This window comes from Nicotiana tabacum, chromosome 19 (genome assembly GCF_000715075.1).
Source record: "Nicotiana tabacum cultivar K326 chromosome 19, ASM71507v2, whole genome shotgun sequence".
Taxonomy (NCBI): Eukaryota; Viridiplantae; Streptophyta; class Magnoliopsida; order Solanales; family Solanaceae; genus Nicotiana; species Nicotiana tabacum.
Window position 1 is genome coordinate 70088509 of NC_134098.1, and position 144179 is coordinate 70232687.

At 38.3% G+C, this 144179-nt stretch overlaps 6 protein-coding genes across 14 annotated transcripts; 5 read left to right on the forward strand and 1 right to left on the reverse strand.

Annotated features, from left to right (window-relative positions):
• Window positions 1-17416: 17416 nt before the first annotated feature.
• Window positions 17417-31534, forward strand: LOC107778926 (protein LNK2). 6 transcript variants are annotated; one of them, XM_075237933.1, is made up of 7 exons: window positions 17417-17893; window positions 19643-19952; window positions 20136-20265; window positions 23415-23721; window positions 26727-27398; window positions 27488-27633; window positions 30771-31534. In XM_075237933.1, exons 1-7 carry the CDS (start codon window positions 17870-17872, stop codon window positions 31126-31128), a joined length of 1947 nt encoding a protein of 648 aa, XP_075094034.1. In that variant the 5' UTR covers window positions 17417-17869; the 3' UTR covers window positions 31129-31534. The 6 variants fall into 6 exon arrangements, with proteins under 6 accessions (XP_075094034.1, XP_075094033.1, XP_075094036.1 ...); XM_075237932.1 differs by having other exon boundaries at window positions 17418-17893; window positions 19643-20003; XM_075237935.1 differs by having other exon boundaries at window positions 17418-17893; window positions 19643-20003; window positions 26799-27398.
• Window positions 31535-52961: 21427 nt separating this feature from the next.
• On the forward strand, window positions 52962-58303 carry LOC107808925 (uncharacterized). The gene is made up of 2 exons (XM_016633484.2): window positions 52962-53758; window positions 57372-58303. Exons 1-2 carry the CDS (start codon window positions 53177-53179, stop codon window positions 58128-58130), a joined length of 1341 nt encoding a protein of 446 aa, XP_016488970.1. The 5' UTR covers window positions 52962-53176; the 3' UTR covers window positions 58131-58303.
• Window positions 58304-59307: 1004 nt separating this feature from the next.
• LOC107808924 (myricetin 7/4'-O-methyltransferase 2-like) lies at window positions 59308-61025 on the forward strand. The gene is made up of 2 exons (XM_016633483.2): window positions 59308-60099; window positions 60470-61025. The coding sequence occupies exons 1-2, from the start codon at window positions 59338-59340 to the stop codon at window positions 60779-60781; spliced, it is 1074 nt and encodes a 357-aa protein (XP_016488969.1). The 5' UTR covers window positions 59308-59337; the 3' UTR covers window positions 60782-61025.
• Window positions 61026-82228: 21203 nt separating this feature from the next.
• LOC142173542 (secreted RxLR effector protein 161-like) lies at window positions 82229-82897 on the forward strand. Its single transcript, XM_075239152.1, has one exon. It carries the CDS (start codon window positions 82229-82231, stop codon window positions 82895-82897), a length of 669 nt encoding a protein of 222 aa, XP_075095253.1.
• Window positions 82898-92280: 9383 nt separating this feature from the next.
• On the forward strand, window positions 92281-92940 carry LOC107819515 (small ribosomal subunit protein uS9). Its single transcript, XM_016645625.2, has one exon. The coding sequence runs from the start codon at window positions 92334-92336 to the stop codon at window positions 92775-92777; it is 444 nt and encodes a 147-aa protein (XP_016501111.1). The 5' UTR covers window positions 92281-92333; the 3' UTR covers window positions 92778-92940.
• A 2812-nt stretch (window positions 92941-95752) lies between these two features.
• On the reverse strand, window positions 95753-107102 carry LOC107819516 (hyperosmolality-gated Ca2+ permeable channel 2.5). Of its 4 annotated transcripts, none has more exons than XM_016645628.2 (10): window positions 106626-107102; window positions 105401-105541; window positions 104192-104255; window positions 103551-103763; window positions 102639-102830; window positions 100296-100594; window positions 99494-99656; window positions 98843-99121; window positions 97659-97892; window positions 95753-96431 (listed from the first exon to the last, which is right to left on the reverse strand). In XM_016645628.2, the coding sequence occupies exons 1-10, from the start codon at window positions 106904-106906 to the stop codon at window positions 96276-96278; spliced, it is 2022 nt and encodes a 673-aa protein (XP_016501114.2). In that variant the 5' UTR covers window positions 106907-107102; the 3' UTR covers window positions 95753-96275. The 4 variants fall into 4 exon arrangements, with proteins under 4 accessions (XP_016501114.2, XP_016501113.2, XP_075094039.1 ...); XM_016645627.2 differs by having other exon boundaries at window positions 99377-99656; XM_075237938.1 differs by lacking the exon at window positions 97659-97892.
• Between the last annotated feature and the right edge of the window lie 37077 nt (window positions 107103-144179).

The following is a 144179-nucleotide window of genomic DNA, read 5'->3' on the forward strand; positions in this document are numbered from 1 at the left end:
CACTTATCTCTTGTGATTCTATCCCCATACTTTCCTCTATAGACTCCTCATTATCACTAATCTCTTCACTCCATACAATCATTGCTCCAGCTTCTTCAGTCAAACCTGTAATGACCTGACCAGTCATTTTGAGCTCCAATGCATCGTTTGGTGGTTTGAGGTATTGAGTAGCTTCACTTCAGGTATTACGACTTGTACGTATGGTCGGAATTAAATTTTGGAATGTTCGAAGTTGATTTGGAAAGAGAATTCTAATTTCGGAAGCCTGAAGTTGGAGGAATTGACTAAAGTGTGATTTTTTAATAAACGGCCTCAGAACTGGGATTTAAAGGTTCCAACAGATTCGTATGATGATATTGGACTTGGGCGTATGTCCGGATCAGGTTTTTTGGATGACCTAGGAGCGTTTCGGCGCCTATTGTAGAAGTTGGCATTTTGGAAGAATTTCATAAATTTGGATTGAAGTATATTTCAATGTTATCAATGTCCGTTTGGGATTTTGAATCTGGGAATAGCTTCGTATGGTGGTTTTAGTATTCTGAGCATGCCCGAAAGTGGATTCGGAGGTCCATAGGTCATTTTGGGGTCATTTGGCAGAAGTTAGAAATCTGAAGGTTTATGAGAAGTTTGATCGGGAGTGGAATTTTTGATATCGGGGTCAGAATCCGATTTCGGGAGTTAGAGTAGGTCCATAATGTCGAATGTGACTTGTGTTCAAAATTTGAGGTCAATCAGACATAATTTGATGGGTTTCGGCATCGAATGTAGAAATTTGAAGTTCTAAAGTTCATTAAGTTTGAATTGGAATGCGATTTATGATTTTGATATTGTTTGATGTGATTTGAGGCCTCGAGCAGATCCGCGTTATATTATGGGACTGGTTTGTGTGACTTGGATGGGGTCCCGGGGGCCTCGGGTGTGTTTCGGGGTGGTTTTGGATCAATTCGGGTTGTTTTGGCTGTTGCTGTTGTTGGTTCTGATGTTGTCCTTCGCGAACGCGAAGGGATGATTTTTGGGATGCTGATGGTTGTTCATCGCGAATGCGGCACGGGGGTCGCGAACACAGACGAGGGTCTGGTACAGCCTACGCGAACGCGGGAGAGCTGCCGCGAACGTATAGAAGGAAGAGAGAGCGGGGCCTGCACCAGTTGGCCTTCGCGAACGCGACTGGTGGAACACGAACGAGAAGGGTGGTGGTCTCAAATGATCGCGAATGCGACCAGGATGACGTGAATGCGAAGAGGAAATTTGGAGGCACTGTTTCTTTGGCCTTCGCGATCGCGATGGTCTTTCCGTGATCGCGAAGAAGGGCAGACCTGGGCAGTGAAGTTTTAAAGACGGGATTTGGCCATTTTCCTCCATTTTTCATTTGGATGGGCGATTTTTGGAGCTCTTGGAAGGGAGATTTTTGTCATCTATGTCAAGGTAATTGATTCCCACCTATTGCAAGTTAAATACTTGGATTATATATAGATTTTAACATTGAAATTCATGAAAAAATAGTGGAGATTTGGGGTTTTGGTAGAAAACCTAGAAATTGGTATTTTTGGATTTTTGATCACGAATTTGGGCATGGAATTGAGAATAAATTATATATTTGGGTTCGTGATGCTATGGATAATTTTTATCTTCGAAAGATTTCGGAATCCGTGCACGTGGGCCCGAGGGTGATTTTATCGACTTTTCGAACGAAGTTGGAAATTGTTGTAAATTGAATTATAATGAGTATTAGAGTATATATTTATGGGTTTGCATATTATTGACTAGTTTTGGAGCGTTGGCATCGGTTTGAGTTGTTGGAAAGGTTTGGGAGCCGGTTGTGGAATTTTGGAGCGAGGTAAGTCTCCTTTCTAACATTGTAAGAGGGAATTAACCCCATAGGTGAATTAAATTATTATGTGCTTCTATTTTTGGGAGCTACGTACGCACGAGGTGACGAGAGTCCATGCATAGCTACTATTATGCTTATGTCCGGGTAGTCTAGGATCCATATCATGTTATACTTGCGATGTTTGCCCCCTACTTGTTAATTTAATTGTTTAAAATATTTAGAAACTCGATAAAGGAATTGTAAAAAGGTTAAACTTCATTTACTTGATCGTTAAATGGGAATTTGTAATTCTTGGAATATTTTCCCCTTAATAAATCTTGAATTGGTTGTTTAATGTATTTTTTCTCTTTTGTGGAGCGGGCCGAACGCCTCGGTAGCAGATAGATGCATCTATGGTTCTCGTCGTTCGATCCTCGGCAGTGCACAGTTTAAATATTTATGTTGGATCGGGCCTTACGGCCTCGACATGATTTGCGCATGATTGATTTGGTTGCTTTGAAATTTATGATAATTGATATTGCTTCATTGGCCTGAAATACAAAATGATAAACGATGAAAACTAAATTTGGAGATTTCTTATTAACAAAAGAATTGTTTACTTATTTCATGATATTAAGCTTATAGTCGTTCTACGTAATTTATGCTTAATTATATCATTGGTATTTTATTTATAGCCCATAGTAAGTGTCGGAGTCGACCCCTCGTCACTACTTCTTCGAGGTTAGGCGGGATACTTACTGGGTACGTGTTGATTTACGTACTCATACTACACTTGCTGTACATTTTTGTGCAGGTACATATATGTCTAGTGACCTTGTGAGCGCAGAGGCGCGATTATTGCGGGGAATTAGGTGAGATGCATTCTATACTACGTTCCGCAGCCAGCAGATTCTCCTTCAAAGTATTTATATTTCTTCTGTCCAAATTTATATTCCGGACAAATGTTGTATTTTATTTTATATCCCTAGCTGAGACTCATGCACTTGTGACACTGGATTTTGGGGTGATTATGGGTTGTCCTGTATTGAAATTGTTAAAAATATTATTATTTACTTTATAAATTCTATTTTTTACTATTTAATTGAAGGAAATATGATTTCAAAAATATTAAAATGAGAACCAAATTAAGTATTTATTTTTGGCTTGCCTGACATCGGTGTCTAACGCCATCACGACCTTTAATGGATTTTGGGTCGTGATAAAATCAACAAGAGTGGGTGAAGGAGCTCCAACCACTCTTTATTATCCCTTTCCCCTCACGTCTACTTCAACACCCTTGATCTCTTTTTATTTTTATTTTTCATTTTTACCACCAATGTATTCAATAACAACATTTCCCTTTTCAATATCAGCCTTAGACCCACCCAAAACAAACTGATTCTCAAGATTTTCTGCAATTCAGAACCAAACTCAATGATGGGAAACTTAGAGGGTTACCTGTTCAGTTTCAGAAGAAACTGGTTCTCCCCCCTCAGTCGCAGACCAGATCATCAAAATTTTGTGGTTCTTCTGCTTGACTGGCTTATAGTTTCTCATTCAACTTCTTGGCTTGTTCTTTGCTTGCTCTTATTTTTCGTATAATCATTTTGATATGCTTTTTTTCTTGGGGATTTGGGTAGTTAAAAGTGTGGATGAAGGTTCTTTGGATGGTGAGGAATTTTTTTTAGAGTTTTTGGGATTCTCATGGGTATTTGCCATTTGATCAGTTCAGAAACTTGAGAGAAATGGAAATAATTTTTGAGGTTTTGGATATTTTGATCTTTCAAAAAAATTTGAGATAAGAGGGTAAGGTCAGATCAATTTTAATAGGGAAAGGTTGAATGTATGACAACACCTTTTTGAAGTCTAGAAGTCTAATCACATTGGAAGTTTCAGTTTGAAAAGACGTTGGACTCTTCCCCAAATATTTCTGCAATTATGGCGAGTGAGACTCTTGGTGAAACTGGTTCGTTTGTAACTAATTGGTTCAAAAGTAGTTTGGGATAAAGTGAGTCTCTTTTCAGTTCATGATCCATATGCAGTTATTTCAAATTATGCAGAGTGTAGAATACATACCTTATAAGCTCGATGAACCAGGTTCTTCACTGAAAGTTCTCTTGCGTAAGACTGATTGTTTTCAAGAAAATAAGGATAATATCATTAGACATCAGTGAGACATTTTAGTACATGGCACAAGAGTATACTAATAAAAGCATGAGACTGAGCAATATCTAATCTAATTATTCGCAAAATTCACAAATTATCTAACCAATCATTGAGTTAGAACCGGTTTCTTTTAGGTGATCTTAATCATCCCTAATTCTAACATGTTCCTTTCAAAGTGATCCCTACTCAAAGCTTTTATAAAGATGCTAGCAATTTCCTTATTAGTAGCACAAAATTTCACAGTGATCAAATACTTCTCAAAATTATCCCTTTGAAAACGATGCCTAACATCTATATGCTTAGATGTTTTGTGATAGACCGAGTTCTGAGTCATACTGATTGCACTAGTATTTTCACAAAAATATGGATACAACCTACATCAATTTCAAAGTCCATTAATTATTGTTTAATCCGCAATAATTGAGTACAACATGAGGCAACAACCACATTCTCAGCTTCAACAGTAGATAAGGTCACAAAATTTGCTTTCCGGTGCCCCAAGATACAAGACATGTGCCAAGAAAATGTGACATACATGAAGTGATTTTTCTATCCACAAGAAAACTTGCATAATCAACATCAGCATATCCCACTAAGTTGATACTACTACTTTTTGGATACCATATGCAGAGATCAGTGGTGCCTTTTAGGTATCTCAAGATCTTCTTGACAGTAGTTAAGTGAGACTCATTTGGATTTTTTTGGAATATAGCACAAAGGTCTACACTGAAAACAGTGTCAGGTCTACTAGCAGTGAGATATAACAAAGATCCAATCATTCCCCTATACATTTTCTTATCAACAGATGAACCAGGTCCATCAAAATCTAATTTCGTGGCTATTACAATAGGAGTGTCAATTTACTTGAATGTTCCTTCCTGGTTTGAGGATCAGTTCCTCTCTGTTCAGTTCCCCCTGTCAGGTTGACCTGTTCAGTTACCCCTGTTAGGTTGCCCCTGGGTGGAAGGACCTGTTTCATCACATGTTCCTTCCTCTGGTACAACTTCAGGCTGGGATGTAGTTTCATTTGAGTTTCTTACCAGCCCAATTGCTTCATCATCTTGTTCCTGCCTCTCAGAAAGAATGTTAGTTTCATCAAAATAACATGTACACTTTTTTCTACACACATAGTTCTTTTGTTATAAATCTTATAAGCTTTACTATGTGAAGAATATCTCAAGAATACTCCCTCATCACTTCTAGGATCAAACTTACCTGTGGAGTCTTTTCTATTATTGTGCACAAAGCACTTGCATCCAAATGCCCTAAGGTGTGATATATTTGGCTTTATCCCTTTGAGTAACTCATAGGGAGTCTTCTAAACAAGAGGTCTAGTCATGCACATATTTATGATGTAGCATGCAGTGTTCACAGCTTCTGCCCAGAAACTATGGGGCAATTTACTAGCAAGTAGCATAGTCCTAGCCATTTCCTCAAATGTCCTATTCTTTCTTTAAACAACTCCATTTGGTTGTGGAGTCCTAGGAGCAAAAAAGTTATGATCTATGCCATGCTCATCACAAAATTCAACAAATTTAGCATTTTCAAATTCAGTGCCATGATAAGACCTAATTGATGCAAGTTGATTACCTAGTTGTTTCTGAGTTTTTCTAATAAATGAAGTGAACATGTCAAATGCTTCATCTTTAGATGTTAAGAACAGTATCCAAGTAAACCTAGAGTAATCATCAACAAGCACCATAACATATCTCTTACCACCTCTGCTCAATGTTCTCATTGGTCCACAAAGATCCATATAGATCAGTTTCATCGTCCTGGTAGTACTTACCATTTTCTTGCTTTTGAAAGAGGATCTTACCTGCTTCCCCCTTGCACACACTTCACAAACTTTATCTTCCTTGAACTTAATGTTAGAAAACCCTATCACCAAGTCCTTAGAGACTAGTTAGGAAACCATATCTGAAAGTGTGGACAGATCCACCACATATATGTTATTCAATCTTTTTCCCTGCAAAACTATCTTATCAGCAGTAAGATTAATCACAAAGCATTTTGTAGAGATGAAGGCTACCATGTTACCTCTATCACACCATTGTGATACACTTATTAGACTGTACTTCATTCCATCTATCAAGTAGACATTCTCAATAGAGTGATAATCAAACTTACCTACCTTTCAAACCCCCAATGATTTCACCTTTCTTTCCATGTTTAAAGGAGACATTACCTCTTTTAAGGTCCCCAAGTGAAAGAAACTGGTTCTTGCTTCCTATCATATGCTTTGAACAACCACTATCCATGTACTGTATTTGGCTGTTCCCCTTCACTTGGACCTGCAAAAAGAAATTAGGGGTTAGTCTTAGGAACCCAAACTAGTTTGGGTCCCTTTCTATAGGCAAAAGGATAAATCAAATTCTTTTTAGCCCAACTTGGCAGCCTATTTTTCTCTAGAACAAAATTTCTGTTCTTTTGACTTGCCTTCTCTTTTGCAGTGCATTCACTCTTATAGTGACCAGTATTACCACAATGTGTGTAAATCTTGTTCTTAGTGTGAGGTACTTGCTTTTGGGATCCCACTTAGGTGTAGAGTTCCCAAAGCCAATTCTATTTCTATTGCTACCATGGTGTTCTTGTAGCCATGAAAGTGCATTAAAAGACATGCTGCATTTACATGTTCTGTCTAGATCATGCTTAACCATAGTCAAGTCCTCTTTCAAAACTCTTACCAGTTCATCCCTTTTGTATAGCTCATCTTTTACCTTTCCTAAATCTTCTTCTAGGTTGAGTTGTATATCGCTAGCTATCTCTTTTCCTGTCCCTAACTTTAACATTATATTTTCAGATTTAAGTTCTAAGACAGTTGTATCAAGTGCATAAACCTGGTTCTTCAAAGAAGTATTTTCCCTTTCAGTTTTACAAGTTTTTATTTCCAGTTTTTACATTATGCTTTTAAAAACTTACACTCTTTTGACACCTATTCTTTTTCAGAACTTATATTCTTAGATTTATCAATTAAAGTTAGCAACAGTTCTGATAGTCCATCTTTAGAAAGGAATTTAATTTTATCCTTTAGGTCCAGAAAAATTATCTTAGATTCTTCATCAGGTTCATATTCAGATTCTCGAATTGCAATAAGAGCTCGTTCAGCGTCATCAGCGTCATCATCATCATCAATGTCCTCATCTGAACTGTCTTCCCAAGCAACAACCATTGCTTTCAATGGCCCTTTGTTATTTTTATACCCCATGTTTCCATACGAAAAAGTACGCTATAAATAAATTGATGAAAGCTCGAAAATGAGATATTACATCCCGCATTGTCGTACGTTAAAGTTTCGTCGCAAGTTAATTGACGCAAGCACGGGAATGAGATTATTTTGAGGTTATAAGAATTTATGCTATTTCAAAACAAGTGATAAGTAAATTCGTGAAGGTGAGAGAGTAAGCGAATCGAATAAATGAGTTTCGATAAAGTTTGACATTTTGGGATAAAACACGATCCGAGCTATTATAGCCGGTATTTATGGACTAGTACCATACAAGGTACCACATGACCATAATAGTAAGGTGTGCAAAGTGTGTTAAAAGTGAGTAGTATTTTAAGTAATTTGATATAATTCCTAATTATGTGGATAATTGATTAATTATTAGTTAATGAGAGATTAACAAATTAATTAAAAAATTAAGTGGATAATTGTTAGGTAAGGATTTAACCACCCACGTGGTAGCAAACCACCACCAAGATATATGACTCTTAAATCATTATGGGTTATGTGGCAAGATTAAGGATTAAAGGTATGTGGTTAAGCCACCACATAAAGTGGAGCCCACACCCATTCAATTATAAGGCTTCTCTAATTCATAGGGAGGTACATATCGTTCAACAATTCATAGAAAAGACTCTAAAGTACTGTGCAATTTTAAGCAATGTGATCTTCAATTAATGACTCTAAGAACGGACCTTCAACAAAATTTGCATCTTAGCATCTTAGTAACGTGATTCTCTTGAAACAGAAATCAAACGAGATTTCTTAGCATCTTATCAACGTAAGATTTTGCAATTTTAAGAAAGTACGGTGCAATCTTTCTGAAGAATATCATACGGATTTTTTCCTACTCCGATCTTGCCATCGCGTGTTTTGTCGCAGTTGACATGTGTTAGAGGGATTGTTAAGAGAATCAACTCAGGTATGTTAAGGCTATCCCTTCTTTTTTTGGCATGATTCATACGATATAAATGAAACGAGCAAAAGCACAACTTTCATAAATGAATCTATTTATAGAAGTACTAGGAGTGCCTATGTTCTTGATTTCCCATGTGAATTATTATTATATCTTCTGTTCATGGGTCTCAGAAAAATACGTAGTTGATAAAATTTATCCGAAAGCATATTGATATTATGACATACCGAGAAGTCTTATTAACGTATTTCTTATGCATTTCATTCATTTATACATGTACATTGACCCATGACCAGATGACGTTATATATGCGTATATTATATGTATATGAGATATGGGAAAAGGTTACGGCGTTATATATGCACCACCACCTGATCAACTGGTATATGCTGATGATATTACCCACAGTGGCCGAGATGATATGATGGGATGCCCTCAAAGGCTTGATGATGTTATGTACACCTATACCTATGCATGACATGATATTTATATGCACGTGCATGGCATTATAAATATTTCAGAATTTACAAAGTTATTTAGACTTACAGGCAAAATTCTTTATTCCATGTTTCCTCTATGTCTCTTATGTACTGATTTTCATGCCTTACATACTCGGTACATTATTCGTACTGATGCCCTATTTCCTGAGGCCTGCGTTTCATGCCCGCAAGTGCAGGTAGACAAGCTGACGGTCCCCCTTCTTAGGATCCTTGATCAGGTAGAGTTGGTGTGCTCCATTTGATCCGGAGCTGCTTTGAGTTTTGGTATGATTTGTTTGTATACATACATGGGTATGACGGGGCCCAATCCCGTCCTTGTATAATTATATATTCTATTAGAGGTCTGTAGGCAGTCATGTATAATTGGGTAGTATGCGGCCTTGTCGGCTTACAAGTTTTGGATATGTAGTTGTCTATAGCAGCCTTGTCGGCTAGCCATACGTATTTCGCACTCATATGTATATATGTCTTTTGGACAGGTTTTCCTCACGCATGTTATTCTCGTAATTCAGCAGATGTTATTCATGTTCATATATTAGTCGCATGCTTAAGGGTGTTCGACAGGTAGGACTCGAGCAACCGTCGCAGTCCATCGGGTTGGGTCGTGACAAAAGTGGTATCAGAGCTACTTAAAGACTATGACGTTGATATTTTGTACCATCCGGGGAAGACGAATGTAGTAGCCGACGCCCTCAGCCGTAGATCAATGGGTAGCCTGTCATATTTACAGCCAGAGAAGAGGGGAATAGCCCATGAGATTCATCAGCTAGCTAGTCTTGGAGTTCGATTATTGGATTCAGGTGATACCAGAATTACTATTCAGGACACAACAACATCCTCTTTAGTAACTGAATTGAAGGAATGCTAATACGAGGATCCTGTGTTAGCTCATTATAAGGATACAACCCCTCAGAAGGAGAAGACACCGTTTGAGATTACAGAAGATGGGGTCCTCAGATATTGAGGACGATTATGTGTCCCTAATGTTGTAGGGCTGCATCGGCAGGTCATGGGAGAAACTCATTATTCTTATTATTCTATTCATCCAGGAGCAACAAAGATGTATCATGATATCAGGAAAATATATTGGTGGGACGAAATGAAAAAGGGATATAGCAGAGTTTGTTTCTCAGTGCCTTAACTGTCAGTAGGTCTAGATTGAGCATCAAAAACCTTGGGAATATGGAGTGATGTGGCATTAAGTCAAAATTAAGCGGTTCTGGTAACTATGGAATGGTAAAGGAAGAATGCGATAAATATGAGAAAGGAATGAGATTATACTTATTCAAATCCTACAGATATGCAAAGATTCCAGAATATTATGCAAACACGACGTCAAGGAGAGGAAGTAAGGGTTCCTGCCCGAGATGTTATTATTAGATAAGGAGACAGTGCGAGATGTAAGTTAAGACAAAGGAAATCTATGATGCAAGCAAGTGGAAGGAAGGTTGCGAGTAGTATAAATGGATACGTGGATGCCGCAAGCTAAAGTATGGCAAAATGACAAGGTTTTAGGAAGGCAGGAGTAAGGATAAGAAAGGGCGAGTGAGAAGGTGACGGGAATGGATAAGTCCTCAGGATTAAGCCCATGAAAACAAGGGGAGCTAATGGTCTCTCTAAGTTATAGAAAGCTCAGTATAGCCTGAATGAACTCAAAGGAGTCTAAGACTAATAGCATTTGGTAGATATGGAATGCTGCCTTGGTAGTAGAATAAGAGTGTAGTTGTGATAGATAACGGATGACGTTTGGGCCTTCGATTGAGTAATGATTTCATGAATTGTACGGGATTAAAATACCTACGTGAGGAAAATCACATTGGGATGCTATGAAATATGGTTATGAAAGTATAGTATCTCCCTAGGTGGATCAATCTAATCACTTCAAATGTTCCTCGATGCGACATGAGCCCTAGCGGCAGTGCTACATAAAAGGTCAAGTTATTAGTGGTAAATTGTAGATCAACATTGAGGTGAATCAACAATGGATAGTTAAAAGTTACAAAGTATGAGGTGGGATTAGGCCATCAGTCTTAAGATGAATAATAATGAAGAAGCGTTAAAAGACTTAGCTTTATGCATATAGGATAAGCAATGAGAGTAACCTGGAGTTTGGTAGCAGACTTAGTAACGATAAATCGAAGTAAGAGTTATGGTATAGTATGTCCTACTTAGATGTAGTAAAGCTAATGATGCCCAGAGAGACAACTTGTCATAACTTTGTATATGTTCACAAAGTGAGGCCTAGAGATTGGATAAAAGCTGGAGGAAAGAGGAGAGAAGAGTCGCATAGGCGCACATACAAGGTCAGAGTCGTACAAGCTGCATGATAGGAGGTAGCAATAGTTACGAGATTGAAAGAATTCCGACCACAAGTCATGGTATGAGAAAGAGGCCTAAAGGGAGGAATTCCTTGGACTTTGGATTTATTCAAAGAACAATTGCCTAAATGGCAAGGAGAGTACTAAAGTATTCAGAAGACATAAGTTATGGAAATGATAAGTACATCAGTCAACATTCGAGGACGAATGTTCCAAAGGGGGGGAATGATGTAACACCCCATGTTTTAGGTACAAAAAAGTACGCCATAAGTAAATTGATGAAAGCTCGAAAATGAGATATTACATCCCGCATTGTCGTACGTTAAAGTTTCGTCGCAAGTTAATCGACGCAAGCACATGAATGGGATTATTTTGAGGTTATAAGCATTTATGCTATTTCAAAACAAGTGATAAGTAAATTCGTGAAGGCGAGAGGGTAAGCGAATCGAAGAAATGAGTTTCGTCGAAGTTTGACATTTTGGAATAAAATACAGTCCAAGATATAATACCCGATATTTATAGACTAGTATCATACAAGGTACCACATGACTATAATAGTAAGGTGTGCAAAGTGTGTTAAAAGTAAATAGTATTTTAAGTAATTTGAGATAATTCCTAATTATATGGATAATTAGATAATTATTGGTTAATGGGGGATTAATAAATTAATTAAGGAATTAAGTGGATAATTGTTGGGTAAGGATTTAACCCCCCACGTGGCAGCAAGCCACCACCAAGATATATGACTCTTAAGTCATTATGGGTTATGTGGCAAGATTAAGGATTAAGGGTATGTGGTTAAGCCACCACATAAAGTGGGGTCCGCACCCATTCAATTATGAGGCTTCTCTAATTCAAAGGGAGGTACATATCTTTCAACAATTCATAGCAAAGACTCTAAAGTACGGTGCAATTTTAAGCAATGTGATCTTCAACAATTAATGACTCTAAGAGCGGACCTTCAATAAACATTGCATCTTAGCATCTTAGTAACGTGATTCTCTTGAAACAGAATTCAAACGAGATTTCTTAGCATCTTAGCAACGTAAGATTTTGTAATTTTAAGGGAGTACGGTGCAATCTTTCTCAAGAATATCATACGAAATTTTTCCTACTCCGATTTTGCCATCACGTGTTTTGCCACAGTTGACGTGTGTTAGAGGGATTGTCAAGAGAATCGACTCAGGTATGTTAAGGCTATCCCTTCTTTCTTTTTGGCATGATTCATATGATACAAATGAAACGAGCAAAAATACAGCTTTCATAAATGACTCTATTCATAGAAGTATTAAGAGTGTCTATGTTCTTGATTCCCCATGTAATTATTATTATATCTTCTGTTCATGAGTCTTAAAAAAATACGTAGTTGATAAAATTTATCCGAAGGCATATTGATCTTATGACACACCGAGAAGTCTTACTAACGTATTTCTTATGCATTTCATTCATTTATACATGTACATTGACCCATGACCAGATGACGTTATATACGCGTATATTATATGTATATGGGATATGGAAAAAAGTTAAGGCGTTATATACACACCACCACCTGATCAGCTGGTATATGTTGATGATATTACCCATAGCGGCCGAGATGATATGATGGGATGCCTTCAGAGGCTTGATGATGTTATGTGCACCTATACCTATGCATGACACGACATTTATATGCACGTGCATGACATTATAAATGTTTCAGAAATTACAAAGTTATTTAGACTTACAGGCAGAATTCTTTATTCCATGTTTCATCTATGTCTCTCATGTACTTATTCGTACTGACGCCCTATTTCCTAGGGCCTGCGTTTCATGCCCACAGGTGCAGGTAGACAAGTGGACGGTCCCCCTTCTTAGGATCCTTGATCAGCGAGAGTTGGTGTACTCCATTTGATCCGGAGCTGCTTTGAGTTTTGGTATGATGTGTTTGTATACGTATATGGGTATGACGGGGCCCAGTCCCATCCTTGTATAGTTGTATATTCTATTAAAGGTCTGTAGACAGTCATGTATAATTGGGTAGTATGTGGCCTTATCGGCTTCCAAGTTTTGGATATGTAGTTGTCTATAGCAGCCTTGTCGGCTCGCCCTACGTATTTCGCACGCATATGTATATATGTCTTTTGGACAGGTTTTCCTCACGCATTTTATTCTCGTAATTCAGCAGATGTTATTCATGTTCATATATTAGTCGCATGCTTAAGGGTGTTCGACAGGTAGGACTCGAGTAACCGTCGCTGTCCATCGGGTTGGGTCGTGACAGTTGTATTTCTTCTTATCATGAACATGTTCTTTCTTTCCGTTTCTTCTTTTAGATCTCTCATTCTTCCACTCCGCTTTTCACATATGGCATTTCTTGATCATGCGGTTCTTTTTACCACATTTGAAGCATCCATAAGTCATCTGCAAATGATCTCTTCTCGTTTCCTTCCACAAAGAATAGTAGTGATCATTGGATAGTGGTGGCCCTGTGCTGGATTGCTCTTTATAGTTTTCAGTTAGTGCACTCATCTTGATATTTTCCTAAGGTGTTAGCCTCTTTAAGGATAACCGGCTCTAATACCAATTGATGTTTTATACTTCAATACCACACAGGGAGGGTGATTTGTGTAGTACCCAATTTTTGTGTGCACTGAATTATCGAAGGACCTGATTCTTCTATGGGTTTCTAACACTACACTTGCTGAATAAATAATACAGAAAGTAAAGAACACAAGAATTTTTACGTGGAAAAGACCCGGCTTAAAAGGTAAAAAAATCACGACCTACTACCCAGTAGGATTTTTTCCAAATAATTCACTACAACTCTGAGCAAACAACAAAGTTTACAAACTCTTACAAACCTAAGGATTAACTCTAACTCCTGTAGCAACTAGCCACATGCTATTGTGACTGCTTCAAGTTAACTCTAACTTGAACAATACAACTCGAGTTTACAACCTCTTGAAAACCTAAGGATTAACTCTAACCCTTATGGCAACACGCCACAGGCTGTCGCAACTACTTCAAGTTAACTCTAACTTGAATAATACAACTCAGGTACCTAGTACAATTTGCTTCTAAGAAAGTTGAAAGGTATAACTTAAAATGCCTGCTACAATTTGAACTAGAAATAAAGAAAGACACATAAAACTCTTTATGGAATTGGTTCTTCAATCTGGTTCGTGTAGCTTCAGGATCGCACTCTTAAAACTCACATGAATTGCTCACAAAATGCCTTGTTATTTTGCTCTCAATTCCCGATTAACTTCAGTATATGTGCATCACTTGTAAAAGAGAACAAACTAATATATATAGAGTTAGTAGAATAGGAAATAACTAGAGTTCTAATGCTATACTCTTCCTTGGTAGAAGAGTTCAAGTTATCTTCAACTTCTAACTCATTCCTTGTCTTGGATAGAGTTCTCTTTAAGTAAGGAATCCTGCTCCTTATCAATTATGCAACCTTTTCGTTCAGAGAATATCAGATATAACCACTTATACTTATCCCTATCACGTACATGCCTTTTGCTTGATTCTGTCTGTCACCTGTGTACACTGTCCATGGACTTGGTTCATGCATGTGTTCCTTTGTCAATCATCAAAACCAAAACTACTCAGGTCAACAACGTATCTTGTCAATAATTCCCGATCAGATATAGCTTTCTCAGTAAGCTTGTTGGCAAGATTTAGTTCTTCCCCAACACAAAGACACTAGAATGGTATTAAGCATATATTCAGATACCTCAGAGGGACCATTGATACGAGTTTATTTTATTCAAATGAATCCAAGTCATCATTGATTGGTTATGCAGATGTAGGATATTTGTCAAATCCACATAAAGGTCGATCTCAGACATGCTATTTACTTGAATGTGGAGGTACACCCATATCATGGCGTTCAACGAAACAAACTATGGTTGCTACTTCTTCAAATTATGTAGAGATAATAGTCATTCACGAAGCGAGCCGAGAATCCATTTGGTTGAGATAGATAACTCAACACATTCAGGAAACATGTGATCTTTCTTCGAAAGGGAATATTCCAACAATATTGTATGAAGATAATGTTGCATGCATAACTCAACTGAAAGGAGGATACATCAAAGGAGATAGAACAAAACACATTTCACCGAAATTCTTTTTCACTCATGATCTTTAATAGAATGGTGAACCGGATGTTCAACAAGTTCGTTCAAGTGATAATTTGGTGAATCTGTTCACTAAGGCATTACCAACCTCAACAGTTGAGAAGCTGATATACAAGATTGGAATGCATCATCTTCGAGACATTAAGTGATATTTTCATCAAGGGGAGTAAATACGCTCTGCACTTTTTTTTTTTCTAAACCAAGATTTTACCCCACTGGATTTTTCTGGTAAGATTTTTAATGAGGCAGTAAGAAATGCGTATAACAAATAACTACGTGCTCTTTTCCTTTCACTTGAAATTTTTATGGACATCAAAGGGGGAGTGTTGAAAAATGGTAGATATGGATGCCCATGCCCAGTCCCATTACATTTACTGTGTAGTAGCCATTCCTCTCACTGTTTTACAATAGTGATTTTTACTTTTCATGCCTATATAAAAGCTTTGTAACAGATGGGTAAGAGCGCACAATAATTATGCAAACCCATTAATATATACTCAAATACTCATTATAATCCTATTTACAACAATTCCCAACTCCGCTTGAAAAGTCGATAAAATCGCTCTCGGGCCTACATGCCCGGATTCCGAAAATTTTCGAAGATAAACTTTTCCCATGACATCACGGACTCAAATATATAATTTATTCTCAGTTCCATGTCCAAAATTCGTGGTCAAAATCCAAATATACAAGATTCTAGGTTTTTCCACCAAAACCCCAATTTCTATTAATTCCCATGTTCAAATCCATATAAACTCATGTATTTAACTCAAAATTGTGAAGAAAGCACTTATCCCATTATGATTGACGAAGATGGCACTCCAATGTGCTCCAAAATCGGCTCCCATGGGCGAAAATGAAATGAGATAGAGCCAAACCCTCGCTTTAAAGAAGACACTGCCCAGCCCCGACTTCCGCATATGCGGTCCCGCACCTACAGAAATCCCATCGCAGGTGCTGCTCCAGCTCGGCCCAATATTTTTGCACATGTATCTCTGCTTCTTATTTATGTTTTACTGAATTACTTTTATTTTATAAAACATATGTTATTTTCTATTTGTTGTTTGCTCCATTGTTGGGAAAAAATCAATTTCAAGAATGGATAGTGACAAAGAATGAGATTTTTCGACCGTCACGAAAAACTTACGAAGAATCAAATTCTTTGACTGCCTTTGTTCCATCACTATGGAGCTTCTCTTTCTCCTTCCATTTGTTTTTCTTCTTGGTTGATTTTTGTATATGATTTTAGATTCAATCATGGGCAAAGATCTGGTTTCTACTCCAATATCTGCAAGAAGGCCGAAGATCTTTTGTACAGGGACTACCAGCCTGACTACAAATTTATAATTTTTATCTGTGCTCCTACTGAAGTTGTTATTACTTTATCGGGATTGAAGAAAGGTAATCTATTTTCTGGATAATGTTAACACTCAATTGAAAAATAAGAACATCTCAACATATCGTAAAAATTAATACAAACTCAATTATTTGGGCAGGTATTGCATTTGATGAACCTGCTTCGCAATCAATTATTGAAGGTGATTGTTATTAGGGATAGAATAATGTATGAAGAGTATGTGAAAAATTCACAAATATTACGGTATAAATATGTTTAAATTTTGTTTCTATTATTAATTTTAATTAGTATGCCATATGCAACGAGATCGCATGTTGAACTAAGACATCACCTCATAGCGCAAATAAAAGAATCGGTGATTGTAAAGATCGTCTAATATAGATTGCTCACAAATAAGCGATTTAGATTAGTGAAAAGTCGATTTCAAATATGCTTTGGGGATTCACCCCTACTTAAGCAAGTCAAATCGTTTGAAAACTACGATATTTTTTGAACTACATGTATTTGTAAATGAATATTTTATACTAAAAAGTCAATGACATTTCATATGAACAGCCATATATCTTTTTTATTTCACAACCTTTGATTGATACAAAAATATTATTTAAGCATGTTGATATCACAATCTCTAAAATATTTTAAAAAATAAATTACAAGACAGTATAATATTAAGCGATTTAAGAAATAAAATAGGCGATAAACATTACAAACAACATGAACAACCTCATCATTTTTACTCCACAAATTTTAAATTATTTAACAAACTTAAGTTTTCTAAAGAATATTGTTTAAGCGTATAGATATCACAATCTCCGAAATATTTTTCAAGGAGGTCCCCTTTCATATTGAAAACATGATCGATCTTCGCCTAACATCATACGTGTGACCAACCATTCACACCCAATCAATAAAATTCCATCAAATAATCGATTCGGTTCTGTACTGTTCGGAGAGGCATCCTCAAAATATTGTAGTTAACTAATGCTAATTTGTATATTAATAAACTTATGCTGATATATTTTTTCTGGGTAGGAGCTCTTCTAAAACCCAAACCAAAAGACCCCTATAATTTAAGGAAGTTCAAGTGAACCAGTAGAAATTCAGCATTAGATCCGACACTCCTAAGCCACAACTTTATATACGCTCATTAACACGTGTAGAGGCTCGAACCATACAAATTAACCCACTCGCTCGAGCACACCTGGGTCCCACGCGCGCCATCACTCGAAACACAACCATAGACTTCCTCTGCACACACAACACCCAAATTCTCTATCTCCTCTCTATGTGAATCTCTGGCGTACGTCCTCTGCAAATTTTAATTTTCTTTTAGACTCGTTTTTTTGGGGTTGAGATGCATAACCTGATCCAGTGAAGAAAAATCGGCCATGTTTGGGCTAAATTTGAAGCGCTGCGGAGTAGATAACTATTGTCGGTTTTACAGCTATGTTTGATTGGAACGACGAAGAGGTGCGTTTAAGTTTCTTCAGCTTGAATGTAGTGAGTGTAGTACTACTATTATTTTAATATATTCAACTTATTTTATTTATTTGGTACGATGATGACATGAGTTCGAGGTTATATGGAGAAACATGTTGAGTGAGTATTCATGTAGCCGACGCCAATTTGTTTGGTACCGAGTCATAGTTGTTGTTTTCTTTAATGGCATGGGATAAAGGTAAAGCTAAGGAGAAGATGAATGAGAATTGAACCCTGCACCTCAAAACGGTGCAAGGTAAGATCTGCTACCACCAGGCTTGCGCTTGAAGCTATCACCAGTAGGCTCGCATTCGATCTTCATTCAGTTATTATTTTTAATTGAATTATCACAATCATTAATTAAAAAAAAATTTGAATAACAATTTCCTGGGTTTTCTTTCCTACTTTTGTAATTCTGTTAAATTGAGAATGCCGATAAGTAAGCTGTTTTTAGCTGTTCAACATCCATTTCCTTAGGTGAAATCATAGCTTCAAAAGAGCTTGTTTGATGTTGCAGGACTAACCAAGTCAGTGAGATAACTTGGAGGACTAAGTTGGCTTGAGTGGTAAATATAAGGATACATTAGAGCCAGTTTGGCTTGGTTTTTGGATGACGGGAATGTGCATTTTTCATCATTAAGGGATTAATACTAATTTGTCTGTTCAACATTACCCGTAGAATTCTCAATTCTCCCTTGTTCCTTCTACAATCAACCACCTCTTTTTCCATTGGAGCTGAATCTAAGATTGGTCTCCCCTCCATGAGTGCATTATGAGAGGTCGATATTGTCTCAATCAGCACCTTCTTTAGTTTATTCTTATAGATGCTTCCCACCAGACTAATAGGCTTGTAATCTATGATACTTGTCCCCACTCCCCTTTTGGGATAATAGTTATGAAGGATGTGTTGAAACTTCTTTCAAACTTGTCAGTATCTTGAAAACTCTGTTAAAAGAAACCAAAGGTGAATCTGTCGGTCCAGGAGCCTTGTCTCCCCCATAACGCTCCGCCTCCTCCCTCACCTCCTTTTCTCTATAAATCCTCTCCAACCACTCCCTCTTTTCTTCTCCTTTTTGATTGAAAACTGCCCAGCCCTAGCTTCGGTCTCCAAATCGCTTCCTCTCTATATAACCGTTCATAAAACCTCATGTCATCTCCTCCTCACATAGAATATGACTCTATCTAACTAATTTTGTTGTTTCACCAATAAAATTACAACTCATTGATGGTGTGCTTTCCTGTTTCACCATTAGTTGGGTTATAAAATATGACATCATTCTTTGGTAGAAACCCTTTCTTTTCAGTCCAATGTCAGAAAGCAAGCACTCACTTTGCTTAATGCATGCGGGGAATTATGCTAGTTCAGCTCCACTAATGCTGACTTGCTTTTCTGTTTTGCTAGTATGCCTTCTCCAGATTTGAAGATTTGATGGTATACTAAAGCTGGTCTATATGTGAATTATAATATAATTCTATTATCGTCACTTTTGCCTCGCCTTGATGATTAAGTTAGTATTTGCTTCACATCACTGATTGAGAAGACAAGTCGCAGACGAGATCACAAAATTTCCGTAGTGTTGACTACTGAAGTGTTTTTCCTCTCCTTTTATGCATCACTCGCCTACATATATAAACGCGTGCTTACTAATATGCATTTCTCTATGACTTTAAGCGCTGTACATTTTACTTTCAAGTTATTATACTTGCATTTACTTCTGACACATTTCTTACTTGAATCAGCTAACGGATATAATATGGAGTGATACTGGTCAGAGCGATGACCACACAGTGCCATATCCTGACGGAAGTGAAAAGGAAGCTCCAGCTTATAAAGATAACATTAAGAAGGAATGGGATGTGGAAGCTTCTAGTTTCAAGCCTACTGATCAGAAGAAACCTACAACTAAAACTGATCTGAGTAATATTAAACTAGACGGCAGTTCCAAACATGACACTGGCGGAGCTGCTATCACAGCTGGATACAGGGTGGAATCAAGCGCTGATTTTTCATTGACCAATGCTACAAAAAGTAATCAAGATTCCTTGGGTGGTAAAGCATCTAATTATCTGACAGAAGTTTCAAAACAAGAATGTTTTAGAGGTGCTAATGCTAATGTTTCTAGTCTTTTGCAGGAAATAAATAACCTTCAGTCATAGTTAAAAATTGGATTTCTTGCTAATAAAAAAAGAAACAAGTTAAATGTTGGATTTAACTGATCATCCTTCTGACCAGATGAGAGAAATCGGCTTGATGATGATTTTCGAGTTTTTCACCATCAGAGTGAGGGCCTGGAGCAAGATGATTTTATTGATTATGGCTGGGCTAACATTGGAAGTTTTGATGACCTTGATAAGATATTTAGGTAATGCTGACATTACCTTTCTTTCTCTGTTCTTTCTGACTCGTGTATTGCTGTGAAATATATAGGCTTGTATATGTCACTTTTTGTACTGCAGTTGTTTCGGCATCCCGTCATTTCCTTTGATCATTCACAATTTTAAAGCAGAGTCTGGGGACGGAACTTTGTGTTTTTGAGGCAACATGGAAAATTTTGCTTATGAACTGCAAAGTTATTTGATGAAAATAATATTTTATTGATATGATACGATTTTCAAGCTACATCTATACAAAAATAGAGAAACTTATACAATGTACAAGCTGTAGAAATTATAAGTTAATCCAAACTGTCTGTCCTTCTAAATTGGCATTTAATTACTCTTGGAAAATCACTAACATGCAATCGGGCTCTCCGTAGAAACAGCTAACCTGGGAAATCACTAACATACTACTGGCACTGTGAAAACAGCAGACCTGATGCTGATCCTATGGGGCATTGAGACTGAGAAATGTAATACTGTACTTGCGCTTGATGGGTTGTGGGTAACTAAAGGAGATAATGATGTGAAGCATATAGAAGCAAAAGTGGGAATGAACGATGGCTGTTCTCCAGCATGTTGGAAATTCACGTAAATGCACTTGGAAAGATGAGGGAAGGAAAGGGTCTTGTAGTTCTCCTAGAATCCCCTTGGAAACCCTCAAGGTTAGGTTGTAGAAAGCATCATAGGTAACAAATGCTTCAAGAAAATTCTATAGCAATCAAATCATGGTCATCAACAAGATGTTGAATTAGAACATTGGTATCTAGAAATGTGCATGCATTCCTAGAATTGTAATTCAATAATTAGAAAAAGTAACAAAAATCAGTCAAGTATGGTGGTAAGTATTTCTGCTGCTTCTAGGTTTATGATGACAATTACTTGTGCCGAAACCTGCCAAAGGTTTCTACAATTGGTTAGTGTTGTGCAAGAGCGGATAAATGCAAAAGAGGGATAACAGGGCCACACTTAAATTTATGTGACAATCAAAAGAAAGTAAAGATGGAGGGCTACATAGGCATTCTATTTGCAATGGGAAGTTAAAATTTGACACTGAAATTTCTGCAACTCAAGATGAACTGATGCATGGCAAAACAAATGAGTAGAATAAATTGGCTTCTGGTGAAGTTTAGTCGGTGTTTGGACAATATTTCGTTGAAGTTGAAAAAAAGATTATTTGAATTTGAAGTTGAAAAAGAGTATTATTTGTTCATTGTTTAAGATCATGAATCTTTTCATTTATCTGTATCCTTGTTTTCTTGATTGGTGTTCTTTTCTTGGTTTTCTCCTTTTAATTGGGTTTTAGTGGCTTTCTATTCTACAAGCGTTCGGTGCTGCTCATGCTACTAAGCACATGATCATAGGCCTTTTCGAGGTCTAATTTGCATAGAACGCCTGAATCTCCTTCCTTTCTTCTACAGATGCCTCATTTGCTACTAGAGTCATGCTTAGTTCTGTCTATTCTCAACAAATCATTCAAGGAATATGACACTATTTCATCTAATATTTTTTAGTCTATTTGAGAGTGCTTAAATTGTAAATGCACTCTACTAGGCTAATAGCTTCCTTAATATTTGATGCTCCCTCTCTCTTAGAAATGAGAGCAGTAAAGTTTGAGCTAATGCTTCTCTTAAACTACTGTGACTCCTAAATGATTCCACTGTCTCCATAATTTCTCCCTTCACCACATCCCATCGTTGTTGGGAAAAGCTAACGTGAAGCATCCGATCCCGATGCTTCTCCCCCCCCCCCCCAACAAACACACACCTTCATAGCTTCCTTCTCCGTGCTCTAATTTCTCCCTCTCCTACCTTATTTGACTAAGGCCTTATTTGTTTTTATTAAGATTAAGACGTCTGAATCTGAATACACATCTGAACATTAAGATGTGCAATATGATTTAGACGTCTGAATTTGAATACGCATCTCAATATTAAGATGTTATATTAAGAACTGAATATTTAATAATTAAGATTGTTTGTTTTCTCAGCATCGGAATATATAAAATTTATTTTTATTAAAAAATTAATAATATAAATTCAAAATAAAATACTAAGTAATCTAATATTATATGAATAAAAGATTTTTTTAAAAATATATAGTGATTGGTAGTGGTGAGGCCTAACAAAGATAGTTGTGGCCTTGTGGGTGAACTGGGGTAGTGAATGGTGGTAGTGTTGGCTGATGGTGGTGATTGTGGGCAGTAGTTAGTGGTGATGGTGGATGGTAGTAGTTGTTAACAATTGTTGTTGATGGAGGTGGTGACTAGTAACGGTGAATAATGATATATAATGGAGGCTGATAGTGATAATGGTTAGTAGTAATGGGTGGTTGTTATGGCAATGGTGGTTGGTGATGATGGTAGTAAATGGTGATTAGTGGTGGTGACACCTGAGTGTGGTGATTGACAGCGATGGTGGCTGTGACTGATGATGGTTGTTGTGAGTGGTGGTGGTGGGTGGTGTAGTTTATAATAGTGGGTGGTGCTGGCGGTAGGTGATAATAGTGGTAGCGGCAACAATGGTGGTTAGCTATGAAAGTGTATGGAGTAATGGTGAAATGTCATCTTTGCATAAATTTTTGAATATACAACATCTTAATGATATTAAGACTTTGTTATAAATCTTAATCATTATGATCTATTCAGACCCATAAGTGATTGTAAAATGAAAAAAATAACTTAATGGTTAAGATCTAAATAATTAAGATTCAAATCTAAAATACAAACATACTTAATGACTGAGATCTGAAAATTTAGACCTCTATTAAGTGCAAACAAATGAGGCCTAAACCTTGTCTCACCCAGGATAGGTCTCCATTCCTCCTTTTCTTTGTACAATTGGGAAAAAACCTATTATTGTCTCCTTTTCCCCTTCCGATCCCTCCTATACGAATTCACCCACTTCTATGGTCTCCACTAAATTATTGCATGAACTGTACTTTGTGTGTGCTAGATAGGAATATATCTTAAAGTATTGTGTGTTATGCAGTTTTCAGTAACAAAAGCATGCTAGATAGGAATTTATCTTAAAATTTTGTCTGTTATGCGACATAGTTATATATATCTTCGATGGAGTTTAGATCATCCGTGGTTATATTCGTCCGACTCAATATCCTCACAACTGATATTTTGCAGCAACAGCGACCCAATATTTGGAGATACAAGCCTTCCTAACACTCACGATCTATGGTCATCTAGTAAAGATGTGACAAGCAGTTCAGATAAGTCGGTTCCCCTATCTATTGACTCTCTGAGTTTGGCTCTAGGATCTCCGCGAAGCCCATCAGAAAGATTAGAAGTTAAAGCAGAATACAGGCTAGATCAGGAGAAGTCCTCCACTGGTGATGAAGAGAATGCTAGTGATATCACATCTAATGTGCATCTGTCTACTGATGCTAGGGACCATGGTGGAGGCAAAAGTGTGCTTTTACCGAATGAAAAGGTAATGGTACCGGATCTACAACTATCTCATACCAATTGTATTTTCTTCAGTATGTAAACGATTGTATCTCTTGTTCAATAATTTTTTAAAGCAAAAAGGATACATGTTGTAGCTTGAACAGACAACTTCGCAGATAGGAGGATAGGGTCTACCATTTAAATGCTGGAACTATCACAGTCCCCGCTAGATCTTAGAAGGATTAGTTTTTAATGTTCCCTAGTTCACCAGTGAGAACTAATCCACAATAACTCACTTATTACATAGGGATGATCTTTCATTTTCACCCCTTCCACTTCTTGTTGGGTAAGTAATATAAAGGTAGTATGAAAAGAAGTTTAGATAGAAAACTGGATTCAGGTCTTCAAAGAAGATTTAGGCAAGAGACATGCATGATAATTATTTGTCTCATGGTGCTAGTTATAATTGTGCACTGTGACTGTATTGATTGGTATTTGTTCATAGGAAGTATCAAGATTTCTACCTAAGCTGGACTGAAGCCTAACATCACATATACAATGACAACAACAACAACAACAACAACAACTAGGCCTCAGTCCCTAACCTCACATATAATCGATGATATATTGTTTCTTCAGATATTCTAGCAGAGAAGAGTCTGTAGGAGAGATGTCATAATCACTTGTAGTATTAAGTCATCCCCTCTTGCTGCCAATGTTTTTCCCTCATACCATTGGTATATATGTGCTTATCTGTATGCATTTCACAATTGCTAAGCAGGTTAAGGAAGATATGAGGTTAAATTAAGACAAACGTTCTTCTTTGAAATGTGTTATCTTTTCTTTCACAAATTTTTTTCTGCAGAGATTGGTAGAGCCAGAAATGGGTTTCAAAATTTACTGAGAAAAAAAGAGGGTCTATGACAAACTATCTTGCTTAACTGATTTCCACGTTATTCAATTTTCTTCAGACATCAAAATAGAAGTTTCTCATTCATCAAGTTCTTTCATATCCAGTTAAGAGAAAAAGAGAATCTCTAATTTTCGATCTAATTGGCAAAGCCTACTTCATATAGCTGGTGAAATAATCTTTATAGTTTCTTCAGATCATTAAATAACTTTTAGTAAGAGAAGTTGTGAAGCAAAGATTAAGAGTTTCGTGGATAAAATAGCTCCAAGATGCAAACCTTATATTTCTGCAAAAGAACAATAAGGCATCTTGCGGAGATGGTTGTTTCTGGGGTGCTCTATGTAACATTTTGTACCATCTTGGTACTTATTAATGAAGCTTTTACCTTATAAAAAAAATAAGACATCTTGCGGAAGAAAAGTTCGTTATTGACTTTGTGATGATTATGACCACATATATTTAAAGACAATGCTGCACATAGCCCTCTCTCTCCCCTGCCATTTTTCTTTTTTCTTCCTTTGTTTACGGTAAAATTTGTTGAACATTTGATTCCTCCAATCCACAATGTGGTGTATTATTTTCTGATCTTTTGTTAATTAACGCATAACTTGTGTCCAACTTTGTAAAATTATGATATAAATGGGAAAGAGAATACGTGTAGTGGACCCAGATTGTTACGGGGATGTGGTTGTACTTAAAATCATGGCTTTCAGGAATAATGAGAGCTTTCTATTCAGTTGTTCTGTACTTTCTCCTTTTTCCTGTTTCCTTTTTCCTTTTTTTTTAGTTTATGTAGGTAGCATTTTCAAATGGCTCTACAAGCTCTTCTTTTTATATGGTAAATAATTTTTTTTCTCATAATATATTTTTTGGACATAGTCAATGAGGATTTATATAGTTGACTCCAACATGTTTGGGACTGAGGCATAGTTGTTGTTATGGGAAAATCTCCCATATACAAGCAATATACCAAAAAGTAGAGAATCTACAACATAATATAATTCTCTATGAAGGACACCCAATATTCTATTCATACTGGAACCTCATTGGTGTAGCCAAAAAAAAAAAAAAAAGCGAGAAATGAGAGGCGATTCCAGTATTCCTAAGTGTACATGACTATTCTCTATCCCATCAAAAGCTCTCGTATTTCTTTCCTTCCACAGGACCCACATAAATACTAGCGGCGCAACATCCCAGGCTCTTCGACCTCTCTTCTTCTTAGTTTCTAGCTGGAAAGTGCTTTTGTCACTGTGCACATGGCTTTACAAGCTTTATCACAGTTTTTCTTCAACTCTCTTTCCTTAGGTGGTCGGCATTGTGAATTTGGGAAGTAAATCAAAATGCTATTATTGGTGCTTCATGTTGCAAATGTTCAAGTGGAAACTCACTTGTGGTGTGAGTTTTTGAGATGGTTCGGGATGCAATGGCGATGTGGAAATAGTGAAGGAAGCACTATCCAGCTTGGAATTTCAAAAGAAGGAAGAGACATCAAGGAGCTTGGAGGTTGCCCCACTAAGCACTCATGTGGTTCCAGCGGAAGGAAAACAAAAGGAGAGCTTTTGATGGCATAGAGTATGACTGTACATTTAAGGAATAGCCTCTCATTCCTAGTTTCTTTTTGGTGAACTCATGCGGTTTCAGTATATATAGAAGGCTGAGTGTCGTTCGTTGAGAATCATAGTATGCTGTAGATCCTTTACCTTTAGGTATACTGCTTGTGCACGGGAGATTTTCCCATTATTAATAACATTATTTACCTTATAAGAAAATCATATCTGCATACTTTTTCTACAAAGGAAAAGTTTGCTTCTAATAAATCTTGGACATAACGTAAATCTAGAGGACAATAACTGGAAACTTATTTTGCTTCGGTGAAATTGTGGAATTATTCTTGGATATCATAGTAATCACTCACTAAGGATCCACCTTGTAAAACTGTGAAGTAATTGGGCATAACTCTACTTACGTCAACATGGATTGTCATCCCTCAAGGAAAGGTGGACAAAGAAAAATATCCCCCCCCCCCCACCCCCCACTTGCATGCGAAACTAAATTTGAGTATGCTGATTTGAGTAAGTGTCATATATTTATTGCGTTTTTTGTTTTTGAACGTCAAAGTGTTGTTTTCGTGTGTAAAGGGAAATAAGCAGGAAAGAATATTGAAGGGTCGATTTAAATTAGAACAAGAAGGTGAACTTGCTCAGTTGCAGGAATTATGCAGATCTTTGTCTCCTCAAGTGAACAAGTTTGGCATGCCATATGTAACGAATCAACCTTATCTCGCTTCAGAGCTCAGTCAACAGAGCCAGCTTCAAGGACCAGAATGTTTGCAGCACAAACATTTCCCAGGTCCACTTTTTGCTTCTTCTACCTATGGGGATATGGGGAATCACTATTCTCCCATGCCTGTCTTGTCACAGGTCCATTCTGGACAAGCAAGCCATCAGCGCGTCCTTTCAAGTTATAAAGCTTCTCCAGGCAATTCAAATCATTTCAGCAAGTCTCTAGATGCTTCGTCAAAACCTTTGATGATGACACCTCAGGAAAAAATTGAAAAACTGAGAAGGCGACAGCAATTGAGAGCAATGCTTGCCATTCAGAAACAGCAGCAGCAGTTTAGCTATCAAATGGTATCCCCTGAACAATCTGCAAAGCAAGGAGGATCTGTTGAAGAGAATTTGAGTTGCATCCCTTCTCTTGACCCGACCTCACCTTTGGAACAGGGCGACTCCAACACCGTTTGTTTGGCAGTTGAAGAATCCTCAGTGGAAGACACGGCACTATATCTTCTTCGGGATGTTATCTCAAAGGTTCGTGCTCGCACTGCCACCAAATAAAGTTTCATGGTATTATTTCTTCTCCACAGAATCTTAATGGTCAAATGGATGGTTCCTTTCAGTTGGACCTCCAAATAAGACTTTGTATCAGAGATAGCTTGTTCCGACTGGCTCAAAGTGCTACACAGAGGCAATGTGGCAATGATAGTTGCAGCTCCAAGAAGGGTGGAATAGAAGTCAGCATCGAAGAAATAAACACCAATAACAGGTTTGTACCTAAGTATAATTAACACTCTCTCACAATTGAATTATGGTTCTTGTTCGCCAGAAGCAATCTAGCAACCTCATTCCAGTGACTCTCTGTTCTAGGGAATACAAGAGCCTGCATGTAAAAAGCTTTCCTAATATGACCTGCATCACAAAAATCTCCATTGAATATATTCATAGATGTTCCTAGCCACGAGATTTGAGGGGTTTGCTCTTAATGTCAAGCCTTCATGCTTCTTGCTTTGCCAAAGGAATGCATAAATATGTCTGTTTTTAAAGAAGTGTATGTAATAATGGTTTGTTAAAGGCCAATCATTTTTAGATTATAGCATTTTTAGATTTTTTTTGGGGGGGGGGGGGGGGAGTAACTGTTGTCAAAGACTCGCTTTAGGCACGCTTAAGCCCGGAATCTAGGTGCAAAACCAATTGAGCACTTTGCCTTGCTTATCCAGCGCATCAGTGCAAGTACTAAGGCACTTATGTGTGCATCTGATCACCCATGGGCTGTGTCTTGTAGAGGGAGGCACTAAACAATAATTATAATTTTTTCAATTCTTTTGTCCATATAATTGTTTCTAGTGTTTATAGTTAATTTTCTTGACTTATATACTCATATAAAGTTTTTATTTTCTTCTACATTTGCGCTTTTCTTAATTAAAGTACGTGCTTCATTTTATGCTCTAGGTTTAAAACCCCAACAGATCTGAGATCCTTTTTTTTTTTTAAACTTTAGCCTTTCATAATACTAAGAGAGATGGATAATTGCAATGTATTGATCTAACTTACTTGTGGGCACTCAACTTGTATCTATCGCAACTACTCCTTCCGTCCCAACTTATTTTGGTACTCTTTCAAGATCGAGGTGGTGACACATACGTATTTGCAAATCAAAAAAGTTTGAGTCGGTGAAACAGCTTGTATTTGCTAATCAATAAGTTGACTTGATGTGCCAGAAAACTAAAGGAAATGAATAGTCAGGATAGTCTTGCCAGAGCAGTAGCTAAAATCTTTAAACTGTATTTCATCTCCAGTAAACTGCTAGCTTACTTAAAGCCATTGAACTCTAACTCATTTCCAGTAAAAATCTATTGTGCTCTGCTCTACATAGTGTGCTGAAATACTTGATATTCTTCGGTGTTCAAGGTCATAGTAAATTTTTACAGATTTCTTAACTTTGATCTTTAGGTCCTTTCATACTCTTTCAAGCCTTGTTCATTCACAATTGCCTTGTACCGTGATTCTGAATTCAGTTTCTGCTGTACTTCTTGATAGACCTGTTGTTTCTTACTTGTTCAAGTAACCAAATTTCCTCAGATGTGGATACAGTAATATGAAGCTGATCTTTAGTCCTTTTTTGAAGCAGTTCGATCAGCATTGGTGAATTTTTTAGTGTCCCTTCTTGTATTCTCCTCGAAGTACAGACCTTTGACAAATGTCCTCTTTAAAAACCTCAAGATTCTATAAAATTCCTCTGCAAGTTGTTTATGTGGATCATCATAGATTAACTTACCATACTGATGGAAAAACTAAAACCGGATCTAGTAGGGGAAGGATAAATTAGTTTCTCAACCAGCGTTTTGATTTCTCCCCTTTTCTACCAGTGTGCTATTCTCTTTAGACCCCAAATTGGTGGTTGAATACATTATGGTAGTAGCATGCTTGCAACCAAGAATTCCTATTTCTTTTAACAGGTTTTGAACAATACTTTCTAACAGAAAGAAATTCGATCTCTTGATCGAACCACTCCATTCCTAGAAGATACAACAACAACAAGTGTAATCCCATATAGTGGGGTCTGAGGAGGGTAGTGTATATGTAGACCTTGCCCTTTCCCTTGTGGAGGTAGAGAAGTTGTTTTCAATAGACCCGCATAAGCAAAACAATAATGAAAAAGAAATACGGTGGTGTAGAAGTCATGAAAAGAAGCAGTAACAACAACAAAATAATAAGATGACTGAAGAGAAAGAAACAACACGTAGTAGTAGAAATCTAAGAATAAGAAAATACGAGAATACATATTAATACTACTGGCATGGAAAAGAAGAACTAACAGAAACAGAATTAGATGTGGTTAGAGCTTCGTGTTGGCCTGGATCAACCATCTATTTGTGCGCATATATATGATGTAATTCAATTTCAAAATTAAAGTTAATTAGAAATATTATACTTCTTTGTTAAGGTGTAAAAAAAATGACAAGTTTAGTAGTTATTTTATTGATGTTCAGAAAGTATTCTCTCGATCTAAGAAGTATTAAGTAGCTAATTCTATATTCAAATTAAAGCTGAAATTAAATTTGTATACTGCAGAATTGAACAAGAAATTGAAAAATATAACATCTACTTGATTTAGTACCACCAAATTGAAGTAGCAAAGGTGAAGGAACAACTGATACGACTTCCTCTGATCATTGAATTGTATGCAATAAAAATGTTTCTTTCATCAAATAGCTTCATAATTTGGCAGTTGTTGCAAAGATGCATTATCTGCTTCATCTCTGCTTTTGTAGTTCTACCGTTTGATGCATGATGAGTGGAAGACTGCATTCTTTTCCTTTAAACAAAGTTCTCTCTCCAGAATGCCGTTTTGCACTAGCAGCCTGTCTAGATCAGGTTGATTATTCAGCATCTACCCAGAATTGTACTTAAACTTGTTAAAAATTTAAGCTCAAATCCCTAGTTATCCAAAGGCACGTGCATACACCACTTATAGGAACAAAGACCCTGCCATTTTCCATTTCCTGATCTCTTGTTTGCCAATGCAGTCTTGTTTAATAGAGCTTATTGAAGTCAGTAGAATTATTCATTAACTTCAGTACTTATCAGTTTCCAAGAGAGCCCATGCAACGAGAATTTAATATTCGTGGGAATGGTTTCTTCATGATTGTGAATTGAGCTAAATCCTAGCAACAACTTACTGCTTCATGCATTTTAGAACTGACCTCAGCTTTGTAGTGTGTCCCATACTCTCGAGTACTCATCCTTATGTAAGTTTTGGATTTACATTAAATTATGATCTTGGATAGCTGTGAGATTGCAGCTCTAGTATCCTTGTTCATTCATATTCATCTAGGGGAACATAGGTCGTTTCCAGGGCTTTGTGATCATATTCATCATTTTTCTGTTTCCATTTTGTTACAGAATTGCGAGACCGCCCAATGTAGAGACTGAGACAAATCCAGTAGACCGCATTGTGGCTCATCTGCTCTTCCATAATCCCTCGGAGTTGACATCAAAACTTGCTGAAATTCCGAAATCATCAATGTCTGCCATACTCAAATGTGAAAGAAAAGCAATTGGTTCACAGAGCTTTTCGAGCAGCTTTTTACACCAGAATTCTGAAACTGATCCAATCACAGCTCACCAGGGACTAAAAACTTCTACCTCTCATAATGAAGTGGATAAACTGAACAGTAGCCCCTGCCTTGAGACTTCTGAGAATGCATCAAACAATGAAGGAGCAGATGGCAGAGTTATTGGGTTTGAAGCCGCCTCATGAAACCATCCTATTGTCAAATATATACAAGGGTAATCGCTTCTCCATTTATCCTATGATTGTAACACTTGATCCATGGCTGAACAAATCCACTAGTAATGAGGATCTCCTCTTTCATTGTCAGCCAACTGGATACTGAGCAACCATGAGTAACCAAGATTTGACATTTTAGGAGTCTATGTTGTGCCCTGGAAGAAACCTCTTTTACACTAGTGTAATGCTTCTTCTTTTTTTCTCTTACCTTCTGTAAGAAATCTAACTGCACAGATACTTCCTGTGGGTAAATTATGTTCACACGTGCATGCTAGGCTATTACTTTTTGTTGTAATGAAGGTTCCCAAGTAATGAGCCTACCTACGTCAATGAAATTAAGTCCTAAATCCTAATATTACAATTTGACCGCGCTCAACGTGTGCCATGTGTCTGTTATTTGAGTTTTCTACTTGGAACTCCAGCCGCTGTTGTTCTAAGATGATACATACGCATTTGTAAGGTTGTTAGACAACATGGATGCGGTAGATGAATTTATGTTATTTGAAGTGTAAGCATTATCACTCTTCAAGTTCTTTAGCTTTGCAGAAATGCAGACGCAAGTTCATTTCTAAGATGCAACAGAACAATGTAAATTCTGCTACTTAACTCTAACAAGTCATAGAGATATTTCAATTTTCATCACAGAAACAATTTTTTTCTAAGAATTGTTTATGTTGAAATTGCACCGATATTTATAAAACTAGAGAGTAGTTAAGACTTAAAAGTGAGTGTTTGGATTGGATACAGATACGTATCCAAACGTTACCTTTTGTTCTTGCTCCCATGGATTTTTGTGTTTCTTTCATTTTCTTTTCCCTGTTTTGGTTTCATATCAACGATCTTCTTTGATACAGGTTTGTAGACGTTGACCTCAAGTTACAAAAGAGTCCTAAAACATCAAGTAAGAAGAAAAATATATGAAAACAAAGTCCGCTTGTGAATTTCAAGAAACCACTCTCCCTATATGTTGTGCCAGATTCATTCACCTTTCTCTAGGGAATCACAATTTAAGTTTGGACTGACAATTGGAGTTTAACATTTGAACTTTGTTCATTATTCCTTCCATAGACTCATAGCTACAGTCCAAAATTCGAAGGCCGTGACTGACACTCGACGTTATAAGTCCCGATGAGTGAACCCATTAACCCGACTATTAGTATCCCTATAGTTTAACCGGTGAGTAGATAGATTATCAATTAAATAATGATTATTATGAAAATTTGAGTTTGAGTTCTAACAACAACAATCCAGTATAATTCCACTAGTGGGATCTCGGGAGGGTAGTGTGTACGCAAACCTTACCACTACCCTGGGGTAGAGAGGCTGTTTCCGATAGACCCTCGGCTCCTTCCCTCCAAAAACTCCTCACCTTGCTCTTGGGGTGACTCGAACTCACAACCTCTTGGTTGGAAGTGGAGGGTGCTTACCATAGAGCAACCCACTCTTGTCTACTGCATTAACGTAATAGAAAATAATTACATAATCAAGTCACTTACTAGGTAATTACAAGTAAGATCTCTTGATAAACATTAATTATTAATCAAGTGAAAATAGAAACTACTTTGCTATCATAAGTAAAATCACATGATAGTGTAAAAAAATCTTTTCACGTCAGTATTATAACTTAAGTTTAGAAATTTACTCGTATTTTACCTTATAAGTGATCTAATTATGTAGTTATTTTCTACAATGTGTATAATTTAAACTTGTAGATTTAGTTGGAAAAAAAAAAGAGAAAGGGAAAAAGAAAAATACCCAAGAGTGATAACCCATTCAAAATTGAGAACCACAAGGTGCACCACTAGCCACGTTTAAGGCCGTTTTAAGTAAAATATCTCCACAATCTATAATATATTTAAAGATTAGCCAATTAGCCCAAGACTAAGTATCCTGAGTTTTTGAGTTGTTAATTTGAAACTTAGGACTTAGTGTCTTTTGAGCTGCTAATTTGAAATTCAGGACTAAGTGCCTGAATTTCTAAACTACTAATTTGAAATGTAGGACTAAGTGCCCTGAATTTTTAAAATGTTAATTAAAATTCAGGACATAAGATTCGGATTTTTGGACACCATTTTCGAACTTTACGACACGATATCCTAAAGTTTGAGCGAATTGGCTAATCTTTAGATACATTGTAAACTATGGATATATTTTAAACAACATACTTAAAAGTGGCTACCTGGTGTAATTTCCACACCAATCTTAAGGCCGTTACAGTTGGGCCCTCACTACGGGTCTAGTATCCCTATTTTTTTTTTACGAAGTCCGGAATCTAGTTTGTCGGACCTTGATTTTCCCCGTGCTCACAATTTCGAAATATCATATCATGAAGTTTTCCCTCCCAAGTAGGTGTGTGCCCCGACTTCATTTCTGTCACCTATCTGTTTGCGAAAATGCCCCATAGAAACTCGAGAGACCAAGAAAAACCAACACTCGCTGTGAGAAGATCTCCCCAAGTTTACTGCCGCTGCTACTGCGATTTCTGCTAACGAAGCCCACAAAAATCAGATTGAAGCTCTCAAAAATCCAGTACTAGACTGGGAAGGTCGTCAAGATTGAGCATTGTAAAGCTGCAGAATAATGGCGCGGTTAATAGTATAGTGAGAAGGGTTACACGTAGTTCTACTCGAAACCCACCTGTCAGTAAAGTACTGGGTTGTGCTTCCACTGACAATTCAGTTGAGAAAAGAAAGGGTGATTTAAAGAATGAGCCAAAGATCCCTACACATGCTCAAGAGACTAGTAAAGAAAGTTTAGCTGGCCCATCATCTGAAGTTGCGGGCCATGGAAAGGATGATAATGGCACGGGAAAGAAAGGCACATGATTGAAGAGAAAGAGAACTAACCAAGGAACGGAGGAGAGCAGTAGTGCTAACGGGTGGACTAACAAACAGGAGATGGCATTGCAGAATGCTTATTTCGCGGCAAAGGCAACGCCTAACTTCTGGAAGAAAGTTGCTAAGATGGTAATTTTGATGTGATCTTTAAATTAACTTATGTTTCATTTTGTGTTTTCCATAATTCTATCTTCATGACAAACTAATTTAGCTGAGCATTGAGCATTTATATACTACTTGATGATATATAAGGAAAGTTGTCTTTAGGATTTATGGTTTTAAGTATCAAAGGCCAGGTATAATCAAAGGTAGGATTTCATGTATGATACAAATTGCCTGCCTGGACGATTTCTGGGTCTTATATTCAGACCTACCAAGTGATCTCGGTCTATTGGATATGTTTGCATATCAACAATATCAATGTAATAAGAAAAAGACTTTTGCGAGTATGGGAGCTGATAGGTTGGGGATGGTTTAGTCAATTTTAGTCTCAAATTGGGCCTCTCGGAATTAAGTTAATTTTTTTCCAGGAGAAACTAAGAATGTCAAAAAAAGTCTTTGGATGGTCTTAAGATGCCCGACCGCCCGACCTGTAACCAATGTCAAGGGGTTAATTTTACTTTTTCCTTCTTTTCTTTCAAGGGTTCACCTCACCCTCCCTCCCCTCATATTGGAAGCTAAATGTGCCTGATCGCTTGTTTGCTGCAAAAATGTAGTTGTATAACTTTGGACCTAGACAAGTGGATTGGCTCTTCAAGGAGCAGATGGTAGTTTATTAGGTTTGAAGCCGCCTCATGAAACCATCAACAGCAACAACAACAATGACCCAGTAAAATCTCACTAGTGGGGTCCGGGGAGGGTAGTATGTACGCAGACCTTACCCCTACCCGGGGAGTATAGAGGTTATTTCCGAAAGACCCTCGGCTCAAGAAGAAGAAAAGAAAAGAAAAGAAGAGAAAAGAGATAATATCAACTCCACCAACAGATACCATAAGAAAAAATTAAGAACATCATGAAAGCGAGAAAATAGGTGCAGAGCAAAAGCGGTAACCATTAAATAGAGGCGGCTCTATGAAAAAATGAAAGAGTAGTAAGACACAACATTGCCACGAGCTGTCTCAGACAAAAACCCTACCAAGCTAGCCTCACAAATGTACGAACAAAGGAAAGACTCAACTACCTCCTAACCTATAACCCTAATACTCGACCTCCATAGCTCCCTATCAAGGGTTATGTCCTCGGAAATCTGAAGCCTCGCCATGTCCTGCCTGATTACCTCTCCCCAATGCTTCTTAGGCCGCCCTCTACCTCTTCTCGAGCCTTCTAAAGCCATCCGCTCACACCTCCTTACCGGAGCATCTGGGCTTCTCCTCTGAACGTGCCCGAACTATCTAAGCCTTGCTTCCCGCATCTTGTTATCAATGGGAGCCACGCCCACCTTCTCCCGAATATCATCATTCCTAATCTTATCCATCCTAGTATGCCCGCACATCCACCTCAACATCCTCATTTTTGCTACTTTCATCTTCTGGATATGTGAGTTCTTAACAGGACAATACTCAGCCCCATACATCATGGTTGGTCTAACCACCACTCTATAAAATTTACCTTTGAGTATCGGTGGCACTCTCTTATCACACAAGACTCCAGATTCTAACCTCCACTTCATCCACCTCACTCTAATACAGTGTGTGACATTCTCGTTGATCTCTCCTCCCCCTTGGATAACTGACCCAAGGTACTTGAAACTGCCTCTACTCGGGATGACCTGCGATACAAGCCCCACATTCACGTCCACTTCGCTCGACTCAGCGTTGAACTTGCACTCCAGGTATTCCGTCTTTGTCCTGCTCAACTTGAAACCCTTAGACTCAAGAACTTATCTCCAGGCCTCCAGCCTCTCGTTAACACTGGCTCGCGACTCATCAATCAGAACTATGTCATCAGCGGATAACATACACCATGGCACCTCCCCTTGAATATGATGTGTTAACGCGTCCATCACCAGGGCAAACAAGAACGGGCTGAGCGCAGAACCTTGGTGAAATCCCATAACAACCGGGAAATGCGCAGAGTCGCCTCCTACTGTCCTAACCCGAGTCTTAGCCCCATCATACATGTCCTTAATCGCCCTAATGTAGGCAACCGACACACCTTTAGCCTCCAAGCATCTCCAGAGAACTTCTCTAGGAACCTTATCATACGCTTTCTCCAGATCAATAAACACCATGTGCAGATCCTTCTTCCTCTCCCTATATTGTTCCACCAGTATCCTAATAAGGTGTATAGCTTCTGTAGTAGAACGACCCGACATAAACCCAAACTGGTTGTTGGATATAGACACCGACCTCCTCACCCTTGCTTCAACCACCTTCTCCCAAACTTTCATGGTATGACTCACTAATTTGATACCCCTATAATTGTTACAACTCTAGATATCAATTTGTTCTTATACAACGGAACTACTGTACTCCACCTCCACTCATCTGGCATCCTCTTCGTCCTAAAAATAATATTAAACAGCCTCGTCAGCCACTCCAAGCCTACTCTACCCATACACTTCCAAATATATACAAGGGTAATCGCTTCTCCATTTATCTTATGATTGTAGCACTTGATCCATGGCTGAAGAAATCCACTAGTAATGAGGATTTCCTCTTTCATTGTCAGCCAACTGGATACTGAGCAACCATGAGTAACCAAGATTTGATATTTTAGGAGTCTATGTTGTGCCCTGGAAGAAACAACTTTTACACTAGTGAAATGCTTCTTCTTTTTTTCTCTTACCTTCTGTAAGAAATCTAACTGCACAGATACTTCATGTGGGTAAATTATGTTCACACGTGCATGCTAGGCTATTGCTTTTTGTTGTAATGAAGGTTCCCAAGTAATGAACCTACCTACGTCAACGAAATTAAGTCCTAAATCATAATATTGCAATTTGACCGCGCTCAACATGTGCCATGTGTTTGTTATTTGAGATTTCTACGACCTCTGCGGTTCTATAAGATGATAAATATGCATTTGTAAGGTTGTTAGACAACATGGATGCGGTAGATGAATTTATGTTATTTGAAGTGTGTGCATTATCACTCTTCAAGTTCTTTAGCCTTGCAGAAATGCAGACGCAAGTTCATTTCTAAGATGCAGCGGAACAATGTAAATTATGCTACTTAACTCTAACAAGTCATAGACATATTTTAATTTTTATCACATAAACAAATTTTTTTAAAGAATTGTTTATGTTGAAATTGCACCGATATTTATAAAACTAGAGAGTAGTTAAGACTTAAAAGTGAGTATTTGGATTGGATACAGATACGTATCCAAATATTACCTTTTGTTCTTGCTCCCATGGATTTTTGTGTTTCTTTCATTTTCTTTTCCCTGTTTTGATTTCATATCAACGATCTTCTTTGATAAAGGTTTGTAGACATTGAACTCAAGTTACAAAAGAGTCCTAAAACATCAAGTAAGAAGACACATATATAAAAACAAAGACCGTTTGTGAATTTTAAGACACCACTCTCCCTATATGTTGTGCCAGATTCATTCACCTTACTCTAGGGAATCACAATTTAAGTTTCGACTGACAATTGGAGTTTAACATTTGAAATTTGTTCATTATTCCTTCCATAGACTCATAGCTACAGTCAAAAATTCGAAGGCCGTGACTAACACTCGAAGTTATAAGTCCCGATGAGTGAACCCATTTACCCGACTATTAGTATCCATATAGTTTAACTGGTGAGTAGATAGATTACCAATTAAGTAATGATTATTATGGAAATTTGAGTTTGAGTTCTACTACATTAACGTAATAGAAAATAATTACATAATCAAGTCACTTACTAGATAATTACAAGTAAGATCTCTTGATAAACATTAATTATTAATCAAGTAAAAATAAAAACTAATTTTCTATCATAAATAAAATCACATGATATTGTCAAAAAATCTTTTCACGTCATTATTATAACTTAAGTTTAGAAATTTACTCGTATTTTACCTTATAAGTGATCTAATTATATAGTTATTTTCTACAATGTGTATAATTTAAACTTGTAGATTTAGTTGGAAAAAAAAAGAGAAAGGGAAAAAGAAAAATACCCAAGAGTGATAACCCATTCAAAATTGAGAACCACAAGGTGCACCAATAGCCACATTTAAGGCCGTTTTAAGTAAAATATCTCCACAATCTATAATATATTTAAAGATTAGCCAATTCTCCCAAACTTCAAGACTAAGTATCCTGAATCTTTGAGCTGTTAATTTGAAATTTAGGACTTAGTGTGTTTTGAGCTGCTAATTTGAAATTCAAGACTAAGTGCCTGAATTTCTAAACAACTAATTTGAAATTCAGGACTAAGTGCCCTGAATTTTTGAAATGCTAATTAAAATTCAGGACATAAGATTCTAATTTCTGGACATTATTTTCGAACTTTAGGACACGATGTCCTGAAGTTTGAACGAATTGGCTAATCTTTAGATACATTGTAAACTAAGGATATATTTTAAACAACATACTTAAAAGTGGCTACTTGGTGTCATTTCCACACCAATCTTAAGGCCGTTACAGTTGGGCCTTCACTACGGGTCCAGTATCCTTTTTTTTTTTTTGAAGAAGTCCGGTATCCAGTTTGTCGGCCCTTGATTTTCCCCGTGCTCACAATTTCGAAACATCATATCCTGAAGTTTTTCCTCCCAAGTAGCTGTGTGCCCTGACTTCATTTATGTCACCTATCCGTTTGCGAAAATGCCCCAAAGAAACTCGAGAGACCATGAAAAACCAACACCCGATGTGAGAAGATCTCCATGGTTTACTGTCGCTGCTGTAGACAATTAAAATTTTGTTAAGTTTAAATCCATAAAAAATTTGGATTTAACCTCAAATTAATTGTATTTTGGCCTAAATAAATATTATAGGCTAATATATGTTGACTTAATTATTTAAATCTAATAAAATTAATTTAAATAAAGGTCCAATATTATCGGGCTAGCCCATTTAATTGGGCCACGAATAATGAGCCCGCTTTTTAAGGCCAAGATGCCATCTTCCTAGTGGCCCAGATTGGTGCCACGTGTCAAATAATATGGCGCGCCAAGTCAAACAGAAAAGCCAATAGGATCATGCCACATGTCAAAATGACAAGGCATGTCAAGTCACCGCGCCACATGTGCAAGTGACATGTTTTGGCCAATCAAATGCGGCCATGTCACACTTCAATTTGATTGATCGGAAAAAGTTTGTTCTTATCACAACTCCTCCATTCCACAACTATAAATAGGGGTCTTCATAACTCAGAAAAAGGGACCAGAAGTTATAACAAGAAGCAAGAAAGAGCTCGTGGATCAAACACTGCAAATTCCTCCACAAGTTTCAAGTTTAAGCAATCAAGTTCAAGTTCAAGCTCAAGAACGAAGAACAAATCAAGTTCAAGCTCAAGAACGAAGAACAAATCAAGTTCAAGTTCAAGCAATCAAGTTCAAGAACAAGATCATCGTTCGTGGTAACAACTACATATTCAAGATCAAGCTCGAAGGCCCTTGAATTTATTTACTATTGGAAAAAAAGAATTAGAGGATTCATAGAGATTGTACACTCATATTATTTGAAATCAAATACTATGATTGTTGTGATATTTTTCTGTCTTGATTTTATTTTCTTGACGCAATTTATTGTCTACAAATTCTGACACATCCAGTGTGACAATCTCTATCTCTCATCTCATCTTTTCAATCACCAAAGTTCAAGAATATTGAAATGGCTTCAAAGAAAATCAACTCCAGCTCAACTTCTACCAAGACTGCTAATTCCAGGTTATATGCTGATGTGGAAAGCATCCTCGATGTTACCTTTGGAAGTTTCGGACCAGTTACGAGGAGCAAGGCAATCTCTTTAGGACAACAAGCACCCCAAGTGTCGTCTGCATCAACCCCTATTTTCAAATCTTCATCCTCAAAAGGAGCAAGATCTTCCACAAACGTACCCGAAGGAGGAAGCGATGTTGCTGAAAAGATCAAGAAAACTCTTGCTCTGCTTGACCTCTCCGGATCCAAGAACTCGGCTGTGAAGGAAGATGATGATGCTTCAAGTGATGGATCCTCCCCACTTACACCGCGTAGCGTGAGCCATTCGAGAATTAATCTGTGTGACAATCTATGCAACTCCCCATCATCTACAACAATCATGCAAGCCATGGTGATAAACATTTCATCTGTGGAAGAGTAGTTGGCAAACGTGACAGAAGCAATCGCTGGCTTGACCAAGTGCATGCAAAATCAAGATGCTAGAATCGACAAGCTAACAGATAGGGTGGGAATCTTGATGGAAGAAGAATCCACCCACGCACCTGGTAAGCTACCAGAAGCTCTAGAGAGTGATTCTCACCCAAGACAAGTAGCATCCACTAAGTCTATTCTTGTCTTATCTGAAGGGATGATTCCAATCGATCAACTGAAGGAGTTCATTGAAGGAACCATTAATAACAAGTATGAAGTTGCTGCCAAATCCTCCCTTACATACGCAAATTCGTACACTGCAAGGATCGATATGTTGAAGATGCTTACTGGCTATCAACCTTCAAAGTTTCAACAGTTTGATGGTAAAGGTAATCCAAAGCAATATGTGGCGCACTTCGTTGAGACGTGCAACAATGCTGGGACTTATGGAGATTACCTCGTCAAGCAGTTTGTCTGCTCGATAAAAGGAAATGTTTTTGACTGGTACACAGACCTCGTGACTGGATCTATTGATAGCTGGGATCAACTAGAGCAAGAGTTCCTCAATCGCTTTTATAGCACGAGACGTACTGTGAGTATGATAGAAATTACAAATACTCGTCAACAAAAGAATGAACCAGTTATCGACTTTATAAATCGTTGGAAGAATGCAAGCCCCAACTGTAAAGAGAGGCTTAGTCAAGCTTCTGGCATAGAGATGTGCATCCAAGGCATGCATTGGGGACTCTGCTACATCTTGCAAGGTATCAAGCCTAGCACATTTGAAAAACTCGCGACTCGTGCCCACAATATGGAGTTAAGCATGGCCTCCGCTGGAAATGAAAGGCTGCCCATCTATGAACCTCGCAAGGGGAACGACAAGCAAGAAGTCAGGAAATGGGGCAAGTTCGTACCCAAGCCTGAAAGCAAAGAAGCTATGAATGTCAACACATCACCTGTAAAGTTCACGACGAAGGTGAGCAAGAAGCAGAGTATGAAATCCACTTCTTTTCAAGATAAGCCAAGTGGAAAGTTGACTCTAAAAGAAATGCAAGAGAAAGAGTACTCATTTCTGGATTCTGATGTGCCAGCTATTTTTGAAGAACTCCTTGAGTTAAATCTCATTGAGCTTCCACAGATGAAGCGACCAAATGAAGCTAGGAAAACAAATGACCCAAATTACTGCAAATACCATCGACTTGTAAGCCACCCTCTGGAGAAGTGCTTTGTCTTGCCACCCTCTGGAGAAGTGCTTTGTCTTCAAGGACAGAGTTATGGACTTGGCTCACGAAAAGAAGATCATGCTTGAAGATGAGAAAGCAAGCACAAACTAAGTATCTATCACCTTTGGCTCATTCAGTCCGGATGAATTATGCAGTTTTAAAGAAAGTAAAGATGAAGAATTACTGGAGAATGACAAAGCTGAAGTCAATCAACCTGATGATGATGAAGGTTGGAAGTTGGTGACTCGTCATATTCACCACAGAAGGAGCCCACGAAAAGAATCAGTAGAACAACCAACAAGGAAAATGATGATAAAAAGACCAAGGAGATGGAATCCAGTTAAGCACTTAAAGAAAGCAAAAGTGGAGGTGCACCACTCTCAAAAGCCACGAAATCCAGTGAGCTTGGAGGAGTTTTTACCAAGTTGGTTCCGTATGAAGATTTCCCATGGAGGTATCGATGCCTCTTGTTGCCATGCTGACGAAGGGAAAGAAAAGAGTGATGACCTAACGTTGGAAACATCTCCAAAAAAGCTCATCGAGTCCTCTCCTCAAGAAGTTAATGCTTGTGAGGAAAAAGTCACGTTCACAAATGACGATATTCTGTTAGGTGACACTCTTCATAACCGCCCATTGTACCTGGTTGGCTATATGCATGATAAAAGGGTAAATTGAATTTTGGTTGATGGAGGATCCTCAGTGAACATTTTGCCAATTCGCACCGTGAAAGAACTTGGTATTCCTATAAACGAACTTTAAAAAAGTCGTGTGATGATCCAAGGATTCAACCAAGGGGTGCAAAGAGCCATAGGATCGATCAGGCTGGAAATCATCATTGAAGATATGCAATCAAGTGCATGGCTGCATGTGATCGATGCAAAGACTTCATACAATGTCTTGCTTGGAAGGCCTTGGATACATGAGAATAAAGTGGTTCCATCTACCTACCATCAATGTTTGAAATACTACGAAGGTGAAGTCGAGAAGAAGATAATTGCTGATGATGAGCCATTCACCGAGGCTGAGTCACACTTCGCCGATGCAAAAGTTCTACTTAAAGAACCGCATTGTGAAGGAGCTAAAAGTTGATGATGTCATGAATGATGAGTCCACGGCTAAGAGAGCTGAGGTGGTTGCTGAAAAAAACAAAGTTGTTGTTGAGAAGGTACACCCCAACCCAAATAAGTCTCATAAAGGGAACATTGTGTCTCACGACAAGAAAGTAACTCCTCCGCTCCAATACGTCCCTAAAAAGAAGAAAGATGAAAGTGAATCAACTAATCTCCAAACTAACATGCTAAAGGGGTTAACTCTTCCGGTCAAACGAATTGAGGTAGTAAAGTCGTCCTCAATACCGCTTGCAAGGTTTGTGGCCCAAATCATTTGCAGAATGTGTCACTTCCTACAATGCAAACAGATGAAGATTTTGATCCTAACGCTTACAAGCTATTTGCAAAAGCTGGATACAATCCTAATGAGTCGTCAAAGTTAGGGTAGCTACCATCTGAAGCTGCGACGAGACAACCACGTGAAGGTTTGGGATACAAGCAACTGTCACTGGTGCGCATCTCCATAAGAAGGGCGAGCATTAATTTTATCACTGTAGAATATGAATCTGCTGCTTATAACAAGCCTTCTGTCTTTGATCGACTTGGAAAATCAACTATGAGGACTTTCGTGTTTGAGAGATTGGGTCCGTTAAAGAAGGAGAACAAGTTCCATAGAAATTTTCAAAGCATAAGAACACCCGCTTCGCCCAAAATCCAGAAGATCTCTAAGGATTTCCAAAGTTTGGTTCCTTCTAGAATAAGGCGACAAACAAAACTTGTGGTTTCATGTAAAAAAAAAGTACTGAAAGTAAAGCCATATACTGTCATCTACACTAAGGAACATGATGAAGATGAAGAAAGTGTGGGCTCTTCGTATCATGTTACTGTACAAGGCGAGAATGGTGTTCCATCTTCAATGGAGGATAATGCAGAATTGGAGGATGTTTCACCATGTTATCACATATCTTTCAACGATGGGGACCCTAAAGAAGATGAAGATGCAAAAGATGCTCCGCCAGAACTTGAAGCAGGGGTGAAGGCAACGATGGATGCATTAAAAAAAATTAACCTTGGCACTGATGAAGAACCAAGACCCACTTACCTAAGTACTTTACTAGAAGTTGATGAATAAAACATGAACAAAACACTTATATTGAGTTACTCAAGGAGTTTAGGGATGTCTTTGCTTGGAGTTACAAAGAAATGCCTGGCTTGGACCCTAAAGTAGCAGTCATCACCTTGCAGTCAAGAATGACGCTCGTCCTGTTAAGCAAGCTCAAAGGCGCTTTAGGTCGGACTTGGTTCCCCTAATTGAAACCGAAGTTAACAAACTCATTGAAGCTGGATTTATTCGGGAAGTTAAATACCCAACATGGGTTTCAAGTATTGTCCCTATAAGGAAGAAGAATGGCCAGATTGGAGTATGCGTTGACTTCAGGAATCTCAACAATGCGTGTCCCAAAGATGAATTCCCGCTCCCTATTCCAGAGTTGATGATCGATGCTACTACTGGTTACGAGGCAATGTATTTCATGGACGGTTCGTTGGGCTATAACCAAATTCGCATGGCACCAAAAGATGAAGAGCTTACTGCATTCCACACCCCCAAGGGTATTTATTGCTACAAGGTAATGCCTTTTGGCTTGAAGAACGTTGGTGCTACTTATCAAAGGGCTATGCAAAATATTTTTGATGACCTTCTCCACAAAAATGTCGAATGCTATATGGACGACTTGGTGGTAAAGTCAAGAAAGAGAGGCGACCACTTGAAAGACTTGAGAATGGTGTTTGAGTTGCTTCGGAGGTACCAACTTAGGATGAATACATTGAAATATGCCTTTGGAGTTACTTCTGGAAAGTTCCTTGGTTTCATTGTCCGGCATCGAGGGATCGAAATTGATCAAGACAAAGTGGATGCCATTTTGAAAATGCATGAGCCTCGGGATATTCATGAATTAAAAAGTCTGCAAGGAAAGCTAGCATACCTTAGAAGATTCATCTCGAACCTGGCTGGGAGGTGCCAACCATTTAGTCGCCTCATGAAGAAAGGTGTTCCTTTCAAGTGGGACCAAGCTTGTAGCAATGCCTTTGAAAGTATCAAAACCTACTTGATGAAGCCTCCAGTTTTAGCAGCTCCTATACCTGGAAAGCCATTGATACTATACATTGCGGCGTAAGAAAGATCTATTGGAGCACTGTTGGCCCAAGAAAATAGTGAGGGGAAAGAAAACTCTCTTTACTACTTGAGCAGGATGATGACACCAAATGAGTTGAATTATTCGCCAATTGAAAAGTTGTGTTTGGCGTTAGTCTTCTCAATTCAAAAGTTGAAGCACTACTTTTAAGCTCATGTTGTCCGTCTTATTTTTAAAGAAAATTCCATCAAGTTCGTGATGTCAAAACCTGTTCTTAGTGATCGACTAGCGAGATGGTACCTCCAATTTCAACAATTCGAGATTTTGTACATCCCTCAAAAGGCTGTAAAAGGACAAGCATTGGCAGATTTCTTGGAAGATCATCTGATACTTGATGACTAGGAGCTAATTGATGAACTACCTGATGAGGACGCAATGGTCGTTGAAGTTCAACCTCCATGGAAGATGTACTTTGATGGTGCTGCGCATCGTGGAGGAGCTGGTGCTGGCATAGTATTTGTCACTTCCCAAGGTGAAGTCTTGCCCTATTCCTTCACCTTGACACAACTCTGTTCCAACAATGTTGCCGAGTATCAAGCATTAATACTTGGGCTTAAAATGGTCGTTGATATGAAGCAATTGCAATTGCAAGTCTTTGGTGACTCCCAGTTAGTGGTCAATCAATTTTTAGGTAGTTACGAGGTCAAGAAGCCTGAACTACGCCCATATCATGATTACGCTAAAAATATAATAGGGTGGCTCGGTGATGTGACTATTCAGCATGTGACAAGGAAAGAAAATAAGAAGGTTGATGCTTTAGCTGCCCTAGCTTCATCGTTAACCATGTCTGATCAAGCGCAAGTTATTGTCTGCCAAAAATGGGTAGTACCGCCGCCAAATGAAGCTGAAGGTGAAGAAAATAAACTCAATCATCTTGTCGCTATTTCTGAAGTTGAGAAAGAAGAATGGCGACAACCCATTATCGACTACTTATGCTATGGGATACTTCCAGAAAATTCAAGAAGAAGGACTGAAATCCGTCGTCGTGCACCTCGCTTTCTTTACTACAAAGATACTCTATGTAGAAGGTCATTCGAGGGAGTACTCTTACGATGCTTAGGGGAAGAAGAATCACTCCAAGCTTTGCAGAGGCACATTCTGGGTATGTGGGTCACACCAGTCTGGACCAAAGCTTCACTTCCATATAAAAAGGATGGGATATTATTGGCCACGATGGTAAAAGATTGCTTGGACTACTCTCAAAGATGCAAGGCTTGTCAATTCCATGCGAATTTTATTCATCAACCTCCTGAAGTGTTACACCCGACTGTTACATCCTGGCCATTTGACGCTTGGGGATTAGATATTGTTGGACCACTGCCAAAGTCCTCTAGTGGGCACCTATACATCTTGGCTGCAGCTGACTACTTCTCAAAATGGGCTGAAGTTGTTGCTCTTAAGGAAGTAAAGAAGGAAAATGTTGCAAGTTTCATTCGAGTAAACATTATCTATCGCTTTGGCATTCCTCATTACATAATAACGGATAATGGCAAGCCATTCGACAATAGGATGAACAAGATTTGTTAACTCTTTGGCTTCAAGCAACGTAACTCTTCTATGTACAATGCTGCCGCCAATGGTCTAGCCGAGCAACTTGTTAAAGAAAGTCGTCTCCAAATCCAAACGGGATTGGCATGGAGAAAGCTCTGTGGGCATATAGGATAACTCACTGCACGCCAACACAAGCGACCCCTTATGCACTCATTTATGGAGTTGAAGCTGTCTTGCCACTCGAGCGTCAAATACCTTCATTACGATTAGCTATTCAAGAAGGCATCACTAATGAAGAAAATGCTCGACTTCGATTACAGAGTTGGAGGCTCTTGATGAGAAAAGGTTGGAAGCTCAACAGAGTCTTGAATGTTATCAAGCTCGATTGTCTCGCGCCTTTAATAAAAGAGTTCACCCAAGATCCTTACACGTAGGATATCAAGTCCTTGCCATAAGAAGACCCATCATTACTTCCCATAAACTTGTAGGGAAGTTCACTTCAAAATGGGATGGGCCATATGTCGTACAAGAAGCTTATTCAAGTGGGGCTTACAAGCTGGTTGATGCAGATGGCATGAGAATTAGCCCTATCAATGGCAAGTTTTTGAAGAAGTATTATCCTTGAAGTTGCAACGCTCCTTAACGCATGAGCCTAAACCGCATGTTCCTACACTCATGGCCCGCATGAGTCTAAATTGTGCACGGCCCACCACAAAAAAAAAAAACAAAAAAAAACTACCCATTCTGAACTACGGTATGACTTGATCCTCTTCACTGAGGTACGTAGGCAGCTTAGAGTTTCATTCTGAGTTCAGTCGCGTAAGTTCAAAAGATACATAATCCCCAATCGTTGTCCAAATAAAGTACGATAGAATACAATCCATTCAATTAGCACTTGAAAAACGAGCCGAGATACCATTCTTTTGTTGAACTTTGGATCCCATTTAAAAGGGGCAAACATCTGTGATAAATTTGTATCTTCAATGGAATTATTTTAGTCTTTTAGGAGGCTACTAAGTATTTGCATTGAAGCCCGGAGATTCACTATGTCTTCATGTTTACCAAATCTTTAAGTCCTCCGGTCTTCAAGTTCACCGCTCTTCAAGTTAAAATATTTAAATCCTCCAAGTCTCCAAGTTGAAGTCTTCAAGTCCATCAGTCTTTAAGTTGAAGTCTTCAAGTTTGCCGCTCTTCAAGTTGAAATATTTAGGCCTGTTAAGTCTCCAAGTTGAAGTTTTCAAGTCCGTCGTTCTTCAAGTTGAAGTTTTCAAGTCCGTCGGTTTTCAAGTTGAATTATTTAAGTACTCCAAGTCTTCAAGTTGAAGTTTTCAAGCCTTCTAATTTTTTAAGTTGAAATTTAAAAGTCTATCACTCTTCAAGTTAAAGTCTGCGAAGTACGCCAAATTTTCAAAGTTCACCAAGTGTTCGAGTTGAAACTTTCTAATTTTTCAATCTTAAGTTGGACATTTAAGTCCCTTTGCACCTTAAGTTGGCCTCTTCATGGGTTTGTCCTTAAAAGGAAACTATAACTTTCCAATCTTAAGGTGGACATATAAGTCCCTTTGCACCTTAAGTTGGCCTCTTTGTGGGTTTGTCCTTAAAGGAAACTATAACTTTCCAATCTTAAGGTGGACATATGAGTCCCTTTGCACCTTAAGTTGGCCTCTTCGTGGATTTGTCCTTAAAAGGAAACTATATTTTCCAATCTTAAGGTGGACATGCAAGTCTCTTGAGAGTAATCTCTCCGATAGTCGGACCATATTGAGAGTAATTTTTTCGATAGTCGAGTCACATTGAGAGTAATCTCTCCGATAGTCGGGTCATTTTGAGAGTAATCTCTCTGGTAGTCGAGCCATATTGAGAGTAATCTCTCCGATAGTCGAGCCATATTGAGAGTAATCTCTCCGATAGTCGGGTCATATTGAGAATAATCTCTCCGGTAGTCGAGCCACATTGAGAGTAATCTCTCTGATAGTCGGATCATTTTGAGAGTAACCTCTCCGGTAGTCGAGCCACATTGAGAGTAATCTCTCCGATAGTCGGGTCATTTTGAGAGTAATCTCTCTAGTAGTCGAGCCACATTAAGAGTAATCTCTCCGATAGTTGGGTCATTTTGAGAGTAATCACTCCGGTAGTCGAGCCATATTGAGAGTAATCTCTCCGATAGTCGGGTCATTTTGAGAGTAATATCTCCGGTAGTCGAGCCACATTGAGAGTAATCTCTCCGATAGTCGGATCATTTTGAGAGTAATCTCTCTGGTAGTCGAACCACATGAGAGTAATCTCTCCGATAGTCGAAATCCTTTTGAGAGTAATCTCTTCAATATTCGGGCAAGGATGAGTACTCATCCCCTCACACCCTGAGATCATCATCTTCATGCAAGAACTTGTACTTGCCTTCTCGGCCTACAAAAAAAAATACAAAGAAAATGCAGAGGAATTAAAAAAAAATTACCTTTGTGCAGGCTCCCTAAACGTCAAAGGTCGAAGTAAAATTGACTTTGAGGATGACGCTGGTTGTAATCAATTACCATGAGAATGAGGGGTTTATATAGCTAATGAAACATGGAATTACAAGGTTGTTAGGCGATGTGGGATCAGGTGTGAGGCGGCATCAACAATTTGTTCCCAACATGGAAGGGAACATAAATGGATGTCTCGCTGACTGGTAACGAAGGCAGCGGAAAGTACTTGTTTGAGATTAACTGAAAGTTGGATACGTTCATTCACTTACGTGTCCTAGGCGGAATCTAATGGAGTTAAGCCAAACTCCACTGAACGCATGCAAATGATACAAATTTATCTCCAGCTAGGCAGATTAGAGTAGAAAATCTAATTCTTGAATTTAAATGAAATTATAATATCTTTTAATTGGAGGCTAATATAATGGTGCTGGATGTTGCTATCTTATTGTACAAAAAAGGGGTCAAACTTTGAAGGGCTGTAATACTTCGAGCCTCGTCTTCATGATACAAAAATATACATACCCGACAAGTTTTGAAGTACGGGCATTTGTAGACATAAAATTTTGTTAAGTTTAAATCCATAAGAAATTTGGATTTAATCTCAAATTAATTATATTTTGGCCTAAATAAATATTATGGGCTAATATATGTTGACTTAATTATTTAAATCTAATAAAATTGATTTAAATAAAGATCCAATATTATCGGGCTAGCCCATTTAATTAGGCCACGAATAATGAGCCCACTTTTTAAGCCCAAGATGCCATCTTCCTATCGGCCCAGATTGGTGCCACGTGTCAAATGACATAGCGCGCCAAGTCAAACGGAAGAGCCGATAGGATCATGCCAAGTGTCAAAATGACAAGGCATGTCAAGTCACATTAGAAGGCCAATGAAACCGCGCCACGTATGCAAGTGACATATTTTGGCCAATCAAATGCGGCCATGTCACACTTCAATTTGATTGGTCGGAAAAAGTTTATTCTTATCACAACTCCTCCCTTCCACAACTATAAATAGGGGTCTTCATAACTCAGAAAAGGGACCAGAAGTTATAACAAGAAGCAAGAAAGAGCTCGTGGATCAAACACTGCAAATTCCTCCACAAGTTTCAAGTTCAAGCAATCAAGTTCAAGTTTAAGCTCAAGAACGAAGAACAAATCAAGTTCAAGCTCAAGAACGAAGAACAAATCAAGTTCAAGTTCAAGCAATCAAGCTCAAGAACAAGATCATCGTTCGTGGCAACAACTACATATTCAAGATCAAGCTCGAAGGCCCTTGAATTTATTTACTATTGGAAAGAAAAATCAGAGGATTTATAGAGATTATACACACATATTATTTGAAATCAAATACTACGATTATTGCGATATTTTTCGGTTTTGATTTTATTTTCTTGATGCAATTTATTGTCTACAGCTGCTACTGAGATTTCTGCTAACGAAGCCCACAAAAATCAGATTGAAGTCTCAAAAGTCTCCTAAAAATCCAGTACTAGGCTGTGAAGGTCGTCAAGATTGAGCATTGTAAACCTGGATAATAATGGTGTGGTTAATAGTATAGAGAGAAGGGTTACACGTAGTTCTACTCGGGACCCACCTGTCAGTAAAGTACTAGGTTGTGCTTTCACTCACAATTCAGTTAAGAAAAAAAAGGGTGATTTAAAGAATGAGCCAAAGATCCCTACAAATGCTCAAGAGACTAGTAAAGAAAGTTTAGCTGGCCCATCATCTGAAGTTGCAGGTTGTCGAAATGATAATAATGGCACGAGAAAGAAAGAGAACTAACCAAGGAACAGAGGAGAGCAGTAGTGCTAACGGGTGAACCAACAAACAGGGGATGGCATTGCAGAATGCTTATTTTACGGCAAAGGCAATGCCTAACTTTTGGAAGAAAGTTGCTAAGATGGTAATTTGGCACTGATCTTTAAATTAGCTTATGTTTCATTTTGTGTTTTCCATAATTCTATCTTCATGACAAACTAATTTAGCTGAGCATTGAGCATTTATATACTACTTGATGATATATAAGGAAAGTTATCTTTAGGATTTATGGTTTTAAGTGTCATAAGCCAGGTAGGATTTCAGGTATGATGCAAATTGCCTGCCTGGACGATTTCTGGGTCTTATATTCAGACCTACCAAGTGATCTTAGTCTATTGGATATGTTTGCATATCAACAATATCAATGTAATAAAAAAATAACTTTTGCAAGTATGGGAGCTGATAGGTTGGGGATGGTTTAGTCAATTTTAGTCTGAAATTGGGCCTCTCGGAATTAAGTTGATCTTTGTCCAGGAGAAACTAAGAATTTCAAAAAAAGTCTTTTGATGGTCTTAAGATGCACGACCGCCCGACCTGTAACCAATGTAAAGGGTTTAATTTCACTTTTTCCTCTTTTTCTTTCAAGGGTTTACCTCACCCTCCCTCCCCTCCTATTGGAAGCTAAATGTGCATGATCACTTGTTTGCTGTAATGTAGTTGTATAACTTTGGACCTAGACAAGTGGATTGGCTCTTCTAGGAGCAGATGGTAGTGTTATTGGGTTTGTAGCCACCTCATAAAATCATCCTATTGTCAAATATATATAAGGGTAATCGCTTATCCTATGATTGTAACACTTGATCCATGGCTGAACAAATCCACTAGTAATGAGGATCTCCTCTTTCATTGTCAGCCAACTGGATACTGAGCAACCATGAGTAACCAAGATTTGACATTTTAGGAGTCTATGTTGTGCCCTGGAAGAAACCTCTTTTACACTAGTGTAATGCTTCTTCTTTTTTTCTCTTACCTTCTGTAAGAAATCTAACTGCACAGATACTTCATGTGGGTAAATTATTTTCACACGTGCATGCTAGGCTATTGCTTTTTGTTGTAATGAAGGTTCCCAAGTAATGAACCTACCTACGTCAACGAAATTAAGTCTTAAATCATAATATTACAATTTGACCATGCTCAACGTGTGCCCTGTGTCTGTTGTTTGAGATTTCTACTTGGAACTCCAACCTGTGCTGTGTTTATAAGATGATAAAAATGCATTTGTAAGGTTGTTAAACAACATGAATGCGGTAGACGAATTTATTTTATTTGAAGTGTGTGCATTATCACTCTTCAAGTTCTTTAGCCTTGCAGAAATGCAGACGCAAGTTCATTTCTAAGATGCAACGGAACAATATAAATTCTGCTACTTAACTCTAAGAAGTCATAAAGATATTTCTATTTTTATCACATAAACAAATTTTTTCTAAGAATTATTTTTGTTGAAATTGCACCGATATTTATAAAACTAGAGAGTAGTTAAGACTTAAAAGTGAGTGTTTGGATTGGATACAGATACGTATCCAAACGTTACCTTTTGTTCTTGCTCCCATAGAATTTTGTGTTTCTTTCATTTTCTTTTCCCTGATTTGGTTTCATATCAACGATCTTCTTTGATATAGGTTTGTAGACGTTGACCTCAAGTTACAAAAGAGTCCTAAAACATCAAGTAAGAAGACAATTATATTAAAACAAAGACCGCTTGTGAATTTCAAGAAATCGCTCTCCCTATATGTTGTGCCAAATCTATTCTCCTTTCTATAGGGAGTCGCAATTTACGTTTGGGATTGACAATATGAGTTTAACATTTGAACTTTGTTCAATATTCCTTAGACTTATAGCTTTTGACAATCCAAAAATCTTCCTCACGACTCAAAATTCGAAGGCCATGACTGACACTCGACGTTATAAGTTCCACGGAGTGAACCCATTAAACCGACTATAAGTTTAGAAATTTACTTGTATTTACCGTATGAGTGATCTAATGTAATTATTTTCTACAATATGCGTAGAATTTAAACTTGTAGGCTTAGTAAAAAAAAAAAAGAAATACCCAAGACCGAAAAACCATTCAAAGTTGAGAACCAATCTTGGGCAAAGTACACCAATAACCACTTTTAAGCATGCTATTTAAAATATATCCACAATTACAATATATTTAAAGATTAGCCAATACACCCAAATTTCATAACTAACTATCCTGAATTTTTAATCTGTTAATTTGAAATTTAGAACTTAGTGTCCTAAATTTTGAGTTGTTAATTTGAAAGTCAGGATTAAGTGTCTTGAATTTCTAAATTACTAATTTGAAATTGAGGACTAAATATCCTGAATTTTTGAACTGTCAATTTAAAATTCAAGACATAAGATTCAAATTTCTGGACATAATTTTTGAACGTTATAATACGATGACCTAAAATTTAAGCAAATTGGATCATCTTTAAATACATCGTAATCTGTGTATATATTTTAAACACTATGTTTAGTGGCTACCCGGCGTCATTTCCGCACCAATCTTGAGGCCGTTACAGTTGGACCTTCACTACGGGTCCAGTATTCACCTTCTTCTTTTTTTTTTCCGAAGAAGTCCAGTATCCAGTTTGTCGGCCCTTGATTTTCCCCCTGCTCACAATTTCGAAGCAGCATATTCTGAAGTTTTCCATCCCTAGTCGGTGTGTGCCTCGGCTTCATTTCCGTCACTTATCTGTTTGCGAAAATGCCCCAAAGAAACTCGAGAGGCCAAGAAAAACCAACACCCACTCTGAGAAGATCACAACGGTTTACTGCCGCTGCTACTGAGATTTCTGATAACGAAGTCCACAAAAATCAGATTGAAGTTTCAAAAAGCTCCCAAAAATCCAGTACTAGGCTGCGAAGGTCGTCAAGATTGAGCATTGTAAACCTGGAGAATAATGGTGTGGTTAATAGTATAGAGAGAAGGGTTACACGCAGTTCTACTCGGGACCCACCTGTCAGTAAAGTACTACGCTGTGCTTCCGCTGACAATTTAGTTGAGAAAAGAAAGGGTGATTTGAAGAATGGGCCAAAGATCCCTAAACATGCTCAAGAGACTAGTAAAGAAAGTTTAGGCGGCCCATCATCTGAAGTTCCGGGTTCTGGAAAGGATGATAATGGCACGGGAAAGAAAGGCACGGGATTGAAGAGAAAGAGAACTAACCAAGGAATGGAGGAGAGGAGTAGTGCTAACGGGTGGACCGACAAACAAGAGCTGGCATTGCAGAATGCTTATTTCGCGGCAAAGGCAACGCCTAACTTCTGGAAGAAAGTTGCTAAGATGGTAATTTGGCTGTGATTTTAAAATTAGCTTATGTTTCATTTTGTGCTTTCTATAATTCTATCTTCATGAAAAACTAATTTAGCTGAGCATTGACCATTTATATACTACTTGATGATAGATAAGGAAAGTTGTCTTTAGGATTTATGGTTTTAAGTGTCAAAGGCCAGGTATAATCAAAGGTGGGATTTCACGTATGATACGAATTGCCTGCCGGGACGATTTCTGTGTCTTATATTCAGACCTACCAAGTGATCTCTATTGGATATGTTTGCACATCAACAGTTTCAATGTAATAAGAAAATGAATTTTGCCAGTATAGGAGCTGATAGGTTGGGGATGGTTTAGTCAATTTTAGTCTGAAATTGGGCCTCTCGTAATTAAGTTGATCTTTGTCCAGAAGAAACTAAGAATGTCAAAAAAAGAGTTTCAGATAGTCTTTGGATGGTCTTAAGATGCACGACTGCCCAACCTGTGACCAATGTCAAAGGGTTACTTTCACTTTTTCCTCCTTTTCTTTCAAGGGTTCCCTCCCCTCCCTCCCCTCCTATTGGAAGCTAATGTGCTTGATAGCCTGTTTGCTGCAAAAATGTTGTTGTATAACTTTGGGCCTAGACAAGTGGATTGGCTCTTGATTTTTACAATAGTTAATTGGGGGATTTTATTTGGTTACAGAAGAGAAATAGTTGATGGGTAGAGACAATTTCATTTCATCTTTCCCATCAGTAAAAGTACCCGTAAGGGATATTATTCTTATATATAAGACAAATAACAGCTGTATATTCTCGTATCTCACTCCTTTCTCTATTATCCTCTTTTTCAACTTTCTCTGACCAAATGTAGTTCGTTTATGTAATCCAAGGACCTCATTTCAGTTTTATGATTCGTCCTCTATAGATTCTTAGATAGTCACTCTTTCTATTTTTGTTTTCCAATTTGGTTCAACATACCGAGTGTTCTAATATGGTTGTCTCTGTGGATTTTAATCCGTTTCTACCACCTGATCCTCCAGCAGCGAGTATTTTTAGTATGATACGACCTAATTTTCCAGCACTCTTCATTGGCCTCCTCCCTCTACCAGCTCTACTATGGTACTATTTTACCCGCTTTCTTCCATGTATGCTTATTTTACTTGAACAATCAATGTCATCTTGACCAGTAAACTACTTTCACCTTCCAAATTGCTACCATATCTTCAACTCGCTGCTAAGTCGGCTGGTGGTTTTGAATGGAAATAATAAATAAAGCCATACCAGTGTATTCTCACAAGTGGGTCCGGGGAAGATAGTGTGTACACATACGTTATCTCTACCTTGTGCAGGTAGAGAGGCCGTTACGATAGGCCCTCAGCTCAAGGAAAACAAAAATCATAGCAGTTTAAAAAGAAATACGATAGCGAAGAAGACATGGAAGAAGAAGTGTTAACAATGCAAGATAATAAGAGAACCAAAGCATAAGAAACATCAGGTAGTAATAGAAATATGAGGTTAAGGGAATACGAGGCTGATACTAGTACTACTGATAAGGGAAGGAAATGCGCTCGACGGTTCTGAATGGAAATAATAAAGAGGAAATTGATGGATTTGCTTGCAGCTGGAAGAGGGGAGAGAAAATTAGATAAAGGTGGAGACTAGAAATTGGGAGAATTGTCTCTTTAGTATTGAGAGTTTTTAGTTGTTCAGATATTCTCTTGTCACATTTTTATAGACATCTAGGGCACAAAAGTAGAAGAAGCATAATTCTTTAAAATTTGAGCTGACGTGTCGAGTATTAATCTACGAAGTAATATGGTAGTCCATTAATACTGAAAGGAGAAATTTTTAATTAAAGTAGACGACATTCTGGAGTGGCTTGAAAGGAACTTAAGATAGTTTTTTGTTACATTATCAAAAAAGGAAAACAACTTAAGATAGTTTTATTTGGACAAAGGGGTCGGAGTAGGAAAAATCATTATTACGCGCATGATGATTTTATTTTCCCTGCTTATACCATGAAATATTGGAATAGCAAGATAAATTATTGCAGGAGGGAGAAAAGGAGAGAGACATAAAGGTTGATCTTTTACACTTTAGAAGATTGTCATGTTGCCAGAATAACTTCCTCCTGCAGTTAGATAGAACTTGTGGTTCATCAGCAGAGAGGGGGAGGGAGAGAGAGGGAGGGAGGGAGAGGGAGAGGGAGAGAGAGAGAGAGAGAGAGAATTGATCTCTTGGGGTACTGTAACATCAATGCGGTTGGAGCATCAACATTAATTCCAGCATTAAGTGAGAAATAGTACAAATTGCATGGGAAGAGTGGAAGACTGATTAGTGGACTCATTTCATCTGGGGAAAGTGACTTTTAACAAGAACATTTGAAATCTGTGAGCAGCATGACTGTAATGGTGCTGACGAGCAGTACTTGATACATCAGCCACCCAAGTATCTTACTGGTATATCAATCGCTTGATGGTTGTACGAGGGCGTGTCCAAAATAAAAGTTAGGTAGCAAGTTGATAATGCATAGAACCTTTACTGTAGAAAGAGGGTGAAAGGCTAGTTTATTGTGAGGCTTGGTGATACTCCCGGAGCCAGAGGATGAACTACAGTGAATGACATCAGGTGATGAAAAAATAAATAACAGCACTATCTCATTCTATAAAGTAGGACTTTAGTTTGTCCAGCGTAGTACTTATAGGTCCATCCCATCTTCTTTGACCTTTTTTGTCACTACTGATCATGTCTCTTTTGTAATGAAGTAAAGGACAAAGTAAAGGCCACAGATGATGCTGTCGGACTTGAAGAAAGTTTGGCTGGAGCATTTCATCATTTGACGTAATATTGGGTTTTGGGACTATATCAGCAGATAAGTCAACAATATTGGGTATTCAGGTGACAAGAGTGGGTTGCTCTAGTGGTGAGCACCCTCCACTTCCAACCAAGAGGTTGTGAGTTCGAGTCACCCCAAGAGCAAGGTGGGGAGTTCTTGGAGGGAGGGAGCTCTACCCCAGGGTAGGGGTAAGGTCTGACACACTACCCTTCCCAGACCCCACTAGTGGTATTATACTGGGTTGTTGTTGTTGTTGTATTGGGTATTCAGGTATTGTCTAGCTAGAGGGGTTGATCCTGGGGTTTACCAGCTGTGACTGGAGGATGTAAACAGGTGCCAAAAGCTAAGCTGTTGTTTCGTATTAATATTTTTCCCAAGATGAAACCTATATATGAATGACATGGTAGTGGATTAGCTAGAATTACTTATGGTGGTATATTTGTTCTTAGATCCAAATATTTTTGCATACCTACAGCTCATTTGGACACAAGCTGCTAGCCAACAAGCCTTGAGATCTGAGAAGTAACTTAGTATATACTTCTACTCCTCAGCTTCCGATTAGGAACTATTAGGATCACGCTCCACCTAGAAATCCATGAATGTGGATTCTAGGTCCTTTGTTGACATCAATATATTAGCAAATGGTGCTTGTAACCTGTGAATTTTCTGAACACTGCAATTCAAATATGAAAACCAAAGAAAGGTATGGTAGTTATCATTTCTGGTTCGTTTTAGTTTTCCTTGTAATTTTGAACGCCAGCTTGCGACATAAATGGTCATCTCAGTAAACTTTGGACTTGCTTTGCAGGTGCCTGAAAAATCAGCAAAGGAATGTTTTGACAAGATACATTCGGATTTCATGACCCCACCTCAGCCTCAACCACGTTCAAGGATTAAAAAGATGAACACGTCATCACTTTCTCCTTGTGCAACTAAACTGCTCCTGTCTACGGGGAAACCCATCAAAAAGCTCAGATATAGCAAGCCGAAGAGCCATCTCTCACGGAAGAAAGTGAGACAACTACTGCAAAAGCAAAACGACGTAGATCGAGATAAGGAGGCAGACTTCTTCAATGTTCTTGAATCAACAGATCCAACTGCTAGGGCATTTTGCCAGAATACAGAAATTTTCACCCCCGAGCGCAACAAAGAAGGTTTGCATTATCTTAGAAAGTGCCTGGAGAGATCCTCTTCAGCCCATAAAAAGCACCTTTCCCGATTAAGTGATTCATCAGTAGCAGCTCTTACCAGCCCACCAGTGCTAAAGCCAATTAAGAACAAGGTGCTACATGAGAGGTACATTGATCAGCTACATTGCAGGGAGGCAAAGAGAAAAGCAGCCACTTCAAGATCAGCAAAGGGCCGCCAAAATAAGAATGATCACAAGGATGAGAGTGTCAGAAAAATGGATGTGATTAAAGTTGCAAAAAATGCTCTCATATCCAAAGCAAGAGATGCAATCAACCAGTTTCAGAGTATACAGATACATGCTATGGACATCTTCAACGATGGCGATGATGATCATGATGAGATTCATAATTCTGATGATGACGCCGAGGATGTCTGATGAAAGGTGGACCTTGACATTTCCACCCCATGATGGTGATCACATTTGTATTGTTAACTCGATTTTCAGTTAGCTAACCCGAACTGTATCACTTTGAGTTAGGATTCTGTAATAAAGCGTATTGTGTATATGTGAATCTGAGTCTCTTCTTGAAATTCAGCAATTCTTTAGTATAGGCATGTGTAGTGTATAGTGTATTTCAAGTGATAAGCTACCCGATGAAGTTGAAAAATGACATAAAATAGTAAAATATCTGATAGGAGAATAGTTTGATACTTTCGTAATAAAAACTAAACATTCATATAGCTTATGCTTAGTAGATTTATAGGGTGTTAGGCCAAGCTATTATTTTGAGAAGCACTTTTGTCAGCTAAAATTGGAAAGGAAAATCTCGCACTTCATGTTAAAGATCCGATAATTCTAGCAAGACTGGAAAATCTTCTATCTTGTATTAATGCATACAGGCATATTTAAATTACTGCTCCAATTTACTAGCCGGCACCTATACAGTTAAACATATCTATAACAACATTCTCATTTAACAGTCATTCACTATAAAAACTATATTTTTCTTGGAACCAATTTTTATATTATGTTTTAATATATGTTTTCTATAACAAACTTCACTATAGCATCCAAAAAAATATCGAAACAAACGAGACTGTTATAGAGAAGTTTGATTGTACTCTCTCCAAAACACTAGTTGAATTAGGAAATATTGCACCAATGGAGCAGTCACCTGCAAAATACAGGAATCTCTACTGTTTTCTTTTTCTGCTACGTAATGGATATAAAGCTGAGTGAGAGCCCTATCGTTATTGCATAAATAATAAAATATACTCATTGTAATGGAAATACGAGAAAATTAATTACAACAACGGAAATGGAGATTCAAGAGAAATAATTGGAGGGGCTCAGATTGTGGAGGCCAAACTTAAAAAGATAAAAAAGAACATAGCAAATTGAAAAACAAATGCTTCTTTTATTCATCTTGGTTAATACTTTCGAGAATTTACCCACGCTCAATATTCTCATACAGAGTATCGATATAGTATTTGTGAGACAACATGACTAGTCCCCACCATGTAACAAGATTAAACAATCGTTATATTATCTTAATTTCAACTAGAGAAAAAAAACGTGGATTATGGATAGTTCTCATTAGTTCTATAAATATGCAAGTCTAAGCAAAAGAAGTCCCTTAGAAATGTCAGCGAGTGAGAGTAGCACTGAGCTTCTCCGCGCGCAAGCTCAAATCTGGAACCATATTTTCAACTTCATAAGTTCTTCAGCAGTAAGATGTGCACTTCAACTAGGCATTCTTGATGTTCTCTATAAATATGGTAAGCCCATGTCTCTTTCCGATCTCTCGGCTGAACTTTCCCTAGTAATCAACCCTTCAAAGGTTTCTTTCTTGCCAATTTTAATGCGATTTTTAGTGCATTCTGGTTTCCTAAATCAAGATGATCAAGATCACCACTATTCTCTTACCCCAGCTAGTTGCCTTCTTGTGAAAAATGAGCCCTTTAATGTTAGATCACTCTTGGTTATCAACCATGATCCAGTCTTTTCAAAAGCATGGTTTGTGTTAAGTACTTGGTTCCAAAATGATTCTCCCACTGCTTTTCATACTGCTAATGGCAAATCTTTATGGGACTATATTGTGGATCAAGAATCAAGGGTACTAGGTGATATTTTCAATGATGCATTGGCTAGTGACTCGAGGTTGAATACCAATGTGCTTATTACGGAGTGTAAACATGTGTTTGAGGGGTTGAATTCATTGGTGGACGTTGGTGGTGGCACTGGTACTGTTTCAATTGCTATAGCTAAAGCTTTTCCTAACATAAAATGCACTGTACTTGATCTCCCTCATGTTGTCGAAGACTGCAAAGGAAGTGGAAATTTGGAGTTTGTTGGAGGAGATATGTTCGATAACATTCCCCATGCTAATGCCATCTTACTCAAGGTACGAAAACATCTTTATTCATGTGAACCTATTCTTTTCCGTGCGTTCCAAAAATAAAGATCTATTTCTCAATTTGAAAACAATTTAACTTCAATTTCTCATTTTACTCTTAATGAAAAGCTTTATAGCCACACAAATATCATGACATGTAACCACAAGTTTCAAAAGTCTTACAGCCAAAAAAAATATTGTCGCATGTGTAATTAGACCACTAGATTTCAGAAGTCTTCCGTTCTTTCTTAAACTTTATGTCCAATAAAATAGGTCGTTAACATGAATTGAAACGGAAGGATCGGATCGGAGTAGTTGGTGTTCCTGTAATTTTATACTACCCCTCTCCCTTTCAACTTAATTCTTCATTGTTGAACAGTGCATTCTGCACGACTGGAGGGACGAAGATTGTGTGAAGATACTGAAGAAATGCAAAGAGTCAATTCCAAATAGGGAGAAAGGAGGGAAAGTGATAATCATAGATACAGTGATGGAGGATGATACAAAGAAGCAGAGTAATGATGAGTTTATTCGAGCACAACATAATATGGATATGTTGATGATGGTTCTTTGTGCGTCCAAAGAGAGAACTAAGAAAGAGTGGGAAAAGCTCTTCACTGATGCTGGTTTCACTGAATATAAAATAATTTCCGCACTTGGCTTAAGGTCTCTTATTGAAATCTATCATTAGCTCTATTTCAGCTAATTCAGATTCGTGCCGCCGATCCATTCAACGGGAACACCCGTACTAATATTTCTCAATTATCAAGACTTGAACCCGATATCTCTTGTTAAGGATGGAGGAATCACATCTATCCCGCCAAATTCCGCTATGCATTGTCTTTTATATATATATATATATATATGTGTGTGTGTGTAGTGATGAGATTGTTATATGTTATTTTTCTTTCTCATTATAATCTTATTTGTTACTATTTGATAACCTTATTTTTACCCTTTATCCTTTTGGATGTCTTCGCGATATATATTTTAACATGCTTCTTGTCACTCCGAGTATTAACTTTCCCTTCTCTCTCTTTTTTACATATTATTTGAAATATTGTTGTAATTAAATTTATGAGTTTGTATGAATTTAATACTTTAGTATACTGACAAGGCATAATTAGTGAAAAAATTAGGAGACAGAAAAAGTTGACTTAAATTATGTGGAGTAATTGTTGATAAATCCTGTATGCACACAATATGTAAGGACATATTAGCTGATATATTTATCAGTTGTTGTGCAATATAAAACAACGAAATAACTAACAAGAAAAATTCTTATTAAACTAGAGCCACGATTGTCTATACAATACAAAACAAAAATAATATGAAACAATGAAAAATCTCATACATATGATACGATATCTTAGAACTTGCTTTTCAAAAAAATTAATTCTGTCGTATGGTGACAGTGGCCCTTTGTAGATTGAAACCAAATTACAACAAAGGAGGATACTGGATAGTGCTCTAACGAATCCAACCCTATACCAACAATTCACATGAAAACTTCAAGCAATATTCTAGTAGCATACCACCTAATTACCAACCTCATTCAAAACCAAAATTCACTCAGATCCATATTTATATTGCAATAATAATGTCATACATTATCGATTTACGTCTTTCATTTTTCTGCAATTGATGTAGCAAATTAGACAAAAAATATATTCTTTCCATGATAACCTATTTTTTAGTCTGTTTCGGAAAACAAAGGCTTCTTTCTAAGAGCAAGCTTTTGGAAAATGCGGTCACCGCGTGGCACGGCTCCGTTTCGTTTTTCTCTTTCTTTTTGTTTGTTTCTTCCTTTTTCTTTTCTCGCCCATAAGGTGTCCCCCAACAAGCATGTGACAAACACGATACGGCAGCAAGCCCATGTATTGCTTGGATATAATCATATAATAATGATAATTGTAATATAGCGATTATTTTGTCAAATAGAGTCCATCTCACATAAGCATAAGCATCTTTGCAGAGTGTAGACTTTGTTGACAATATTCTTTGGGACCCAAAAATATTGCATTGTGTGTTGGACATCATTTGCATAAGTTGTATCTCTTCTTTTACACATAAGAGGTCAAGACTTTTTTGCATATAAAAGGGAAGACCATCAGTTCATTTTAAACACACCAACAAGACTAGAGTCTTCATTTCTTGTTTCTTCCTTTATTCATTTATTATGAGTTTTTTTGTATGAGAGTTAGTGTTGGGAAGCATTTATGTGAACCCTTTCTTTGGAGTGATCTTGTGAGGTTATTCCCTTAGGGTATTTGAGATTAATTAGAGTATTTACTCTAATTTTGTACTCTTATTGTTATAGTGAAATTACCCCTCTCCGCCTGTGGACATAGGTCACTTTGACTGAATCACGTTAAATTTGTGTCTTCTTTATCTATTTTAATTATCGTTGTTATCAACTTCCATTGTCTTTGTTATTGTCATTATACCGTTGTTTGGCTATATTCCGCAATACTCGGGTTCCCGATCCTAATAATAGTAAACCAATTTCACCAACACATTTATTTACTGATTAGTGAACTTAAATCTTACAAATAGCAATAATAACAGACTCAGTGTAGTCAGCAACTTACATCTCGCAAATCATGCAATACTAGAGCTCGCGATGCGAGAGCTATCGCATGCTCTCTCTTGCCTGACTGGCAACTAATTCTCTAGCTCACGGCCATCAAGAGTTCATTATCCCTCAATTTCTTGATGTCTTCTCTTGCGGTTATGCACACAATGCGTTAACCCACTTTTTCAATTTATACCCATTTTTTAAAAAACTTTTAACTTGTATCCAAGTTAGGAGAAACTTCAAATAGTTGTTGATGATGCTACTGCTTTTTCTTTTCCTTTTTTATTTCCTTATTCATCTGGTGGAGATCGACATGGAAGAAGAACCTCCTTAATCACAAATTCTAGTAGTATACCACCTAAGTCCTAACCAACCCCATTCATGTTATTCCCGCCAATATTGCTGTATTTGTAAATAATAATTCTGCAAAATATAATTTAGCGTAATAAAACAGTAATTAATTCGAGCCCACTGAATTCACAGTGTTTCCTTAAGGAATTTAATCCCCTCCTAGTACCCAAGGTAATGGATTATTTCCTCCCAGGATAGAACGAATCACACACTGGTGTAGCGGTACTTCAAACCCTAGTATTTCAGCGAACACAAAGTTCGGTAGCAAATCACACTTACAATTGCTTTGTTTGAAGTTAAAACAATGCAGAACGAAGGAGTAGAAACTTAGAAAATCGTATGAAAATGCTGAGAGGAAGGAGTGCAATGTATAGCCAAATCTGTTGAGCGATTTCAGGATTTCAGTTTGTGTGTTGAGTGTTGAGTGTCTTTCTTCAACATCTGCTGCACATATATATAGCAGCCAGTGTTGAAGAAGACCAAACGTCCACCCTCCATGGTGGAGCAAGCATTAGCTTGTTTGTGGAGCAAGCACATTCATGTTTGTGGAGCAAGCACATTCATGGTGGGAAGAGCATTAGGCGGCTGCCAAATGGTCAATACACGGATTGAAAAATATCCATTATAAATATGGATAATCTTACGTTAATATTTACTATTAACAAATAAATTTGGTCCAAAAAATTAATCAATCAATCGATCATTTGACCAAATCCGAATCCGAATGCCGAAGCCGAAGCCGAAGCCGAAGCCGTAGCCGAAGCCGAGCCGAGCGAGCGACGACGACGACGGCGCGAGGCTTGCTTTCTTCTTAACTCTTTAAGAGCTACAAGAAGAGCAATTATATATATATACCCACCAAAAATCTCTTCCTCTTCCAATATGGGACAATGTCTCATTGTCAAGAGGGAAAAACTTAAAATTTTACTCAAAAATTTTATTTTTCCTCCATTTCCCATTCACTCTCATTTTAAGACTATTTCATCTTAAAAAATAAAACCTCAACAATCCCCCACATGAATGAGGAATGGCTATATCACGGAAGTATGCATGAAAAAACTGTGTGATTTACAAGCAAGGATTAATCGCATCTGGATAAGTAGGTTTTCCTTTGAACTTTTCGTAGTAAACTTATGTCAGATATACTCGATCAATCGGTAGATTTGATATCTTTAAACCGTCGATCTTTGGTGTATACCTAGACAACCATAAGTCACACAATCAACCCTTAACCGTCTTTGGTTCTCATTGTTGTGTTCGTTTCAGCCATGAACACCGCCTGATTTCATAAGTGCGTAGAGAACTGGCCTTACAAAGTTCTACTTGAAGCGGCTAACACTTCACACTTACATAGGTGATTCCTAAACGTGTCATCCTGTAGATACACTATTTGATATACCCCGTATCAAATTTAGAAATTATTAAAAGCCTTAATGTTTTATCCTTGGTACTGAACATTGTCTCATCACGAGAACGGACTAAAATTTTATTTGACAATGTTGAACCGTCATTAATGACTTTGTTTGATCTCCTTGAACCTAGATCTTGGGATCTCCAGTCTTCTGGGTAGAGTTACCGCCACAATGACTTGTTCTCGGCCATAGCTCCATTCTCCTTGATGATTTCTCAACTACCTCTCTAGTTAGGCCCTTTGTAAGTGGATCCGACACATTATCACTTGACTTTACATAGTCAATTGTGATAATTTCTCTAGAGAGTAATTGCCTAACGGTTTTATGTCTTCGTCGTATATGACGAGATTTACCGTTATACATAACGCTCCCAGCCCTTCCAATTGCCGCTTGACTATCATAATGTATGCATATTGGTGCCAACGGTTTGGGCCAAAATGGAATGTCTTCCAAGAAATTCCGGAGCCATTCAGCTTCTTCACCGGCTTTATCTAAGGCTATGAATTCAGCCTCCATTGTAGAGCGGGCAATACATGTTTGTTTGGACGACTTCCAAGATACCGCTCCTCCACCAATAGTGAATACATATCCACTCGTGGACTTAGAATCAGTTGAACCGGTGATCCAATTTGCATCACAGTATCCCTCAATCACTGCAGGGAATTTACTGTAGTGCAATTCAAAGTTCTGGGTATGTTCTAAATATCCCAAAACTCGTTTCATTGCCATCCAATGCGATTGGCCTGGATTGCTCGTATATCGACTCAGTTTACTTATAGCACAAGATATATCTGGTCATGTACAATTCATGATATACATTAAGCATCCCAACACATGAGCATAATCCAATTGTGATATGCTTTGGCCTTTGTTCTTTGCTAATGCAAGATTCACGTCAATTGGAGTCTTTGCAACTTTAAAGCCCAAGTGCTTGAATTTTTCAAGTACTGTCTTAATATAATGAGATTGTGACAATGTCAGACCTTGAGGAGTCTTATGGATCTTAATTTCCAGAATTAAATCAGCAACTCCCAAGTCTTTCATATCAAACTTGCTATTGAGCATACGCTTAGTAGCATTTATGTTGGCAATGTCATTACTCATTATCAGCATATCATCCACATATAGGCAAATAATGACTATGTGATTTGGAACATTTTTAATGTACACACATTTATCACATTCATTTATCTTAAAACTATTTGACAATATTGTTTGGTCAAATTTCGCATGCCATTGTTTGGGTGCTTGTTTTAGTCCGTAAAGAGACTTAACAAGTCTACATACCTTCTTTTCTTTACCTGGAACCACAAACCCTTCAATTTGTTCCATGTAAATTTCTTCCTCCAACTCTCCATTTAAGAAGGCCGTCTTAACATCCATTTGATGAATTTCAAGACCATACACTGCAGCTAATGCTACTAACATCCGTATGGACGTAATTCTTATAACTGGAGAGTATGTATCAAAGTAGTCTAGACCTTCTCGTTGTCTATACCCTTTGACTACGAGCCTTGCCTTGAATTTATCAATAGTGCCATCATCTTTGATTTTTCTCTTAAAAATCCATTTAGAACCCAAAGGTTTATTTCCAGGAGGAAGATCAACCAATTCCCATGTATGGTTGTTCAATATGGATTCTATTTCACTATTGACTGCCTCTTTCCAAAATAATGATTCCGAAGAAGTCATAGCTTCTTTAAATATTTGAGGCTCGTTCTCCAATAAGAAAGTCACAAAATCTGGTCCAAATGAAGTAGACGTTATTTGACGTTTACTACGTCTTGGATCCTCCTGATTAGATGTACTTTCTTTTGTTTCTTCCCGAGGTCGTTTAGATCCTTCACCAAACAACTCACATTCCTTTTTATACGGATATATATTTTCAAAGAACTCAGCATTATCTGATTCTATAACCGTATTATTATGAATGTCGGGATTTTCTGATTTATGAACCAGAAATCGATATGCTTTACTATTTGTCGCATATCCTATGAAAACACAATCAACGGTTTTCGATCCTATCTTTACCCTTTTGGGTTTAGGAACTTGCACTTTTGCCAAACACACCCACACTTTAAAATAATTCAAGTTGGGCTTCCTTCCTTTCCATTTTTCATATGGAATGGATTGTGTTTTGCTATGGGGCACTCGATTTAATATTCGATTAGCCGTAAGAATGGCTTTCCCCCACAAGTTCTGTGGCAAACCAGAACTTATCAACAACGCATTCATCATCTCCTTTAATGTGCGATTCTTTCTTTCCGCAATCCCATTAGATTGGGGCATGTAAGGGGCTGTTGTTTGATGAATAATTCCATATTCTAAACATATTTCTTCAAAAGGAGATTCATATTCACCACCCCTATCACTTCTTATCATTTTTACTTTCTTGTTAAGTTGCGTTTCAACTTCATTTTTGTATTGCCTGAATGCGTCTATTGCTTCATCTTTACTATTCAGTAAGTAAACATAGCAATATCGAGTACCATCGTCGGTAAAAGTTATGAAATACTTCTTTCCACCGCGAGATGGTATTGACTTCATGTCACAAATATCTGTGTGAATTAAGTCTAAAGGATTTGAATTCCTTTCAACTGACTTATAAGGATGTTTAACATACTTAGATTCCACACATGTTTGACATTTTGATTTTTCGCATTCAAACTTGGGCAGTACTTCCAAGTTAATCATTTTTCGCAAGGTTTTATAATTGACATGACCCAAACGTACATGCCATAAATCATTTGAATCAAGTAAGTAAGAAGAAGCTGAAATATTATTATTGTTTTCCACAACCATTACATTCAGATTGAAAAGGCCCTCGGTGAGGTAACCTTTTCCTACAAATATTTCATTCTTACTAATGACAACCTTGTTGGACACAAAAATGCACTTAAAACCGTGCTTAACAAGAAGTCCAGTAGAGACTAAATTCTTTCTCATTTCGAAAAAATGAAGGACATTGTTCAAAGTCATGACCTTGCCAGAAGTCATTTTCAGAAATATCTTCCCATATCCTTCAACTTTTGCTGTTGAAGCATTTCCCATATAAACTGTCTCTCCGGGTCCAGTAGGAGCATAAGTAGCAAAAGCTTCTATAACTGCACAAACATGGCGAGTGGCTCCTGAATCAAACCACCACAGTTTAGGATTTCCCACCAAGTTACATTCAGAAAGCATGGCACACAAGTTATCAACATCATCATGGTTTACTACCATGTTTGCTTGACCCCTTTTCTTGTCTTTCTTCGGAGCACGACACTCCGTAGATTTATGTCCGGTTTTCCCACAGTTGTAATAGTTTCCACTGAACCGCTTCTTGCTTGGGTTGTATTTCGGACCAGAAGCCTTCTTCCTCTTTTTGTTATCTTCAACAATATTTTCTCCCATTATTGTTGAATTTCCACTGCCTCTCCTTTCAGCAGCTTTATTGTTCTCTTCGATTCTCAACCGAACAATGAGATCTTCAAGGGACATTTCCTTTCGTTTGTGTTTCAAATAATTTTTGAAGTCCTTCCACAACGGAGGCAACTTCTCAATCATTGCTGCTACTTGGAATACTTCGTTGATGACAAGACCTTCAGCAAGTAGATCATGAATAATCACTTGCAATTCCTGGACTTGGGTAATAACAGATTTGCTATCTACCATTTTGTAGTCCAAAAATTTTACGGTAACGAATTTCTTCATCCCGGCATCTTCAGTTTTATATTTCTTTTCAAGCGCATTCCATAATTCTTTTGACGTCTCCACGCTACTGTATACATTATACAGATTATCATCCAGTCCGCTAAGAATATAATTCTTGCATAAAAAATCAGAATGCTTCCACGCTTCAATCACGAGAAAGCGTTCATTCTCTGGAGTTTTATCTGGCAGATCAGGAACATCTTCCTTGATGAACTTCTGTAGACATAACGTAGTTAAGTAGAAGAACATCTTCTGCTGCCAGCGCTTGAAATCAATCCCGGAAAATTTTCCGGGTTTTTCTGCCGGTGCCAACGCCGGTGTTCGGCTTGTCGATGCGTTGGCAGTCACCATCGGAATAGCTTGGTTTTCACTTTCAGTCGTTATTTTCTTTCTGTAAAAGAATCGATTCTCAACCGAACACGTTTTCAAACTGGAGTAAAAATCACGTAGATTTTAATCTCCAACAAAATGCCACGAAGGCTTTACTCTCCAAAACAGGAGTACACAAAATCACAAAAGTTTTAGTTTGCAGAATAATAAGAATAACACAAATACAGAAATAAATATTAAATTCCTTAAGATTGTTAGTCCCGCCAATATTGCTGTATTTGTAAATAATAATTCTGCAAAATATAAGTTAGCGTAATGAAACAGTAATTAATTCGAGCCCACTGAATTCACAGTGTTTCCTTAAGGAATTTAATCCCCTCCTAGTACCCAAGGTAATGGATTATTTTCTCCCAGGATAGAACGAATCACACACTGGTGTAGCGGTACTTCAAACCCTAGTGTTTCAGCGAACACAAAGTTCGGTAGCAAATCACACTTACAATTGCTTTGTTTGAAGTTAAAACAATGCAGAACGAAGGAGTAGAAACTTAGAAAATCGTATGGAAATGCTGAGAGGAAGGAGTGCAATGTATAGCCAAATTTGTTGAGCGATTTCAGGATTTCAGTTTGTGTGTTGAGTGTTGAGTGTCTTTCTTCAACATCTGCTGCACATATATATAGCAGCCAGTGTTGAAGAAGACCAAACGTCCACCCTCCATGGTGGAGCAAGCATTAGCTTGTTTGTGGAGCAAGCACATTCATGTTTGTGGAGCAAGCACATTCATGGTGGGAAGAGCATTAGGCGGCTATCCGTTACAAATGCGGATAATCTTACGTTAATATTTACTATTAACAAATAAATTTGGTCCAAAAAATTAATTAATCAATCAAGCCCAAGCCGTAGCCGTAGCCCAAGCCGTAGCCGAGCCGAGCGACGACGGCGGCGCGAGGCTTGCTTTCTTCTTAACTCTTTAAGAGCTACAAGAAGAGCAATTATATATATACCCACCAAAAATCTCTTCCTCTTCCAATATGGGACAATGTCTCATTGTCAAGAGAGAAAATTTAAAATTTTACTCAAAAATTTCATTTTCCCTCTATTTCCCATTCACCCTCATTTTAAGACTATTTCATCTTAAAAAATAAAACCTCAACAATTCAAACCAAAATTCACTCAGATCCATATTTGTATTGCAAATTTGCAATAATAATGTCATACATTCTCGATTTACGTCTTTCATTTTTCTGCAATCGATGTAACAAATTAGATAAAAAATATATTCTTTCCATGATAACCTATTTTTTAGTCTGTTTCGGAAAACAAAGGCTTCTTTCTAAGAGCAAGCTTTTGGAAAATGCGGTCACCGCGTGGCACGGCTCCGTTTCGTTTTTCTCTTTCTTTTTGTTTGTTTCTTCCTTTTTCTTTTCTCGCCCATAAGGTGTCCCCCAACAAGCATGTGACAAACACGATACGGCAGCAAGCCCATGTATTGCTTGGATATAATCATATAATAATGATAGTAAACCAATTTCACCAACACATTTATTTACTTCTTCCGCGGTAATAAAAACATTAACTAATTAACTTTTTATAATAGCCAAATATTATACTATTCAAACTAAAATTTGAAATACTTTTTTATTCTTCAAGTCTAATAAATTTATAAAGGTGAAACATTTATTTCTTAGTTTTCTTATAAAAAAAATGTAAAGACAGAAAATGATCAAGAAAATTTGATCTCTTTACGTTCATATGTATATTAATTTGAAAATACGATTTTGTACTCTGTCATTTAATATGTGTATATAAATTAAGTTTTCTCTTCAATATTAATGCTTTCATAAAATAAGAAGAATGAAATAAAAAAGTGCAAAATCAAATTCATCTACCTTGCTCGTTCAGTTTTAAAAATAAAAAGAAATATCAACCAACCTTTACTATAAAATAATTTCTTTTCATCCTCAAAGTCATTATATTATACTAAAATTTCTCAAAATATTAAAAATATATTAAATCCCCTGACAGTTTTCCTATAAATTTAACATACACATAAAAGAAGTGCAGAGAGAATCCTAAAAGAGTTCAAATGGATAATATTCCAAGCTGCAATCTCTTTGAGAAAAATCTTTCTGTTCATTCATGTGAATAGCTTATCACATCAGAATTACTAAATGAGAAAAATAAAATAACCAAGAAAAGAATATAAAAAAATGAAACAAAAAGAAAAGAGAATAAATAGGAGATAAACTTTGTTATTTAGATCAACTCCGGACAAACTCTTCGTTAGCGATAAATTAATTCAAGAGGCAGACACCTTACCCGTTCGCTATAATCATTTTTCATTTAAAAGAATAAAATAGAATAAAAAGAAGTATGTCATACATGTTCCATGTTATAATATTTGCTAAAAGTAACCACTTCATGCAATATTTCAGACAATAAAAATAACACTGTTATGTGAGAGCTCAAATAGTATGATGTAAATATATAGAATAAAGTAATTACAAAATTTATATTGAGTCATTTACCGACCTAACTTCTTTTCTCCGCAATGCTTATTGTTACCGGGGGATTGGAATATATCATTAGAACACAGGACATTAGAAAAGAATACAGTAACAGGAAGCCAAAAAAGTGCAACACTAATCTATTATCATATTTGGGAAGCCTAGCTAGCACCAAAAGGTGGAAACAAATGAAATGGGCATAATAGGTCCTCCCCAAAATTGAGAGCACGTACATATGTGAATTTGAGGGAATAGGAAAAGATAGAGGAGGAGAATTTATGGTAAGGATATAGAGAGAGAGAGAGAGAGAGAATTTGAGGGAATAGGAGAAGATAGAGGAGGTGAATTTAGGGTAAGGATTTGATATACACCCTATTTGAATAGAAAAAAAGATAATTGAGTTTCTTGGTCAAAGAGATGTGTCAAGTCATCACTATTTTTTCCTCCTTTATATATATATATTAGGTGAACTTATATCTTGCAAATAACAATAATAACAGACAGAGCTAGTGTAATGAGCAACTTACAACTTGCAAATCGTGCAATATTTGACAGCGTAAACAAACGAACATACAGGTTAAAAAAGGTCAATTGGTCTGTGTAGACGTGAGAGTATAGCACTAGATCTCGCGATGCGAGAGCTATTGCTCTTTTTTTGGTCACCCTATTTTAACTTATACCCATTTTTTAAAAAACTTTTAACTTGTATCCAAGTTAGGAGAAACTTCAAATCGCTGTTGATGATGCTACTGCTTTTTCTTCTCCTTTTTTATTTCCTTATTCATCTGGTGGAGATCGACATGGAAGAAGGACCTCCTTAATCACAAATCTTTGAGCGCTTTGGTATTAAAAACACCATCCAAAAGAACTTTGTTGCCTATTATATTTAATTTCCAGATCGATCGTTCCCAAGTATGTCTATTTTCCTTTCTGTCGGATATTGAGTTTGGATCTCGGGTCGCTCCATGTGGGCTGACCCGACCCATCTAAAAGAGATAAGGTGAAAGGAAGTTACTAAAAAAAACCTACCATACACAATTAAATAGTGATGGGGTTAATCAGTTTTTGAATGTGGGTTAACTTCTCTTTTATATATATCACTTAAGTTTCCTTCTTCTCAACAAGATATAGAAAAATATAAACTTTCTTCTGCTTCCAAAAAAATCACACAAGGATAAAAGACACTTAGTTCGTGAAAATTCTAACTTTGTTTCCAAGAGATTCAAAGTTCGACTTGGGGCAATTCTTTTTGTGGCGAGTTCAACAATCTTCGCTGCGACAAAAAGTTACACAACTTGTTGTTCTCACCCCTTGTTTTATCTAACAATGGTATCATTAGCCATTATTGTGTATTCTATTTACATAAATATGGATACACAATGAAATTTTTTTCTGGAAAAAAGAACACTTTTTTTTTGTTTTTGCATTAACAGAGAGCTGATTTTGTATAATTGTATATTACCAATATGTATGACGTTCAGTAACCTTGAGAAGTCAATCCAGAGCTTCACACTGGTTTAGAAGAAACATACCATTCTAGTACTCAAAGTGATGAGTATTTAAGCAATTCTAATCACTCATAGTGGTGGAACTTTATACATGTCGTATTTATCTTACTTCCGGATTTTTTTATTTTGCTTATATATGTGATAACTCCAGACTAGACTCTCAACATGTTCTGCTAGGAGTGCCATAAATATAGGTACAATAAAAATACCATCATACTGACTTGTTCATCCTCTTGGTTAACCGGTGAAATCAGTGAATTCTTGTGTTAATCACCTAAAATATATTGTTATACTTTCCCTGTTAAGTTATCCACAATTGTTGTCAAATATTTTTGGAAGGAAGTATTGATTCTAATGGTCCTTCATATTTTTTATTTGGTTGTATATTTCATCACTCGATGTTATTCACTACCTTTTGGGACATACTGCTGATATATATAACAAAAGGTTTCATATTGATCAAAAGATGTCTGCATCCTGCTAGAGAAAGAGATTTCAACGTGTGTTATTCTGTTTTTTCCATTTCTTTCTCTTTTGTCCTTTCTCAATTGGTGAAATAGTGGAAAGACGATAAAGATAGGAACGACAAAAGATATTTAGAAAATTCAAATCTTGAAAGTATGGATTGTATACAACCACAGAAACTTGCCTGAAAAGAATTTTTTCTTTGTGTGGACTATGAACTGATATAAACTGGCCCTAATATATCTTAATATCTTCTTACTATAGAAAATTAGTTTAACATTAATCCCTTACATTGATGTATTTCTACGAGTTATTGTGACATATGTTGTCACATTGGATGGTTGTAGCCATTCTTATTATTTTCTTGATCCTATTTCAGATATGGATGAACAGGGACAAGTTCGAATTACTCCAAGTGGGAGTTCTCGAAGTCAAGGAAGGGGACAACATAGAAGGGTACGTCGTCGCAAGACTTATTTCTATAATGATTCAGACTCGGAGCTTGAAGTCATCAGGAATGTCCCAAGGGCGAGACAAAATGAGTTAAGGGATCGAAGGGCTGAACGAAGGGAAAGAAAAACGAAATTTAGGGAGTTTAAGGAATTTAAAATGGGCCCTAATATTTCTATTCCTGAACATGTACACCTTTTTCAGTTAAAAAGAGTTGAATTGGCTAATTACATAGAAATTACTGATTGGGAAGCATTAGCTATTTTAGCGGACTCTCTTCGAGAGCCTTGGGATAAAATTTTAACTGAGATTTATCATGATATTTGGCCCAGTGCACCTTTTAGCGTGTATATGCAAGAGTTAGTGTTCGATTGGTACATGTATGTCCTAGCAAATATGTAAATTATTAATTATGTATTTTATCTTAATAAAATTTAAATTATGTTACTTGTCTCACCAGTTACATACATTGTTTATCATTTTTTTGTAATGGATTGAGACTTGAAATAAAGTACACACTAAGAAGTGATTTTAATATTAATTAAAATATTTAGATATAGATGATGAATAAAAACATAGTAACCGTTCGATTCTATACTAAATATAGAATTAATATTATAATTAATTTACTTAAGTGTGTAATCACATGCATAAATTGACTGAAGTATATATTGATGAGTTAAACTTGTAATATTGTCTCTAATAAAAGACATGACATCAAAAAGTATCATTGCTGACTTGAACAAGGGTGACAAACTGAATGATGAAAATTAAGATATTTGGAGTCGTAAGATGTGGTATGTACTCGAAGAGAAAGATGCACTTGAAAGTATTAACCATGTAATGAGTTACCCAGAGGAGGGTAACACTGCCCAACACATGAGGGATCTAGAACTTACAATGTTTGGAAAAAGAAAGATTCCACTACACGTGGAATCATTGTAAGTTCAGTTGCTGATAATCTCATCCACGAATGCGAACAATATCCTACTGCTCAAGCCATGTGGGCACATTTAAAAGAGGCATATGGAGGTACAACTGTGACTCGCCTTCGACAGCTGACAATCAAGTTTGGCACGTACAAAAAGCGTCATGATCACAGTGTCAAACAACATCTAAGGGTGATGTCAAATATGATTTCTCAACTCAAAAGTGTTGTCCATGTTCTCTCTGATGAGCAGCAGGTTCAGGTAGTGATTCGGTCTCTTCCCAATAATTGGAAACATCTTAAGGTTAACTTAACCCACAATTATAGCATCAAAACTTTTGCTGATGTTACCCGTCATGTAGAGCTTGAAGACAAGCGTCTTGGTGCTGCGAAAGCTGTACCTAATGCCTTTGTGACAGAATCAAGTGGTACAAAGAGATCAAGCTTCAAGCGCAAGAGAAACTGGAAAAATAACGGAAAGGGCAAGGAGAACGGAGAAGGATCTTCCAAGAAAAGAAACAAGCCAAATTCCAAGAAAGGAAAACGGTTCTATAAGAAGAAAGACAAGAGCAAGATGAAGTGCTACAATTGCCAAGTCCCGGGGCATTTTGCTCGTGAGTGCACTGAGCCAAAAAAGGTAGCATTTCAAAATGCATCTCTTAGTGTTATATATGTTTCTAGCACTGTTTTACTAACTGAATCTTATCCTGTATGGATTGTAGACTCAGGGGCCACCGACCATGTGAGCCGTGATAGAGAAGCGTTCATAGAATTTCGTCGAGTTTCACCTGGATCAAAGCATGTATATGTGGAAAATAATGCAAAGCTTGAAGTCAAAGGAATGGGCACTTGTAGAATGGACATGCGTGGTGGCCGATCTTTGATGTTGCATGATGTCCTATATGTTCCAGAGATTCGACGAAACTTAGTCTTTGTGTCTGTTCTTCTAGATTTAGATTTCAATTTGAACTTTAGTCGCAGTGGTCTTAGAATTACTCAAGACAATATTTTTTATGGTTTTGGACATCGTTTTGATGGTTTTATTGTGTTAGATTGTAATCCTTCTACGTATAACTATTATGTTGATCGTTGTGTTACAACATGTTATTCTAGTAACAATGATGTTGATGTTATTACATGTCATGCAAGATTAGGTCACATAGGGCATGATCGAATGAATAGATTGGCTAAGGAAGGACATCTAGGTTCTTTCTCTAAAATTGAAATGCCAATTTGTGAAATTTTTCTTGCCGGAAAGATTACACGTAAACTATTTGGAAAGGCTAAGAGAGCTGATTTTCCATTGCAATTAATCCATTCTGATATCTGTGGTCCAATTAATGTGAGGGCTAGGTCTGGTGCTTTATATTTTATTACATTTATTGATGATTTCACACGCTTTGGTTATGTCTATTTGATTTCTCATAAATCTGAAGCACTTGAATGCTTTAAGAAATATTTGAATGAAGTTGAGAATCAATTAGATAAAAGGATTAAGACCTTAAGAATCGATAGAGGGCGCGAATATCTATCAAAAAAATTTGAAGAATTGTATAATGAAAAGGGCATCACCAGATAGTTAACTATTCCGCACACACCTCAACAAAATGGTGTAGCAGAAAAAAGGAATAGAACACTACTGGTCATGATAAGGTCCATGATGGCGCAGGCAAGTTTACCTATCTCCTTTTGGGGAGATGCGTTATTGACTGCAACCTACATATTGAACAAAGTGCCTTCTGAATCAGTTTCTTTCACTCCTTATGAGCTATGAACTGGTCAAAAACCAAACTTAAAGGATTTACGACCTTGGGGTTGTGCTGCATATGTAAAAGATTCTTTTAGCAAGTTTGGTAAATTAGGTCCAAAAGTCAAGAAATGTATCTTTATAAGATATTCAGAACACTCCAAATGGTATGTGTCCATTGGTGAATTAGAGGATGGAAGTGTTACTGAGATTGAATCGCGAGATGTCACATTTTTGGAAAATGAAAAGAAGGGCGAGGTAAAGAATGGAGAGCCTCTTTATAAAATGTTGAACTCAGACAGTCAGCAAGTGTCTTCTTATACAGTTAATAATCAAATTGATCAAGATCTTATTGTTGATCCGAGTGGGAGTGGGAACTCTCAATCCCAAAATCCTTCTGACGAACCTGAATTTCAACTACGAAAGAGTACCAGGAAAAATATACCAAACGTACTTATGACATTAAAGATTATGTTTTCTTGGTATCTCCCATAGAAATAAATGAGCCAAAGTCTGTGAGTGAGGCTTTATCGAGCCCTGGAAAAGATGAGTGGATGAAAGCAATGAAAGAAGAATTAGAGTCCATGAAAACCAAAAAAGTCTGGGATCTAGTTGACCTTCCGCCTGGGCATAGAGCCATTGGGAACAAATGGATTCTCAAAGTTAAACGCAAAGCGGATGGGTCAATAGAAAGATACAAGGCACGATTGGTGGTAAAAGGCTTTACTCAAGAAGCTGGAATAGATTATGAGGAAACATTTTCACCAATTATAAAGTTTACCTCAATTCGCTTACTTTTGGCTATTGTTGCACGTTGGATTTGGAATTACATCAAATGGATGTGAAGACAACTTTTCTCAATGGAGAACTAAATGAAAAAATCTACATGGAACAACCTGCAGGCTTCATCGTTAAAGGCCAAGAAAAGAAGGTCTGTAAATTGTAAAGATCAATTTATGGCCTGAAGCAATCTTCAAGGCAATGGTATTTAAGATCTTACAAGGAGGTGATCTCATATGATTTTACCATGATCAATGAAGACTATTGCATTTATGTGAAGAAGTCCAATGGGATGTTTGTAATTCTTTCTCTTTATGTGAGCGATATTTTATTGGCCGAAAATAATTTGGAGTATTTGAAAACTATCGAGTCATGGCTTTCAAAGTCATTTGACATGAAAGATATGGGCGAGGCAGACTATATCCTTGGAGTTAAGATCCAAAGAGACCGTTCCAAAAAGTTATTGAGTCTATCTCAAAAAACTTATATAAAGAAAATTTTGGAGCGTTTTTGCATGAATGGTTGTAAATCCATGGATACTCCTATAGCGAGAGGTGAAACTTTAAGCCTTGAAATGTGTCCCAAGACTGAAAATGAAAAGGAAGACATGTCTCGAGTTCCATATTCAAGTGTTGTCGGGAGCTTGATGTACGCTATGATGTGTACTCGCCCAGACATTTGTTATGTCGTAGGTCTGGTTAGCAGGTATCAATCCAATCCTGGAAGAGATCATTGGAAATTTGTGAAGAGGATTTTCAGATACCTGAAGGGAACTGCAGATTATTCACTATGTTATAGTGGAAATGATTTATACTTGAGAGGATATACAGATGCTGATTAAGCTGGTGATCGGAATGATAGAAAATCAACATCTGATTATGCCTTCTTACTTAATGGTGGTGCTATATCATGGAAAAGTAAGAAACAAACCTGTATAACCCTTTCAACAATGGAAGCTGAGTTCGTGGCTTGTGCGTCTACAATACAAGAAGTTGTTTGGTTGAAGAGATTCTTTGAGCATTTGGATATTACAAAGAACTCTCAAGGTCCCATGACTCTATATTGTGATAGTCAAGCGGCTATTGCATATACAAATGATCCTAAGTATTACAGCAAGACCAAACACATTGACATCAAGTATAACTTTGTAAGAGGCATGGTAGCAAGTGGAGAGATAAATTTACAATACATTCCTACGCGAAGCATGATAGCTGATCCTTTTACAAAGGCGATATCTAGAGACCTATTTGAGAAACATGTTATGGCTCTAGGTTTGCGAAGGATATGAACATATTTATGTATTGTAAAATGACTTTAGTATTATAATATGCTCATCACTATTTGACTCTTGAATTATGCTTATATCTCGTATGTATGTGATGAATGTTTTTGTTGATAAAGTGTGTCGAACAAGTCGCGAGATTGGCTCTCTCGCACGAGCAATCGCCTCATACGTTAAGAATCGTGAAGAGATGAGACCTTATAGAACCTTGGATAATGCGGGGTTATATTTACTTGTAGAGGTCGTTGTTGACAATTTACAAATTTCACTATTCGATTATGACTTGTTTTGTAAGACAGATGCGAGTTTCTCTAAGAAGATGGTTTGAGGATTATTGAAGTGAGAAAATCGGGTTAGACACTTAAAGGTGTCTAGACCAAGATATGTACGGTGTTGAATGATTAAAAGAATAAGAAACACGCGCCAATATAAGGTGAGACCACTGTAACATGTGTTTCATACCACGTGTGCTAGCGACCAATGGGATAATAGAAGAACGGATCCCTGCTTCTTCATTGTGTGAGATCTCGAAAAGTTATATTAACTTTTATTAAAATACCCTTTGACCTTTTACTGTATCTTGAAGTGCCAATCGATGTTGCTACTTTAGCATAGCACTAATAGCCATGAGCGATTCGGCAATGCAGCGCATGTCTAGGAAAGCAGTTAATCTGGAATGAATAGATTCGAGTGGAAAGGGAAGACAACTAAAATTAGTAATAGCTTGTATTTACAGGTCGGCCATTACACTTACCATGGGGGTATTGAGTGTAATTGTGGGTACAATGTTATATTTAAACTCGAGTTCACCTCTTCCAAGGATGAGGGATCAAATAACTACTACTGGAGTAGCGAATGACGTCTAGGGTATTGCGAGTAATAAGATCCTCATATTGTTTCCATATGTGATTGGATTTATACATGGAGCTTTAGTACAACTTTAATGAGTTTGAAATATTATAGGTCTTAATGCTCGTAGGTCGCATGAACTATTTGTCTGTATGAATTACGTGTGTTATTGACATAAAATTGGTTCGGGTATAGCCCACCATGAGCGAAGTGGGAGATTGTGGATATTGGGTTTGGATCTCGGGTCGCACAATGTGGGCAGACCCGACCCATCTAAAAGAGATAAGGTAAAAGGAAGTTACTCAAAAAAAAAACCACCATACACAGTTAAATAGTGATGGGGTTAATCAGTTTTTCAATGTGGGTTAACTTCTCTTATATATATATATCACGTAAGTTTTCTTCTTCTGAGCAAGAAAGAGAAAAACATAAACTTTCTTCTGCTTCCAAAAAAACCACACAAGGATAAAAGACACTTAGTTCGTGAAAATTCTAACTCTGTTTCCAAGAGATTCAAAGTTCGACTTGGGGAAATTATTTTTGTGGTGAGTTCAACAATCTCCGTTGTGACAAAAAGGTACACAACTTGTTGTTCTCACCCCTTATTTTATCTAACACTTTCAAATTCATTGTTATATCACTCAACATGCAACTTGTTTGGTCTTTGTATGAAACGTGTAATATGGACTAATTGGCTTTACAAGAAAAGGATGGTTTTTTCTTTATTGTAAAACCCAACTCATTCTTAGTTGGCAAATAGGCATGTGCCTATATGAAAGATGTGTTTGGTAGAGTTTATTCTTGGCTACCAAGTTTGGATAAGTGGTGGAGATCTCTTGCAAGTTGGTAACTTGCCTTTGTGAACTTGCAAGATTTAGTTTAATTTCTCCTATAAATACTGTTGCTCCTCTCCTTTCTTAAACACACCAACAATTCAAGAGTCTTTATTCTCTTATCTTTCTCTCCTCTTGTATTGAGAGTATTTTGTAAGAGAATTGAGTATTGAGAAACACTTGTGTGATCCTTTTATTTGGAGTGATCTTGTGAGGTTATACTCTCGGAGTTATTTGGGACTAATTAGAGTATTTACTCTAATTTTATACTTTTGTGGTTATAGCAAAATTGCTCATCTCCGCTTGTGGACGTAGGTTACCTTGACCGAACCACGTTAAATTTGCGCCATCTTTATCTGCTTTAATTAACGTTATTATCAACTTGTATTATCTTTGTATTAGTCATTATAATGTTATTTGGCTAAATTCCGCACTACCTGAGTTGCCGATCCTAACAAATTGGTATCATAGCCGGATATAACCGGGTTAGTTTCGGTAGCCAATATGACTCTAACAAAGACTTATGTTGAGAAATTCGATCGAATTACAAACTTCGGGATGTGGAAATTAAAGATTGAAGCTATCCTAATATAGGATGTCTTAAATATGGCACTGCAAGGAAAGGAGAAGAAGCCGAATAAAAAGATAGACGGGTAGTTTGCCGTCATAGACAAAAAGATAAAAGCAGGTTTCATTTTAAATCTTTCAAATTAGGTTTTGCATGAATTTTGTTGCAGAAAGCTCAGCCAAAGACATACGGGAAAAATTAAAAACCCTATATATGAAAAAGAGAGTAGAAAACAGGTTTTATCTAAAACAAAAACTCTACACTTTTCGTATGGCTGAAGGTACCTCTATACTTACACATCTTGATACTTTTGATTCCATTCTTATGGATTTAAGTAACATAGATGCTGAAATCAAAGATGAGGATCAAGCTGTGTTATTGCTTATTTCCTTACCCTAGTCGTTTCAGCATATAAGAGATATTATGTTTTATGGAAAGGATAATATCTCTTATAAAGATGTCAAATCTATTTTGAAATCAAAAGAACAAATAGTTAAAGATATTACTGGGGAAACTAATGGGAACCAAGAAGAAGGCTTGTTTGTAAGAGGTAGATTCAATAAGAAAGATTCAAGTAGTGAGAGACCTAAATCAATGTCAAAATCCAGATACATAAATATCATGTGCAAATACTGCTATAAGAAATGCCACATTATTTTTGAATACTTTAAATTGAAAAACAAAGAAAAGCATACAGAAAAAAAAATGAGCATAAAAATACTAACACTGCGAAGCAAGTGTAGCTGCTGATGAGACTGAGGGAACTATATTTTTAGCAACTAATAATAGTTTCAAATCTAACAATGAGTGGATTTTAGATTCGGGCTATTCTTGTCATATGTGTCCCAATTGAGATTTGTTTACCACATATGAATATGTTGAAGGTGGAGTTATCTTGATAGGCAACAATACTACCTGCAATGTTATTAGTAAAGGTACAGTCCGAATCAAAATGTACGATGGTGTGGTGAGAACTCTCACCGATGTTAGATATGTTCCTGACTTAAAAAAAATTCCATCTCTTTGGGCACTCTAGAATCTCTTGGGTGTAAGTACTAGAGCTCGCGATGCGAGAGCTATTGCTCTCTTTTTGGTCACCCTGTTTTAACTTATATCCATTTTTTAAAAAACTTTTAACTTGTATCCAAGTTAGGAGAAACTTCAAATCGTTGTTGATGATGCTACTACTTTTTCTTATCCTTTTATATTTCCTTATTCATCTCGTGGAGATCGACATGGAAGAAGAACCTCCTTAATAACAAATCTTTGAGCGCTTTGGTATTAAAAACACCATCCAAAAGAACTTTGTTGCCTATTATATTTAATTTCCAGATCGATCGTTCCTAAGTATGTCTATTTTCCTTTCTGTCGGATATTGACTTTGGATCTCGGTTCGCTCCATGTGGGCAGACCCGACCTATCTAAAAGAGATAAGGTAAAAGGAAGTTACTCAAAAAATAAAACTACCATACACAGTTAAATAGTGATAGGGTTAATCAGTTTTTGAATGTGGATTAACTTCTCTTTTATATATATCACGTAAGTTTCCTTCTTCTCAACAAGATAGAGAAAAACATAAACTTTCTTCTGCTTCCAAAAAAACCACACAAGGATAAAAGCTACTTAGTTCGTGGAAATTCTAACTTTGTTTCCAAGAGATTCAAAATTCGACTTGGGGCAATTCTTTTTGTGGTGAGTTCAACAATCTCCGCTGCGACAAAAAAGTACACAACTTGTTGTTCTCACCCCTTGGAGTTAAGATCCAAAGAGACCGTTCCAAAAAGTTATTGAGTCTATCTCAAGAAACTTATATAAAGAAACTTTTGGAGCGTTTTCGCATGAATGGTTGCAAATCCATGGATACTCCAATAGCGAGAGGTGAAACTTTAAGCCTTGAAATGTGTCCCAAAACTAAAAGTGAAAAGGAAGACATGTCTCGAGTTCCATATTCAAGTGCTGTCGGGAGCTTGATGTACACTATAATGTGTACTAGCCCAGACATTTGTTATGTCGTAGGTCTGGTTAGCAGGTATCAATCCAATCCTGGAAGAGATCATTGGAAAGTTGTGAAGAGAATTTTCAGATACCTGAAGGGAATTGCAGATTATTCACTATGTTATAGTGGAAATGATTTATACTTGAGAGGATATACAGATGCTGATTGGGCTGGTGATCGGAATGATAGAAAATCAACATCTGGTTATGCCTTATTACTTAATGGTGGTGCTATGTCATGGAAAAGTAAGAAACAAACATGTACAACCCTTTCAACAATGGAAGCTGAGTTCGTGGCTTGTGCGTCTACAGTACAAGAAGTTGTTTGGTTGAAGAGATTCTTTGAGCATTTGGATATTACAAAGAACTCTCAGGGTCCCATGACTCTATATTGTGATAGTCAAGCGGCTATTGCATATACAAATGATCCTAAGTATTACAACAAGACCAAACACATTGACATCAAGTATAACTTTGTAAGAGACATGGTAGCAAGTGGAGAGATAAATTTACAGTACATTCCTACGTGAAGCATGATAGCTGATCCTTTTACAAAGGCGATATCTAGTGACCTGTTTGAGAAACATGTTATGGCTCTATGTTTGCGAAGGATATAAAACATATTTATGTATTGTAAAATGACTTTAGTATTATAATATGCTCATCATTATTTGACTCTTGAATTATGCTTATATCTCGTATGTATGTGATAATATTTTTGTTGATAAAGTGTGTCGAACAAGTCGCGAGATTGGCTCTCTCACACGAGCAATCGCCTCATACGTTAAGAATCGTGAAGAGATGAGACCTTATAGAACCTTGGATAATGCGGGGTTATATTTACTTGTAGAGGTCGTTCTTGACAATTTACGAATTTCACTATTTGATTATGACTTGTTTTGTAAGACATATGCGAGTTTCTCTAAGAAGATGGTTTGAGGATTGTTGAAGTGAGAAACTCGGGTTAGACACTTGAAGGTGTCTAGACCAAGATATGTACGGTGTAGAATGATTAAAAGAATAAGAATACGCGCCAATATAAGGTGAGACCACTGTAACATGTGTTTCATACCACGTGTGCTAGCGACCAATGGGATAATAGAAGAACGGATCCCTGCTTCTTCATTGTGTGAGATCCCGAAAAGTTATATTAACTTTTATTAAAATACCCTTTGACCTTTTACTGTATCTTAAAGTGTCAATCGATATTGCTACTTTAGCATGTCACTAATAGCCATGAGCGATTCGGCAATGCAGTGCATGTCTAGGAAAGCAGTTGATCTGGAATGAATAGATTCGAGTGGAAAGGGAAGACAACTAAAATTAGTAATAGCTTGTATTTACAGGTCGGCCATTACACTTACCATTGGGGGTATTGAGTGTAATTGTGGGTACAATGTTATATTTAAACTCGAGTTCACCTCTTCCGAGGATGAGGGATCAAATATCTACTACTGGAGTAGTGAATGACGTCTGGGGTATTGCGAGTAATAAGATCCTCATATTGGTAATGCATCCTTTCCATATGTGATTGGATTTATACATAGAGCTTTAGTACAACTTTAATGAGTTTGAAATATTATAGGTCTTAATGCTCGTAGGTCGCATGAACTATTTGTCTGTATGAATTACGTATGTTATTGACATAAAATTGGATTGGGTATAGCCTACCATGAGCGAAGTGGGAGATGTTGGATATTGGGTTTGGATCTCGGGTCGCACCATGTGGGCAGACCCGACCCATCTAAAAGAGATAAGGTAAAAGGAAGTTACTCAAAAAAAAAACCACCATACACAGTTAAATAGTGATGGGGTTAATCAGTTTTTCAATGTGGGTTAACTTCTCTTATATATATATCACGTAAGTTTTCTTCTTCTCAGCAAGAAAGAGAAAAACTGAAACTTTCTTCTGCTTCCAAAAAAATCACACAAGGATAAAAGACACTTAGTTCGATGAAATTCTAACTCTGTTTCCAAGAGATTCAAAGTTCGACTTGGGGAAATTATTTTTGTGGTGAGTTCAACAATCTCCGCTGTGACAAAAAGGTACACAACTTGTTGTTCTCACCCCTCATTTTATCTAACATTTTCAAATTCATTGTTATATCACTCAACATGCAACTTGTTTGGTCTTTGTATGAAACGTGTAATATGGCCTAATTGGATTTACAAGAAAAGGATGGTTTTTTCTTTATTGTAAAACCCAACTCATTCTTAGTTGGCAAATAGGCATGTGCCTATATGAAAGATGTGTTTGGCAAAGTTTAATCTTGGCCACCAAGTTTGGATAAGTGGTGGAGATCTCTTGCAAGTTGGCAACTTGCCTTTGTGAACTTGCAAGATTTAGTTCAATTTCTCCTATAAATACTGTTGCTCCTCTCCTTTCTTAAACACACCAACAATTCAAGAGTCTTTATTCTCTTGTCTTTCTCTCCTCTTGTATTGAGAGTATTTTGTAAGAGAATTGAGTATTGAGAAATACTTGTGTGATCCTTTTCTTTGGAGTGATCTTGTGAGGTTATTCTCTCGGAGTTATTTGGGACTAATTAGAGTATTTACTCTAATTTTGTAGGTATAGCAAAATTGCTCCTCTCCACTTGTGGACGTAGGTCACCTTGACCGAACCACGTTAAATTTGCGTCTTCTTTATCTGCTTTAATTAACGTTTTTATCAACTTGCATTGTCTTTGTTATTGTCATTATAATGTTATTTGGCTAAATTCCGCACTACCTAGGTTGCCGATCCTAACAAATTAGTACCATAGCCGGATATAACCGGGTTAGTTTCTGTAGCCAATATGACCCTAACAAAGACTTATGTTGAGAAATTCGATCGAAGTGCAAACTTCAGGATGTGGCAATTAAAGATTGAAGCTATCCTAATTCAGGATGTCTTAGATATGGCATTGCAAGGAAAGGAGAAGAAGCCGAATAAAAAGATAGACGGGTAGTTTGCCGTCATAGACAAAAAGGCAAAATCAGGTATTATTTTAAATCTTTCAAATTAGGTTTTGCATGAATTTGTTGCAGAAAGCTCAGCCAAAGACATACGGGAAAAACTAAAAACCCTATGTATAAAAAGGATAGTAGAAAATAGGCTTTATCTAAAGCAAAAACTCTACACTTTTCGTATGGTTGAAGGTACCTCTATACTTACACATCTTGATACTTTTGATTCCATTCTTATGGATTTAAGTAACATAGATGCTGAAATCAAAGATGAGGATCAAGCCGTGTTATTGCTTATTTCCTTACCCTAGTCGTTTCAGCATATAAGAGATATTATGCTTTATGGAAAGGATAATATCTCTTATAAAGATGTCAAATCTATTTTAAAATTAAAAGAACAAATAGTTAAAGATATTACTAGGAAACTAGTGGGAACCAAGAAGAATGCTTGTTTGTAAGAGGTAGATCCAATAAGAAAGATTCAAGACCTAAATCAATGTCAAAATCCAGATACATAAATATCATGTGCAAATACTACCATAAGAAATGCCACATTATTTTTGAATACTTTAAATTGAAAAACAATGAAAAGCATATAGAAAAGAAAAATGAGCATAAAAATACTAACACTGCCGAAGCAAGTGTAGCTATTGATGAGACTGAGAGAACTATTTTTTTAGCAACTAATAATAGTTTCAAATCTAACAATGAGTGGATTTTAGATTCGGGTTAATCTTATCATATGTGTCCGAATTGGGATTTGTTTACCATATATGAATATGTTGAAGGTGGAGTTGTCTTGATGGGCAACAATACTGCCTGCAATGTTATTAGTAAAGGCACAGTCCGAATCAAAATGCACGATGGTGTGGTGAGAACTCTCACCGATGTTTAGATATGTTCCTCACTTAAAAAAAAATCTCATCTCTTTGGGCACTCTAGAATCTCTTGGGTGTAAGTACACAGGTAAATGTGGATTTTTAAAAGTTTCTCGTGGTGCTCTTGTTATCATAAAAGCACGTAGATCTGGTACGTTGTATACTCTATTGGGATCTACTGTTATAGGTGCTGTTGCAATTTCAACATCAGATAAATCAGATTCTGACATCACCAAATTGTGGCATATGCGATTGGGGCATATGAGTGATCCTCAGCAAAAAAGGTCTCTTGTGTGGCCAAAGTACTGAAAATTGAATAGTGTGTGTTCGGAAAGCAGAAAAGAGTCATCTTTAAATCTCCAACAATTCATAGAACAAAAGGTGTTTTAGATTATATTCATTCCGATCTTTAGGGTCCTTCACGTACCCCGTCAAAGGGTGGTGTCAGGTATATGTTAACTTTCATTGATGATTATTCAAGGGAAGTTTGGGTTTGTTTCCTGAAAAATAAAAGTGATGTTTTCTTAACTTTCAAAAAATGGAAAGTTTTGATTGAGAACCAAAAAAAGAAAACAGGTTAAGCGGTTTAGAACAAATAATGGTTTGAAATTTTGTAATGATGAATTCAACGAATTCTGGAAGAATGAAGGAATTGCTCGATACCATACTGTGAGAATGACACCTCAACAAAATAGTTTGGCAGAAAGGATGAATAGAACTCTTTTGGAAAGAGCTCGTTGCATGATTTTAAATGTTGGGTTGACAAACGTCTTTTGGGCAGAAGCTATCTCTATAGCTTGTTATATTGTCAACCGTGCTCCTTCTGCACCTTTGAACTTTAAGACTCCAGAGGAAATGTGGTCAGGTACTCCTGCTAATTATTCCGATTTAAAGATATTTGGTTGCCCTTCATACATGCATGTAAATGATGAAAAATTATAGCCAAGGGCTAAAAAGTGCACTTTCCTTGGGTATCCATCTGGGTTGAAAGGATACCGACTATGGTATCCTGATCCTATGACACCAAACTTTATAATTAGCAGAGATATAACCTTTGATGAATCCTTTATGTTACATTCCGGAAAAGAGTCTTCTAGTTCTTGTAATACAGATAAAGGGAAGAGTATACAGAAGCAGGTGGAAGTTGGGATTGGCATTCCTTTTGAGCCAAGCTCATCAACTTTGGAGCAAAATACAGTTGAAACTCCTGAAGTCGAGCCAGAAGCTGAAATTCCTAAAGTTGAGACTCCTGAAGTTGAACTAGAAGAAGAGGAGTATTCTATAGCCAAACATAGACCAAGAAGAGAAAGTAAACAACCATTAAGGTTAAGATATTATGTTTCATTTGATTTTTCAGTTGCACAGGAAACTGAAGAAATTGGAGAACCATCAAAATATTCAAAAGCAATTTCTGGTGCTGATTCAGCCAAGTGGTTGGTTGCAATGAATGAAGAAATTGAGTCTCTCCACAAGAATGGTACTTGGTCTCTTGTGAAGCCGCCATCAACCAAGAGAATTGTTGGTTGCAAATGGGTCTTCAAGAAAAAAATGGCATTCCAGGGGTTGAAGATGCGAGGTATAAGGCACGATTAGTTGCAAAGGGCTATAGTTAGGTACAAGGAGTTGATTTTAATGATATTTTCTCACCTGTTGTTAAACATAACTCTATTCGTGTCTTGCTTGCCTTCGTTGCCATGTATGATTTGGAATTAGAACAACTTGATGTTAAGACAGCTTTCTTACATGGCGAACTTGAGGAACAAATATACATACATCAATCGTAAGGATTTGAAATCGAAGGAAAAGAAGATCATGTTTTCTTGTTGAAGAAATCCTTGTACAGATTAAAACAGCCTCCAAGACAATGGTACACAAGGTTTGATTCCTTTATGTTGGGTCATGGTTATTCGAGGAGCATGTATGATAGTTGTGTTTACTTTCGGAAGTTAAATAATGGTTAATTTGTATACCTATTATTATATGTTGATGACATGCTCATTGCTGCTAAGGATTTGACACAAATTCACAATTTGAAAAGTCAGTTGAAAAGTGAATTTGAGATGAAAGATTTGGGAGCAGCTAAGAAAATCCTTGGCATGGAGATCAAAAGATATCGAGTAACCAACAGGCTATTCCTGACCCAGAGAAGTACTTGGAGAGGTTTGGCATGAAAGATGCTAAACTTGTAAGTACCCTTCTTGCTACTCATTTTAAGTTATCGGCTGCTTAGTCCCCACAGTCAGAGGAAGAAGCGAGGTATATGACACATGTACCTTATTCCAGTGCAGTTGGTAGCATTATGTATGCAATGGTTTGTACACGTCTAGACATTTCACAAGCAGTGAGCTTGGTAAGTCGGTATATAGCTTGCCCTGGTAAAGCACATTGGCAGGCTGTGAAATGTATTCTCGGATACTTGCGAGGTACTTCAAACACATGTTTGGTGTTTGGGAGAAACACTAACACTTTGGCTAGTTTTGTAGACTCAGATTATGCAGGCGATCTTGACAAAAGAAAATCACTGACATGCTATGTATTTTGCATTGGTGGTTGCGCTATCAGTTGGAAAGCTGCATTACAACATGTAGTAGTTTATCTACTACCAAAGCAGAATATATGAAAGTGACCGAGGAGATCAAAGAAGCCTTGTGGTTGAAGGGTCTATTTGCTAAACTCAGTTCACACTAAAGTGGTATTACCATTTTCTGTGATAATTAAAGTACCATTCACTTGACTAAAGATCAAATGTATCATGAGAGGACGAAGCACATTGATATCAAATATCACTTTATCCGAGAAACCATTGATGAAGGAAAAGTCTCTGTTCAAAAGATCAGCACTAGAGACAATCGTACTGATATGTTTACGAAGCCTCTTCCGGTTGTCAAGTTCAAGCTTTGCGTGAACTTGGTTGGCATTTATGAAGAATGATTTTGCCTATTCGGGCTTTTGCGGATAAGGTGGAGAAAATTTACTATATTAGCCAAAATTAGGCCAAGGTAGAGATTTGTAATATGGCCTAACTGGCTTTACAAGAAAAGGATGACTTTTTCTTTATTGTAAAATCCAACTCATTCTTAGTTGCCAAATAGGTGTGTTCCTATAAGAAGATGTGCTTGGCAGAGATTTATTCTTGGCCGCCAAGTTTAGATAAGTAGTGGAGATCTCTTGCAAGTTCGAAACTTGCCTTTGTGAACTTGCAAAACCTAGTTCAATCTCTCCTATAAATACTGATGTTGCTCCCTTTCTTAAACACACCAATAATTTAAGAGTCTTTATTCTCTTATCTTTCTCTCCTCCTGCATTGAGAGTATTTTGTAAGAGGGTTGAGTATTGAAAAATATTTGTGTGATCCTTTTCTTTGGAGTGATCTTGTGGGGTTATTCTTTCGGGGTTATTTGGGACTAATTAGAGTATTTGCTCTAATTTTGTAGTCATGTTGGTATAGTGAAATTGCTCCTCTCCGTTTGTCGACGTAGGTCACCTTGACCAAACCACGTTAAATTTGTGCCTTCTTTATCTGCTTTAATTAGCGTTATTATCAACTTGCATTGTCTTTGTTATTGCCATTATAACGTTATTTACCTAAATTCCACACTAATCGGGTTGCCGATCCTAACAAAGTAGACAAATGATTTGTGGGGTTTAAAAATTATGGCTTTAGGCTGGTTATTATGTTGAGTATTATAAAGATAACTTTAGAATTTTATGTTTGAAGTTAGGTTTGACAAGCTTAACTTCAAATTTTTATGTCTGAAGTTCAGGCTTTGACAAGCTTAGCTTCAGATTTAAATAACTAAAGTTATATTTGAAAGATAAAACTTCAGGTTTGAAATTTGATGTTGCATTGAAGAGATTGAACTACTTCTGATCCTAACGGGTATACTTTACAAATTTTTTTGCAATACGGGTATAACTTCAATAGTGGCCCCAAAAGTGGGTATGTATGAAAATGCCCCGCACAATGCATGCTAGAGCGAGCAATTCCTGAGCTCAAGCACATCCTTCTCGTGACGTAGGAGCTGGCGCGAGGGAGCCATGTACCATTACCTTGGTTTCTTTCCAACTTTCATCAACCTACTGTCGCTTTCACCACTCTGAACCCTCAACAACTTGTATGGTTGGGGCGAAAACTCTAAAAATTAAAATGTTGGTTAAGGTTCAAATCATTCTGTAATAATAATAAGAAAAGCTTTCAAACTCTGTGCACATGTTACCATGTCCAATTATTTCACCATCCTTGTATGGTCCATACACACCTTGGAGTCGTCTGAATCACATCATTATACATATTATTCATCATTAATTCAAAGTAGTGTTAAAATTTATTGGCTTTACATTTATATTTTGGCAGTGAAGAAGCTTAAAGTGCAATTTGAATTTTCCGATGATAACTCATTATATGAATTAGTGTATGAACTAATGCATCTTTTTAAAATTTAAAAATTTCTAGCAGTATTTAAAGAAGTTTAACACTTGCACTCTAGCAATAAACATTCTAGTAATTTTGTTTGGGATTTTTACTTAGATATACTATAATAGAAACATATTTACCACCTTTATTTATATTCCTTATTAATTAATTTGTATATCTATATTTACAAGTTATATACAAAACCATTAAAAAGATTTTAGCCTGTCAGTTACACCCGCCCACCCCCCATTTCCAATAACTCCCCTTACATTTAAGATTCTACTTTTTCCCCTCTCTTTCTTAATAATCACCCAAAAACTCTCTTTTATTTTTATAACCACCCCCCCCCCCTCCCCATTTTTTTTGATTCTTTTTCTTTTCCAAAGGTTTTTAAACCCAATTTCTCTCTTTCTTACTAATCACCCAAAATCTCTATTTCTTATTGATACAATGCAGAAGAAATTCAGAATATTGCTCTAGAATCAAGTTGTGGGTAAGTTTTGAATCTTGTTTTCTTTCTTTCTAAAATCTTTATTGTATGTGACTTGTATATGATACATCAATACCCAAAATAATACTCGATACAATACTATACGATTATATTAGATTTTTAGTGTAGAGTTGTGATTGAAACTCGAAGAAGATGAAGATCATAATTGTATCACAATTTTTCAGAAATGTATCGTGATTGTATTATAATTGTATATGTATCATAATTATTGCAGGAATTATATTATAAATATATGGTAATTGTATATTCATTGTGTATTGTTACGAGCAATTGTGAGTTCGTGACGAATTTCACAGTTTGTATCACAAGTACGATAATTGTATATTAATTCATTAGTATTGTTCATGTATATTTTTGGGTATTAATGTACCAGATATAAGCTAGATACAACTGTGATACAAATATGATACAATTATATTTTAGACATTGATGTATCTGATACAATTCAAGTACAATTATGATACACTTATCATACAATTCCTGAATATTTCTTCATTTTCAGTATAGTCCAGTCTCCCAGCAAAAGAACGATACAATTGACGAATTTTTAATAATATAAAGCTATCGGCAGTGGTGGGAAGAGAGAAGATGGAGATTCTAAGAGTAGATTAAGGGATTTTGATGTAAAAAAAAAAGGAAAGAGAAGAGGAGAGGGAAAAAAAGAGAGAGGAAATGATGTAATTGAATCCCTTAATTGAAGGCATTAATAATGGAGTGGAAGCCTTATAAGGAGCAATGTATATAATTTGTAAGAAAAACCTAGATACTTATTAAAAATTGCAAAACATAGCGAACATAGGTAAATAGATTTCTAATATAGTATAGCTAGGTGAAAATTCCATTTTCTTACCACCAATGCATTTTCTATTGTTGTGTCTAAAAACGAAAGAGAATCGAAGAACTAACTTAATAACCCATCCAATCGCTTAAACTAGAAATAGTCAACGGATATATTAAATATGTATAGTATTTATATCATATATATATAACAGTGTTAGATTTGTGTGTTGTTTATGTACACCGGCTAGAAAAAATAAACAGTAAATTCAACCGGCTATTTGTGTAAAAATCCCAAGCATATTGGGCCACTCTAGTAGGTAAACGAAGAAACCCAAACTAAAAAGTTCTCAAGCCCAAACTTGTTTTACTTCAAAAACCCTAACCAAACTCTTTCGCCTCTCACACTCCCATTTTCAGCTCTCAATCAAGGCAAAATGCAGAAGCTAGAAGCAACGGCGGAATCAGTGCAATGCTTCGGGAGGAAGAAGACAGCAGTGGCGGTGACTCACTGCAAGCGCGGACGCGGTCTGATCAAGATCAACGGTGTCCCAATCGAGTTGGTCCAGCCCGAAATCCTTCGCTACAAGGCCTTTGAACCAATCCTTCTCTTGGGCCGTCACCGCTTTGCTGGTGTGGACATGCGTATCCGCGTCAAAGGCGGTGGTCACACTTCTCAGATCTACGCTATCCGTCAGTCCATTGCTAAAGCACTTGTTGCTTTTTACCAGAAGTACGTTGATGAGCAGTCGAAGAAGGAAATTAAGGATATTTTGGTGAGGTATGATAGGACTTTGCTTGTTGCTGATCCTAGGCGCTGTGAGCCTAAGAAATTTGGTGGGCGTGGTGCTCGTGCTAGGTTCCAGAAATCCTACCGTTAATTTGATTTTCAAGCTTCAGTACTTTGATGCTTACCTCCTTTACGGTAATATTTAAATTAATGTTTTGGATTAGTACTTTTTGTGTTGTTTAAAGACCTCTTTTGTTGGAAGGTTTCTGATTAATTTTGCGTGTTTGAGTTAAGGCTTTACTATTTTTGCTGAATATCTTACACTGCTTCTTATGATATCGTTAGTTGCGATTGCCTTATTAGCTCAGTGGATATCTTGTGATAAAGGTTTAATTGTTTAATTAGGATACCTATGAAGCTTGTCATCCAGATATTGGGCAAGACAAGCTGTACAAAATTGAAAGTTAAATGTTCAAGCTACTAAGCTTGATCTCATTATTCATTTGACACTTCATATTTGGGTTCGATCTATTCAGATTCGTGTCTATTAATTACGTGTTTGACAGAAAAGAGATAAAATACAAAGTGCCTGATTTTTAGATGCAGTGAGACACAACAATCAAAAAGAAAAAATGCAGTGAGAAACTGTCCCTTTCTTTTTCTTTTTCTTCTCTTTCATTTTTTCCTTTTTGAATGAATTCAGTTGCGGTAGTTGGAAGATTGAGTCGGGGTTTGGAATGAAGTGGCTTTTTGAATGAATTTTAGTGGTGATGATGGGAAAGACTAAAGATTGCGTTGGGGTTTGAGAGGGGAAATAGTGCGAAGGGTACATATTTTGAGAGATGCAGGAGGTGTAAGTTCTTAGACGGGTATTTGCTTATTCTTTTTAGCATGTGCTAGCTAAAGGGTATCATTCTATTGGATTGTTGTGAGTCCCATTGAATGAGAGTGGTTCACTCTGTCCTGCCTTTATGATTTTCAAATTATAAAACAAATTGTATGAGTTTAGACATTAACCATACATTCAATTTTGAACAATTATCACAAACCACTGTTCCCATCTCTTGGGATTGTATCTATGGAGGAAATTGTGACCGGAAGTATGAAGTCGAGTTAAAGGAAATGAATGGTGATGGGGATGCAAGGATAAGGGAAGAGGAAGGATTGTATATTAAAAGCACTCATGGATACTAAAATTACGTTAGTGGTGAAGAGTATAAGAGAGTGATTTTGAAAAAATCACGAGAATGTTGCAAACCTACATCGATAGACATGAAGTTATGTATCTTAATTACATCGTAGAATTGGATCGATTGAAGTAAAGGATGTAATGGAAAATGTGAGGGTAGAAAAGTTTAGGAACTAGATGGTCTTCCTTTAGAGGTTTGTGAGTGCCATGGAGATGTTAGAAAAGCATGGGAAGTCAAGCTATATACTATTATAAATGCTACAAAAAGTAAAAAAGGATTTGAATGCATACATGCTCCTAGATTATTGTTGAGACACATTTGGAACAAACACTACATCAAAAGCATCAGGTTGTGCCTTGTCACTGTATGCTGGTTCACGGGACCAATCTATGCCTTGCTTGTCTCTGTAAAAATCACTGATGGATAGGTACATCATATTTTACTACTGAGGAAGAAAGGCAAGTATGACCAAAGTAACATATTCAAATACACCACTGTCGACGGTATATTCAAGATACGGATTGCTGAAATTTTTGACAAGTATGCTGATACAAGTAATTATGCAAGTGTAGCCAAGGAAGATGTATGCGAATACACAAGGAGCTACAGGTTGCTAGCTAATGTATTATGGCATACAGTCGACAATGTTCTGATACCAGTCAACCTGAAAGAGAAACTTCATTGGATTTTGACAGTTTGTATCATTTGAGGACATGTATCAATGCATATGACTCCTACCGAGTAGCAGGTTATGATGCTTATATCAGTGGTTTTTACAGAGACAAGCAAGGCATAGATTGGTCCCGGAAACCAACATACAGTGACAAGACACACAAACTGATGCTTTTGATGTAGTGTTTGTTTCAAATGTGCCTCAACAACGATCATGTATGCATTCAATCCTTGTTTTTAATTTTGTAGCATTTATAATAATATATAGGAAGACCGGAGATATGCAAAGAAATCCTGCTGTATGTGCTTGATGAAAATCAATTTTAAATATGTAGAATTACTTCTTATATATGATTGAGATATCACAAGTGTAAGGCATTAACTCAAGGATCCGCCGCAAGTTTGTATGCGTTATAGATGTGCTGACCTATAGTATATGTGATTCGATTTCATGTTTCATGCTAATTTCAAGTAATATTATATTAATCGACGAATCGACCTAATGTTAAAACTAGAAAGAAAATAAGAAACTTGACACACAATCTTACTTTAGCTTAACCGTTGTGAGAAGAATTTCGGTATGCGAGTCACACATAGTCCAGATATCTATGCTTAGTTTATAAGAAAATAATATGGTAAATATGAGATGTTCGACTGTAAGTCATAGAAAATCACTATTAAGACCAATAATGTTACACGGTAGCGATAATTGGAAAACACAAATAAAAGGAACGTGTTACCTAAAATGGTTGGCGTCACTCTATAGACTTCTAAATATATACGATTTCATTGGCAATTCGATGATTGAAGGTGTCACAAAATGACTATTTTTCAATGATTTTTGAATCAATTATTTTTTATTTACAAGTCTGAAAAAATAACTCTTTTTTAACTTCACCCGTTTTGCCTACAACCCGAACACTCGAGTAAGAGAAGTGTATATTTCCGTAGGCGTAACATCACAAAGAGGGAAGATCCAAAAAAAAAAAAAAACTTAGAACCAACGCAGTTAATAACGCAATAGAAGCAAATTGATCTGTATAACCAATGCCACCTAGCTAAACCAAAACCGAGATATCGATATAGTAGCGCGTGTAAGACGATGGAAAAAAAAATCGGAACTGAGTTCAGATATACTGGAGTAGGGCGAAATGTATAGCGATTCATGTAGCCAAACGTAGCTTATTGATTCATCGATCTAAATGTTCAATTAAGTAACAATAAGAACTGAAAGCATCTTTCACATCTCTGTAATATAAGTAAATAAGAGCTGAAATTCCAATACCAATGTCGTCCATTTGATGTAAACAACAAACGAATTCGAGGTTTTTTCCTCTTCCCAGAAAAAAAGGGGGTTTAGAGGCTTTATCTCCACCCATTAACTTTACGAAAAATGATAACCAAATACAAAGATAACTTCATAAAGAAATTTTTTCTTGAAAATTACGTTACCTCTTACCAATGATATCCTATATTCTAGTTTTGGTTACAACTAGAACACACATGAATATAATAACATTTATTTCTTGAGGCTGTTTTCCTGCGTACGATTACTCAGACCCAACAGATAATTTCCAAATGGCCTTAGCAATGATGAGCCTTGTCAATAAAACAAAATGGCACCATCAAAATTGGTACATGACTTTGGGCAGTGAACAATACATAATTTTCGTCAACTTTCTTCTCTTGGTGTAATCTGACGATGTGAAGTTGAAACACACACACTAACAAAATGGCAGATATGCGCATGTGGTAACCAGGAAGGAAAAGAGAGAAGAGAACATGTTCTATGCAGGAGATAGAAATGGCTTCGTAGAGCTTGTTCCTTCCATCCCGAGGTCCAAGGGCCGCAAACATGGAGGAGAATAAGCATCGAGAGCCTTCCGGACATTTTCCTCCATCAACCCATCCTTCTTGTCAAGTTCATCATTTTTCTTTGCATCCTGATGACAAATACCATAACATCAGTTGAAAACCAAATAAACTCACAAGACATAACTTTTCGCAGAAACAAAGCAAGAGTTGCCCTTTGGACCAACAATTCTAGCGCCTAAAGTGCCAGTTAAATTTTACAAGTTGATGGAGTTCATAAGAGCAACAAAGAGCAACAACATCGAGTCGGTCTCTATCCAAGCGACTCCTAGTCACATTCACCAGAGTGACATCCAACATTAAAATTGTGATAAGCGAAACAGCTTAGCCTTAGATGAATATAAGTGCATCTCCTTTTAGATAAGATTATCTAGCTTAGCCTTAGATGAATATAAGTGCATCTCCTTTTAGATAAGATTATCTAGCTTAGCCTTAGATGAATATAAGTGCATCTCCTTTTAGATAAGATTATCCTTTTCATTCCTAGTTAAGCTTATCATGCAATATTAATAGGACAGATTATCATTTATACACACACCTAGTGTTTGCCCCAATTGATTTTACCTCGTTATGCAATTTTTCGCTTAATCTATACAATCCAAGTTGTTACAAAATAAATAATGGCAAAAGAGGAAAATGCTGGAGATTTGAGCCTAGCTCTGTGTTAGCACTTTGGGGAACACCTAGTCCTCCAAAATAGTCTGACATACTTGGCTCAATTTTGAGGGTCAAGGGACATATCTACTTCAAATAACAAATCTTTTGGCAAATCTTTTCTTTTCAAAAAGGAAGCCCTCAAGACTTTCTGACAGATCAATTCAATGGAACATGTTTTCTTCAGACATCATTTTTCTATGTATTTTACCTTCTTTTGACGATTATATGATTTATTTGAAGAATAAAGCTCGAAGGAATATGTAGAAACTTTGAAAAATAAAAATCATTCACATTGATCCAGGGGTTTGTACGATTCGACCACTTTAAAAGCTCTTATTTATTCCAAGGAAAAGGGGTGAAAAATCTCAGCAAATAAAAAGAGAACCTCGGGTGCTAGAAAAATCATTTTTTTGGTCGTGATCCACATCCTTAACTATACAACCTTTCCACAAACTCCAAGTGAGAGAGAGATAACATAAGATGCTAGAATGTATAGGTCAGTGCTGACCCATAAATTCAAACAAATGTACCTTGCGGTGTGTTCTTTATGCGACTTTGCACTGCTTCGCTGGAGTTCTACTTTGGGAGGGGGATGAGGGGATGGGGAAGGTCTGGAAGGTATCAATGAACAGAGTAGTTACCTGAACTGAGACTTGGTTGAAAGTTGGAAGAAATCGAATCTTGCAATACTCGTTAAAGAGAATAGTGACGACCAAGAGAGGGATAATGGAGAAGGAAGCTGAAGGCTTTGCTTTCAGTCCAAAAAGACCAATCGTTGTGACTTGCATAAGTATGATTGCAACTATAATGTAGTGATGAATGTATGGCCAATATCGACCACATGTCTCGTATGTAGTTATATACACATTTTCAATCTGCATTGCAAAAAACATCACACAATTCATATTCCTTCATATTTATTCTAAAAAAATTGAGCTCGCCTTCAATAAATAAGCACCAAATAAAGTGTATCAACAATATATTTTATTATCAACAGGATACTTAACCCTGGTGATAGTAATGTAGTTTAAGGGGTGTAAAAGAAGATGAATGTAATAACAGCTTATATTAAACTAAGGAGTGAAACTTGCTGCAATCCCCTTAACAGAAGAAAACTAGTTACTTAGGATAAGAACTATAGCCATTTCTCGAAATGAAAAAGAATGAGAGAACCAAACAGCGAATATCTAGGGCTATAATAGCATCGATAAGAAAGCCCCCAAAACCACAAAAGGTTGAGCTGCTTCGTAATTTTATACATATCAGTGCTGCAGATGCAGCTAAAGCAGAATGATCTCCCAAAAATCCGAGGCAAAAGTACATATGAGCACTTAAAACTTCATTAATCTAAAATGTTATTTCAAATGATTGTAGGTTTGCATCTCTGTGAATTCACCAACAGCTGTACAACGACATATTATCCAGACAGACTGGAGTGTTCAAAAATTAAAAATCACGAGATGACATTAGACAGAGGAAAATGGTATATAAGCTCATAATATTTTTGATAACAAGAGGAGTATATAAAGTTCGTTGTTGGATGATTACTTTTCTTCTTCCTTTTCTCCTCCTTTTTGGGTTAAGGCAATTTTTGACCAATTAAGGAAATTACTACTCAAAGCTATAAAGTTCGTTGTTGGATGGTTACTTTTCTTCTTCCTTTTCTCCTCCTTTTTGGGTTAAGGCAATTTTTGACCAATTAAGGAAATTACTACTCAAAGCTAAGACAGGACGAACTATGATTACACATGTGCAAAGTGATATGGGTCAAGCTTATAAGCAGATTGTTCTTAACACACAAATATTGCATGTACAGAAACTTCACCTGGTTGATGAACACCGCATATCCAAGCAGGAAGTAGCCTACCAGAAACGGAAGAAGCAAAGGAGAGACCACCGCATAAACAATCCCAATCAGCATACACAGCGCAACAAAAGGGATAATTCTATAATAAGGTAGTGAATAAACATAAGGATGTTTCTTCTTTCCATGGTCCCACGTGTAAGATTTTAGAGTATCCCATAGGAGTAATCCTGGCTGAAGTATCTCTAAAGAGAATCCTGCCAGCCCATTTGTCAAGATGTACGTCACGAAAAAATCTGCCTGAAAGAACAAAAAGGAAATATGCAAATGCAAAGATTAATCATCTACATGTCAAGTAGAATATATTGACTATGATAGGCCCTATCAGTTCTTTATTAGACAAGTAGTGTAAACATCAAAGGCTCCAGCTGAATGTTAGCAACTATCTGAAAACGTGCATGCACCAATCCCTCTTTTCTAATCAAATATTCAATATCCTAACACAGGAGCAAAATACATATTAAATGAAAAGAGTAAAGCTAACATGTTTTGCACCTGAGCAGAGACAGCACTAGCAAGACGGTTGGGAATATCCTTGGGATGAAAGAAAGATTCGCCAATTTGATCTAGTAAAGATCCTGACAACAAGCTTAAAAAGAATACATTCCCTACCAGGAAGTAGAACACCATGTTGCATGCATTTATATCCTTCTTACTCCGCGAGATATAACCAGCTAATCTTGCCAGTCCGATCATGGCAAATGGAACAATGTATATGCAACCATTAAGAATGGCACTAGGAAGATATCCTGTGATGATGGACCTTAACTTCGGTCTGCCACAATATTTCAAAAAGATTGAAGATCAGCAACCTACTACACAGTTTTTCAACCAAAAAACAACTGTAAATAGGAGGATTCAGTAACTACCCCTACTCCACCTCAAACCCCTCCCCACAAAGAGGAGATAAAAACCAAAGGGGGAAAGAAACAATAATATATCTAATTTGAAAAGAAAGAGGAGAAGATAAACAACAAAGAATGAGCAACCTAAGAGCAAAGACAATCTTGTCCAGGACTCCATCATTGCGTCTTCTGATCTTCAGCCAATGTACAGAAGAACTTTGATGTGAAACGAGTTACTCTCTCGCCCCAAAAGAATGGTGTTATTACTGTTTGGAAAATCAAACAGTAACATTTTGAAATATTCTTAAAAATAAAAGTTAGATTTATAGTACTTTTTATGTAGTTTCTAAATATGCAAATTTTCCCTCAAAATTAATAAGAAGTTGATGCCAAATTCACACTAAAAATCAGAAGGTTGAACCTCGTATCCTCATCCCCACCATTCTTTTTGTGACACGGGGAGTACTTCAAAATACTCAACGTATTGGGGAGTATGAGATATTACAGCATGAAACATTTTATATTTGAGATATCAAAAGGCAGAAATAATAAAGAGATGAAGCTTGTACATTAAGTCCACAGCCATGGCAGGAGGAAACCATTTCTTCAGTCGATCATATTTGGCAATTCCCTGAACAGCTGTCACTGGTATCACGAAGAAGATGGTAAGAAGTGATGCTGCAACAATTATCACTATCCTGTACAGTGGCAAATGACGATATTGAATTGCCAAATTTTGCCAGATCACATCTCTCGGTTCTGGAGCCACTTCAGTGATCCAGAGGAGTGGATTTGTGTGCTGTTGAGATTGGGCAGCTAGAACAGCGCCCCATCGTGAATTAAATGTAACAAAAGCCACAGGCAATTCCTAAGCAATAAAAATATGGCCAAGTTAAACCAATTGTTCAACTGTTAAAAGATCATTACAGAATCATTCCATGACCAGTTATAAGATAACAGACAAATCCTCATGCACTTTGTTAGATCTCCATACACAATCTCAATAGCACACAAATGGATGACAACAGATAATATTTTCCTCACTCCTATTTAGATGGAAAATTCACCAAATGACCTAGACATATACCTCAATATGTCGGGATATCATGGTGGCTAACTCATATGAGGTCAAAATTGCAACTGAAAGATTGAAGCATTGCTAACATTTCCAGGCCCATCTTCACAAGTAGCAAGCAATAAGAGATAATTCCTGAACAAGCAAAATATTTTTTTGATATCAACCAATCAATCTAACCTCAATCTCAAACTAGTTGGATCGGACATAAGTCATCTTTATACATCCCGTTCTATTCAAACCCATTTCATTCCAACAAGGTAATTTGTTCTGTAAAGCAATATAAGAGTTCTCCAAATCGCACACCTATGCCTAGATATATACAAGTTCTAATCTTAAAAAAAGAAAAGTTCTAACCAGAATAACAAAAGACTTCTCAGGGTACATCAGACCTAAATGTAAATGTCATAACAACTAATTCATAACCAAAAAGTTACTACCACTATATAGATCCTCTTAGCTAAGGCTGTATTGATTCCGAGAGATTGTCAATATCTTGAAACAAGTTTCCTTCAGTGATTTAAAGGTTTACCCATTTCTTTATATCATCTTCAATCACCATAGAAGTTTATATAGAATGAGCAAACCACTCAAACAAAAGGTAACTTTTATTTACCAGAGTCAAAGAAGAAATACCAAATAGAAGATGTTCGCGGTACTTCGGGAAACATAATAATTAGTCTAGAATTCCTTTCAAAAAGTTCAGCAAATTTCTTGGCAGAAGCCTATGTTGCACTAAATAGAAATCCAAATCCTAATGAACACACCAATTGCAAGAATGACCTTACTCAATTGACAAAGATGAAATATAGAGAAGTAAAAATGATAAGTAGATGTGACCAGTAACTGACTGGCAGGGAATGCAACAAGAGCAAAGCCCCACAATGTAGCTCTCAATGAGCAAAATATCGACGTTCTAAATACGAAGTTTAGCAACTGAACATCAGAATAAAGATAGCCCTCCCGACCTTATATTTGCTTTAGTCTAAATTGCGTTTGCATTAACAATTTTTAGTACCTCTTTGCCTTTGTATTTAAGTGACACTTCTTGCTGCGCAGGACATCAGATTAACAAACTCGATTATGAAATCCTAGTGATGAAACACATGAGTTAGACATTAAAATGTAAAAGATGTGTGATGACTCATTAAGTATTCATCTAGCAGTGAGCTGTTGATAATCTGTTTTTGACACTAAATGTAGTTAATAATTTGAAGCTTCCTTGAAAAAGATCTTAATTCCAGAGTTCCTCTTGTAAATGAGTGTGGCGCACAGCAATATGAGACAAACCTGAGAAACTACACAATTACTTCAGATGGTCTTGAATGAAATCGAAATAGCATTTTTAGACTGCCATCTGATCATTGATCTCAATTGCTGATGAAAGCAATAGAAGGAATTACCAGCAAATATAACACTCTTAGCTTGTGACCAGGCAGCACAAGCTCAGGATAGAGACCATACTCTATCTATCAGGACCCATTCCCTTCTGCCCCTTTCCATTTTCATTATCATGATCGATAAGGCATGCAAAGTTCACTCTAGAATTTTCCTTATCTTCTATGGATGACACAATTTAACACAGTTTTCTTTTAGATATATCTGACAGACTTAACCTATTACCCCAACTAATAAACTAACGATGAGAGCTAAGTGATCACTGTGCTAGGCTGGACTTCTTTGACATATTAGAGTAGGCACCACACAGACTGAACAAAAAAAGCTGCAGGGAACTGGAGCAAGCATATCTGAAAGGGAAAAAATAAAACACGCTAGCAAAGCTTGCTGAACTCCAGTACTGTCATTACCATCACAAACTTTTGCTGTGAATACTAACCTTCTGCTCAATCGTCATTCTGCACTGTATACGCCTTATTTCACAACCAAGGGTTTGAAGCATGTCTTTCAGCTGCTCCATTTTAGTGTCATATTTCCACGCATCAGATACAGATGAGTTTCTACTATATTTCTTAGTAGAAGAAAGATGCCTCAGGTCCTCAATCTTTTTGGTGAGAGACTTTGCCTGGCACTACGATCCATACCATCTGTCAGTATCATGATGAGGGTAAAACGTATAAAAGCTGAATCACAGGGAAAGAAATTTTACTAGAAACACTTACGATTTTCAACATATCAAGATCAATGCAGAGTACCTTCTTTTATTCTGTACCCTTACCCCTTATCTTCAAGGAATAGCATAAATCTATGTAGTACTATTTCTTTTTGCTAATCACTGAAGCAGGCTGGCTATATCTGGAGTGCGATACTACTATGAGTGGCACAATTCTTTACAAGGGTTTAACTTACAATTATGAGTGACATTTTAAAATTTATCAGAGTCATACAATTGTATAGCAAATTAATGCCTGCCTTTCAAATTTATTGTTGTGACTTGACTTGAGAGGATCATTATGACACAAATAACGTGGACTAATTCATAGAGCTGGAAAGGAACATCAAACAAGGAGCCCCCCGTACTCTACTTTGTATTTTTGCATTACAGAGACGTGTCAATTACTTGAAGAGTGAAAAGGGTATGACTTTTCAGTTATGTCGGACCAGTAAAGCTGGAAAATATCAATAGAGTCCTCCATTTTTGATTGGTGGATATTATCTAGATAAGCCATAAATAAACTACAACTAGTTCGAGATAAAGGCAGTACTTCTGCTGAAACTTAATTCTTAAGGAACTAATAGAAAACTAGCTAATGGAAATAACTTGAATGAACCAAGTGTAATTTGTTCTTACTAGTAGCTTATCTAGATGTTTCCCATCATATAAAATTTGAAAAGACTCATATGAATATGGATGATGTTTGGAAAAGAAGTGGTCTACGCTGCATCCACGAGTCTTGTGCTCATTGCAAAGTGGAATTTCTCGAACCAGAATGGTGAATTGATCAGGTTCACTCCTTCTATTACATAGCTGCTGAACCCTTTTGAAAAGAAGGTCATTGTACTCCTGAAGAGGCCATGGAAAAAAATTTCAAGTCATACAACTTCATGCATTATTTCCATGCAACACCAAAAACAAATCTTAAAAATATGAAGTATAAACAGTTGTATTTCATGACCAATAACTTCTTTTTTCCCCAAAACATTTTTTCACCAATTCGCAGATATAAACAATTCCAAGTCTGAGAGATCGCCAACTAGAAGCTTCTTTTTATATATGATCTGAAAAACTGTTCATAAAAAAATTAGAAAACTAACCCAGATATTAGCATTTACTGCCAAAAAAAAAAAGTATGAAACCATTACATCTACGAAGCAAACTGCCATTAAAGACGGAAAACTTTTTCGAACTTAACAACTTGTCAACATTATTAACAAGCAATAACAGTCCAAAATTATTAAAGCATGAATATAAGAGTACTAGCTAGCCATTACCTTGTAAAGTAGGTACATTCCATAACACGAGACAAAGCACAAGAAAGAAAAATGCACCCAAAGCCTGTGAATGACAGAATAAATGCAAAAAATGAGTCCATTTTGTAAGAACTTAACAATCCACACATATAACAGATCACGTACAACTAAAAGACAAGAATGAAGATGGTTATTGGCTACAAAACTTGATGTTATCCGAATGGCTAAATACCAGAAAAAGAAAATTTATAGAACTCTGTTAAATTAAAAATGATAAAAAATATACAAAAATTTAACATCTTTCAGTTCCTACTAGGTATGTTATCACACCTAAAGGCTGGATTTCAAGAAAATTAATTAACAGTTCCTCCTTCCATTTGACTTCTATTTCTTCATCACAATGAATATCAAACATTAACATTCCACATCTTCTAGAAACCCTTTTCACTGGCAACACTCCTTATTCCAGGAATGCAGCAAAGAACATGAGGAACTTCTACAAACATGGGGTACGAGCCCCAAATTTGTTTAAGAAGCAAAGAGAAGCAAACACGGGTTACTTCTACCTCAAAAATAAGTCTCAACTCCTTAGCTAGACGGTCGGGTGCTTCTCCAAGCTAACTGAAAACAAAACTTAATTCGTGATTCCTGCCTTAAACCATTTAAAGAAACTTGGTTCTTTATAGCTTCCGTATGCTGCATTTCTTTCTCCAGGTTCTCTCTTAAGTTGCTCTCGCAAACTTAAAAACTTGTATCACTCCCCATCGACCAATATGAACTTGTTTTCACATTGTTGGATGTACTGAACATGCCCGCCTATTTTAAACCTGTAGCTCCTTAAGGATCTTGTCTGAAGTCTTTGAGCCAACAGAATACGGAACTATCTCCCTCAGTTACACCAACCTTACTGCTTCCCTTTCTTGCATTAATTCAACTCTAAAACTTTTCAGAATACAAACTTAACTCTTCAAAAGCATATCTGAACATTTAATGATCATGTCCAGAATCTTAACAATTATAGAAAACAGCTGTACAGATTTTGTTACAAGAAATGATGGACTCAGCAATTGTATTAAAAAGTTAGCGTTCAACACCTAGAAATTTTGTGCGACTTATGAACCTGTCGTAGGACTGATAAACCAGGTTGTAGATTACACGAGCTAAAGCATAGATGAGATATGTTATCTGCATGAAGTTGCAGAAGTATACAAGTAGCATTGAGAACATTACCTGTCAGAGCCACTGCTGATATTAGATATTGTGAAAGCATCCATGGAATGAGAGCTCGTATTTGGTACAGTACTCCCAGTATAATTTAGTGGGAGAAGTACCAGAACTCCAACAATAGAACAAACAACAAAGAATCTGATCCTGAGAAACAGTTTCAAGTAGAAATGTGAGTTCAATCTTTGCATGTCACTGATGATAATTGAAGGCATAAGTTTGGATTGATAGGAAAATGTGCTTTAGTCAGAGATGTTCACATGTCACAGAAAAAAAATTATACTCTTTCACTTCTCAAGATCTGCAATCCTATACTTTGCACAAACACCATTGCATTTAGGGGAGAGCTTGACATACGGAGCTTTACTTTATAAAGAAGCTTATACCTAGAAAAATTCTCATGCATGGCACAATATCAGATTGGTGAAGGTAAATCTTTATACGAAGTTAAAACTCAGACAGTAATCAACCAGAGATCAACATATACCAGAACAATCTAATACGCATGCTATGTGCCATTTTTACTGCAATTTTCTCTTAAATATAATGAAGTTGAAGTCATCTCATAAAATGTAAGGCATCACTTTGCAGAATAGCGCAGATTGTTGAAGTAGTATATAAGGCAAAGTCCCATGTGTATGCATTTGCAGATGATACCGTCTGATCGTCAGTTTAACTACCAAGGGTGTATCAGCCAAAAGGGAGTTAAGAGCATATTTGTAGTTTGCTGATGTACATTGGCAGTACTTTCATGGTACTTGACTTAATAAAATTATTATCCACAAAAAAAGAGTAAGGTTTTTAGGATAAGTAGAATTAAGACAGTATGTGCAGTAAAGTCTAGCTAGAATACAACGAGCCAAATTATATCGTGGTGGAAAGATTCATGTAGTCGACCATAACTAGTAGTATGCAATTCCAGGTTTAATTGTTGTTGTACTTTAATAGTCTAGCCGCCCCAATTAAATTAGGATACATAAATTGAGTTGAAAAGAGTTTCAAGGCTGCAATTTTCACTAGTGTTTCTCTAATTTTTTGTCCTCTCCAAATATATATGTTTAATAGAGAAAGTTTATCCTTTTCATACATGAGAATCAAAAACAAAAGGTATCAAGGATCAACAATGAGAATATAAAACAATAATTAGAATAACACTCCAAATAAAACAATTCACATATAGCTCTCAGTTAATTCTAGTTTCTAGAAACTAAATAACAGGACGACGACTGACCCAAATTTGAAGAGTCTAACGAAGACGAGAACATCAAGGCCACAGCTGTCGAGAATCTCCTCCTCTGTAACCCGAACGGCACGAGAAATCCAGTTCAGCTCCGGAAGCAACCGCCGGAAATTAAAAGACTGGTGGTCGGAACGGTGGCCAAGTGAGAGGCGGCGAGCATAATAGACGGGGGCGTAGAAAGGCAGTTTTTTCAGTATGGAGAAAAGCGAGAGAATCAAAATAGCTAAGCCTATGTTAATGGCTGCTGAAACCACTAAACTCTCTGCCTTCATTTTAATTTGTTCTCAATCTCTTATTATTTCCTTTTCATTTTCATTTGTCTCATCTCTTCTTTTTCATTTTCGCTCAGAAGATGTAAGCATAGCTGAGGGGCGTGGGGTTGAAGAAAGAGAGGGGTGAAGGTGGCACATCCATGAATACGTGGCAAAGCCTGAGAGATCGACGTAAACACTCCATGCTTAACTGCTTGTGACTGGTGACTATTTTGTCGAATAGACCTCGTAAGCGGTTTTTTAATAAAATTAGTCTTAGCATAAGTTGTTTGCATGAGTCGATAATTCTATAAATTGGAGTGTTAGTTTCCATGAATATTGTTATAAAATAAAGATAGTAAAGTAAAGACAAGTATAGAGAGAAACTGATATATTATTCTGATTTCAAACTTCTGTACATAATGAACTGAATTCTCCTCTATTTATAGAAGAAAGGAAGCTGGTGTGTAAGCTGCTACTGCAAGCTGCTGTGTAAGCTGCTGCTGCAAGCTGCTGTGTAAGCTGCTTGTAAGCTGCTGCTCTAAACTGTTGTGCCAGATATAGATAATCTTCTATCATGGGTAATATTTATCCATAACGGAGTACCGAAAGAATAAGCTTCTCCAGGAGGCTTATTTCCAATAGAGTACTAAATAGATAAACATATTTATGGCGGAGTCTCATATGGATAAACTTCTTCAGGAAGCTTATTTACAACGGAGTACTAAATAAACATCCATAATATAATATATTCATAACACTTCCCCTTGGATGTTCATTAAAAGATAATGTGCCTCGTTAAAACCTTACTAGGAAAAACCCCGTGGAAAAAATCCTAGTGAAAGAAAAAGAGTACACATATTTAGTAATACGCATTGCTAGCTACCTCATTAAAAACCTTATAAGGAAAACCTTGTGGGAAAAAACCTTAATAAGGAAAAAAGAGTACATCGCGTATTTTACTCCCCCTGATGAAAACCTTGTTTCAAATATTTAAGTCTCCGCATTCCAATCTTGTATACCATCTTCTCAAAAGTTGAAGTTGGTAAAGATTTGGTGAATAAATCTGCCGGATTGTCACTTGAACGGATTTGTTGCACATCAATGTTACCATTTTTCTGAAGATCGTGTGTGTAGAATAATTTTGGTGAAATGTGCTTCGTTCTATCTCCTTTTATAAATCCTCCCTTCAATTGGGCTATGCATGCAGCATTGTCTTCGTATAAAATTGTGGGTCTTTTCTCACATTCCAAATCACATTTTTCTCGAATAAAATGAATTATTGATCTCAACCATACGCATTCCCTACTTGCTTCATGAATGGCTATTATTTCAGCATGATTTGAAGAAGTAGCAACAATAGATTATTTTGTGGAGCGCCATGATATGATAGTACCTCCACATGTAAACACGTATCCGGTCTGAGATCTAGCTTTATGGGGATCAGATAAATAACCTGCATCTGCATAACCAACAAGATCTGCACTATCTTTGTTAGCATAAAACAAACCCATATTAAGAGTTCCCTTTAAATATCGCAATATATGCTTAATCCCGTTCCAATGTCTCCGTGTAGGAGAAGAACTATATCTTGCTAGTAAATTAACAGAAAATGCTATGTTAGGCCTTGTAGCATTAGCAAGATACATAAGTGCACCAATTGCACTGAGATAGGGTGTTTCAGGACCCAGGAGTTCCTCATCCTCTTTTGGAGGTCGGAACGGGTCCTTATTCACTTCAAGTGATCGAACAACCATTGGTGTACTCAATGGGTGCGCTTTGTCCATGTAAAAGCGTTTTAAGACCCTTTCTGTATAGGCAGATTGATGCATAAAGATCCCATTTGCTAAATATTCAATTTGCAGTCCAAGACAAAGTTTTGTCTTTCCAAGATCTTTCATCTCAAATTCTTTCTTAAGATATTCAATTGCCTTTTGGAGCTCTTCTGGAGTTCCAACAAGATTTATGTCATCAACATAAACAGCAAGTATAACAAATTCTAATGTCATTTTCTTTATAAAAATACATGGACAAATGACATCATTTATGTAACCCTCTTTCAACAAATATTCACTGAGGCGATTATACCACATGCGCCCAGATTGTTTTAAACCGTACAAAGATCTTTGTAATCTGATTGAGTACATTTTTTGAGATTTTGAATATGCTTCAGGTATTTTAAATCCTTCAGGGATTTTCATGTAAATCTCATTATCAAGTGACCCGTACAGATAAGCTGTAACCACATCCATCATATGTATTTCAAGCCTTTCACGTAAGGCTAAACTGATGAGATATCGAAATGTTATGGTATCCATAACAGGTGAATATGTTTCTTCATAATCGACTCCAGGTCGTTGTGAGAATCCTTGTGCGACAAGGTGAGCCTTGTATCTTTCAACGTCATTTTGCTCATTCCTTTTTCGCACAAAAACCCTTTTATGACCAACTGATTTTATACCAGCAGGTGTTTGGACTACTGGTCCAAAGACCTCTCTTTTAGCAAGTGCGTTCAATTCTGATTGAATTGCCCCTTTCCATTTTTGGCCAATCAGATCTTTGTTGACATTCTTCGACAGATCGGGGTTCAAAATCCTCACTATCTTGCATAATGTTAAGTGCAACATTATATGCAAAAATATTATCCACCACTATTTCTGATCGATTTAAATTAATCCCATCACTAGTAGAACTTATTAAAAGTTCTTCGCTCACTTGAGTCTCGGGTTTATTGATTTCTTCAGGAATCTCATAACTAATCAGATCTTGGGTCTCTTCAGGAGATCTCTTCATAATATCATTTTGATCATTTGTCGATTTTCTTTTTCTAGGATTTCGATCCTTAGAACCCATAGGCCTACCACACTTTAGGCGTGCTTTAGGTTCACTAGCTCTCATGCTAATAGATGGTCCTGCTGGGACATCAATTCGGATAGGCATATTCTCTGCAGGGATATGTGACTTAGTTATCCTTTTCAAATTAGTAAATGCGTCTGGCATTTGATTTGCTATATTTTGTAAATGGATGATCTTCTGGACCTCCTGATTACATATAGGGGTATGTGGATCAAAGTGAGATAATGATGAAACTTTCCACACAATTTCTCTTTTGATTTCCTTTTTCTCTCCCCCTAATTGTGGGAAATTTGTTTCATCAAATCGACAATCTGTAAATCGAGCAGTAAATAAATCTCCCGTCAATGGTTCAAGATAGCGAATAATAGAGGGTGATTCAAACCCAGTATATATTCCTAACCTTCTTTAGGGGCCCATCTTACTGCGCTGTGGTGGTGCTACTGGCACATATACAGCACATCCAAAAATTCGTAGATGGGCAATATTTGGTTCATGACCAAAAACTAATTGTGACGGAGAATATTTATTATAATGTATTGGTCTGAGACGGATAAGTGATGCTGCGTGCAAGATAGCATGGCCCCAAACAGTAGTGGGCAATTTTGTTTTCATAAGTAGTGGTCTTGCTATCAATTGCAGTCGTTTAATAAATGACTCTGCAAGGCCATTTTAAGTATGAACATAAGCTACAGGATGTTCAACTTTTATCCCAACTGATAGACAGTAATCATCAAAAGCTTGAGATGAGAATTCTCCAGCATTATCAAGGCGAATAGCCTTTATAGGATAATCTGGGAATTGTACCCTTAATCGAATTATTTGGGCTAATAACTTTGCAAACGCCAGGTTGCGAGATGATAATAGGCACACATGAGACCATTTTGAAGATGCATCTATTAGGACCATAAAATATCTAAACAACCCACTTGGTGGATGAATAGGTCCACATATATCCACATGTATACGTTCTAAAAAGGTAGGGGACTCAATACCAACCTTCATTGGTGATGGTCTAGTGATCATTTTGCCTTGATAACAAGCATCACAAGAAAATTCATTATTTGTAAGAATCTTCAGGTTCTTTAATGGATGCCCACTCGAATTTTCAGTAATTCGTCTCATCATTATTGATCCAGGATGGCCCAAACGGCCATGCCAAAGCACAAAAGTATTTGAATCAGTAAACTTCTGGTTTACGATAGAGTGTGCTTCAACTGTACTAATCTTTGAATAATATAAGCCAGAAGATAAAGTTGGTAACTTTTCTACAATGCATTTCTGGCCAGAAATATTCTTTGTAATACAAAGATATTCCACATTCATTTCATCTATTGTCTCAACATGATACCCATTTCGGCGGATATCTATAAAACTCAACAAGTTTCTTCGGGACTTGGAGGAGTACAATGCATTGTCGATAATAAGTTTTGTTCCCTTAGACAGAAATACAATAGCTCTTCCGGAGCCTTCAATCAAACTTATATTACCAGAAATTGTAGAAATAATTGCTTTTTCCTTATGCAAATAAGAAAAGTATTTCTGATCTTTGAATATGGCATGAGTTGTTCCACTATCAATTACACAAATATCTTTATGATTGGTCTTTGATCCAAACATAATTTGAGGATTATCCATATTCTTCAAAATAACATAAACAAAATAAATATGATAGTAAACATTATAACTTTTATTTATGTACAATAATTACATAACTATACTATTTACTACAAATAACAAAAATTAAAAATATTTACATCTCTACAGATTCACTACCGATCACATGACTTGTTTCTCCTTCTGGGAGTGCAAAGTAATCAGCTACATCCAAATGCATGAAGTCTAAATTATCTTCAGAAATAAAATTTGCTTCAGCATTTTTCTCTGTCTTCTTCAGGGAAGCTTGATATAGCTCAACTAGGTGCTTTGGCGTACGACATGTACGTGACCAATGCCCTTTTCCTCCACATTTATAGCATGCATTTTCTGGCTTTGCTGCTTGCACCGCTTCATGCTTTTGCTCCTTCCTTTTCCACTGCTGTTGGTGAGGAGGGTTCTTTGGTGCATTATTATTACCACGATTAGAGTTTCCTCCTCGACTACGGCCATGACCACGACTGGGGCCACGTCCTCTTCCACGTTTAGCTTGGTGGAAGTTCGTCTCATTCACTTCAGGGAATGGACAAGAACCAGTAGGTCGACTTTCATGGTTTTTCATTAATAGCCCATTATGTTGTTCGGCTACAAGAAGATGTGAGATAAGTTCAGAATACTTTTTGAATCCCATCTCTCGATATTGCTGCTGCAGGAGCATATTCGAGGCATGAAAAGTGGTGAAAGTTTTCTCCAACATATCATGATCAGTAATATTATCACCACATAGTTTTAATTGGGAAATAATTCTGAACATAGCAGAATTATACTCACTGATAGATTTAAAATCTTGTAGCCTTAGATGAGTCCAATCATAACGTGCCTGTGGAAGAGCGACCATCTTCAGGTGGTCATATCTATCTTTCAAATTACTCCACAGTATGACTGGATCTTTAACAGTAAGATATTCTATTTTCAGGCCCTCATAAAGGTGATGGCGTAGGAATATCATTGCTTTGGCACGGTCTTGGTTTGATGCCTGATTTTTATCTTTGATGGTGTCTGCCAGACCCATCGTATCAAGATGAATTTCGGCATCAAGCACCTAAGACATGTAGCTTTTGCCCGATATATCTAGGGCTACAAACTCAAGTTTTGAAAGATTTGACATTATTTAGAAAAAGAAAGTTCGTACCTCTGATACTTTCAGAGTATTTTCTCGAGATGACAAAGTCTCGTGCTGATAACGTGTTATAAAATAAAGACTGTAAAGTAAAGACAAGTATAGAGAGAAACTGATATATTATTCTGACTTCAAACTTATGTACATATTGAACTGAATTCTCCTCTATTTATAGAAGAAAGGAAGCTGCTGTGTAAGCTGCTACTGCAAGCTGCTATGTAAGCTGCTACTGCAAGCTGCTGTGTAAGCTGTTTGTAAGCTGCTGCTGCAAGCTGCTTGTAAGCTACTGTGTAAGCTGCTGCTCTAAACTGTTGTGCCAGATATAGATAATCTTCTATCATGGGTAATATTTATCCATAACGGAGTACCGAAAGGATAAGCTTCTCCAGGAGGCTTATTTCCAATAAAGTACTAAATAGATAAACATATTTATGGCGGAGTCTCATATGGATAAACTTCTTCAGGAAGCTTATTTACAACGGAGTACTAAATGAACATCTATAATATAATATATTCATAACAAATATGAAGTTATAAAATAAATTTTTTTAAAAAGTGCCAACTCTTAAAAATAATGAATATTAATCTTTAATAAAAGGAAAGATTATGTCATATAAAAAGTATATAATAACTTTGATATATGAGTCACATTGGCTTTTTTTTGGGGTTTCTCACCCAGCTTTCGGTATCCGTATTGAGGCCTGACTAAATCCTATTTCGCGCTGGGAAGTCTCACTTTATGTGATAAACCGCTCCCTAACAAAAGTGACTCCATATCCAGGACTCGAACCCGATCGGCGCCTCTGATTAAGGATAAAGGAGTAGTTACTACTCCACTATAACCCTCGTTGGTAGTTGCATTTGCTTTAATAGCTCACACAAAGTAAAACAATGTGTTGATTTGTACTCAAATATCATGGAACAATAATACATTATTCATGACCTTAAAAATAATTCTAATTGCTCAAGTACCTCATATGAGTTTTATCTTATTCTTATCGAACCTCAAATTGGAGAATAGAAAAACCAAATGAGACTCCATATTGTTAGGTTAGGTTATCATACGAAGAATTTAATTGGATGGGTAATATTCAAACCCAAGCAAAATTTGTTTCTAGAAACTAATATTTCCATAAAAAAAACTAAGGTAAAAAATTAAATTTTACTTTTATTTCATCCAACATGAAAGGTACCATAATGTAATATAATTCTCATAAGGTATAACTTCTCATGACAGTGGTGAATTTAGAGCACTGTCTTTGTAATCATGAAACTATATATAAAGTATTTAGGAATGTTTTGAGCCAATGAGCCGATGTAATGATCCGGTAGGTCATTTTGAGAGAATTAGCCCCGAACCCCTATTTATTGCTTCCTCTATTTTATTTTTGGGTTTTGTGACTTGCCGGGAGGATTTGTCTTTGGTTTCGAAGTGAATGGAGCACATAGTCCTTATAAAGGGGAGTTTAAGTCGTAGGATTTGACCGTAGGTTGAATTGTGTGAAGATGACTCCGGAATGGAGTTGTGACGGTTTCAATAGCTCTATAGGGTGATTTTGGTCTTAGGAGCGTGTTCGGGTGTTGAATTGAAGGTCCGTAGATCATTTTAGCGTTAATTGGCGAAGTTGAAATTAGGATGATTTTTGGGAAGTTTGACTGGGAGTGGACTTTTTGATATCGGGGTCGGATTCCGATTGCTGAAGTTGGAATAGGTCCTAATATCAATTATGACTTGTGTGCAAAATTTGAGGTCAATCGGACTTGATTTGATAGGTTTCAACATCAGATGTAGAAGTTTAAAATTTTAAAAGGCGCGATTTGTGTTTTTAGCGTTGTTTGATGTGATTTAAAGGCTTGACTAAGTTCGTATAGTGTTTTAGGACTTGTTGGTATGTTTGATTGAGGTCCCGGGGGCCTCAGGTGGATTCCGGATGGCTAACGGATCGAAAAAGGGACTTGGTGTATGGTTGAAGGAGGACTCTGCTGGTGTAACCGCACCTGCGGAGCTTTAATCGCAAATGCGATCTCGCAGGTGCGGAACGTGTTGCGCAGATGCGAAGGTTTAGACTGGGGGCTATGGAGCGCAGATGCTGAGGGTGTACCACAGGTGCGGACTCACACCTACGCTTGGAGGGTCGTAGAAGCGGACGCTGGAGTTTGAGTCTGGTCCACAGAAGTGGGTTTTGTTGCGCAGAAGCGGATTGCAGAAGCGGGGTTATGAACGCAGAAGCGGTTGGGCGGCTTAGTGACCTCCGCAGATGTGAGGGTTGAACCGCAAAAGCTGTGCCGCAGAAGCGAGAATGATGGGCAGAACACTTAAATGCAAGGGTTCGCGATTTTTGCTCATTTTAAACATTTTGAGCATCGGGTTTGGCGATTTCTTGAGAGCATTTTTGAGGGATTTCTTGAGGTAAGTCCCTTGTGCTTATTTTTAATCAATAATCTTGCTTCCCCATTTATTTTCCCACCTAGTTAGTGTGTATTTAAGGTGGAATTTGGGAGTTTGAGGCTAGGGATTTGGAGAGTTTGATTTGAGGATTTGAGGGTCGAGTTGATGTTGGATTTTGGTAATTTTGGTATGGGTGAACTCGTGATCGAATGGATGTTCGTAATTTGTGACTTTTACCTGATTACGAGACGTGGGCCCAGGTCGACTTTTTGGGGCGATTTTTCGATTCCTTGCTAAAGGCGTAAATTTATTATTTAAATTAGTTTCTCTTAGTTGTATTCATGATATGTAATTGCTTTTGGCTAGATTTGGGCCATTCGGAGTCGGAAAATTGAGGGAAAGGCATCCTTATCGATTGTTGAGCGAGATTTGAGGTAAGCGACTTGTCTAACTTTGTGTGGGGGAAATCCCCTTAGGATTTGGTACTGTTATAACACTTTGTGATATGTGAGTGCCGTGTACGCGAGGTGACGAGTGCGTACACGGTCTAATTTGTAGAAATTTTGGTTTTTGCTGAGTTGTCTTATTTTAAGTTCCTTAATTGAGTTACCTTAGCATATATAGTGATCGTGTTTAGCCTAGTATCGCATGTCTACGTGCCTTAACCCTTACTTACAATTTGTGCAACATGCTTAGTTGAATTACCTGCTTCACTTGATTTAAATCAAAACTTTAACTGTAAGTTTTCTTTCCATAAATTCATTGTTCCCCTGGTTATCTGCTGCATATTTACTTTGGGATTACGAGGCGGTTCCTCGGGAGATCCACTGTAAGGCCCCGTGAGAATTTTCCTAAAAATCATGGTTCTGTGATGCCGGGGTAGGCGTAGAGATTAATAATAGTAGAAATTCTTCGCGACGAGCTTGCGAGCTGCGGTTCAGACTTTTTGGATTGAACAGTGCATTGGGGAGTTGAAGGAAAATATTTAGCAGGAATAGGCATTTCTGCGGCCCATTATGCGGCCGCATAATCACTCTGCGTGCCGCAAAATGGCCGTAGAGTGGAGCAACTACTTGGGCCATTTTTGATGTCAACTTCGCGGCCAGTTATGCCACCGCACAATCATTTCGCGGGCCGCACTTTGATCGCATAATCAACCTTAGGATTTTTACGGAGGGAGGTTCTACGGCGTATTATGCGATCATAGAATAGGTTTGCGGGCCGCATAACTACCGCAGACCCAAGCAAATTTTTTCAAGTTTTTGGCACCAAATTATGCGGCCGATATGCGGACCGCATATCCATTATGCGGTCGCATATGCGACCACATACCCTGTTCCGGAGCTTCATTTTTGGGGGTTTTAAACCCAACCCTATTTCGTTAAAACATATGCCATTGTCCATTTTTGAGCATATTTATGATATTTTTAGAGTGAGAAAGAGTTCTTAGAGTGGGGAAGTAACCTTCAACCTAATATCCAACAATTCTTGCTCAATCCTTGAAGATTATCAAGGAAAGTCTTCATCCTAAAGGTAAGATTCTACACCCTAACCCTCAATTTTGAATTTTATCTAGAATTAAGTAATTAGTAAGATACGTTTTGGGCATGGGAGTTATTATCTTGCATGCATGTGTTATCAAAGAATGTGGGGAGGTTGTGAGCTAAAAATGGTAGAGAATGGGTTGGGGAATGATGCAATCTTTCGTAAAAGGGCCTTAAAAACATTAATGCGCACCTAATGTTCGATAAAATGCTCAAATGAGCTAGAACCATGATCATCTTCCTAATTTTTGTCCAACTTGTTATATTTCTAAAATAGATCGAAGTGCTAAGAATTTTGGAACGTTTTAAAGTTTAAAGGAAGCTCAATTGAGGTATGTTGGCTAAACCCCCTTTTTCTTAGAATCGAACCCCACGGTGTTCATGTAATTGGTGTAAGTCCCAAATTGATCATTATAGAATTGGCTATTCCTAATGTGTTTGTGTTGAAGGATGTATGTTCAATATTTATTCTAAATGTTTCATCATGTCATCTTGCCATTTGAGGATGTGTTCAAAATGTGAAATATGTGTTAGAAATGTTAAGACTTCATGTAAATATCGAATAAAGGTTGTTATGCCAAATTGTATGAAAAGTCTCTATGTGCTTAGGATTCCCAAATTGCTCATATGTGTACTAATGCCTTAAATGGTAGGCCTTATTGTTGTTGATAATAATAATGATGTTTGAATGTGGAAAGGGGAAACTGGAATTATGAAATATGACCAAGTGCCAAGAATGACTTTCTAATTGAGGCCACTCGTGCCAATGAATTGAAAGGATGTGAAAGAAGTATGAAGTGAGATGATTGATTGAAAAGGTAATGTCTCGGGTGAGACGGCCTAGCCGATCGGGCCGTGATCTGACGCCATGCCGCATACATGGTGGTGACTGTGCTAGAAATGATAATTGAAATTGTGGTTATGGTTGATGTCTCAAATGAGATGACTTAGCCGATTGGGTCGTGATCGGACTCCGTGTAAGAATACAGTGGTATTGTGAATTATGGTGTATCAACTCTAAAGATCACCCAACCTAATAACATGGAAATTGACTTGAGAACTTATGTGATCCTTACTTAATGTTTTAGTATTGTTTGAAGCTCTTATTGAACTCATGACTGTTTCCCCCTTGTATTATTATTCATTCTATTGAGATGGTGTTTGGTTTTACATACTAGTACTATTCGACAGTACTAATGTCCCTTTTGCCGGGGACCTGCATCTTTAAATGGATGCAGGTGGTTCCATAGCAGGCAGTGTTGATCAGCGATAGTGGTACATCCTCTTCCCAACAGACTTGGTGAGCCCCACTTCATCCCGGGGTCATGTATTGTATCTTTTGTTCATACTATTATCACGTTTTGAGGTATTGCCGGGGCCTTGTTGCCGGCACTATCATAACACTCTTTTGTATCTTTTAGAGGCTCCGTAGACACTATGTGGGTTGTACATGGTGCTAGAAAAGTCAAATAGATTATGTTGTGTTTTGATCTCTTGTTCCACTTGAATCATAAGAATGTGTGTATCTTGAAACTTAAAATGATGTAACCAATGAGACGATTTAGTATTGTATATATGATCTTCCTACTATCTAATTAATAAAATCATGTCTTCTCTTGATCATGGGTGAATTGGGTAGAAAGTATCTAACGTGTTTCCTTCGATTACATGCTGCATATTTACTTTGGGACTACGAGGCAGTTCCTCGGGAGATCCCCCTGTATTGTATATTTACTTTGGGACTACGAGGCGGTTCCTCGGGAGATCCCCCTGTACTGCATATTACTTTGGGACTACGAGGTGATTCCTCGGGAGATCCCGTTGTACTGCATATTTACTTTGGGACTACGAGGCGTTTACTCGGGAGATCCCCCTGTACTGCATATTTACTTGGGGACTATGAGGCGTTTACTCGAGAGATCCCCCTGTCTTGCATATTTACTTTGGGACTATGAGGATGTACCTCGGGAGATCCCCCTTGTCGTGCATATTTACATTTGGTACTACGAGGCGGTACCTCAGGAGTGCCCCTGTTGTTCACCTCTATTTACTGTGCTAATATTTTCTGAAACTTCTTATTGTTTAAATTTTCAGTCATTTCAAAATATTATTATATCTTCCGCCTTACTTTCCTTTAAAACAAGTAGGGCCCTGACATGACCTCGTCACTACTCTACCGAGGTTAGGCTTGGCACTTATTGGGTACCATTGTGGTGTACTCATACTACACTTTTGCACATCTTTTTATGCAGATCTAGGTTCTTTCCACCAGACCAGATACTAGTGAGTTGGACCGCACGTGGAGACTTCAAGGTATATCTGCCAGCGCCCGCAGACCTCGGAGTCCCCCTCTATCCTTACTATGATGTTTTCCTTATTTTTCTTTAGACTCTAATGTATGGAGACACTAAGTATTTTATCTTAGAAGCTTGTGACTTGTTTCCACCGATTTTTGGGAGTTGTAATTATTGAATGGCAGTTTTATAATTATTTCATGTGTTGAGAATTGGGCTTCAGTTTTATATTATGTATTTTCACAAATCTGTTAGGCTTACCTAGTCCTAGATACTAGGTGCCATCACAACATCCTACGGAGGGGAAAGTGGGGTCCTGACAAGTTGGTATCAGAGCTCTAGGTTCATAGGTGTTATGAGTCACAAGCAGGTTTAGTAGAGTCTCGCGGATTGGCATGGAGATGTCTGTACTTATCTTCGGGAGGCTATGGAACTGTTAGGAAAAGTTTCACTTTTTTTGATTCCTTATCGTGCGAGATTTTGACTTCGGACTCTAAACTTTTGTCTTTCTATTCTTTCACAGATGGTGAGGACACGTACAGCTGGATCGGACGATCAGACACCTGTGCCCCCTGCTAGAGCCGCGAGAGGCTGGGGCCGGGGTAGAGGCCAAGGACGTCAACGTGGTGCAGCTAGATCACCCGCATGAGCTACTACAGAGGAGCCACCAGTAGCTCCAATTGGAGGGAAGGCACCTGAGACGCCTGTTACTGCACCAGCCCTCCAGGAGACTCTAGCCCAGTTCCTGAGCATGTTCAGTACCTTGGCTCAGGCAGGATTGATACCACTTGCTCCTGCCACATCTCAGGCTAGGGGAGGAGCACAGACTCCTGTCGCCGATACCCCAGAGCAGCGGGTTCAGGTCGACCAGGTTCCAAAGATCATACTGATACAACCGGTAGCTCCAGTTCAGCCCGAGGTTAGGGCAGCAGTTTCTGAGGGGGAGCAGCTCAAACTCGAGAGGTATAACAAGTACCACCCACCTACTTTTAGTGGCTTGGCATCAGAGGATGCCCAGGGTTTTCTTCAGGAGTGCTACCGTATCCTCCGTACTATGGGTGTTGCGGAGACTAGTGGGGTTTCCTTCACTGTGTTCCAGCTTAGAGGAACGACCTATCAGTGGTGGCGCGTATACGAGTTGGATAGTCCGACTGAGGCAACCTCACTCACTTGGACTCAGTTCTCAGATATGTTCTTGAGGGAGTATGTTCCCCAGAGTCTCAGAGATGCTTAGCACGTAGAGTTTGAGCAGTTGCGCCAGGGTTCTATGACCGTGTCAGAGTATGCGGTCAGATTCAGTGATTTGGCCAGACATGCACCAGCCTTGGTTGCTACTGTTTGAGAGCGGGTTCGTCGGTTTATTGAGGGGATCAACCATAGTATCAGATTGAACATGGCCCGAGAGTTGGAGATGGATATTGTGTACCAGCAGGTAGTAGGGATTGCTAGGAGGTTGGAGAGTATGCTGACTCGGGATAGAGAGGAGAGATAGGCCAAGAAGTCTCGAGAGTCTGGCACTTACAGTGGTACTCGTGCCCCAGCGACAGCTCGTCATGGCAGGGGTTATATGGTCGCCCTATTCATTCAGCACTTCCAGCCGCCAACGGTGCTCCGACCACTACTAGGCCCCAGGATCCTTATTATGCACTGCCAGTGTCTAGTGTGCCTCATGCACGGGGTACTTCTAGTGGTCAGTCCAGTCGATCAGGCCCGAGCCAGTCAGAGTAGCCATGTCCTCCGAGAGCTTGTTTTGAGTGTGGTGACACTCGTCATTTGGTGAGGGATTGCCCCAGATTCAGGAGGGGTGCACCTCCATAGATTTCTCAGGCACCGCGTGCTCCACCGGGTCCTCAATCTATGATTACAGCACCAACTATCACCCCACCTGCACAACCAACCTGCACAGCCAGCTAGAGGTAGAGGTCACCCTAGAGGGGGAGGCCATGCCAGATATTACGCCCTTTCTACTATGACAGAGGCAGTTGCATCGGATTCTGTTATCACAAGTATTGTTCCGGTCTGTCATAGAGATGCATCAGTCTTATTTGATCCAGGCTCCATTTATTCCTATGTGTCATCTTATTTTGCTTCGTATTTGGGTGTATCCCGTGATTCTCTAAGTTCACCTATTTATGTATCTACACCTGTGGGTGATTCCGTTGTTGTTGACCATGTGTATCGGTCGTGTTTGATTGTTCTTTGTGGTTTTGAGACCAGAGCCGATTTATTATTGCTCAAGGGTCGAGTTGATATCGGAATTTGATAAAATTTATATGGTTGGACTTATGGTTGAACGAGCGTTCATATTTTATAACTTTTGTCGGGTTTCGAGATGTGGGTCCCACAAGCGATTTTTGGGTGCAATTTTGAATTTTGTTGGAAAATTAGTATTTTCATATGGAATTAATTCCTATAATTTGTATTGAATGAATTGAATTATTTGTGACTAGATTCGAGGCATTTGGAGGCCGATTCGCGAGGCAAAGGCATAGCAGAATAAAGAATTACACGGTTTGAGGTAAGTAACAGTTCTAAATTTGATTATGAGGGTATGAAACCCAGGATTATGTGTTATGTGATCGGTTTTGAGGTGACGCACATGCTAGGTGACATGCGTATGGGCGTGTACCGTAGGAATTGTGACTTGGTCAAATTCCATGGAACTGTGTAGTTGAATAATCTGTGGTTATCATTCTCCATGTAGTAGAGAAATTGAACCATAAATCATGTTTAGATTATGTGTTGGCACGGTAGGGACCCACAAAGGTCGTGTACATGTTGAATTATCTGCTAAATTATTATTTTGTACTCAGTCACAGTTTACTTGTTTATTTTATCTCAGTCTCTATTGTTCATTATTGATGTTTCATATCATTGTTGTTTGGGCTGATTATCATGATTATTGAGAGCCCGAGGGACCGGAGAGATTTATAACTGAGTGAGGCCGATGGCCTGATTGTGAGATATTATACTATAGCACGTGAGTTGTCCGTGCAGATCCAGATATTATACTATAGCACGTGAGTTGTCCTTGCGGATCTAGATATTGATACTATAGCACGTGAGTTGTCCGTGCAGCACGTGAGTTGTCCGTGCGGATCCATATATTATACTATAGCACGTGAGTTATCCATGCAGATTATAGCGCTTGGGCTGAAGGAACCCCTCCGGAGTCTGTACACCCTAGTGAGCGTAGGTACCTACTGAGTGAGAGTGCCGAGTGCTAAGCGAGTGGAAAGACTGAGTGACTGTTGCTATGAGAGGATGCATTGATTTCATTATTTTTGTACTACAATTGTCATATATCCCTGTTTTGAAAAATTTCTGAAAGATATTATCTCTCGTTTCAGTTAAACCTGATATGAAATTAATGTTTGGGCCTTAATTGTTGAACTTGTAAGCATGCCTACTTTCTTATGTTGGAAATTTTTGTAATTGGACTTAGCTGAAAAGCTCGTCACTACTTTCAGTTATTTATTTAGTATTTTTACTTGCTGAGTTGGTTGTACTCATACTACACCCTGCACCTCGTGTGCAGATCCAGGTGCTTCCGGATACGACGACTGTTAGATCTTAGAGTATTATCAGTTGGAGACTATCAAGGTAGCTGCTTGGCGTCCGCTGACCTTGACTCTCTTCCTTTCAGTTATTGTACTGTTCTATATTTTCAGACTGTGTTTTTATTAGTCAGACTTTGTTATCATTTAGATGCTCATGTACTCAGTGACACCGGGTTTTGAAAATGTATTTCATGTTAGTAATTTGCAAGATTTTCTATGAAATTCAAATATTATGTTTCCAAATTTAAAGGAAGTTGTAGTTTATTGAGGTTGTCAGCTTGTCGAGGTTGTCAGCTTGTCTAGTATTGAGATAGGCGCCATCACGACATGTTAGGATTTTGGGTCGTGACAATTTTCTTGCCATAAATTCATTGTTCCCTTGGTTATCTGTTATATGTTGCATATTTACTTTGGGACTACGAGGCGATTCCTCGGGAGATCCCCCCAGTACTGCATATTTACTTTGGGACTACGAGGCGGTTTCTCGGGAGATTCCCCTGTACGGGACTACGAGGCGGTTCCTCGAGAGATCCCGTTGTACTGCATATTTACTTTGGGACTATGAGGTATTTACTCGGTAGTTCCCCCTGTACTGCATATTTACTTTGGGACTACGAGGTGTTTACTCGGGAGATCCCCCTATCTTGTATATTTACTTTGGGTCTACGAGGCGGTACCTAGGGACATCCCCCTCTGTCGTGCATATTTATATTTGGGACTACGAGGCGGTACCTCGGGAGTGTCCCTGTTGTTTACCTCTATTTACTGTGCTGATATTTTCTGAAACTTCTTATTATTTAAATTTTCAGTCATTTCAAAATATTACTCCCTCCGTTTCAATTTAGATGGGATAGTTTGACTCGGCACAGAGTTTAAGAAAAAAGAAGAAGACTTTTGAAACTTATGATCTTAAAAGATTAAGGGGTAAAAGCTTTGTGGGGCCATAACATTTGTGTGGTTATAAAAGCTTCTCATTAATGGGTAAAATGAGTAAAATGAAGAGTTTAAAGTTGAATTATTTCCAAACTTAGAAATTTGTCATTTATTTTGGAATAGACTAAAAAGGAAAGTAGCTCATCTAATTTGAAACGGAGGGAGTATTATATCTTCTGCCTTACTTTCCTTTTAAACCAGTAGGGCCCTGACCTGACCTCGTCACTACTCTACCGAGGTTAGGCTTGGCACTTACTGGGTACTATTGTGGTGTACTCATACTATACTTTTGCACATCTTTTTGTGCAGATCCAGGTTCTTCCCACCAGACTAGATACCAGTGAGTTGGACCGCACGTGGAGACTTCAAGGTATATCTGTCAGCGTTCGCAGACCTTAGAGTCTCCCTCTATCCTTACTATGTTGTTTTCCTTATTTTTCATTAGACTTTGATGTATAGAGACACTTAGTATTTGCTCTTAAAAGCTTGTGACTTGTTTCCACCGGATTTTGGGATGGGAGTTGTTATTATTGAATGACAGTTTTATAATTATTTCATGTGTTGAGAATTGGGCTTCAATTTTATATTACCTAGTATTAGAGATTAAGTGTCATCACGACATCCTGCGGAGGGAAAAATTGGGTCGTGACAGCCGAACAATTTAAACTCTTAAAGATTTATTTTTACCATGAAGTATGCATTGTCCAAGTCTAAGAGTGAAAAAAATGTTGGTTCACTCGGTCATAAGTTTAAAGTAATACCGTGTTCTGCTCCCTAAGGTTGGATCATGACAGAAATCAGATTAATTCCATTATGGCTTGGGTTTGTTTTCTTGGGCTTCTCATTCAGTTATATATGCCACGAGAAAGTTTTAAGACCTCTTGTAAACAATATTAGGTTCTTGTTAAATCGACTACACTACTGCTCAATGTGATAGGGCATATATAGTTGTTGCCTGTTGGAGTGTGATGTGCCATTATTGCTATTGTGAATTAATTATTGGTTATTGGTTTAGTTGTGTTAATTAAAGGTCATTTTAGATTTTCAAAACTTATTCATATTTAACTCTGGCAAATCCAAATAAGTCATCTGATGACCACCTTTCTGATTTCTTGGCACTCCAGTACTAGCTTTTCTGCTTTTGTTTATGACTAATCTCTGGCCCCATATGAATTATTGATTAAAAATATTTAAATAATCATATAAATATTATTAGAAATTTTGACTTATAAAATTTTAAAAAGTAAAAAAATGTGTGAGTTTGTAAAAATGACTAGTGAGTTCGTATTTAACTAACTCTATAAAGGAAGAATATTTGAAGAGAATTTTATAAAATTTAAGAAAGAACGTAATTAGCTCGTATTAAGCAGGACAAGAATATTGTTTTGATCTGATACCTCAAAGTTTTTTTATACCAAAAGATTGTAAACACCTTTAATTATGTGATGACCCAAAAGGTCATCTTATATTTTAGAACTCGATTCTGCGCTCTTAAGCCTTAAAAATCTCAATTTTACCCTCCTCGATTTGCGTGCACAGTCCGGGTATTGGCCCGGAAGGCTTATATGTAAAAAACTGATAAAAATAAGAATTTTTCCCTAAAAACTTCAGCTGAGTTGACTTTGGTCAATATTTTTGCTAAACGGGCCCAGATCCGTATTTTGATGGTCCCGATGGGTCCGTATCGAAATATGGGACCTGGGCGTATGCTCGAAATAGAATTCGAAAGTTCTAGCTCGAGTTATGAATTTTTGATGAAAATCAAAAGTCTAAAAGTTTAATGGTTTTTAAGAATTTGGTTGATGTTTGGCCTTATTGATCCCGGGTCCGTATTTTGGTTTCGGTACCCGGTATAGGTCCAATATAATATTCATGACTTATCTGTCAAATTTGGTGAGAAACGGAGTAGGTTTGACGTGATTCGGACGTCCGGTTGTGAAAATAGGAATTTTAAAGTGTTCTTGAGAATTCCATTTGATTTGGTGCTAAATTCGTACTTCTAGATGTTATTTTGGCGATTTGATCGCGCGATCAAGTTCGTATGATATTTTTTGACTTATGTGCATGTTTGGTTTGGAGCCCCGAGGGCTCGGGTGAGTTTTGGATTGGCTACGGGATGTTTGAACTTAGGAAAATCTGGTTTTCTGCAGTTCCAGGTGCCTTCTGGTTTCTTTTTTCGCGGTTCGCGAAGGCACTCTCGCGAACGCGAAGTAGAAACTAGGATGGCTGAATTTTCTTCTTCGCGAATGCGAAGGCTTGGTCGCGAACGCGAAGCGATGGGGGCTTTACCCTTCGCAAATGCGACCGGCTCAACGTAAACGCGTAGTGTTAGGGATCTGGGGGAGGGGTCAGTCTTTTCTTCATCACGAACGCGAGCAAGGTCTCGCGAACGCAAAGGCCAGGGGGGAGTAGCCTTCGCGAATGCGAAGAAAGACTCGCGAACGCGTAAGCTTGGCAAACTCTGCTCTTCGCGAATGCGACAGTGTCCTCGCGAACGCGATGAACACTGTCGCCCAGTTCATAAAGGAGTCCCAAAACGGGACTTAAGCCATTTCTTCAACTTCTCAAAAACCAAACGGGCTAGAGGCGATTTTCAAGAGATATTTTCTTCCCCAAAGTGTTGGTAAGTGATTCTAAACCATTTTCTTTCAATTACCCATTGCATTTCATGAATTTTTAACCTAAAATCTAGAGTTCTCATGGAAGAATTGGGGGTTTGGGGTAGAAACTAGGAATTTCGGAATTTGGAGATTTAGACCTCAATTTGAGGTCGGATTCCAAAACCAATTATATATCCGGGCTCGGGGGTGAATGGGTAAATGAATTTTGGTCCGAACTTCAGATTTTGACCAAGCGGGCCCAGGGTCGATTTTTGACCTTTTGTGGGAAAGTTTGAAAAATCTAAATTTATGCAATGTAATTGATTCCTTTAGCAATATTTGATATTATTGAGTCATTTTTGAATAGATACGAGTGGTTTGGAGGTGGATTCTTGAAGAAAAGCTTTGATTGAGTATTGAGTGGCCTTCGAAGCGAGGTAGGCGTCGTGGTTAACCTGACTTGAGGGAATTAGGAACCTCAGACTATTTGCTATGTGAAATTCATGTGAGCGGCGTATATGTGATGTGACGAGTACTTATGCGCCACCAATTTACCTGTTTTCCCTGTTTCTCTCGTTTGCTCATATTGTCTCTTTTTTTCCATGCCTAATTGCTACGTGTTTAGACTAGTGTTGTTAAGTTGATTGTTCTTATCATGTTTATGGATATCCTGGTGATAATTGAATATTGACTCCGAAGTGAAGGTTGATATTGTGGAACCAAATGTTGAAGTAAGGCTTGTATTTGTTATTCTATTTCCCGGTTGTTAATTGTTCATTGCATTATAGTAAGGGAGAGTGTTAATGCACGGAGGGCGATGCCGTGCCATATTGTGAGTGTTAATGCACGAAGTGTGATGCCGTGCCATATTATGAGTGTTAATGCACGAAGGGTGATGCCGTGCCATATTGTGAGTATTAATGCCCAAAGGATGATGCCGTGCCATATTGTGAGTGTTAATACACGAAGGGTGATGCCATGCCGTATTGTGAGTGTTAATGCACGAAGGGTGATGCCGTGTCGTTTCTATTGATTTCATGGAGAGGTTGAGAGTAAAAGCACGAACGGTGATGTCGTGCAATTTGTTTTCCTTTACTGTATTCACTGTTCCTGTTGATTCATAGTACATTGGTTGTTTCAATTATTATTCTGTTGTAGTTCTTTATCTTGTATTTCCCTGAGCATGTTTCCCCCTCCCGATATTACCTGTGTAGCTTTTCATTGCTGTTACTTATATTTACACTATTAAATTGTACAGGTTGATTTGTAGGTGCCTTGTCTTAGCCTCGTCACTACTTCGTCGAGGTTAGGATCGACACTTACCAGTACATGGGGTCGGTTGTACTGATACTGCACTCTGCATTTTCTATGCAAATTTTGGTACCGGCTCGGGTTGATTGAGATTTTTGCTGTTGGACCGTTATCCTGAGACTCAAGGTAGATCTGTCGGCATTCACAGACTATGAAGTCCCCGTCTATCATTTCTGTTTTACTATTTCTTTCATTCAAAGAGTTGTATTTCTTTCATACTATTACTTGTAATGAATTCTAGATGGCTCGTGAATTGTGACTCCAGATCCGGGTGGCAGTAATTAATGCAGTTTTTATATTATTCCGCACTCACTATATTTCATCTTAGCTAATTGTTGTTATTTACTGAATGGAATAAGGATTGGATTAATAATTTTCTAACGTTGGCTTGCCTAGCAAGTAAAATGTTAGGCGACATTACAGTCTTGACGGTGCGAATTTCGGGTCGTGACGAATTGGTATCAGAACACTAGGTTGCCTAGGTCTCACAATTCATGAGCGAGCTTAGTAGAGTTTGGAGGATCGGTACAGAGATGTCTGTGCTTATCTTCTAGAGGTTATGAAGTTTAGGAACAAATTTCACTTCTGTTCTTCTCTGTCGTGCGATTTTGTTTTCTCGATACTGATTGAACTCTCCTACTCTTATTCTCTCGCAGATGGCGAGAACACGTACCACTTCCTCAGCTGAGCAGCAGCCAGAGCCCCCAGTGGCAGCTCCTACGACGGGCAGAGGTCGAGGCCGAGGCCGAGGCAGGGGCAGGGCTGAGCCCAGAGCTCGAGCAGCAGTACTAGCAGTGGAGCCTCAGGTAGAGTTGGGCGAGGAGGTTCCATCCCAGACCGTTCCTGCCGGACCAGCTCAGGTTCCGGAGGGGTTCATTGCCACCCCAGTACTTCAGGACGCTTTGGTCTGTTTGGTGGGCCTTATGGAGAGTGTGGCCCAGACTGGCACATTTCCCATGGCATCGACCATCTCTCAGCTGGAGGAGGAGCCCAGACTCCCACTACTCCCGCTCCGGAGCAGATAGCTCCCCAGTATCAGGTTCCAGCAGCTCATCCAGTTGGAGTAGTTTAGCCGGTTATTGCGCCACATACCGGTGATGGGTCAGCTATGTCTTCTGAGGCTTTATGGAGGTTGGACAGGTTTACCAAGCTCTTCCCAGTTCACTTCAGTGGTGCTACTTTAGAGGATCCCCAGGAGTATCTTTACATCTGCCATGAGGTGCTACGGAACATGGGTATAGTGGAGACCAATGGGTTCGATTTTGCTGCATTTTAGATGACTGGTTCCGCCAAGAAATAGTAGAGAGATTATTTGTTGACCAGACCAGCTGGGTCGCCTGCTCTTACTTGGGACCGGTTCTCTCAGCTCTTCCTAGAGAAGTTTCTGCCTATCACATTGAGAGAGGAGCGTCGCCGACAGTTCGAGAGTCTCCAGCAGGGCAGTATGACTATTACTCAGTATGAGACCCGTTTTGTGGATTTGGCCCATCATGCTATTCTTCTGCTTCCCACCGAGAGAGAGAGGGTGAGGAGGTTTATTGACGGACTTGCTCAGCCTATCATATTGCAGATGGCGAAGGAGACTGGGAGAGAGATTTCTTTTTAGGCGGCTACTAATGTCACCAAATGAGTCAAGATGGTTCTTGCTCAGGGAGGTCAGGGGTCTGACAAGAGACCTCGTCATTCCAGTGAGTTCGGCGGTGCCTCATCTAGAGGTAGTGGTACTTTTAGTAGAGGCCATCCTCCCAGGCCGTTTCATTCAGCACTCCAGGCATCCCACGGTGCCTCAGGTGGCCGTGGTCCTCATATGCCTTATTCCGACCAGCTAGCCTACAGTGCACCACCAGCTCCTATTAGTGTACCTCCACTCCAGAGTTATCAGGGTGGTTACTCAGGTCGACAGGGTCAGTTTCAGGGTCAGCAGTCACAGCAACCAAGGTTATATTATACTTGTGGTGATCTGAGGCACATTGCTAGATTTTGCCCTCAGGCAACGGGCAACTCACAACATCAGGTTTCTCGTGCCATGGTTCCGGCACCAGTTGATGCACCACCTGCTCAGCCAGCCAGAGGCATGGGGCCAGACTGTTAGAGGTGGAGGTCAGGCCGTTAGAGGTAGAGACCAGTCAGCTAGAGGCCATCCCAGGGACGTAGTTCAGGGTGGTGGGGCCCAGCCCCGATGTTATGCTTTCCCAGCCAGGTCTGAGGCTGAGTCATCTGACGCTGTTATCACATGTACTGTTTCAGTTTGCAGTAGAGATGCTTCAGTTCTATTTGATCGGGATCTACTTACTCCTATGTGTCATCCTATTTTGCTTCATATTTGATTGTTCCCCGTGATTCTTTGAGTGCTCCTGTGTATGTGTCTACACCAGTGGGAGATGATATTGTTGTAGATCGTGTTTATCGTTTGTGTGTGGTCACCATTGGGAGTCTTGAGACTCGTGTGGACCTTCTACTTATTGATATGGTTGATTTTGATGTCATACTGGGTATGGATTGACTGTCACCTTATCATGCTATATTAGATTGTCACGCCAAGAGGGGTTTCCTCGATTAGAGTGGAGAGGGACTTTTGGCCATTCTACCAGCAGGGCTATCTGTTATGTGAAGGCTCGACACATGGTCGAGAAGGGGTGTCTAGCTTATTTGGCTTATGTCCGCGATTCTAGTGCGGAGGTTCCTCCCATGGAGTCAGTGCTAGTTATTTGTGAGTTTCCAGAGGTGTTTCCTGCAGATCTGCCGGGGATGCCACACGACATGGATATTGATTTTTGCATTAATTTGGCTCCGGACACTCAGCCCATTTCCATTCCGCCATACTGCATGGCCCCGCCAGAGTTGAAAGAATTGAAGGAACAGTTGTAAGATTTGCTTGATAAGGGCTTCATTAGACCTAGTGTCTCGCCCTGGGGTGCACCTGTGTTGTTTGTGAAGAAGAAAGATGGATCGATGAGAATGTGTATAGATTATCGGCAGTTGAACAAGGTCACCATCAAGAACAAGTACCCATTGCCGAGGATTGATGGTTTATTTGATCAGCTTCAGGGTGCCCCGGTGTTTTCGAAGATTGATCTGAGGTCCGGCTACCATCAGTTGAGGATTAGTGCATCCGATGTCCCTAAGACAGCTTTTCGGACTCAGTATGGGCATTATGAGTTTCTAGTGATGTCATTTGGGCTGACAAATGCCCCAACAACATTCATGGATTTGATGAACCGGGTGTTCAAGCCCTACTTGGATTCCTTTGTGATTGTGTTTATTGATGATATCTTGATCTACTCACACAACCGAGACTCTGAAAGACAGCCAATTATATGCTAAGTTCTCAAAATGCGAGTTTTGGTTGAGTTCAGTTGCTTTCTTGGGTCACATTGTATCAGCAGAGGGTATTCAGGTGGATCCTAAAAAGATTGAGGCAGTCCAGAATTGGCCTAGACCCACATCAGCTATAGAGATCCGTAGTTTCTTGGGTTTGGCGGGATACTACCGTCGATTTGTGTATGGGTTTTCATCTATAGCAACCCCGTTGACTAGGTTAACCCAGAAGGGTGCCCCGTTCAGGTGGTCAGACGAGTGTGAGGTGACCTTTTAAAAGCTCAAGACAGCTTTGACTACGGCACCGGTATTGGGGTTACCCTCAGGTTCAGGATCTTATACAGTATATTGTGACGCATCTCGTATTTGTCTGGGTAAAGTATTGATGCAGGGTGGCAAGGTTATTGCTTATGCTTCGCGGCAGCTGAAGGTTCACAAGAAGAATTACACTGTTCATGATCTAGAGTTGGCAGCCATTGTTCAAGCGCTGAAGATTTAGAGGCACTATCTTTACGATGTGCCATGTGAGGTATTCACAGATCATCGGAGCTTGCAGTATTTGTTCAAGCAAAAGGAGCTCAATTTGAGGCAGGGGAGGTGGTTACAGCTATTGAAAGATTATGATATCATTATCTTGTATCATCTCGGGAAGGCCAATGTGGTGGCCGACACCTTGAGTAGAAAGTTGGCTAGTATGGGTAGCCTTGCATATATTCCAATTGGTGAGAGACCGCTTGCATTGGATGTTCAGGCCTTGGCCAATCAGTTCGTGAGGTTGGTTGTTTTTGAGCCCTATTGTGTTCTAGCTTGTACAATTGCTCGGTCTTCTTTGTTTGAGCGTATCAGAGATCGGCAATATGACGATACTCATTTGCTTGTCCTTAGAAACATAGTGTAGCACAATGGTGCCAAGCAGGTTACTGTTGGAGATAATGGAGTTTTGAGGATGCAGGGTTGTATTTGTGTGCCTAATGTGGATGGACTTCGTGAGTTGGTTCTTGAGGAGGCCCACAGTTCCCGGTATTCTGTTCATCCGGGCGCCGGCAAGATGTTTAAGGACTTGCGACAACATTATTGGTGGAGGCTAATGATGAAAGACAGTTGCATATGTAACTCTGTGTCTAAATTGCCAGCAGCTAAAGTGTGAGCATGAAAGACCTGGTGGTTTACTTCAGAGGTCAGAGATCCCTGAGTGAAAATGGGAGCATATCATTATGGACTTCATTGTGGGACTCCCACGGACTCAGAGGAAGTTTGATACCATTTGGGTCATTGTGGACAGACTGACTAAGTTAACGCATTTCATTCCTGTGGCAGTTACCTATTCCTCGGAGCGGTTAGTAGAGATTTACATTCGTGAGATCGTTCGTCTTCATGGTGTGCCTGTGTCTATCATTTATGATCGAGGTACGCAGTTCACCTCGCACTTCTGGAGGGCAGTACAACGTGAGTTGGGTACGCGGGTTGAGTTGAGCACATCGTTTCGTCCTCAGATAGACGGACAGTCCGAGCGCACTATTCAGATCTTGGAGGATATGCTCTGCGCATGTGTTATAGACTTCGGAGGATCGTGTGATCAGATCTTGCCCCTTGCAGAGTTCGCCTACAACAACAGCTACCAGTCGAGCATTCAGATGGCTCCCTATGAGGCACTATATGGTAGACGGTATCGATCGCCGGTCGGTTGGTTTGAGCCGGGGGAGGCTCAGTTGTTGGGCACAGACTTAGTACAAGATGCCTTGGATAAGGTCAATATTATTCAGGATCGACTTCGCACAACTCAGTCCAGGTAGAAGAGTTATGCCGACCGTAGAGTTCGTGATGTTTCATTCATGGTCGGGGAGAGAGTGTTGCTTCGGGTATCACTCATGAAGGGTGTAATGAGTTTCGGAAAGAAGGGTAAGTTGAGCCCTAGGTATATCGGGCCTTTTGAGATTCTGGAGAGAGTGGGAGAGGTGGCTTACAGTCTTGCGTTGCCACCGGGGTTATCATCAGTTCATCCGGTGTTCCATGTATCTATGCTTCGAAAGTATCACCGCGATCCGTCCCATGTGTTAGATTTCAGCTCTGTTCAGTTGGACAAGGATTTGACTTACGAGGAGGAGCTGATGGCTATTCTAGCCAGGCAAGTTCGCCAGTTAAGATCAAAGTGTTACCCTTCAGTTCGAGTGCAGTTGAGAGGTCAGCTTGTTGAGGCAGCTACTTGGGAGTTCGAGTCCGATATGCGAAGTAGATATCCCCACCTTTTCACCAGCTCAGGTACTTTTCTATGTCCGTTTGAGGACGAACAATTTTTTTAGAGGTGGAGAATGTGATGACCCAAAAGGTCATATTATATTTTAGAACTCTATTCTGCGCTCTTAAGTCTTAAAAATCTAATTTTTACCATCCTCAATTTGCGTGCACAGTCCGGGTATTGGCCCGGAAGGCTTATATGTTAAAAACTGATAAAAATTAGAATTTTTGCCTAAAAACTTCAGTTGAGTTGACTGCGATCAATATTTTTGGTAAACGGGCCCGGATCCGTATTTTGACAGTCCCGGTAGGTGCATATCGAAATATGGGACCTGGGCATATGCCCAAAATCGAATTCGGAGGTCCCTAGCTCGAGTTATGAATTTTTGATGAAAATTAAAAGTCTGAAAGTTTAATGGTTTTTAAGAATTTGGTTGATATTTGACCTTGTTGATTCCGGGTCCGTATTTTGGTTCCGGAGCCCGGTATAGGTCCGTATGTTTGACGTGATCCGGATGTCCGGTTGTGAAAATAGGAATTTTAAAGTGTTCTTGAGAATTTCATTTGATTTGGTGCTAAATTCGTAGTTCTAGGTGTTATTTTGGCGATTTGATCACGCGAGCAAGTTCGTATGATGTTTTTAGACTTGTGTGCATGTTTGGTTTGGAGCCCCGAGGGCTTGGGTGAGTTTCGGATAGGCTACGGGATGTTTGAACTTAGGGAAATCTGGTTTTCTGCAGTTCCAGGTGCCTTCTGGTTTCCTTCTTTGCCTTCGCAAACGCACCCTCGTGAACGCGAAGTGGAAACTGGGATGGCTGAATTTTCTTCTTCGTGAACGCGAAGGCTTGGTCGCGAACACAAAGCGACGGGGGCTTTACCCTTCGCAAACGTGACCAGCTCAACGCGAACACGCAGTGTTAGGGACCTGGGGGAGGGGTCAGTTTTTCCTTCACCGCGAACGCGAGCAAGGTCTCGCGAATGCGAAGGCCAGGGGGATTAGCCTTCGCAAACGCGAATGAACACTCATGAACGCATAAGCTTGGCAAACTCTGCTCTTCGCGAACGCGACAGTGTCCTCGCGAATACGATGAACACTGTCTCCCAGTTCATAAAACAGTCCCAAAACGAGAATCAAGCCATTTCTTCAACTTCTAAAAAACCAAACAGTCTAGAGGCGATTTTCAAGAGATATGTTCTTCCCCAAAGTGTTGGTAAGTGATTCTAAACCATTTTCTTTCAATTACCCATTACATTTCATGAATTTTCAACCTAAAATCTAGAGTTCACATGGAAGAATTGGGGGTTTGGGTAGAAACTAGGGATTTCAAAAATTTGGATATTTAGACCTCAATTTGAGGTCAGATTCCAAAAATAATTATATATCCGAGCTCGGGAGTGAATGGGTAAATGGATTTTGGTTCGAACCTCGGGTTTTGACCAAGCAGGCCCGGGGTCATTTTTAACTTTTTGGAGGAAAATTTGAGAAATTTAATTTATGCAATATAATTGATTGCTTTAGCAATATTTTATATTATTGAGTCATTTTTGAATAGATACGAATGGTTTGGAGGTGAATTCTAGAGGAAAAGCTATGATTGTGTATTAAGTGGCCTTCAGAGCGAGGTAAGTGTTGTGTCTAACCCTGACTTGAGGGAATTGGGAACCTTAGACTATTTGCTATGTGGAATTCATGTGAGCGGCGTATATATGAGGTGATGAGTACTTATGCGCCGCCAAATTACCTGTTTTTCCATGTTTCTTCCGTTTTTCTTATATTGTCTCTTACCTATGTCTAATTACTACGTGTTTATACTAGTGTTGTTAAATTGATCATTCTTATCATGTTTACGATTTTTCTGGTGATAATCTAGTATTTATTTCAAAGTCGAGATTGATATTGTGGAACTAAATGTTGAAGTAAGGCTTGTACTTGTTATTCTATCTCCCTGTTGTTATTTATGCATTGCATTATGGTAAGGGAGAGTGTTAATGCACGAAGGGTGATGTCGTGCCATATTGTGAGTGTTAATGTACGAAGGGTGATGCCGTTCCATATTGTGAATGTTAATGCACGAAGGCTGATGCCGTGCCATATTATGAGAGTTAATGCACGAAGGGTGATGCCGTTCCGTTTCTATTCATTTATGATGAGATTGAGAGTAAAAGCACGAAGGGTGATGCCGTGCATTTTTCCTTTACTGTATTCGTGTTCCTGTTGATTCATAACATATTGGTTGTTCCAGTTATCATTCTGCTGTAGTTCTTTATCTCGTATTTCCCCCCATCATGTTCCCCCTCCCGATATCTCTTGTCTAATTCTTCATTATTGTTATTTGTATATACATTGTTAAACTGTACAAGTTGATTTGTAGGTGCCTTGCCTTAGCCTCGTCACTACTTCGCAGAGGTTAGGCTGGACACTTACCAGTACATGGGATCGGTTGTACTGATACTGCACTCTGCACTTTCTGTGCAGATTTTGGTACCGGCTCGGGTTGATCGAGATTTTGTTATTGGACCTCTATCCGGAGACTCAAGGTAGATCTGTCGGCGTTCACAGACCTTGAAGTCCCCATCTATCTTTTTTGTTCTATTGTTTCTTTCATTCAAACTGTTGTATTTCTTTCAGACTATTACTTGTAGTAAATTCTAGAATGCTCCTGAATTGTGACTTTAGATCCGGGTGGTAGTAATTAATACAGTTTTTATATTATTCCGCAGTTAATATATTTTAGCTTAATTAATTTGATGTTATTTACTAAATGGGATTAGAGTTGGTTTAATAATTCTCTAATGTTGGCTTGCCTAGCAAGTGAAATGCTAGGCGCCATCACGGTCTCGACGGTGGGAATTTCGGGTCGTAAGAAGTTGGTATCGGAGCACTAGGTTTCCTAGGTCTCACGATTCATGAGTAAGCTTAGTAGAGTCTGGAGGATCGGTACAAAGACGTCTGTGCTTATCTTCCAGAGGCTATGAAGTTTAGGAACAAATTTCAATTCAATTCTCCTCTGTCGTGCGATGTTGTTTTCTCAATACTGATTGAACTCTTCTACTCTTGTTCTCTCGCAGATGGCGATAACACATACCGCTTCCTCAGCTGAGCAGCAGCCAGAGCCTCCAGTGGCAGCTTCTACGAGGGGCAGAAGTCGAGGCTGAGGCCGTGCCAAAGGCCGAGGAAGGAGCAAGGCTCAGCCCAGAGCCCGAGTAGCAGCCCCAGCAGTGGAGCCTCAGATAGATCTTGACGAGGAGGTTCTAGCCCAGACTGTTCCTGCCGGGCCAGCTCAGGTTCCGGAGGGGTTCATTGACACCCCAGTACTTTAGGACGCTTTGGTCCATTTGGTGGGCCTTATGGAGAGTGTGGCCCAGACTGGCGCATTTCCCATGGCACCAACAGTCTCTCAGGCTGGAGGAGGAGCCCAGACTCCTACTACTCCCGCTCCGGAGAGATAGCTCCCCAGTATTACCAGCAACTCAGCCAGTCAGAGTAGTTTAGCCGGTTGTTGCGGTACAGGTCGGAGTTGGGTCAGCTATGTCTTCTGAGGCTTTATGGAGGCTGGACAGGTTTACCAAGCTCTTCCCAGTTCACTTCAATGGTACTCCTTCAGAGGATCCCGAGGAGTATCTTGACAGCTGTCACGAGGTTCTACGGAACATGGGTATAGTGGAGACCAATGGGGTCGATTTTGCTGTATTTCAGATGACTGGTTCCGCCAAGAAATGGTGGAGAGATTATTTGTTGACCAGACCTACTGGGTCGCCTGTTCTTACTTGGGACCAGTTCTCTCAGCTCTTCATAGAGAAGTTTCTGCCTATCACATTGAGAGAGGAGCGTCACCGTCTGTTTGAGCGTCTCCAGCATGGCAGTATGACTGTTACTCAGTATGAGACCCGTTTTGTGGATTTGGCCCGTCATGCTACTCTTCTGCTTCCCACCGAGAGAGAGAGGGTAAGGAGGTTTATTGATGGACTTGCTCAACCTATCAGATTGCAGATGGCTAAGGAGACTGGGAGTGAGATTTCTTTTCAGGCAACTGCTAATGTCGCCAGACGAATCAAGATGATTCTTACTCAGGGAGGTCAGGGGTCTGACAAGAGACCTCGTTATTCCGGTGAGTTCACCGGTGTCTCATCTAGAGGAAGGGGTACTTTTGGTAAAGGCCATCCTCCCAGGCCGTTTCATTCAGCACTCTACGCATCCCACGGTGCCTCAGGTGGTCGTGGCCCGCATATGCATTATTCCGACCAGCTAGCCTACAGTATACCACCAGCTCCTATTAGTGCACTTCCACTCCAGAGTTATCAGGGTGGTTACTCAGGTCGACATGGTCAGTTTAAGGGTCAGCAGTCACAACAACTGAGGTTATGTTATACTTGTGGTAATCCGAGGCACATTGCTGGATTTTGCCTTCGGGCAACGGGCAGCTCACAGCATCAGAGTTCTTGTGCCATGGTTCCGGCACCAATTGCTGCACCACTTGCTCAGCCAGCCAGAGGCAGGGGTCAAGCAGCCAGAGGTGGAGGCCAGACTGTTAGAGGTGGAGGTCAGGCCGTTAGAGGTGGAGACCAGCCGACTAGAGGTCATCCCAAGGACGTAGTTCAGGGTGGTGGGGCCCAGCCCCGGTGTTATGCTTTCCCAGCCAGGCTGATGCTGAGTCATCTGACATTGTTATCACATCTACTATTTCAGTTTGCAGTAGAGATGCTTCAGTTCTATTTGATCTGGGATCTACTTACTCCTATGTGTCATCCTATTTTTCTTCATATTTGGTTGTGCCCCGTGATTCTTTGAGTGCTCCTGTGTATGTGTCTACACCAGTGGGAGATGCTATTGTTGTAGATCGTGTTTATCATTCATGTGTGGTAACCATTGGGAGTCTTGAGACTCGTGTAGATCTTCTACTTCTCGATATGGTTGATTTTGATGTCATACTGGGTATGGATTGGCTGTCACCTTATCATGCTATATTAGATTGTCACACCAAGACGGTGACCTTAGCCTTGCAGGGGTTGCCTCGATTAGAGTGGAGAGGGATTCTTGGCCATTCTTCCACTAAGGTTATCTCTTATGTGAAGGCTCGACATATGGTCGAGAAGGGGTGTCTTGCTTATTTGTCTTATGTCCGCAATTCTAGTGCGGGGGTTCCTTCCAATGTTTCAGTGCCAGTTGTTCGTGAATTTCCAGAGGTGTTTCCTGCAGACCTGCCGGGGATGCCTCCCGATAGGGAGATTGATTTCTGCATTGATTTGGCTCCTGACACTCAGCCCATTTCCATTTCGCCATACCGCACTGCCCCGTCAGAGTTGAAAGAATTGAAGGAACAATTACAAGATTTGCTTGATAAGGGCTTCATTAAACCTAGTGTCTCGCCCTGAGGTGCACCTGTGTTGTTTGTGAAGAAGAAAGATAGATCGATGAGAATGTGTATAGATTATCGGCAGTTAAACAAGGTCACGATCAAGAACAAGTACCCATTGCCGAGGATTGATGATTTATTTGATCAGCTTCAGGGTGCCCCGGTGTTTTCAAAGATTGATCTGAGGTCCAGCTACCATCAGTTGAGGATTAGTGCATCCGATGTCCCTAAGACAGCTTTTCGGACTCAGTATGGGCATTATGAGTTTCTAGTTATGTCATTTGGGTTGACAAATGCCCCAGCAACATTCATGGATTTGATGAACCGGGTGTTCAAGACCTACTTGGATTCCTTTGTGATTGTGTTTATTGATGATATCTTGGTCTACTCCCACAGCTGAGAGGAGCATGAGCAGCACCTTCGGATCGTTCTTCAGACTCTAAGAGACAGCCAGTTATATGCTAAGTTCTCAAAATGCGAGTTTTGGTTAAGTTCAATTGCTTTCTTGGGTCACGTTGTATCAGCAGAGGGCATTCAGGTGGTTCCTAGGAATATTGATGCAGTTCAGAACTGGCCTAGACCCACATTAGCTACAGAGATCCATAGTTTCCTGGGTTTGGCAGGCTACTACCGTCGATTTGTAGAGGGGTTTTCATCCATAACAGCCCCGTTGACCAGGTTGACCCAGAAGGGTGCCATGTTTAGGTGGTCAGATAAGTGTGAGGCGAGCTTCCAGAAGCTCAAGACAGCTTTGACTTTGATACCGGTATTGGTGTTATCCACAGGTTCATGATCTTATACAGTATATTATGACGCATCTCGTATTGGTCTGGGTGCGGTATTGATGCAGGGTGGCAAGGTTATTGCATATGCTTCACGACAGCTAAAGGTTCACGAGAAGAATTATCCTGTTCATGATCTAGAGCTGGCAGCCATTGTTCACGCGCTGAAGATTTGGAGGCACTATCTTTACGGCGTGCCATGTGAGGTATTCATGGATCATCGGAGCTTGCAGTATTTGTTCAAGCAGAAGGAGCTTAATTTGAGGCAGAGGAGGTGGTTGGAGCTATTGAAAGACTATGATATCACCATATTGTATGATCCCGGGAAGGCCAATGTGGTGGCCGATGCTTTGAGTAGAAAGTCAGCTAGTATGGGTAACCTTGCTTATATTCCAGTAGGTGAGAGACCTCTTGCATTGGATGTCCAGGCCCTTGCTAATCAGTTCGTGAGGTTGGATGTTTCTGAGCCCAGCCATGTTCTAGCTTGTACAGTTGCTCGGTCTTCTTTGTTTGAGCGCATCAGAGATCGGCAGGATGACGATCCTCATTTACTTGTCCTTAGAGACACAGTGCGGCACGGTGGTGCCAAGCAGGTTACTGTTGGAGATGACGGAGTTTTGAGGATGCAGGGTCGTATTTGTGTGCCTAATGTGGATGGACTTCGTGAGTTGATTCTTGAGGAGTCCCACAATTCTCGGTATTCTATTCATCCGGGCGCCGCCAAGATGTATCAGGACTTTCAGCAGCATTATTGGTGGAGGCGAATGAAGAAAGACATAGTTGCATATGTATCTCGGTGTCTAAATTGCCAGCAGGTAAAGTGTGAGCATCAGAGACCTGGTGATTTACTTCAGAAGATAGAGATTCATGAGTGGAAGTGGGAGCGTATCACTATGGATTTTGTTGTTAGACTCCCACCGACTCAGAGGAAGTTTGATGCAGTTTGGGTCATTGTGGACAGGCTGACTAAGTCAGCACACTTTATTCCTACGGCAGTTACCTATTTTTCGGAGCGGTTGGCAGAGATTTACATCGTGAGATCGTCCGTCTTCACGGTATGCGCGTGTCTATCATTTCTGATCGAGGTACGCAATTCACCTTGCACTTCTGGAGGGAATTACAACGTGAGTTGGGTACGCGGGTTGAGTTGAGCACAATATTCCATCCTCAGATGGATGGGCAGTCCGAGCGCACTATTCAGATCTTGGAGGATATGCTCTGAACATTTGTTATAGACTTCGGAGGATCGTGGGATCAGTTCTTTCCCCTTGCAGAGTTCGCCTACAACAACAACTACCATTCTAGTATTCAGATGGCTCCCTATGAGGCTTTATATGGTAGGCAGTGCCGGTCGCCAGTTAGATGGTTCGAGCCGGGAGGCTCGATTTTTGGGCACATACTTAGTACAAGATGCCTTGGATAAGGTCAAGATTATTTAGGATCGACTTCGCACAGCTCAGTCCAAGCAGAAGAGTTATGCCGACCGTAGAGTTCGCGATGTTGCATTCATGGCCGGGGAGAGAGTGTTACTTCGGGTATCACCCATAAAGGGTGTAATGAGGTTTGAAAAGAAGGGCAAGTTGAGTCCTAGGTATATCAGACCTTTTGAGATTCTGGAGAGAGTGGGAGAGGTGGCTTACAGGCTTGCGTTGCCACCTAGTTTAGCAACTGTTCATCTGGTATTCCATGTGTCCATGCTTTGAAAGTATCACAGCGATCCGTCCCATGTGTTAGATTTTAGTTCTGTCCAGTTGGACAAGGATTTGACTTACGAGGAGGAGCCGGTGTCTATTCTAGCCCGGCAAGTTTGCCAGTTGAGATCAAAGAGTTACCCTTCAGTTCGAATGCAGTGGAGAGGTCAGCCTATTGAGGCAGCTACTTGGTAGTCTGAGTGCAATATGCAGAGTAGATATCCCCACCTTTTCACCAGCCCAGGTACTTTTCTATGTCCGTTCGAGGACGAACGATTGTTTTAGAGGTGGAGAATGTGATGACCCAAAAGGTCCTCTTATGTTTTAGAACTTGAATCTGCTTTCTTAAGCCTTTAAAATCTATTTTTTACCCTCCTCGATTTGCGTGCACAGTCCGAGCGTGTTTCCGGAAAACTTTTATGTTGAAAATTGATGAAAATAAAAATTTATGCCTTAAAAATTGATTTCAGTTGACTTCGATCAACATTTTTGGTAAACGGGTCGGATCCGTATTTTGACGGTCCCGGTGGGTCCGTATCGAATTATGGGACCTGGGCATATGCCCAGAATAGAATTCGGAGGTCCCTAGCTCGAGTAATGAATTTTTGATGAAAATTAAAAGTCTGAAAATTATTTGTTTTTAAGAATTGATTGATGTTTGGCATTGCTAGTACCGGGTCCGTGTTTTTGGTTTCGGAGCCCGGTATAGGTTCATTATAATATTTAAGACTTGTCTGTGAAATTTGGTAAGAAACGGAGTTGATTTGACATGATTCGGTCGTCCAGTTGAGAAAATAGGATTTTTAAAGTGTTCTTGAGAATTTCATTTGATTTGGTGCTAACTTCATAGTTCTAGATGTTATTTTGGCGATTTGATCGCGCGAGCAAGTTCGTATGATGTTTTTAGATTCTTGTGCATGTTTGGTTTGGAGCCCCGAGGGCTCGAGTGAGTTCCGGATAGGCCGCGGGATGTTTGGACTTTGGAAAATCTGGTTTTCTGCAGATTCTGGTGCCTTCTGGTTTCCTTCTTCGCATTCGCGAAGGCCTGGTCGCTAATGCGAAGTAGAAATAGGGATGGCTGATTTTTTTACTCTTCGCGAACGCGAAGGCCTATCGCGAACGCAGAGTGATGGGGGATTTACCCTTCGCGAACGCGACCGGATCATCGCGAACGCGAAGCATTTGGGACCTAGGGGAGGGTCGGTCTTTCCTTCATCGCGAACGCTAGCAATGTCTCGCGAACGCGAAGGCTAGGGGGAGCAACAATCGTGAACGCGAGCAGGGCCTTGCGAACGCGAAGGCTTGGCAGCCTATACTCTTCGCGAATGCGACAGTGTTCTCGCGAACGCGATGATCACTGTCGCCCAGCACTTAACAGAATCCAAACACGGGATTTAGCCCAAAAAAAAATCATTTTCTCAAAAACCAAACAGTGAGAGGCGATTTGAAAGAATCATTTTCTTCCCCAAAGTGTTGGTAAGTGATTCTAAACCATTTTCTTTCAATTACCCATTACATTTCATGAATTATCAACCTAAAATCTAGAGTTTTCATGGTAGAATTTGGGTTTTGGGTAGAAACTAGGGATTTCAGAAATATGGAGATTTAGACCTCAATTTGAGGCCGGATTCCAAAATCAATTATATATCCGGGCTCGGGGGTGAATGAGTAAATGGATTTTGGTCCGAACCTCGGGTTTTGACCAAGCAGGCCCGGGGTCGATTTTTAACTTTTTGGAGGAAAATTTGAAAAATTTAATTTATGCAATATAATTGATTCCTTTAGAAATATTTGATATTATTGAGTCATTTTTGAATAGTTACGAATGGTTTGGAGGTGAATTCTAGAGGAAAAACTGTGATTGAGTATTAAGTGGCCTTCGGAGCGAGATAAGTGTTGTGTCTAACCCTGACTTGAGGGAATTAGGAACCTTAGATTATTTGCTATGTGGAATTCATGTGAGCTGCGTATATGTGAGGTGACGAGTACTTATGCGCCGCCAAATTACCTGTTTTTCCATGTTTCTTCCATTTTTCTTATATTATCTCTTTCCTATGCCTAATTACTACGTGTTTATACTAGTGTTGTTAAATTGATCATTCTTATCATGTTTACGGAGTTTCTGGTGATAATCGAGTATTTATTTCAAAGTCGAGATTGATATTGTGGAACCAAATATTGAAGTAAGGCTTGTACTTGTTATTCTATCTCCCTGTTGTTATTTATGCATTGCATTATGGTAAGGGAGAGTGTTAACGCACGAAGGGTGATGCCGTGCCATATTGTGAGTGTTAATGCACGAAGGGTGATGCCGTGCCATATTATGAGAGTTAATGCACGAATGGTGATGCCGTGCCGTTTCTATTGATTTATGGTGAGATTGAGAGTAAAAGCATGAAGGGTGATGCTGTTCATTTTTCTTTTACTGTATCCGTGTTCCTGTTGATTCATAACATATTGGTTGTTCCAGTTATCATTTTGCTGTAGTTCTTTATCTCGTATTTCCCCCAGCATGTTTCCCCGTCCCGATATCTCCTGTCTAATTCTTCATTACTGTTATTTGTATATACATTGTTAAACTGTACATGTTGATTTGTAGGTGCCTTGCCTTAGCCTCGTCACTACTTCGTCGAGGTTAGGCTCGACACTTACCAGTATATGGGGTCGGTTGTACTGATACTGCACTTTGCACTTTCTGTGCAAATTTTGGTACCGGCTCGGGTTGATCGAGATTTTGCTATTGGACCGCTATCCGGAGACTCAAGGTAGATCTGTCGGCGTTCACAGACCTTGAAGTCCCCGTCTATCTTTTTTGTTTTACTATTTCTTTCATTCAGACAATTGTATTTCTTTCAGACTATTACTTGTAGTAAATTCTAGAATGCTCGTGAATTGTGACTCTAGATCCGGGTGGTTGTAATTAATATAGTTTTTATATTATTCTGCACTTATTATATTTCACCTTAATTAATTTTCTGTTATTAACTGAATGGGATAAGAGTTGGTTTAATGATTCTCTAACATTGGCTTGTCTAGCAAGTAAAATATTAGGCGCCATCACGGTCCCGGCGTTGAGAATTTTAGGTCGTGACAGATTCTAAAACCAATTATATATCCGAGTTCGGTGGTGAATGGGTAAATAGATTTTGGTCCGAACCTCGGGTTTTGAATCAAGCGGGCCTGGGGTCGATTTTTGACCTTTTATGGAAAAGTTTGGGAAATCTAAATTTATGCAATGTAATTGATTCCTTTAGCAATATTTGATATTATTGAGTTATTTTTGAATAGATACGAGTGGTTTGGAGGTGGATTCTAGAGGAAAAGCTGTGATTGAGTATTGAGTGGCCTTCGGAGCGAGTTAAGTATCGTGGTTAACCCTGACTTGAAGGAATTAGGAACATCAGACTATTTGCTATGTGAAATTTATGTGAGCGGCATATATGTGAGGTGACGAGTACTTATGCGCCGCCAATTTACCTGTTTTCCCTATTTCTCTCGTTTGCTCATATTGTCTCTTTTTCCCATGCCTAATTGCTACGTGTTTAGACTAGTGTTGTTAAGTTGATTGTTCTTATCATGTTTATGGATATCCTGGTGATAATTGAATATTGACTCCGAAGTTAAGGTTGATATTGTGGAACCAAATGTTGAAGT

Coding starts and splice junctions, on each gene's coding strand:
- LOC107778926 (XM_075237932.1), top strand. CDS start 17,870: ATGTTTGATTGGAACGACGAAGAG. Junction 23,722..26,726: donor TGCTTTTACCGAATGAAAAG/GTAATGGTACCG, acceptor TCGTGTGTAAAG/GGAAATAAGCAGGAAAGAAT. Junction 27,634..30,770: donor GAAATAAACACCAATAACAG/GTTTGTACCTAA, acceptor ATTTTGTTACAG/AATTGCGAGACCGCCCAATG.
- LOC107808925 (XM_016633484.2), top strand. CDS start 53,177: ATGCCCCAAAGAAACTCGAGAGGCCAAGAAAAACCAACACCCACTCTG. Junction 53,759..57,371: donor GGAAGAAAGTTGCTAAGATG/GTAATTTGGCTG, acceptor CTTGCTTTGCAG/GTGCCTGAAAAATCAGCAAA.
- LOC107808924 (XM_016633483.2), top strand. CDS start 59,338: ATGTCAGCGAGTGAGAGTAGCACTGAGCTTCTCCGCGCGCAAGCTCAA. Junction 60,100..60,469: donor CTAATGCCATCTTACTCAAG/GTACGAAAACAT, acceptor ATTGTTGAACAG/TGCATTCTGCACGACTGGAG.
- LOC142173542 (XM_075239152.1), top strand. CDS start 82,229: ATGGATACTCCAATAGCGAGAGGTGAAACTTTAAGCCTTGAAATGTGT.
- LOC107819515 (XM_016645625.2), top strand. CDS start 92,334: ATGCAGAAGCTAGAAGCAACGGCGGAATCAGTGCAATGCTTCGGGAGG.
- LOC107819516 (XM_016645627.2), bottom strand. CDS start 106,906: ATGAAGGCAGAGAGTTTAGTGGTTTCAGCAGCCATTAACATAGGCTTA. Junction 102,831..103,550: donor AACATCTAGATAAGCTACTA/GTAAGAACAAAT, acceptor TATGGATCGTAG/TGCCAGGCAAAGTCTCTCAC. Junction 99,122..99,376: donor CTAGTGCTGTCTCTGCTCAG/GTGCAAAACATG, acceptor TTGTTCTTTCAG/GCAGATTTTTTCGTGACGTA.